Consider the following 141,708-nt stretch of genomic DNA (forward strand, 5'->3'; position numbering starts at 1 on the left):
TTCTTTAAATAAAGTGAAATTCCAGGTTGTGAGGTAGCAAAACACGAAAAATGCAAAGATGAATACTTTTGCAAACCACTGTAGTTATGAAAAGTTGGTAGGACTCAGACAGAAGGAGCAGTGTGTCAAATTTGAAGTATTGTGTGCACAGATTTAATTTTCTGCCGAACAAATGGCTCAAGGATGTACCAAACTTGGTAAGAAGTGAGCCCCAGTCTTGATAAATTCCTTCTTTGTGTATGACTCCCTCAATTTAGTGACTTATGCCGCACATACCAGTTTCACACCACACGTGCGTTGGACACACACACAGCACTGGACGCACATCTCACATTCAAGGACCAGAGGTAGGAAATATTAGCTGGTCACTTAGGGCTCTATTGAAATGGTGGTAAGGGGAACAATTTGTGAATAAAGAAAAATACTTTTCACTTTACGGATGACCTTTCACAGGAGTTTTTCATTTAAACAGAGTACCTCCTTCCAGGCTCGGACTGGACCATAGGGGAGAAGGTGAATTCTCCGGTGGGCCCCCCACCTTCAGTATAGTTTATTTATTGTGTACAGACAAAAGCAGCCTCTCATCACTCATTTAACCAACTACCCAGTTTATTATTATATAGAACAAGAAATAAATTTGTGACTGAGGATAATGTAATATTGATGAACTATCCAAAAAATAGGTCATCAAGATCAAAACAGCGGACACTCCAAATCCTAATTTTGCTGCAGATTATCTGCAGGTGGAGCTTTTAAACCAATGACTTTAGTTACCATAAGGAAATGTCCAAATGCATAGCAAAATCAACACAATTTTGGGTGGATTTGCTTTAGAGATTTCCCTGCACATTTTTTTTTGCTGTAAAAAAATGTATGCAGCAAATTTGATAAGTATGAGTGAACCCGAAGGCCTCAAATAAGACAACCATAGTTTTTCCAAAACTTTAAAATGTGCAGCATTGTTTTCATCCGAATTTCTTCACTGTTTGATCCATCTCAATTTCTACCAACAGTGTGTCATCATCAAGAATTTTCACTGCTGGAATAAAAAAAAGGAAATTGAAAAATTTCTCCTTTTCATTTCAATAGTAATCACAGATGTGGATTGCGCATCAATTCCAAGAATGTGCTGTCCATGATTTTCATGGACTCATAGACTTGGATGGGTAATTTTGATCCTTGATTTGGATAAAAATAAATGAATAGGTTGTCGTGTCTTTTTGTGGACCACTAAAATCTGCTGTTCAAGCGCTTTGAAAGAAGCACCAAGAAATTGGCATTGGTGAGGACCGTAGATGCAGTGGTCGACCAATGAAACTTAAGGTACCGTCACACTCAGTGATGCTGCAGCAATATAGACAAAGAGCCGATCGCTGGAGCGTCGCTGTTTTGGTCGCTGTAGAGACGTCAAACAGCAGCTCCAGAACGATGCAGGAGCGATCCAGTGACGTAACGGCGACTCACTTATCGTTCACGCTGGTTGTTAGCTCCATGTAAAACATTGCTGACATCGTTGCTTTTGATGTCAAACATGACGATACACGCCGACCTGACGACTAAATAAAGTTGTGGACTTCTAGCTCCGACCAGCGATATCACAGCGGGATCCAGATCGCTGCTGCGTGTCACACACAACGAGATCGCTATCCAGGACGCTGCAACGTCACAGATCGTTGTCGTTCTCGTTGCAAAGTTGCTGAGTGTGACGGTACCTTTAGTGAAGCGGATGAAAGACAGATTGTGCTTACTTCCCTTCCAAATCAGAAGATGTCCAGCAGTACCATCAGGTCAGAACTGACATCAACCAGGGGAACCTGGCTACACCCATCTATTGTTTGAAGACGTCTGGCCGGTAGTGGTCCTCATGAAACAATTTCAGGCAAAAAGCCATACCTTCAACTTTGAGACAAGGCCAAGCGACTCAACTCTGCAGGAAAACATTGGAACTGGGGTGCAAAAAATGGCAGCTGATGCTTTTTACTGATGAGTCAGAATTTGAAATATTTAGCTGCAACAAATGGCAGCTTGTTTGCAAAGGGGCCGTAGAGCAACACAATAATGAAGGTCTGCAGGCAACAGTGAGGCACAATGGAGGGTCCTTGCAAGACTGGGTCTGCATTTCAGTAAATGGACTTGGGGTTTTAGTCAAGACTAATAATGGTGTCCTCATTGCTGGGAAATAAAGGCAGATACTTATCCATCATGTAATACCATCAGGGAGGCATCTGATTGGCTCCACATTTTTAATGCAGCAGGACGACGACCCGAAACACACAGTCAATGTCATTAAGAACAATATTTAGAGCAAAGAAGAACAGGGAGTCCTGGAAATGATTTTCTGGCCCTACAAAGCCCTTATCTCAACATCATGGAGTGTGTCTGGAATTACATGAAGAAACAGAAGGACTTGTGTAAGGGACTGCCACAGAAAATCTGTGGTTGATCCTCCAAGATGTTTAGGACAACCCTCTGCCTAGTATTTGTTCATAACTGAGTGCAAAAAAAAATGTATACTTTGATGCTGTTTTGAAGGCAAAGGACGTTCACACCAAATATTGTTTTGATTCAGATTTCTCTTTTGTTTATTCATTTTGAATTTTATTAATTGATAAAAATAAACTATTAACACTTCTATTTCTGAAAACGGTCTAACTTTGCAGCTTATTTTTTTCCACACCTGCCTAAACCTTTTGTACAGTGGTATAACATATATACAATTCCAATGTCATTGACTAAATCCAAAAGGATGTTCCTCATGGCAGTTTATTGGAGTGACAAGCTGAGGAATTTATTATGAAGGTTCCTAAAATTGTGTTTTTCTCACTTGAGTTGTTATGAGAGGAAGCAGGAGTGGCAGAAGCACTTCCTAATCAACTTGTTATTTTCTTAAGATCTCCTGACAAGAAGGTCCTAGGAAGACTGTCTGCACCTGACCAGCCGGTGTTCTGCTTCCAACCGAGAACACAGTTAAGAATAGCAAAATTTGGATTAATTCGCAATACATTATTACTTGTTTGTGTTTTTTTTTCTTTGGCATTTTAATACTTTATATGCATTTTAATTTAGTTTTCAATATGTAGCATTTTTTTAAGAATCCATAGGGATAATTTAGCCTATAGAAGCCAATGAGATTAATTGAAAAATTCATGCTCAGCATTTGTATAGTTCAATTGTGTATTTCGACTTTTCATATGTATTTTGGCAAAATTATAGAAAATTGCACCCCAAAATAAGAGTTAAGACTTTAAGGACTCATGCAGTCCAGCGAATAAATCAGATATCATTCTGACCTATGTTTTTGAATAGTGTTGTTCAAATAATTTTTTTTTTCTCGGTCAGAGTCTCCATGAGAAACAAAAACACACCATGCACTACTTTCTCAGATGAGACTCGCACATTCAACTCTATGGGGTGAGAAAAAAATTAGATCCCGCATGTACTATCAGAGGGGCATCCGATTTAACAGATAGATTTCTAATATAAACCTAGGAAACTGTACATGATTATGTACATGTCTTAATGTAGTTATGTGGAAACGGATGTCACAGGGATATAAAAAACAGACATACGGATAGCACATGGATGAAAATCTGATGAAAATTAGAAAACAATCTTTCGAATTTTCTGGATGAAATTTGGACGATTTTTCAAAGACTAATGACACTTAAAAGAAAAAAAAAGATATAGAAACAAAAAAAGCAAGAAAATGAATAAGAAAATTATTGATATTTTCATAAACAAGTGACTATGTTATGAGGCCTTGAAGAGAAGATGTGGATGTATTGTTTGAAAATATGAGATTTGTGCATTACGAGTCCAGGGACTTGGAAGAAAACCCAGGCTTCCAGTTTACTGATAAGGCTAGGCCATTGGTAGATCAATGCTTGCGTAAAGGCTCATGCAGACTGATACCAAAGAGCAATTGTAGCCAATGTGCTAATGCATGTGGGCAATATGGGCACAAGGAAGGGACCATGGTGTTTTTATTGCAATTCACACCAGCTCGTATGGACGAGCTACTATGTCTATGTTACCATTGATGGGGTGCAAGAACGACGTGACTCGTTGGGCTGATTGGTGGGGTTCCCAAAGGTCGCACCCCTTGGATCATAAATGGGACCTCAACCTTGTCCTTAGGTACCTCTTTCATTTTATTACATGGGGCAGAAAAAAAGGAACCAAAAATTCTAGGAAAATGCTCTGGATGCAAAATGAAAGAGAAAATTTCATCACTATGATTCTAAACCGCCTACTGCATGACATCTAAAGTCTCCTTTTATAGGTGTGCCTTAGTAAGGAATCATTGTTTCCTTCCAGTCACTAATGGGTTACTGGATACTCTGAAACAAAAGACGCAACATTTATTAAATTATAAAAAATTCATGATGAGCACAAGACAAGGCGGAAGAAACCCAGTTTATATAGGAATGAAGATTGCAGCCTTCAGTATGGTTCCAACCGGTATGAATAATTGATGTGACTGCTTAGCAAACACCTTTCTGATAATTCATTATTACATAAGACAGTTCTGTAGACTTTATATACTGTGCGTGCGAGGACTGGCAAAAATCACAGCTATAACTAGAAAACAAGCAAATATACTTGTATACTTGATAATTATACTTGACCCTTGATGTGACACCAAATACAGGTGCAAAGAAAATGATTCACTCCCCTTCTGTGCAAATTCAGTTTTCAGCAAAATTTACAAACTTTCTGCTGTTTGCAATAAAGCAATCAACCGAAAACAATGTAAACCGCTCAGCGCAACTATTATAACGAGTGGTTTCTCCAAATTCAGCACAAAATGCCACTTTTAGTGACTACGGAAGTCTCCGAAATTTTAACTCTACTCCTGACAAGAGTCTTTACTCTTTAGTAGAGAACCTCTGGCTGTTATGACCTGTTCCAAAGGTGATGCAGTCAGACACTGGCTTCTGGCAGCATTTCTAGGGAATTTTAGCATATTCTTCAAGGGCAATGGCCTCCAGTTCACTAATATTCTTAGGTTCATGTGCTGCAGCCACCATCTTCACATCCCACCAAAAATTTTCCATGGGGTTCAAGTCAGGCGACTGTGATGACATCTCCAAAATCTTCCAGAACTTATTCTGAAACCAAATATTATTGATCTTTGAGGTATGCTTAGGATGATTATCCTGTTGGAAGGTCCAACGATGCTTCAGATTCCTCACAGATGTCATGATGTTTCTTCTATGATCTCATGATACTTAATTGAGTCCATGGTGTTCTTCACACTCTGCAGGTTTCCAGTGCTGGATGAAGCAAAGTAGCTCCAGGGCATCACCGAGCCCCTGTCAAGCTTCACTGTAGTCAACACTGAGTTACCACCATGCTTTTCTGCAAGTATCACTGACTTACTACCAAGTTTTACCTTAGACACCTTTTAACCACCACCATGCTTCTCTGTAGACATTGCTCATTCAACGCTATGCTTTACTGTGGGAAGCGTATTCCTTTTATCCTTCATTCTGCCTCCTCCAGACAAACTGCTGATTTATAAGCCTGATATACTTTGTTTTCTTAACTTCTGTGACTTTTTTGTATAGTTTTGAGCATATTAGAGCTGACTTTTGTGTTTTTGGTCAGTAAAGGTGACATCTTGGAGTTTGGGCACATGGACTCAGTGTTTGGTATGTACTTGTATGTGTAAACTGAAACATCAGCTCCTGAGACACCAAATCTTGCTCCAAGTGAAGTTTTGACCACCTCCCTCCTTAGGAATCTAGTGGTCATATCTTCCTCTTTCTGTCACATCATGTAGTGTAGCCATTGTTCCTTCAACTGTACACTCTTCTTTTAACTGTAAAACAAGGAACATTTCAATGTGTTTGCCTTTTTTTTAATTCTTTTCCTTGTTTGTGAAAGGAAATAATCTATTCTCAACTTTTTTGTCCACTCTCTTAACACAAGAATATTTGTGTTACAACTTGGTGAACTTGATCTGACCAATAAACGTTTGCTTGTTGCAATGAACTTGGGGTCCCCTGAGTTGTGTGCAGTTGCTCCTGAAGATACAAGCCTGGAGATGACAGAGGCATGCGGACTACAAGTTAGTGTGATGCACCTCACACTGGCACTGGGACACTGTTTTCCTGTAAAGTGCCAGAGCGTAACCGGACAGCAGCTCGGTCATGACTACCACTCTTGGCCACTTTACAGCAGTATCTCACCTCCACCTTGTCGGTGTCTTAGTAGAAGTTGAAGTCTGTGCCCATTAGTAATCCAGCCACAGGCCCATCCATCTGGTCAGTCAGGAGGCACTCATCTCATCAGTCCTTAAAACCTTTGGTAAATCTGTTTTCAGATATTTCCTGTCCCAGTCTTGAGATTTGCAATTCTGTGTCTTCTTCAGTGGTGGTCGGGCTTAGCCTCCTCACCTCGTCCATGTCTCCAAGTATAAACATCATGTACTTCTGTGTCTTGCCCAGTGGTGATCGTGTCTCAGCCCTCCACACATCGTCCATGTCTCTGAGCATAAACATCATGTACTTCTGTGTCTTGCTCAGCGGTGGTCAAGTCTCAGCCTCCTTGCTTCAGCCATGTCTCTGATCACTGAACACCTTGTAATTCTGGGCCTTCAGGGAGGTTGCTGTTCTGGAATATGACAGCCTTGGAGGATAATGGGCTCTTGATCATTTCACATTTGGTTCTTCTCAAATCTTTGGCAGTTAATGTTCAGTTTTCTTTTTTTCTGGACATTTTTTTTGCAAACATTGACTATTGACTTTGTATGTATCCCCTTCTCATGTACAGCACCATGGATTTAATGGTGCTATATAAATAAATAATAATAATATTGACATCAAAACTTTGATGGTTCTGGGATCGCGCCCCAATATCTTAGTAATTTTAAGAGTGCTGCACCCTCTGTAAAACGTGACAATTTGTGACTTTAGAGTCAGTTAAAACTTTTTTTTGGCCCATTGTGCCTGAGAAAAACAAGCTGCCTAATAATTCTGCCCACCATGAAGAAGGGGGTTGTATCCTTGGGCCATACCCTCCTCAAAAACAAAAGTGAAAAAGAAGGAAAATCCCATGTTGGGAAGGGATTAAAATTGAGTGTGTATATCCTACTATTTCTACAAGGCTTCATGTACAGAAAAGTCTCAGTGTAGGGATATTATTATTAACTCTTTTTACAGATGGTAGTTACTGATTATTACGAATGAACCATGTCCATTCGTCTTTTACCCATGTACTAATTTTGCCCCTGAAGGGGAAACTAAGCACCATAACAGTCGCATGTGGTGAGCTTTTGCAAATCCTTTGAGTATATTATGCCACTTTTGGTAAATTTGGCACAATGTGTGCCATTTTTAGTGTCATAAATTCATGCTCTCCAAGACACCATAGATAAATCTTGCCCTAGAAAGAAAAATGACCTTTTTTTGTAAATATTCTTCTATGTTCCACCTCTGGTTGGCTTGTAGTCTGCGTGTCCTTGATGTACATGTCATCTTTTGCAGGTCACTGTTGGTGGTACACGGTAGGTGAAACCTAATTGATCAAAATGAGGAAAATCTGACACCTCTTGAGTGTCCCTGCTCTGTGGTGGACAACCTTTGATCTCCTGTGAAGATTTCTTCACCCTGCATGGTTTGTGGACAAGTTTAGACTGTCAGCTCTGTCCTACTTTGCCAATTGTCCCCAAAGGTTATTATTATGGTATAGATGGCTAACAAAGTCATATACAAATAAATAATAATATCGTAGGAAAGTTCTATTTATCCAGATCCAAATGATTCAGAGTTCACGATGATCCATCAATTAAACCATTGCAGGAAAAGTAGGAACTTGGTCAAAGAATAAGTGTTGCTCACGAGATCCAGCAAAGAAAGCCTCTATGGCCATAACTTATGGTATGCTATGGGGAAATGTTTTAGAAATGGTAAAGAAAAACAAATGTAAAAAAATATCAGAATTGTTTTTTTTTTAGTTTTTACCTTAAAAAAAAAACTGGGATAAATGGTGACCCAAATTTCATTTGTATCCCAAAATACCCCCCAAAAATAAAGTTAGTAAAAAAGAAAACGAAAAAATAAAAACAGGCTTTACCCTGCAGCAAAATAAAAAAAAAATTCTGTCTCTCAAAATATAGACAAAAAACTTGTTTTCTTACAAATAGTGTATTTATTGTGCACAAGTTGTACAAGATACTACAATTACATAATTTTGGCAATTCAGCAATCATGTAAATCCACGGAATAAAGTTAACATGTGATAATATTGTCACAAAAGATGTGCAATTTCGTTTTTTTTTCTTCTGCCTCAAAGGAAGAGTTACTAAAAGTGAATTCATAGTAAGTTATATAAAAGCCAATATGGTGCCACTGACAAAAGCCTCATACTGCTGAATAGAAAAAAAAATGGCTCTTGAAAAAAATGGCATCATAAAGAACTTAGGTCCTGTTTCAACAATTTGCGTTCTTAAGTCATTTTTTTCTTAAGTCACTTTTTCCGTTTTGTCTTTATTTTTTTCTTTGGTTAATTTTACTACAAATTCATCAAAATGGCACAAGATATTTGATAAATTTTATTCATAGTCTCAGATGCTTTTTTGGCTCCTTTGCTTGTTTTACATCTTTTTTAGAATTAACTGGATGTGTTCATTGAGCACATGAGGAATCACTGCATCGTATTCATAGACCGGGTTATTTATCTTGTGGAGATGGAGCATCTGCGCAAGATAAGTAGACATACTGCGGTCGGTAAAGATGAGTCGCATGTCCGGATATGCAGGGCCGCCGGATGCGGCCGTGCACACATAGTGGAGACGGGATTTCATAAAATCCCCTCCACTTTGCTGTAACAGCTGTACGCAGAGTCCAATCCGCAGCAAATACTGAATGTTCCTGGACCATGGAAACATAGCCTTATTCAGAAATCTATTTTTTACGCATTTGTTCAATCCCTCTTTCTCATAGTTTGGGGTTGTGTCCAGAAAATATATAAAAAAATAAGAAATATAAAAAAAAGAAAGAAAGAAAAACAACTTCTGATGTTGCCGTTAAAGGGAGGAGCTGGCTGTAACACAGCTGGCACCCGGTGTGTGTGGAGTGGGCCTTTTTTCTACACTTGCACAAGGTGTGTGATGTACATGTATGTTGAGAAGTTCTCATATGGTGCTAAAGATGTTTTTCTGGTTTCTGGATGAAACTGCAACCCTGGCACCCACTATAGTCACGCCCTTGCCCAGGAGACGTGGTAGGTCTTGTCTACCTGGCAGAACTACACCTTCGGTCATAAAGAACCATATTTTTTTAAAAGGACTAATACCACGTGCCATCTTACCATTGGAAAGCATTACCTTTCTGCCAGACACTTGCTTTATTGGCATCTCAAAAGTCTATTACTACATAACATGTAGTCAGTACAGAGGGTAGGGATTCTAATCCATGTTATACACTTTTTACTGGAATAAAGGGTGATTTCTTTCTAGAAACAGTACATTATTGTTTATGGGTGTATAATATTGAATCTTATGCTCATTCACTGGACGAGTGAAAATCTGCAATATCGAGAACGGCATATTTACAAGAGTAGCAAAAGTTTCTGTAATGAAATCCGACCCTAATTTGTACTCTTGAACAAGGTTTATTAAAATACCCTGAGAGATACTGAAATGTAACGCAAGATGAACGAGGACAGCCACGGAGAGGGTAATGACAGCTCAGGAATGAGATTACATCCGAGTGAGGAGTAAAGTTAGGATCATGATGATGGGTGTAAGAATCAGATAACAGGCACAAGTATTAGAAGTGCAATGTAAAAGGTTATGAATTAGAGTAAACCAGCATGTGCGTCTGATCTTCCTTGTAGGCGAGGGCCACACCACCGTTTCTCTCTCATCTGAGAGAATAGGTCCGATTATGCAATTTTCGGCCCAAGTGCGATCCCACAAGATATCAGAGTGTGATCCAATTTTCTCGGATGAGAGGAAGATGGAAAAAAAAATTCTCCCTCTTCATCATTTTGTCAGACCGTCATTTGAGTCCGGTCCGATTTTTTCCACAGTCTCCATGACCTGCATTGCCGGCCAGTGGCACTTTACAGCTCGCACATTGGGACTGCAGCCATTTTACTATATAAATAAGCCAGCCATGTACAGATCACAGTATATTCTAACTGTACCCATTTACTGCCACCTAATAGACCCAAACTCATATCCTTTCAAGTTTTGCAGACAGGGTCTAAAAATAACATCCTCGATACCTGATAGAAGGTCATAAAATGCCCCAACTTCAAGGGCACTGAGGTGTTAGGAAAACACTATAAATGCTTTTAATTGATTTGGAAAAAGACAGTTGCTGGATTCTGCATATCTCTGAGATAGGGAATGATAAAAAAAAAACAGTCCAGATGACAAGATCCAAACAGCAGGAAATGGAGCCAGATGTGGTGAAAACATCAGATACCCAGCTTTATAGGCAGCTAGGATTAGGTCTTGGAGATGGAATAGGGCGAATTGGGAAAATATTAATTGAGCAAAGCAAATTTTTTTGGAGTTGGCAATTGTAGTGGTTTGACAGCATGTGAAAAATATATTATTCTCCAAAAAGGTCGCTTTCTGTACATATCATATATGGCTTGAAAAAGGCCCTATGTGGCCGAAACATCCTATAAATCTTTAATCCTCTGTATTCTGTAATTACTAAAGCAATCCCAGTAAAGGAAAACATCTGGAGCCTTGGAATTTTGAAATATTTAGCAATTTGAGAATATTGTGGAGAGTTACATCAGGATTGCATAGACCACAGAGTGGTGCATGGGAACATACAATTTTTATATTATTCAATCAAGTTGGAGAAAACATTTTTGGTAAAATGTGAAATCAAAATGATATTGAGCAATTCAAATTCAAGAATTAATAAAAAAAAAATAACACCCTCAAAACACACTTTTTTCTGGTACAGACCCTGACCAAAAAAAATCCCACACAATTAAAAATAGCGGTAGAACCCAAAACTTTAACCCAGAAGCTCGGATAAACTACACCCTTTTGAGCCAGGCAGCCTACACAGACAGTTGCAGAGGAAAATACAGTGAAAAAAGTAGGTACACATTTTAATTTAATATAGAATTGTACAATACATAGGACTATAAACTGTAAAAAGGATCAACACTATACATAATAAGGGAGGACACTGTCATACCTAATAAGAGAAGACAATATTCATGGACACCTACAGAAGAGAGTGCACTATGTAACAATGGATGGCATTACACATAAAGCAGGACACTATGTAATAAAAGCGTTAATAAGGCAAGACATTATGTAATAATGAACTGTACCCGCAAGGGCAGGGTGCTCTTCCCTCTCTACCAGGCTATCATGGTCAGTTTACTGTAAGTGATTTGTATTTTGATGTAACCTTCTCATGTACAGGACCATGGAATCAATGGTGCTATATAAATAAATAACATACATGAGTACATTATATGGTAGATAGCGTTTCATTGCTTCTACATCTAGTTATAGTTAGTTAGATTTTCATTTTGACATATTCCATTCATTCACGACCCATCACTGCAGTATTTCTGCACAGATTAGCACTGCCCTGAAAATATATATATTTTTATATTACACGTACATATATACATACATACATATAAGCCTCTTAAACAGGAAAATTGCCCACTCTGCAGCCCTAAATACCTGTCGACAGGTTTTCTCTTTATTTAATGTTGCCACCACCTTACATGCATTGTAATGCATATCCCTCAACCCCTTTATATCACCACAGTAGCAGCTCTCTTTATATAATATATAAATATGTAATTATTTTCTATAGTCCAGCGCTGCATGCAAGTCTGTCCCATGCAGTCTAATGGGTGAATCCGGTCTACCCTTCGCACCACCTCTCGAGAAAAAAAACATTGGACCTCTGGGCGCAGATGTCTAAAACTTTCTTACCCATTTGCCACAGAGAAAGTTAAAGAACACACATTCACCTCTTGGTGTGTGCACACTGTTCATCTCTTCTGGTCTGGATCCTGCCGAATTAGGCTACGTTCACATTTGCGTTGTGCGCCGCAGCGTCGGCGCCGCAGCGCACAACGCAAACAAAAACGCGGCAAAACGCACGCTAAAACGCTGCGTTTTGCGCCGCATGCGTCCTTTTTGGCCGAAAGTTGGACGCAAAAAAAATGCAACTTGAAGCGTTTCTTGCGTCCAACGCTTGCGGCCATGCGGCGCAAAACGCAGCACAACGCATGTCCATGCGCCCCCATGTTAAATATAGGGGCGCATGACGCATGCGGCGCCGCTGCGGCGCCCGGCGCTGCGGCGCTGACCGCAAATGTGAACGTAGCCTACACAGGCGGTGTAAAGACATCAAACTGCATGTGTCACACAGAGGGGGCCGGGCAGGGAACCAGAGATGGCTTCCACCAGCGCCACACTGCAATCATAGTCAATTAAGTCTGCATCCTTAAGATGTGGATTTAATTATATATATATTATGCGGCGGAGGAACCAAAAAAAAAACTCTCTGGATCCCTGCCTCACCATAAGCAAGTCGATTTATAACATGGGGGCAATCAAGCTATGGACCACCAGTGAGCCCTGGGCAGTATTAACAATTATTCTGATAATCCGCCCTTGAGAATTATCAATTTTTTGACACCCAGGATTGGATTGGAATATACTATACAACCAGGGCCGGCCTTTGCCCTGTGCGACCTGTGCGGCCGCACAGGGCGCCAAGGCTCGTTAGCATACAAGGGGCGCATTTATTGAGCTCAGCAGATTAATGTCACATTACATCACAATCAGGGGTGGGATTCAGCTGGTACGACCCGGTACGGGGCAGCCGTTTTCTAAAATTTCCATCTGCCAGCGTTCTGGTTACCACGCCCCCGGTCATCGGGCCCCCCCTGGCAGTGGCGTAGGAAGGGGGCGGCACAATGCGGGGGGCGGCACAATGCGGGGGGGCGGGTCGCCGGCGGCGCAGAATTTACCTGGCTGTTCGCTTCTCGGCTTCAGAAAAATGGCCGCCGCGATCTCCATCTGCGCATGCGCGGCATCCCGCGGCCATTTTCCTGAAGCCCCGGGCAGCAGAGCACTCCACCTGCGCACGCGCGGCCTCAGGAAGATGGCCGCCCCCACCGATAAGCAGATAGAGCAGGATCGCGGTCAGGTAAGAAGAACTTGTTTTTTTTTTTTAATTATTATTGAGAGCGGCGATCGGGAGGGGGGGGCAGGGCAGAAAGCTGGACACAGGGAGGCAGAACGCTGGACACTGGGGCAGAAAGCTGGACACTGGGGCAGAAAGCTGGACACTGGGGCAGAAAGCTGGACACTGGGGCAGAAAGCTGGAGACGGGGCAGAAAGCTGGACACAGGGGGGGCAGAGCGCTGGACACTGGGGCAGAACGCTGGACACTGGGGCAGAACGCTGGACACTGGGGCAGAACGCTGGACACTGGGGCAGAGCGCTGGACACTGGGGCAGAACGCTGGACACTGGGGCAGAACGCTGGACACTGGGGCAGAACGCTGGACACTGGGGCAGAACGCTGGACACTGGGGCAGAACGCTGGACACTGGGGCAGAACGCTGGACACGGGGGCAGAACGCTGGACACAGGGGCAGAACGCTGGACACTGGGGCAGAACGCTGGACACTGGGGCAGAACGCTGGACACGGGGGCAGAACGCTGGACACGGGGGCAGAACGCTGGACACGGGGGCAGAACGCTGGACACTGGGGCAGAACGCTGGACACTGGGGCAGAACGCTGGACACGGGGGCAGAACGCTGGACACTGGGGCAGAAAGCTGGACACTGGGGCAGAAAGCTGGACACTGGGGCAGAAAGCTGGACACTGGGGCAGAAAGCTGGACACTGGGGCAGAAAGCTGGACACTGGGGCAGAAAGCTGGACACGGGGGCAGAACGCTGGACATTGGGGCAGAACGCTGGACACTGATGCAGAACGCTGGACACTGGGGCAGAAAGCTGGACACGGGGGCAGAAAGCTGGACACGGGGGCAGAACGCTGGACACGGGGGCAGAAAGCTGGACACTGGGGCAGAAAGCTGGACACTGGGGCAGAAAGCTGGACACGGGGGCAGAAAGCTGGACACTGGGGCAGAAAGCTGGACACTGGGGCAGAAAGCTGGACACAGGGGCAGAAAGCTGGACACTGGGGCAGAAAGCTGGACACAGGGGCAGAACGCTGGACACAGGGGCAGAACGCTGGACATTGGGGCAGAACGCTGGACACTGATGCAGAACGCTGGACACTGGGGCAGAAAGCTGGACACTGGGGCAGAACGCTGGACACTGGGGCAGAAAGCTGGACACAGGGGCAGAACGCTGGACACAGGGGCAGAACGCTGGACATTGGGGCAGAACGCTGGACACTGATGCAGAACGCTGGACACTGGGGCAGAAAGCTGGACACTGGGGCAGAAAGCTGGACACTGGTGCAGAATGCTGGACACTGGTGCAGAATGCTGGACACTGGTGCAGAATGCTGGACACGGGCAGAATGCTTGACACAGGGGCAGAATGGAGACACGGGGCAGGATGACAGACATGGCGTCATGACTGGAGACACTGGAGGCAGGATTGGAGACAGATGGGGCAGGATGGATACGATGGAGACAGATGGGGCAGGATGGGAAGATCATATGGGGCAGGATAGATACTCATTAGGGCAGGATGGGAGAATATATGGCTGACGCCAGGAATGAGACACACAGGGGCCAGGATGGCGAATATTATTACCATAGGGGCTAATTAAGGGATATTATTACTGCAGTGATGTATTTATTTTATTTTTTGAGTATACTGTTTTAAATGGAGGGGCGGTCCTATTACTGTGTAGAGTGACACTATGTCGCCTTCTTCATGTGGTGTAATGTAGAAGTTGGGAAAATTAAGTAATGTGTTCTGCAAGTGGAACTCGAGATAACTGTGTTATTTCCTGCAGAGACGAGTCCTGGCTGGATGAAGTGATGGCGGTCTGTGCGGGATGAAAGATGAAGGACTTCACCTAGAGATGTCACTGGTGAGTCAGTGTGTTACCTATACACTGACACTATACACTGTATACTATATACTGAGGTCCTGTGTATGTCACCGGTGATCACTGTATTACCTATACACAGACGCTGCATACTAAGTACAGATCTCCTGTGTATAATGGCACTTATGGTGATAGTATTGTGGTTTTTTTTATTATTGATCAGTATTGTAGTATTCAGTCACTATGTGGTGGTAATATGTGGTCTGGTCATGATGTTGTGGTATTCGTTCCTTGTATTTGATATTATTCGATCACTGTGGTGGTAATATGTCATCTGGTCATGGTGTGGCGGTGTTTGGCCTTGCAGGCCGCCGCTCTGCACTCTGATTGGCTGTCAGCCCATATGGCTTTGGACCAAGCGTCATTTTTTCCTTTTGGTCCGCTTTAAAGCACTTTATAATTCCCGTTATTGCAATATTAGTGTTTCTTCAAGTGTTTTGCAGGGAAACACAAGTTTTCTAAGTAAACGTGTTGTTGTGAATATTAAAGAGTTATTGTTTTCTTTCAAAGTTTGGAGGGGGGGGGGGCGCCGTCCTGCAGTCTCGCACAGGGCGCCTTTTGGGCTAAGTCCGGCCCTGTATACAACCACCTCCGCACTGGGGCATGCCCCATGTCTGGGCCCCATTCAAAATAAATGGGATCCACATCTAATCTATTTTTTTTGCATGTCCGTGGAATTACCCATAAATGTACAAGATAAGGATAACTCTTTAAGTGAAGTGCTTCAAATTTGGGACACCCACCAAACAATGTCAGAAGGATCGGCCAACTCATGTGTAAGGGGCTCTGCTAACCACAATGGCCTTCACTCCATGCTTGAATAATGTGTTCTAGTCCCTTGCCTGCATGTCACACGGCTGTTCGACAGCCGCAACACCTACAGGGACTTAAATAGGTAATCCTCGCATGTGTTGTGGCTGTCGAACAGCCGCAGTGACGCAAACATATTTTTCGAGCATGCCGAAGACATTGTTAGCACTGGAGTATGCTGAGATAACTTAACTTATCCAAGCACGCTCGCTCATCACCAATTATTCAACACTTTTCCCAAACTTAAGAGAAATTGGGTAAATTTCCCCCCCCCCCAGTAAATGCAAGAATGAGACATCTAAAGGACAATTGACCATTCCTAGCAAAACTAAACACAGCAGACTCGCTTGTTCCCCCCGTGTAAAGATTGCTTTTTTTTGGCCCTAGAGGGGTCTGCACCAAAACATACAATAGCATCCTGCGCTGCTTAATTTTATTCAACTTTCCCCTTTAGATACAGCTATATATATATTTTTTTATTACAGGATTACTGGATGTTAACATGTATTTTTTTTTTGGACCCCATAAAAACCAATAAGTGGGAGGGTTGCACACACACACAAAAAAAAAACCCTGATAACCACAAAAGCTAATGGTTTAATTTTCTCAAGCCAGTATTGGTCTACATTTCGGCAAAGTAACACTTGTGCATCAGCAGGTGCCTTGGAAAGGAATTTATGATGCACTTTATAGCGATGCACAATGAAATTACGATCAGTAACCATTGAAAAAACCCAGCATGGAAGCCATGTGCCACCTTAGAGGGAGTAATTGTCATCAGGTGACCCACTATAGGTTATTTATTTTACCACCACCATTAAGCAGTTAATAGTTTTTGCAGCAGATTAATGAAAGATGGTTATACAGCTGGAAAATGTAGTTGTAATTTAGCAATAATCACATTATAGGAGTCGCAGCATTGCAACATCATAAGTTACATGTGGACACTAGAATCCTACCATGATAGACAGTGTGGCACCCAACAGTCTGGTTGCCACAGTGGCATTGCCTCCCTCACAGGGGGTGATGTCATGCCTGGAAGCAAGGAGAGGTCCCCTTACCAGGTAATACCAGCATCCAACACCTTTCTGACTCCATATCAGAAGGGGAAGCTCTAACACCCGGTTTCAGGCGAGCTTCCCTATAAGTTCTGGCCTGGAAGTGTAGTTAGTCATTCTGAGTCTGACAGTGAGAGGAGAGGAGGCAAGTCGAGGAGAACCCGGGGAGTGGAGCTGTAACCAGCTCACCCCAGAAGAGAGCACTGACAAAATAGGAAGCCAGAGTCCTTGGCTGTGTGGGTGCTGTACGCACCGACAGCCGAATCTGGAGTATAGGGAACTGCAAGCTCCCTGGCCACACTGAGCGCCTGAAGGCACCGCAGCAGATCAAGAGCCAGGGCTGCCGGTGAAATGGCAGTGCCCGTGATAGGCTCACGCTGTCTGCCATACAGGTTAGAAGCATCATGCAGGAGAGGAACTTTAGCAGAGCTAAAAGCAGCAAGGACCTAAGAGAATAGCGCAGAAGGAAGGCATCCAAACCCACCTGGCTAGCTGGATCTCAAGTTGCTTCCAGGCTGCCCGGACCCCATCATCACCTGTTACCCATGCCCTGGACTGCACCTGCAAATAACAAGTAATGGTAAAGGAAACTCTGCAGTCCTTGTATCCTTCAGTCATTTCCCACATCCTCAGTCCTGCACTACAACATTCACCATCATTGACTTTAATTCCTTAACTGCCCTGGAGCCTAGCTCTACCCATGGAGAGCTGTAACATCTCTGCTGCCTCACCAACTGCCCAAGTGAACCTGAACCACAGCGTCGGCCATCAACTTATTGCCGAACACTACGGGTGGCGTCACAAACACACCCCCTATAAACTTTATTTTCCTCTTTAATTGACTTTTGTTGAGTGCCCAGGGCCACGGACCAGGTCACTGCTGCCGTGACAACCCCCTGGGGAACCTGTCGGACCGCCCGAGTGCCCCACAACCCTGGCTGGTGCTCCAACAGCACAGGAGAGAAATATACCCATTGTTCCCAAATACATTTATTTTACATCATGCAAAGACATTTCAAACTATATCTTAAATTTGCATTGTGTTCTGCCAAACTGTATAAGTCTAGTTAAAGTGGTCCAAAAGGGCCAGTTTGTAGATTTTATTCTTCTAGCACCAAGTTAAAAATGATTATTACTTTTTTACATCTACTGTATATATATATATATATATATATATATATATATATATATATATATATATATATATATATATATATATATATAATATATAAAGCTGAATGTGTGTATGTATGTGTGTATGTATGTCCGGGATTGGCATCTGAACCGTCGCAGCTACAGCCACAAAATTTTGCACAGCCACACATCTGGACCCCAAGAGCGTCATAGGATATGTTGTGAGGTGAAATTTTAACCCCGCGCTTTCCAATTCACCAAACAATTTTGCCCCTATCTACATAATGGGAAAAAGTGAAAGGAAAAGTGTTGGAGGCGTCGCAGCTACAGGCACAAAATTTTGCACAGTCACACGTCTGGACCCCGAGAGCGTCAAAGCTATGTTGTGAGGTGAAATTTTAACCCCGCGCTTTCCAATTCACCAAACAATTTTGCCCCTATCTACATAATGGGGGAAAAATGAAAGGAAAAGTGTTGGAGGAAAATTAACAGCTGCCAGATGTGAACAAGGGGGACTTAAAGAATGAGAGCGATGGCGCCAAAGAGTATATACTGTACAGTTGCTAAGGTGGGGCCCCGACATGGGATAATCACCACACCACCACGGGGATATGAACACACACACAAAATGCGCCACACACTACCACGTGCTCGAACACATATACCACCCTCAGCGCACATTTCACCACACATACACCAACCTCGCCACATAAAAGTTGAAACACAAAAGTCACAGCTCAAAACTCGCCACACGCAAAACTCTCCACATGCAAAACTCGCCACACGTGCAAAACTCACCACATGGAAAACCCACCACACGCAAAACTTGCACACGCGGAAAAAATGCCACATGCACAAAAGTTGCAACACATGCAAAAGTTGCCTCACACAAAACTTGCACATACTCAAAAGGCACCACACATAAAACTCGCCACGCGCAAAACTCGCCATGCGCAAAACTTGCTGCACACAACTTGCTACACTAACCTGTCACATGCAACTCGACACACAAAAAGTTGCTACACGCATGTTGCCACACAAAACTCATCTCACAAAAGTCGCTACATGCATGTCGCCACACGCAACTCAACACACACAACTTGACACACGAAACTCGCCCTAAAACACACACAAGTCTGGTATTGTCCTTCAAAAATAAAAATCTGATTAATAAGCTGAAAAACTACAAGAGCAACAAATGTACCATATAGGAATCTGGCAGCTGTCAGTCACATGACCAGTATATTATGTGTATGTGTGAGCTAATATATACTGCCAGGGGATGGGCTTACTGTTGGCTGGAGATTTATCAGGCTGCCAATTTAGCTTACAAATACTGAGGTAAAAATACTGACCAAATAACGTGTGAACGAGGTCTAATACAGGAGGAGATGACATACAGATATATACTATATACAGGAGGAGATGACACACAGGTATATACTATATAGAGGAGGAGATGACATACAGGTACATACTACATACAGCAGGAGATGACATACAGGTATATACTATATACAGAAGGAGATGACACACAGGTATATACTATATACAGGAGCAGATTACCTACAGGTATATAGTATATACAGGAGGAGATGACATACAGGTATATGCTATGTATAGGAGGAGATGACATACAGGTATATACTATATACAGGAGGAGATGACACACAGATATATACTATATATAGGTGAGATGACACACAGGTATATACTATATACAGGAGGAGATTACATACAGGTATATACTATATATAGGAGGAGATGACATACAGGTATATACTATATACAGGGGAGATGACACACAGCAGGTATATACTATATACAGGGGAGATGACATACAGGTATATACTATATACAGGAGATGACATACAGGTGTATACTATATATAAGGGAGATGACAAACATGTATATACTGAGGTGAAAATGAGAGGTGTGAGGTGAAAATGAAAAGGTGTGAGTGCAAAATGAGAGGAGTGAGGGAAAATAGTGGAGTGATCGGAAAATGACAGATGTGAGGTCGAAATGACAAGTGTTAGGGGGGAATGAGAGGAGTGAGGGGGAAAATAAGAGGAGTGAGGGGGAAAATGAAAGATGTGATGGGGAAAATGAGAGACGTGATGGGAAAATAAGAGAAGTGAGGTGCTATAACTAACCACAGATATTTACTATGCCCAGGCAACGCCGGGCTCTTCAGCTAGCTTAGATTTACAATCTCCATGCTTTTCTCATGGTCAACTTTATGTGGCCTGTTCAAGAGTTGGAACAGCCAAAAATCTGTATGTCTTTGCACCTGAAGGAAAAACTAAGAATGTCGTTTATCAAAAGGCTCTCGAATAAGTAGTAGAAGATTACTTCACATTACTTGGCCAATTTAGTTAAATCTGTGTGGAATATCTCTGGTGTTGAAATATATGTTGTAAAATGCTTCTATTAGCTTAGTTTTTGCCTTTTAATAATTACATTTCTATCTATTTGTTTTGTGGTTTTTTTGTGCAGAATAAATTTTTGTTAACACATTCTATTTTGCTAACAGCAGTTATTACCCCGGGCAAAGCCGGGTAGTACAGCTAGTATATATATACTGTATATATATATATATATATATATATATATTTTTTTTTTTAATTACAACCTTTTTATTTTGTGCTAGTGTGAGAGAGTTGGACAAAGGATGAGATGGACCAGGTCCCTGGTATAAAAGGCCAGCGTGCCAAAATAGGACACAGAAAAATGATAATTACTTACCGGTAATTTGATTTTCCAGATCCATGACAGCACCATTACATGAGAGATGGCTCCCACCCCCAGGAACAGGAAACCTGCAGTGGAGATAAAGGGTATGTGCACATGTTGTGGATTAGGCTTAGGAATTTCTGGTGCAGATTCTGTCTCTCCTGGCAGAAAACGCACCTGCGGTTTTTTGTGCGGTTCCGCAACGTTTTTTTGTGCGTTTTTGCTGCGGTTTTCATGCGGATTTGCTGCGGTTTTTACCCCTGCGGTTTTCTATAATGGAGTGGGTACAAAAACGCTGCAGATTCACCAAAAAGAAGTGACATGCTACTTCTTTTAAACTGCAGCGTTTCCGCAGCGGATTTTCCGCAAAATGTGCACAGCATTTTTTTTTCTCATTGATTTACATTGTACTGTAAATCAATTGCGGATCTGCAGTGTTTCTGCACCTCAAAAAAAGCTGCGGTTCCGCAGAGAATCCACAACGTGTGCATATACCCAAAAGATGGGGGCGGTACCTCTCTCCTCAGTTTGTTTACAGAGTATGGAAGGTAACTGCTTTGTTAGTTTGGGTATATGTACATTACATTCACCTCCAAAGGTTATTTACTTATTATTAGTTCAAAAATTTATGTGGATATTATTCTATTTATTTATTTTTATTTTTTTTATTTTTTGTGAATCACACAGCCATCACCAAGATAGGGCAGGAATTAGTGCGGTGCTGTCATGGATCTGGAAACTCAAGTTACCGGTAAATAATTATCATTTTTTCCCTTCCCCATGACAGAACCATTACATGAGAGGAAGAAATAGAAAAGACTTCTAGGGTGGGACAATAGCAGATAGCACTTTCCTCCCAAAGGGAAGACTTGATAGCCCCAGATCTAGCCTGTAGTGGCGGAAGAAAGTACCGGGTGAAGACCATACCACTGCATTGCAGATTTGTTCTATAGATGCATTTGCCCTTTCTGCCAAGGATGTGGCGATGGCCCTTGTAGAGTGGGCCGTTACACCCAGTGGAGGGGCTTGCCCCGAAGAGGAATAGGAAAGTGAGATAGCCATACAGAGCCACCATGTGATGGTTGATTTTGTGGCCTTTTTCCCGTTTGCCCCCTGGAAGGAGACAAAAAGGGCTGACGACTGACACCACGGTTTTGACACTTCTAGATACTGAAGTAAGCAACGTCTGACATCAAGGCAATGAAAGGTTTTTTCTCCCTGGGATTTGGGGAAAGCACAGAATGATGGCAAAACTATCTCCTGATCCCTGTGGAATTTTGAATTGACTTTTGGTAAGAAGGCCGGGTCAGTTTTAATAATCACTCTGTTATCTAGAAAAGTTGTGTATCTGGGATCTACAGATATAGCTTGGAGCTCACTAATACGTCTGGCTGACGTAAGGGCAATCAGGAGAACCGTTTTTAAGGTTATAGCTTTCACCGAGATGGAAGTAAGAGGCTCAAAAGGAGAGGAGGTTAAGGCATTCAACACTAAATTTAGATCCCAGGGCCGAGGTTTGAATGGTCTGTCCGTAAAGGAGGCTCGGATGAACCTACACACCCAGAGGTGATTAGCCAATTTTTGGTCAAACAAGGCGCTAAGCGCCGACACTTGCACCTTTAGGGTGCTGGTAGACAATCCTCTCTCCAACCCTTTTTGGAGGAATTCTAGAACCTCAGCCATTGGGACTTTCTGGATGGTATTCGACAGGTGTCGTCCTGAAAATTCTAGAAATTTTCCCCACACCTTTTGGTATTTATCAGTTGTGATCTTCTTTCTGCAGGATAGCAGAGTAGTAACTAACGGGTCCGAGAACCCTTTTGCTAGCAGAAGTCCCCTCTCAAGTTCCAAGCAGTGAGGTGCAGATTGTGTACTTGAGGATGTGTTACTGGACCCTGGTGTAGGAGATTTGGGACATCTGGAAGGATCCAAGGGTCCGAGATGGACATACGCCTGAGCCAAGTGAACCATGCCCTCTTTGGCCAGAAAGGTGCGATTAGGATTATGCGCGTCTTGTCCTCCCAGATTTTCTTCAGGGCTGTAGGAATTAGTGGAATTGGGGGAAATGCGTAAGCAAGTTGGAATTTCCATGGGTGTAGCAGCGCATCCACTCCTTCTGGGTTTTCCCTTGGGTTCAGGGAGTAGAATCTTTTTACTTTTTCGATTCTGTTTTGTGGAAAACAGATCCACTTGTGGAACCCCCCAGATGGAACAGATTTCCCCAAAAATGTTTTGATTTAAAGGGAACCTGTCACCTGAATTTGGCGGGACCAGTTTTGGGTCATATGGGCGGGGTTTTCGGGTGTTTGATTCACCCTTTCCTTACCCGCTGGCTGCATGCTGGCCGCAATATTGGATTGAAGTTCATTCTCTGTCCTCCGGAGTACACGCCAGCGCAAGGCAATATCTCGATCTTGTTCCTCCCTGCCGATTTATGTACGAGACTGTTGTGCTGTTGTCGGACAATACTACTAAATGCCTTCCTTTGATGTGGTCTTCTGTTTGAAGAAATATTTGCCTTACTGCCATTAGTTTCTTCAGGATTGAGGAAGCTGCCTCCATCTGAGGATCCCATAGGCCTTGTAGGATGTGATCTGTTAGATGCGCCCCCCAGTCTAATGGGCTCGCGTCCGTGGTTAGTACTAACGGATTCTGGATTGACCATGGCACCCCCTTTTTTAAGTTTTCGGATTTTAGCCACCAATTTAGATAGTCCTGTATTTGTGGTGATAATTGATTTTTTCGATTTAGGTTGTAGGGTTTTTTTGCTTGTTCTGACAAGGTCTGCCACTGTAATTCTCTTGAATGCAGTTGTGCCCATTGGACCGCTGGAATTGTTGCCACCAGCATACCTAGGAGGGACATGGCCTCCCTCACCGAGACGGACTGGGCCTCCTGTGTTTGCTTTATCTTTTGTTTTATGGCCTCGACTTTCCTGTCTGGAAGGACACAATCTTGTCTTCCCAAGGAACTCTTGTATCTAGGTTGGAACCATTCTCGATTTTTTTAAATTTATTATCCATCCCAACATGGACAGTATATCTCGTACTCTTGTCACTGCCTTTATGCAGTCTTCCTGATTGTTTGCTATAAGGAGAAAATCGTCTAAGTAGGGTACTAGAAGAATATTTTCTTCCTCACGTAGAATGATATTTCCGAAATTATCTTCATGAAGATATGAGGGGCTACTTATACCCCAAAGGGAAGACACTGGTACTGCAGATGGGTGCAAACTTGTTCCAGGTGTACCACCACCCTCAGATAATATTGATGTTCTACGCAGATTGGTACATGGTAGTAAGCATCTGTAAGATCCATTGCCGCCATGTAACAGCCCGGATAAATTAATTTTACTGCCATTTTTAGAGTTTCCATTTTGAATTTTTCAACTCGGATGTGTTGGTTGGTGCGTGAGGAACAGGGTGCTGTAAAAGCCTTTCCTATCTCTTGTGGTGGCACTCTTACAAGGACTTCTTTTTCCAGAAGGAGATAGATTTCCCTTTCTAGAATCATTTGGTTTCTTTTGGCCACACGGGTGAATTTTACTCGCTGAGGAGGCTGGGTGATAAAGTTTAACCGTAGGCCTTTGGATAATAGGTTGATTACCCATTGCAAGGGTTGTAGCTTTACCCACTGATGGACAAAAAACCGAAGCCTTTCCTCCACCCGGACTCTGGCGTCTTTGTTGTTTAGGGTCTGATTTATGAGGGGGCTTATTGAAGAGGAATCCTCTGTCTTCTGTCGTTCCAGGTCTTTCCTCGTATGGATCTATCCTCTGGCCGGCCTCGGCCTGCTTTACCTGATCCCGAAAGGATCGTCGAGTGTCACTGCAACGGCGTTTAAAGAAGGGTGGCGGAGGGAAATGCTTTTTCTTATCTGCCGCTTTCTCTAAAATATCGTCCAATGCCTTTCCAAATAAATATTGTCCTTCGCAGGGTACCGCGCAGAGTTTTACCTTTGATTGAAAGTCAGCATTCTAGTTTTTTATCCATAATGCTCTTCTGCCTGAATTGGAGAGGGTGCTTGACTGGGCAGCAAATCGTACTGAATCAATGGCAGCATCTGCTAGGAACCCCACCGCGTTTTGTAATGAAGGTATTACATTTGTCTCTTATTTGCTCACTTAGTTCTTCTAACCACTTAACTATGGCACGAGCTGTGCAAGTGGCGGCCACTCCTGGTTTTATTTGCCCAAGTTGACGCTTCCCATGCTGATTTTAGAAAGGCATCCGCCTTTTTGTCAAGGGGGTCCTTTAAGGCACCCATGTCCTCAAAAGGAAGTGCAATACCCCTGGAGGTACTTGCAATGGCTGGTTCTAGCTTAGGTGCTTTTTCTCATTTCTCACAGATCCCTTCGCCAAAAGAATATTTACGTTTTAGTGCCTGGGGAACTGACATTTTTTTTATTCGGCTTTTTCTATTCTTTCTTAATCAGGTTTAACACATTATCATGAAATGGAAAAACCCTCTGTTTCCTTCCTTCCAGATTACTAAACATAGAATCATGGATTGATTGTTCTTTTGGAGTTTCGACTCCCAGGGTAGACCGGACAAGTTTAAGCAATTTCCCAACATCTTCGGAAAACACATACGGGTGACCACACTCTTCATCCGAAGAGTCTAAGTCTGAGTCCCCACCAGGTGGTAATTCCCCCGGTTCACCTTTAGATTCTATGTCAGAGGTTTGTGCGGGTGGTAGAAGGTAGATTTTCAGAGCTATGCAACCTATGTTGTTTCATTTGCTCCTTTACTGTGCTTTGCACTAACAATAGCCGTAATATTTTGGAGGAAAGATGAAGACTCCTCGGTCACAGTTTTCTCTATACACGTGCAGCTCCCCAGAGTCCTGGTCATTGCAGTACTGATGCTCCGCCGCTAAGGGGGGCTATGGTACGTCTGATGGCACTGAAGGAGTTCACCTGACCAGGTATCACAGACACCAATACACTTCACAGTCTGGCCTCCAGGGGGAGCTAAGGGTGCTATGTATTAGGCCACTCCTCACAGTCTGGTAAAACTGGGGGTTAGATAGGAAGTTAGGGAGAAGCTGACTGGGTTGGAACCAGGCAACATCCTGTGGCAGAGGGTGTTGCAGGGGAAGATTCAGGGGGGTCCCTGTCAGGGGTGGGATCCTGACAGAGGCCTAGCGAACAGAAAGAACGTTACGGGACCGCGCCTGCACTTCATTGCGGCGGTACCCCAAGAAAGGACAAGAAGCGAGGTTTATTGTGCGGAGTGAGAAACGAGATCAACGCAACAAGGAGAAACACCAGTAGGAGTCGTGCTGTAAGACGAGGCAACATCCTACTGAGGCGCGCAGCCGGTGGCCGGAAACGCCGAGGAAGTATTGAGCTCCAGGCCTTACTTCAAACCTACGGCAGGACAGTCAGTTATAGGCGGGCTGTCTCACCCAATATCACCTAAGCAGACATAGGGGGCAACATTTGGAGAGGGGCGACTCTAGGGTCCCGGAAGACCTCCGAGCCCACCCGTCATACGGGTGCGTCCTAGCCATATCATCTGGGGGACGAAGAAGAACATCATAATCGAGTTGTGAGGGAACTTCAGAAACAGACACAACAGTTGTGAGGACTATCCCGTAAGCACAGCAGGGAAGGACTGCAACACACAAGCGCTAGAAGGTAGGCACAGATTTCCACCTGCAAAGGGAACTCTGGAGGTGCCATCGGACTGGCCGGACTCAGGTAGCCCGGTTGACCGTATTCCGGACTGAGGATCCTGAAGCCTTCAGTAAAGAGGTAAAGAGACTGCAACCTGGTGTCCTCATTATTCACCGCGACCTACACCACACCACAACATCTGCACATTGGCAACTTTCACTGGACGCCCCTCAGCAGGGTCACGGACCGGGCCTAGCCACCGTAACAACCCCAGAACCGAGACACAGAGGCCCGGTACCGGGTACCCCTCGGCCCTGCGGCAGTGGGGGCGCTCCAACTTGGCGTCACGAACAGGATCTACTTAAGCCTGAAGAATCAGGTCATGTGTGCCTTGGAACTGTGATTTATTGTGCTTGGACTGTGACTTATTGCAAAGACTGTGTATTGCTTTTGCCGCCAAAAGTTCCCACCAAGAACCGCCGCCATTACAGCGCTGAGGAGAGCGCAGGAGGAGAAGAGGGGCGTGGAGTAGGCGTGGACCAGCTGGAGAGCGCGAAAGACAATGGCCGCCCAGTCTAAATATTTCTGTACCTTGAGGACGTGTCCGTCAGCGGCCGAGATCCGCCTCCTGATTCTCAATGGTGGGCGGAGACAGAGAAAACGAAAACGCCCAAGAAGGAGAGAGCGGGAAAAAGACCCGGAGGAGACCCACGTGGAGGATGCAATGGCTGCCCGCTCAGACCCAGAGTGTGGGGTTGAAGTGGAAAACTCCCCCAGCTACCCGACAGAGGGCAGCGGCCTCACCTCCACTGCTGAAGTGGGTCTCCTGCAACTTGAGATGGAGGATTTGATCGAACAGCTCCTCCAGCTGCGGGTGGAAACCAAGGCCGCACCCCAGGAGGCACCAGCGGAGGAACCCCCGACCTCGGTTCTTGCACCGCTGATCGACTGTCCGCTGATGTCTCCACCAACGTCACCGTCAGCGGGACCCGCTGCGACGGAGGACGTTCCACCGGCCGGTAAGTCCGCCGACCCTGCCTCGCTAGCGGAGGACCTGCTGATAGGCCCAGTTGCGACGCCGCCTCCCCATGGGACCCATCGGCTCCAGCACCTCCTTCCCTGGGACCAAGCCACAGGCATGGAACACCTCCTGGAGGCCCCGATCTCGCCAGTCACTCTGCCGGGTGTGGTCTATGCGGAGCGTATGGTGTGTGACTGGGTGAACCCCGGGGCCAACTTTATGGGGTTCCCCGGGGTGGCGACCCAAGAAGGAGAGAGGGTGCAGGCCCTGAACTGGGAGGAGTACCAGGCCCAGCTAGAGCAGCGGTGGGAAGAGAAATAAAAGGCATACCAGGCCGGGCTAGAGGCCCACCACCGGAAAGACTTGGCGGTAAAGGATCGGGCCCGCAAGGACCCCACCATCCATCAGGCCCCGTGCAGGCAGGGCATTGTCATCGCCTTCAAGCTCCGTGGAGGCTGGGGCTTTATTAAAGAGCCAGACTTGTATGCGGAGGTGTTTGTTAACAGAATGGATGTGGAGTCCCACCTGAGGGAGGGTCACCCGGCCTGGGACCTCCACCCGGGGGACGCAGTTACTTACACCCAGCACTTCGGGGAGAAGGGGTGGTTCGCTTTGAACGTCCATAAGAATAATTCCGTGACATCCCCAACCGACGTGCCCGCAAAGCAGACCCCTGCAGTGAAAACACCCCCCGGTGACCGATCCGCCGCCACTACAAGGACCACGGTGGCTACTCCAACCTGCACCGTGGTAAAGACCACAACATGCACCGTTACTACCACCGCAACTGTGGAGGCTGGGAGCTTGGCTGCAGTGGTAGCAGGTGCCCCGGCTGGAATTGAAACTAAAACGGTGGCCACCCAGACCCCTGTCTGGGAGAAGGAGGCCGCCTCCTGCCCACCCAGAAACTGAGTAAGCCAGAATGCTTCATCATTTGTATATAGTTAACTGTTCGTCTTTCTATGTGTCTTCTTGCTTCTACAACCCGACTAGGGTTAATTCTTAAAGGGATCCCTTAGTTTACCCGTGATTCCTACTTTTGCTTTTGTTTTTGTTTCTCGTTCATCATTGTTGAAAAGAACTGCTGGATCATGAACACTGCATGATTACAAACTTATTGTACATAGTTGCACATTCTTAAAGGTGGCCTCTACTGGTTTTACAAAGAAAATGACTCTTTGCGAAGAATCTGCTCTTGGAAACAGCACTGGAGTCCTTGCTGAATACGAACTTGCAGCTTGAGAAGTTGCACAACCTCCGAGAGACTTGGTCCCCTCTTAAAGGGAACGTTCACCAATAGCACTTAAAGTTGAATGATGCTTACACGTCGAAGTTATATGTAGTTAGCTAGTTAATTGTAAGAAATGTTTAATAATGTGTTATAGAATGGGGACAGGAAGTGAACCCGTATGGGGTTAGTCGGCGAGTCCTCCTGGGAGCCATACAGAGATGGCTCGGTGATCTTGAACTGAGAGAAGGAAGACAAGTTCTATACTGTGTAGAGTAGCAGAAAGGCAGTAGGCCCGGATGAGGAATGGGGCGGTCCTGCAATAGAGCGAGAGGCAGTAGGCCTGGGGCAGATAGACAGGCGTTCCTGCAGATGTAAAGATGGAAAATGAAGAAAAGTTGATTAGCCTTATAGCGTTTTATAAGAAGGTCTTTAGTGGATTCAGCTCGTACGTCCTTAAAGGCAATGTTAAATTATTGTTCAGAAATTGCACTAAGTAGAATACCCGGTTGGGTAAGAGAAGTTATTTATAGTATGTTATTTAAAATATTTAACCATGTTTGTAACGTTCAAGTGTCCTCACCTCCCATAAAGGGAAGCTCTGTTCAAATTTACTTATTGTTGCATTTTCAAAAATTGTATGTCTTTTTGCTGACATGTATTGTTGTTTTCTTCCCAGCCCAGGAGTACTGGATTTAACCGGGGGGGAGTGCAGCGCCCCAGAGTCATGGTCGTTGCAGTACTGATGCTCCGCCGCTAAGGGGGGCTATGGTACGTCTGATGGCACTGAAGGAGTTCAACTGACCAGGTATCACAGACACCAATACACTTCACAGTCTGGCCTCCAGGGGGAGCTAAGGGTACTATGTATTAGGCCACTCCTCACAGTCTGGTAAAACTGGGGGTTAGATAGGAAGTTAGGGAGAAGCTGACTGGGTTGGAACCAGGCAACATCCTGTGGCAGAGGGTGTTGCAGGGGAAGATTCAGGGGGGTCCCTGTCAGGGGTGGTATCCTGACAGAGGCCTAGCGAACAGAAAGAATGTTACGGGACTGCACCTGCACTTCATTGCGGCGGTACCCCAAGAAAGGACAAGAAGCGAGGCTTATTGTGCTGAGTGAGAAACGAGATCAACGCAACAAGGAGAAACACCAGTAGGAGTCGTGCTGTAAGACGAGGCAACATCCTACTGAGGCGCGCAGCCGGTGGCCGGAAACGCCGGGGAAGTATTGAGCTCCAGGCCTTACTTCAAACCTACGGCAGGACAGACAGTTATAGGCGGGCTGTCTCACCCAACATCACCTAAGCAGACATAGGGGGCAACATTTGGAGAGGGGCGACTCTAGGGTCCCGGAAGACCTCCGAGCCCACCCGTCATACGGGTGCGTCCTAGCCATATCATCTGGGGGATGAAGAAGAACAGCATAATCGAGTTGTGAGGGAACTTCAGAAACAGACACAACAGTTGTGAGGACTATCCTGTAAGCACAGCAGGGAAGGTCTGCAACACACAAGCGCTAGAAGGTAGGCACAGATTTCCACCTGCAAAGGGAACTCTGGAGGTGCCATCGGACCGGCCGGACTCAGGTAGCCCGGTTGACCGTATTCCGGACTGAGGATCCTGAAGCCTTCAGTAAAGAGGTAAAGAGACTGCAACCTGGTGTCCTCATTATTCACCGCGACCTACACCACACCACAACATCTGCACATTGGCAACTTTCACTGGACGCCCCTCAGCAGGGTCACGGACCGGGCCTAGCCACTGTGACAACCCCAGAACCGAGACACAGAGGCCCGGTACCGGGTGCCCCTCGGCCCTGCGACAGTGGGGGCGCTCCACACGGACGACAGATCCGCTTCTCATATGCTCTAGGGAGGGCTTTATCACAGAGTGCACATACTCTATTCTTTTGCTAAGATGTAACTTTCTTTCACTGCATACATGACACAGAAAGAAAATGTTACTGATACGTTTTGCCTTACAAAGGCACTCTCCCACAAGAACCTTAATACCGCGGTAGGCTGTGGGTTCTCTGCTGGAACGACCAATTCCAATGGGTCCGCAATTCTGCAGGAGGCCATTGCCAGTGATTGCTTGCCGCTCTGCCTCCTTAAATATTTTAGGGTGGGGGCAGTGTGTGCATCCCTGAAACTTCTCCCCTCTGGGAGTGTCAGCACACCGCTCCCTCTCGGCGTGTGACGTCACTTCCGGTTTGAAACCGGAAGTTCTCCCATTCACTTAGCGCCAGCTTCGTGATGAGCACGTCTCCTACCCCGACGCAGCCTCCGGCCAGAAGTAGATGCCGGGGAGCCCGCAGCAGGAAGGATGCTTCGGACGCAGCTCCAGGGGCTGTAAGTGACACGCGCTGACCCCACTGCTCCCACCGTGAGCCTTGGTCTCCGGACCAGTACTGTCAGAGGGAGATCCCTCCGCATACACAATCGCAGGCTCCCCGCAGGAACAGGAAACCAAACTGAGGGGAGAGGTACCGCCCCCATCTTTTATCTCCACTGCAGGTTTCCTGTTCCTGGGGGCGGGAGCCATCTCTCATGTAACGGTGCTGTCATGGGGAAGGGAAAATTAAGTTTGAAAACTGCAAAATTTTTGCCAAATTTCCATTTTTTATAAATAAGCGCAAGTCATATCAAAGAAATTTTACCACTAACACCAAGTACAATACGTCACGAAAAATAACTCAATTATAGGAATCTGTTGAAGAATTCCAGAGGTATAATCTCATAAAGTGACTGGTCAGAATTGTAAAAATTTACCTGATCACTAAAGGTTTAATTGGTTACTGCCATTTTGTCCTTGTCTGAGTGTTGTGCCAGATCACCCGCTTACTAGTTTGTCTTTAGAAGGGGTTTTGGCTCCATTGTCTTGGATATATTTAAGCTTTGAATTACACACACTGTAGGACAAGCACTCTAGTAGAGGCACCACAGAGACACCTGTAAGCCACATGTTGAGCAAAACCCCCCATAGATATGCCTATATTGCAAATTTAACACAAAGAGCATTCAAACTGGGTAAGCAGTAGAAGAGAGCAAAAAATTTGGCCACTTTTGACCTTGAAACAGGTCCTCTTCACATGGATGAAGTTAGTGCAGACAACAGTAAATGCTCAAACATGAAGTGTTACAGAATCACAGCATGAAGAGTACTGATCCCCACAAGGCACTGAGGCATCTTTGAATAGTTATCCAGGTTTTGTTTAATTTGAAGGATGTTTTATTAACAAGACTCCTGTTCAAGAGGTCATTGTGCAGGGAGAGATGTGAAGGTGACCACCTATTGTGAGCAGTGGATGGTGTCGTTTATCAGACATTAGTTAAAGCATTAAGACGTGCAATGTTTGTTATTAGCATAATCAATTTTTTTTATTTTATGCGCACGCTGAGGTTTTTCTGCACATATTTTGAGCCTCGCTACTTTATACTAAGATGCAGCATGTTCAGGTTTAGGATTTTTTTCAGAACTTTCAACTGATTAAAATATTCATTTTATTTACAAAATATTACATGTATTGCACTTAATATTTTTCCTGCCATCACTTTTTTTGGTGCAGAACACAATGTATACAATAGTCTTCGTTACTTACCGGTAATGGTATTTTTTGGAGCCCATGACAGCACCGAGAGAGAGGGGATCCTCCTTTCAGGGACAGGAAACCTACAGATACAAAAGGGCTGTACCTCTCCCACGCATCAGTTGGATTACAGCACCCGAGAGGGCCACCATGGTTAATGGCAAAAATATCTACAATACATACTCTAACCCGAACAATTTAACAAATGTGAATACTTATAAGAGGAAGAAGTGCACACCCACATGTGAAGGGAGGGAATCTCTAAGGGTGTTGTCATGAGCTTCAAAAAATATAATTATTCTTACCGTTAATTCGGTTTCTAGTAACCCACCACGACAGCACACCTGGAGGATGTTACCTCTTTCCTAATAGGGACAGGAAATGACAAGAGGTTAAATAACCCCTCCCTCATCCTCCCCTCGGTGTTATTATAAAGGACCACAGGAGAAGTAATGCTTCAAATTATATTTATTCTTTCCAGAACGTATATTAAGCAAAAGGGAGGGATTACTCCTGCTGTCGAAGTGGGTTACTAGAAACCGAATTAACAGTAAGAATAATTCTATTTTCTCTAGTAACCCCCCACGACAGCACACCTGGAGCAGTACCCAAGCATAATATTTAGGGAGGGACTATAGCACTAAGGACTTTTTCTCCAAAGGCTAAGTCTTCCTTAGACATCAGGTCTAGCCTGTAATGTTTGGAAAATGTATGGACCGAGGACCATGTGGCAGCTCTGCATATTTGCTCAATGGAAGCACTGGCTTTCTCGGCCCAGGAGACAGCTGTTGCTCTGGTAGAATGAGCTGTGAATTTTTCTGGCGGTGGAAGGCCCTGGATCTGGTAAGCCTCCAAGATTGCTCTCTTGATCCAGTTGGCAATTGTAGATTTGGAAGTTTTCTTCCCTTTATTTTGACCGTGAAGATGAATAAACAAGTTCTCATCCTTTCTCATTTTGTCTGAAACTTGAAGATAATAAAGTACCGTTCTCCGAACATCCAAAGTATGAAACTGTTCCTCCTCTTCATTCTTTGGATCCTGATAAAAGGAGGGGAGAATTATCTCCTGCGACTTGTGGAAGTCAGAGACGACCTTCGGGAGAAAGGATGGATCCAATCGTAGGATCAGTCTGTCTTGTAGAATCTTCATGTAGGGCTCATTGATTGACAGGGCCTGTAGTTCACCTACTCTCCTGGCTGTAGGTAGGAAGGTGGTTTTCCAGGCGAGTCTATCCATTCCTATTGATGACAAGGGTTCAAAAGGCGGAAGTGTAAGTCCCTTCAGGACTATATTGAGGTCCCAGGATGGGACTATATTTATGGATTTTGGAGATATGCGGGATGCTGCCGTCATAAATCTTCTTATCCATCTGTGTTCGGCTAAAGGCTGGTCAAAATACGAGCTCAAGACCGCCACCTGTACCTTGAGGGTGTTGGGTCTGAGACCCTTTTCTAGCCCATCTTGTAAAAAATCCAAGATCCTGGCTAGATTCGGCCGGTCTGGGTTAGGCCGTTCAGGAGCACTCCATGTGATAAAAGTTTTCCATATTTTCTGATAGATGGAATTGGTTACCGTCTTCCGGCTTTTCTGTAGCATTCTAACAACATTCATTGACAGCCCTCTGGTCCTTAGAATTGAGAATTCAGAAGCCAGGCATTCAGGTGTAATCTCTCTGGGTCTGGATGAAGTATTGGTCCCTGATAGAGAAGGTTCTTGACTGGAGGTAGTACTATCGGTCCATCTACCTTTAGGCTGATGGGGGTCCCAAACCAGCTTCTTTTGGGCCAAAATGGAGCCACTAGGATTACCCTGACTCTTTCTGTCCTTATTTTTTGTAGGACTCTTGGTAGAATTGGTAACGGCGGAAAAGCATAGGCTAGTGAGAATGTCCATGGTTGGGCCAATGCGTCTACACCTAGCCTCGGATTGGTTGGATCTAGCGAAAAAAATTGGTCCACTTTTGTGTTCTGACCGTTAGCGAACAGGTCCACTTCCGGCTGTCCCCACTTTCTGGTCAAAATTTGAAAAATTTCCGGGTCTAGACCTCATTCTCCTGGATGGATCCTTTCCCTGCTCAGAAAGTCGGCCTGTATATTTATTTCCCCTTTTATGTGTAGGGCAGAAAGTGAGAGAACGTGTTCTTCGGCCCAAGAAAATATTCCGGCTGATATGGCCTTTAGATCATCGTGTCTTGTACTTCCCTGATGGCGAAGGTGGGCAACTGTTGTCATGTTGTCCGAGTAGATCTTGATATGGGCATTTTGAACAAGAGTTACTGCCGCTCTGAGAACTTCCTCTACCGCTTTTAGTTCTCTGAAGTTCGAGGATCGTTGGCTTATTTCGCTTGGCCAGTTTCCTTGAAATATGTGTTGGGCCACCGTAGCTCCCCAACCTCTTTTGCTGGCATCTACTGTTATAGATATCGCTGGATCCTGTGACCAGGGATTAAGTTTCCCTTTTGTAGCCACCATGTCAATGAGGACTTTACGTGCGGTGGTATCCAGATCTTTTTGTCTAGAGAATCTGGGGATCCATCCCAGTTTGACAGAATATGAGTTTGTAGTATTCTGGTGTGGGCTTGTGCCCATGACACCATCTGGATGCATGATGTCATGGTCCCGAGAACCAACATGGCCCATCTTAAAGATACCATCTTTTTGTCCTGCAACATTCTTATTTTTGCTGTAAGCAAGGTCCGCTTCTCTCCTAGTAAGAAAGATGTTTGGCTGTGAGAGTCTAGTAGGACCCCTAAAAAGACCTTTGTTATTGACGGAACCATATCCGATTTCTTGTGGTTCACTATCCAGCCTAGTGACGACAAGATCTGGACCGTCTCCTGAAGGTGTTCTTGTAGAATGGGAACTGTAGGAGCCACTAACAGGAGGTCGTCGAGGTACTGGATTATGCATATATGCCGATCTCTGATGTAGGCCATTACCTCGGACATGATCTTTGTGAAGATCCTTGGGGCTGAGGATAGACCAAACGGGAGGACATTGAACTGAAAGTGGTCTGTGTCTTTCCCTCTGGCGACTGCAAATCTTAGGAATTTCCGATAAGTTGGATGGATTGGGATGTGATAATATGCATCCTGTAGATCTATAGTCGCCATGACGAAATCTTGTCCTATCAGGGGTACTGTCGATCTGACAGATTCCATCCTGAATCTTCTGTAAGTTACATATTGATTCAGTGGTTTCAAGTTGATTATTATCCGATGGGCTCCATTTGTTTTTTTTTATCAGGAATAGGTTGGAATAATGACCTTTGTTCTTCTCGTTTTCCGGGACCGTGGAGATCACATTGTAGACTAAGAGCTCCTGTACTTCCGCTATCAATGTGGATTGTAGCTTTGGTGTAGATAAATTTGTTGTTTTTACTCTTTTTTGGGGATATGATACGTTTCCCATGACTTCCTTAGTAGTCCGTCCATCTTACGTTCTAGAGGATCTCTCAATTGGGAGGCATCCTCGAATGGTAGCGTGTTTTTTTTAGCTATTCTAGCAATCTGGACGTCCACCTTTGGAATCTCCGACCAGCATGAAGCAGTGTCATCATCTACTGGAAACCGATCCTTAATTTCCGCTGGGGTAGTCAACCTCTTTTCTGGGGATTCCCACTCCTCTAGGACTAAGTCACTGATAATTTTGTGAATGGGAAATACTTGTTTCTTCTTAGAACGGAGACCCCCGAACATCTCTTCCTGTACTGATTGAGCCGTCTTTTCTTCTTCAATCTCCATAGTCTTCCTCACTGCTGTGAGGAGTTCTTCTATGTCACTGGTGGAGAAGTAGTATCTCTCTTGCTGAGAAACCTCTGAAACTATCTAAGGATATTTCACCTTCCTCTGGAAGTTCATCCGATATCTCCCCTTGAGAATCCTCATGGCCTTCATCCTCTGGATTAAGCCTTCTTTTCTTAGGGTACTGTCACACAGTACCATTTTAATCGCTACGACGGCACGATCCGTGACGTCGCAGCGATCGTATGATTATCGCTCCAGCGTCGTAGACTGCGGTCACACGTTGCAATCACGGCGCTGGAGCGATGCCGAAGTCCCCGGTAACCAGGGTAAACATCGGGTAACTAAGCGCAGGGCCGCGCTTAGTAACCCGATGTTTACCCTGGTTACCAGCGTAAACGTAAAAAAACCAAACAGTACATACTTACATTCCGGTGTCTGTCCCCGGCGTTCTGCTTCTCTCCACTGAGTAAGCGCCATAGCCGGAAAGCACAGCGGTGACGTCAGACGTCACCGCTGTGCTCGCTTTCCGGCTGGCCGGCGCTTACTCAGTGGAGAGAAGCTGAGACGCCGGGGACAGACACCGGAATGTAAGTATGTACTGTTTGTTTTTTTTACGTTTACGCTGGTAACCAGGGTAAACATCGGGTTACTAAGCGCGGCCCTGCGCTTAGTTACCCGATGTTTACCCTGGTTACAAGCGAACACATCGCTGGATCGCTGTCACACACAACGATCCAGCGATGTCAGCGGGTGATCAAGCGACGAAAGAAAGTTCCATACGATCTGCTACGACGTACGATTCTCAGCAGGATCCCTGATCGCTGCTGCGTGTCAGACACGGCGATATCGTAACGATATCGCTAGAACGTCACGAATCATACCGTCGTAGCGATCAAAATGGTACTGTGTGACAGTACCCTTAGCCTCCGGAGGAGTACTAGGGGAGGGTGCGGGTTGGGAAAGAGTGGCCAGAGAGCTTTTGATCTCATGCTGGATTAAGCTTTTGATCTCTTCCATGAGAGACGGCTGCTCTTCCCTAATTATTTTCTCTGTGCATTCCTTGCACAATGTCTTCTTGTATGAAGAGGACAATTTCTTTACACAAACTGCGCATTTGCGCGCTTTGGATTTGCTTCCTGATGCGGGTTCCTTGTCCCCCTGAAATAAAAGGAGAGAAGGAATCACAAGCTTGTAACCCGCATCAGGGAAGGACACCCTGGGCCAGACTACTTACTGGGGCCGGGAAGGTGCTGGGATCTGCAGTAGCAGAGCGCGAGGCAGCAGACATCTCCATGATTTTCACCACACAGTGGTCCTACCTGAGATGTATTCTTGTCCGGGGCTCTTAAATAGGTGACCGGACACAGCACCTGTCCTCCTGATGAGAGGACCTCCTCCTCCAATGTCCGGATGTGGGGGGAGGCCGCCGATATCATCCACGCCGCACTATCATGCGTTCCAGTGTGGAACGCAAAAGGACCTTTCCTGAATGCTGAAGCCGGCCGGCGTCTGACGTCACATCCTGCCGCCGGCTCCAGACTGGAAGTCCTCATCGCGCGCGCCGCTGGAGGAGGAGAGGGCTGGAGAGCTTCAAGCGGTCTGCAGCCGAAAAAATGCCGCCCAGACCTTGCCCTGCAGGTGCGGACTGGTGGTGGAAGTCCCGAGCCCAGAGGAGACGGGAGCAGCGCATGGGGAAGAGAGGCAAGTCTGCTCCCCAGCTGCCCGGCGTTAAGTTTTCCCCCCGGTGACCGCTGCCGGCACAGTACACCTGGGATGACCTCTTCATCCCTAGTAGGGACAGGAAAAAACACTGAGGGGAGGATGAGGGAGGGGTTATTTAACCTCTTGTCATTTCCTGTCCCTATTAGGAAAGGGGTAACATCCTCCAGGTGTGCTGTCGTGGGGGGTTACTAGAGAAAATACCGTTACCGGTAAGTAATTAAGATTTTTTTTTGGCCCCTCCATGACAACACCACAAAAGAATTACAGAGAGGTAATAACTGCCTTATGGAGGTATCACAGCCTGCAGCACCCTTATACTGAAGGTGAGATCTGAGGAAGCACCCATATCCAACCTATAATGATTATAAAAGGTGGAAGGAGAAGACCATACAGCTGCCTTACATATCTGGTCAGAGAACACCGATCTCTCTGTCCAGAGGTTGCCATGGCTTGAGTGGAATGTGCCTTTAGCCCTTCCAGTGCCAGCCTGCCATTTGATGTATATGATAAAGAGAATCTCCCTAATCCACCTAGCTAAAGTACTCTTTGACATACTAAGACTCTTCCTGGTGCCCTGGAAGGATACAAATAAGGCATTGTCCTTCTTCCCAGGATCAGTAACCGATAGGTGTGCAAAGCCCCCACTGCCGCAGGGCCGAGGGGTACCCGGTACCGGGCCTCTGAGTCTCTGCTCTGAGGTTGTCACGGTGGCTAGGCCCGGTCCGTGACCCTGCTGAGGGGCGTACAGTGATAGATATGATGGATGATGGTGATGCTGTAGTGGTGCGGTGCAGTAAATAACGAGGACACCAGGTTGCAGTCTCTTTACCTCTTTACTGAAGATCTCTGAGTCCTCAGTCCGGAATCCGGATAACCAGGCTGCGCAAGTCCGGCCGGTCCAATGGCACCTCCAGAGTTCTCTTAACAGGTGGAAATCTGTGCCTTCCTGCTAGCGCTATGTGTTGTGGTCCTTCCCTGCTGTGCTTACGGAAAGTCCCCACAACTGTTGTGTCCGTTTCTTAAGTTCCCTCACAACTCGATTAGATGATGTTCTGCTAATCCTCCGTCCCTCCCTGATGTTGTGGTTAGGACGGCACCCGTATGACGGGTAGGCTCGGAGCTCTTCCGGGACCCTAGAGTCGCCCCTCTCCACAAGTTGCCCCCCAAGACTGCATAGGTGATTTAGATGAGACAGCCCGCCTTTGACTGACTGTCCTGCCGTTGGTTTAGAGTATTGCCTGAAGCTGAATATTGTAATATTGTAATACTCCCTCGACGTTCCGGCCGCCGGTTGTGCGCCTCAGTAGGATGTTGCCTCGGTCTTACAGCACGACTCCTACTGGTATTCTCCTTGTTGCTTTGATCTCGTTTCTCACTCAGCACAATCTATCTCGCTTCCAATCCCTCCTTGGGTACCGCCGCTATGCTGAGCAGGCACGGTCCCGTTACGTTCGCTCAAGTTGCCAGGCCTCTGTCAGGATCCCACCCCCGACAGGGGCCCTACCGAATCTTCCCCCACAACACCCTCTGCCACAAGGTGTTGCCTGGTTCCAACCCAGTCAGCTTTCTGATCTAACTTCCTGCCTGTCCCCCAGTTTTACCAGTATGTGAGGAGTGGCCTAGTGAATAGAACCCTTAGCTCCCCCTGGAGGCCCGGCTGTGAAATGTATTGGTGTCTGTGATACCTGGTCAGATGAACTCCTTCAGTGCCATCAGACGTACCATAGCTCCCCTTAGTGGCGGAGCCACAGTACTGCAATGACCAGGACTCTGGGGCGCTGCACTCCCCCCCGGTTAATTCCAGTACTCCTGGACTGGGAAGAAAACAACAATACAGGTTAGCAAAAAGACATACAATTTTGAATATGCAAGTACAAGTTAACTTTTTAACAGAGCTTCCCTTTATGGGAGGTGAGGACACTTGAACGTTACAAACATGGTTAAATACTTTTAAATAACTTTACTATAAATAACTTTTCTTACCCAACCGGGTATTCTACTAAGTGCAAAATTTTGAACAATAATTTAACATTGCCTTTAAGGAGGTACTCGCTAACTCCACTAAAGACCTTCTTATATCACATATAAGGCTAATTAACTTTTATGCATTCTCCTTCTTTAAATCTGCAGGACCGCCTGTCCTAACGGCACCAGACCTTCTGCCTCTCCTTTCTGTGCAGGACCGCCCCAATCAGCCCGGGCCTACTGCCCTTCCACCACTATACACAGTATAGAACATAACATTACTTTCAGTTTAGGATCAATGAGCCATCTCTATATGGCTCCGAAGAGGACTCACTGACTAACCCTGTACGAGTTCACTTTTCTGTCCTCATTCTTCTATCAACATTATCAATCATTTCTTACAATCAACTGGTTGGATACATATAACTTTTACATGTAAGCATCATCATCACTTTCCTTTTTATCAAAACATTATTGCCATCTATCTGTCTTTAAGCAATACTACTGGTAAGTGCAACATATGAACATCCCCTTTAAGAGGGGACCAAGTCTTTATGGGGTAGCGCAGTTTCTCCAGCTACCAGTCCGTACACAGTAAGGACTCCGGTGCGGTATCTTCGCAAAGAGTCCTTCTTTTATGTAAAACCAGTAAGGAGCACCTTTAAGAAGGTGCAAACTATTTACAAGAAGTTTGTATCATGCATTGTTCATGATCCAGCAGTTCTTTCAGTGATGAATAAACAGGAAACAAAACAAAAAGCAGAAGAAGGGATCCCGGGTAAACAAAGGGATCCCTTTAAGAATAACCCAGGTCGGGTTTAAAGTAGCAAAAAGCAGGGAAACAAACAGTTAATTATGTACAGTTTCAGGTTTCCGAGGTTCAGTTGGACGGCTTCCAGGGCTGCACCTGGCACTTAACCCCTCTTGGCCCGGGAAGGGTGAAGTCCAGGGTTGCACCCAGTGCTGGACAAACGCCGTTAATCCGTCTTTCATGTACGGTTAGGTCATGCACAGCGATGGAGGTCTGCGCAGCTTGAGTAGGGGCATTTGCTGCAGCAGAGGTAGCGGCTGCTGCAAGATCAGTCACTGGAACGGAGTCAGCAGCTGTGGCACTAGCAGTCGCGGGAGTGGGGTCAGTCATCAGGGCAGGGTCGTCCTTCATACCTGCTTCAGATGCGGTCCCTCCGGTGCCGGTCTGCTCCGTCTCCGCTGGGGTCTGGAAGGCTAGCTGCAGGGCCTTGCGCTGCGGCGTTGTCATCTCCGTTTGCAGCACCTCGCTTTCCGGCAGGGCCTTGCTTTCTGGCTTCGGAGCGCTGGAACTTCTTTCTTGCTCCGGACCAGACGAGGCTGCCGACAGATGTCTGGCGAGGCTCCTGATGATGGTCTTCTTCCACCCGGCCTCAGTGCTCAGCTGCGTCTGCAGGGGTTGGCGGATCAGCCCGTCCGCTCCGCTCTGCTGGAGGTCAGCGTCAGCTGTGGAGGTCTGGCTGCGATGCCTCTCCGGGTAGCTGGGGGAGTCCTCCATGTCGCTGATTTCTTCTTCCTGGTCCTTTTCCCGCTCTCTCCTTCGTGGGCGGTGTCGTTTTCTCAGTCTCCGCCCTCCATTGAGGATCAGGAGGCGGATCTCTGCTGCTGACGGACACGTCCTCACAGTGCAGAAGTATTTAGACTGAGCGGCCATTGTCCTTCGCGCTCTTCAGCCTGTCTACGCCTACTCCACGCCCCTCTTCTTCTCCTGCGCTCTCCTCAGCGCTGTAATGGCGGCGGATTTTGGCGGTAAATGGCGCAGCACAGTCTTTGCAACAAAGTACAGTCCAAGTATAATAAATCACAGTTCCAAGACACACATGACCTGATTCTTCAGGCTTAAGTAGATCCTGTTCGTGACGCCAAAATTGCAACGCCCCCACTGCCGCAGGGCCGATGGGTACCCGGTACCGGGCCTCTGAGTCTCTGCTCTGGGGTTGTCACGGTGGCTAGGCCCGGTCCGTGACCCTGCTGAGGGGCGTACAGTGATAGATATGATGGATGATGGTGATGCTGTAGTGGTGCGGTGCAGTAAATAACGAGGACACCAGGTTGCAGTCTCTTTACCTCTTTACTGAAGATCTCTGGGTCCTCAGTCCGGAATCCGGATAACCAGGCCGCGCAAGTCCGGCCGGTCCAATGGCACCTCCAGAGTTCTCTTAACAGGTGGAAATCTGTGCCTTCCTGCTAGCGCTATGTGTTGTGGTCCTTCCCTGCTGTGCTTACGGAAAGTCCCCACAACTGTTGTGTCCGTTTCTTAAGTTCCCTCACAACTCGATTAGATGATGTTCTGCTAATCCTCCGTCCCTCCCTGATGTTGCGGTTAGGACGGCACCCGTATGACGGGTAGGCTCGGAGCTCTTCCGGGACCCTAGAGTCGCCCCTCTCCACAAGTTGCCCCCCAAGACTGCATAGGTGATTTAGATGAGACAGCCCGCCTTTGACTGACTGTCCTGCCGTTGGTTTAGAGTATTGCCTGAAGCTGAATATTGTAATACTCCCTCGGCGTTCCGGCCGCCGGTTGTGCGCCTCAGTAGGATGTTGCCTCGGTCTTACAGCACGACTCCTACTGGTATTCTCCTTGTTGCTTTGATCTCGTTTCTCACTCAGCACAATCTATCTCGCTTCCAATCCCTCCTTGGGTACCGCCGCTATGCTGAGCAGGCACGGTCCCGTTACGTTCGCTCAAGTTGCCAGGCCTCTGTCAGGATCCCACCCCCGACAGGGGCCCTACCGAATCTTCCCCCACAACACCCTCTGCCACAAGGTGTTGCCTGGTTCCAACCCAGTCAGCTTTCTGATCTAACTTCCTGCCTGACCCCCAGTTTTACCAGTATGTGAGGAGTGGCCTAGTGAATAGAACCCTTAGCTCCCCCTGGAGGCCCGGCTGTGAAATGTATTGGTGTCTGTGATACCTGGTCAGATGAACTCCTTCAGTGCCATCAGACGTACCATAGCTCCCCTTAGTGGCGGAGCCACAGTACTGCAACGACCAGGACTCTGGGGCGCTGCAGGTGCTCTAGCAGGCATCTCCTAAAGTCAAAAGTATGGAGCTTCCTTTCTTTCTGGTTAGTATGATTGGGAAGAAAAGGAGGAAGAACTATTTTGTGTGACCTGTGGAATCTGGAGGCTACCTTAGGCAAGTAAGCTGGATCTGGACTAAGCACCACCCTGTCATCCAGGAGGGAGTCTAGAAAGAGCCTGGCTATCACTCACCCTCCGTGCCGGTGTTAAAGTGACCAAGAAGGCTACCTGGAGGGAGAGCACCTTTACTGAAACTGAGCTAATGGGCTCAAATGTGGGCTCAGTCATGGCTGAGAACCAAGTTTAAGTCCCACGGCATAACCCTTTCTTTATGAATGTAAGACAATAAACATGGAAGAACGCAGCATGAGATGCACCAGGTGGTTTGATTGGGATGTTGCAATGGAAGGTGGGGGGGGGGGGATTAGCCTCTCGCCTGGAAGGGTTGTGCACCCCTGCACAACTCCGGTAGTGGACCTCTCTGTGCAATCCTGCTCTGTTGCTCTGAGACTGCTCCTGTGCCGTGCTTCCTGGTCTGGTCACGTGGGCCCAAGATCCAGTCACATGATGCTACTTCACAGGATGTGACTTCACTTTAGGTTCTGTTGCCTGGAGATGAGCTCTATGGCCTCAAGCTGCTCCAGCCACAATCCCTCAAGGGGAATGTAAACCTTTCTTTATGAATGGGATTAGATATGCTCGACGCTTTAATAAACCTGGGGACCCAGTAATTACTCCCAACGTCACAGCTAAATAAGGCCCCCAGGGCTGACACCTGCACCTTAAGAGTACTTGTGGAAGGACCCATCTCCTGACCATTTTGAAGGAACTCCAGAATTTGACCTATTGGCACCCCCTCACCAGCTATAAATTCTGAGGTAGCTTGAAATTTCCACCAGATCCTGGTGTAGATCCTGGTCATAATTATCTTCTTACTTAGGGGAGTGGCTTTTAAATTGGGAGAGAATCCTTTATCCATCAGCAATGACCTTTCAAATTCCACACCATCAGATGAAACCTCGCCACTTGTGGATGGTAGACTGGGCCTTGGGAGAGGAGATCTGAATGTTTAGGTAGCACCCATGGATCAAAGACAGACAAGGTCCTTAGCCATGAGAACCCCACCCTCCTGGGCCAAAAGGGGGCAGTTACTGTAATCCTTGCCCGGTCTTCCCGGACCTTCCTCACCACTAGAGGAAAAGGGGCTAAGGGGGGAAAGGAATAACTCCGGTTGAAGTCCCACTTTATCAAGCAGGCATCTATCAGAGGACTGAGATCGAGAGAACAGAACCATTTCACTTTTGTTTTTCCTGGTGGCAAACAGGTCTACATTCGGCCGACCCCATATCCGCACAATCTGGTTGAGGATGGCACTTTTCGGCATCCATTCTCCCTCCCTTAGTGGGTTGCGGCTCAAAAAGGTCTGCCCCGATATCATCCTTTCCCTTTATATGCAGTGCTGTCAAAGATAATTTTTTTATTTTTTAAATAATAATCTTTATTTTTATATAGCGCTAACATATTTAGCAGCGCTTTACAGTTTGCACACAATATCATCGCTGTCCCCTATGGGGCTCACAATCTAAATTCCCTATCAGTATGTCTTTGGAATGTGGGAGGAAACCGGAGTACCCAGAGGAAACCCATGCAAACACGGGGAGAACATAAACTCCTTGCAGATGTTGTCCTTGGTGCGACTTGAACCCAGTACTCCAGCGCAGCAGTGCTATCCACTGAGCCACCGTGCCGCCAATAGAAAATGCTCCTCTGCTATTTGTTACAGTTGCTCTGTTACTTCCATTAGAGGTCTGGATTAAGTTCCACCATGGTGGTTGATATAACCCACCGCCACTTGATTATCGGAGAGAATCCTTAAGTGATCACCCTGCAGATACATAAAGGAGCCTTTTAACTGCCATTAGCTCCTTCAGGTTAGATGAACTCTACCTGTTGATGCCATAGGCCCTGGACTACGACCTTCCTATATGTGCTCTCCAACCAGTAGGACTAGCATCCGTGGTGATCACCCGGGTTATGCGATTTTCCCAGGGAACCCCCCCCCCCGGACAGGTTACCCCAGTCTAACCACCACCTAAGGGAACATATAGAAGCCAGGGCAAAGGTCAGCAGTCCCTTCAGGTACCCCCTAAGGGCCCTGTCATTAACTAACTCGTCCCATTGTAAGGTTCTTGTATGAAACTGCGCCCACCAGACCGCCGGGATGCAGGAGGTCAGAGAACCCAACAGGGACATAGCTCGCTTTAGAGACATGGTGGGATTGTTAGATGCTCTCAAGACTTGGTGCTGAAGGTGAATCAACTTGTCAGATGGCAGACGACACTCCTGCCTCTGAGTCCAGAATGAGCTCCAGAAACTGTTGCACGTTTAAGGGTTGTAGATTTTTTAACGTTCAGTAGCCACCCCAAGGGCTCCAGAGTGGACATTGTCCTCTCTACCTGAACTAAACAATGATCTGCCGACCTGCCAACAATAAGAACGTTGACCAGGTAGGGAACAATCAGGACGTTTGTTTCACGCAGGTGGGCCATGACCTCGGCAACTACTTTTGTAAAAACATGAGGAGCAACAGGAAGACCAGAGGTGAGAGCGCGAAACTGGAAATATCTAACTGCGTTGTAACAAGGTGGCCCAGGGTGGTAGCCATGGGCGAGTCCACTAAGTAACGGACAGTGAGCACCCCGGCACCTTGCTCATAAAGGTTCTTTGTACTGCATGTGTAACATGCACCACAGCACACTCTCAAGCTCTGTCAAATTACTTTTAACTGCTATCACGTAGGCTCTGCAAATCACTTCAGAGAAGAGATGTTCTTTTCCAACAGTTGAACTTTAATAAGCAGCAAAGCATCCATCAAATCAGCAGCACAGTTCACACAGAGTGGCATCTCCTTACTCTCCCTGTCTTTTGGACAGACAGGATTCTTTCTGACAAATTCTTCCATCTCCTGCACTTGCTTTGTTCCATATGTGCTCCGGCCCACTAGTTCTATTCATATCCAAGGTCCGACTTCCTTAGGAAGAGGTGCTAGGATAGCTCTCAGCTTCACCTGCCCAGTCATAAACCCTGAATCCTCCTTGAGTTGATCTCTGGTGGCTGTCCACACTGGTCCCTATCCTGGGATTCCCTCCAGCCATAGCTGCTCCATTCTGCCGGCTATATAGATCCTGTACTCTACAGGTATCTTGCCTTCAGGCAAGCTGCCCGGGAACTCCTCACTAACTAGGAAGTCTTTCTCCTATGACCCCCTGATGCCTGTTCTGCTCCCCTCCCATCTATTTAACCCTTGTGCTGTCCGTAACCACTCTTATCTATCCTATACTCTATTTCTACTGTGCCCACCTCTATTCTAATTACCTTATACTAATCTATCCTTAAACCAAAGCACAATACAACACATTACAGTACATTACAAATACATTACAGTGCACATTAATAAACAGCAAGAAACCACACATTACATTAGCATTGCTAAAACATCAGACTGCCACACTAGACACATGTACAAGAGTCCAAAGGCGTGAGATGTACGTGACATACCAAGTCACCCCCTTACATTTCTCCCTTCTTAAATATGGACATCCCCGACCATGGCAGTACCTGTAACTGTAAAATGGTTAGAACACATTTTTTTCCTTTTTAATATAGCACATAAAACATCAATAAAATGCAAACAGTCTCTGATATCTTCAGTGGGTCATCCGTGACCCCGGCTCCACTTAGTTGGAGCCCTGGAACAAAGAGTTCAAGTTATTTCACATGGGCCATACTGACCCTGGTCTCTTGGCTCCTGGAACCTATACACATACACAATTTGGGGCCCGTAGGGCCAGTCCTTTCCTGCTCTGAGTATCCAAACACAGGAAGTCACTTTAAACAAACATACTGAACAGTGGCTAACTCAGCAACCGTTCGCTCAGTCCCGAACCGGCTCGCTCCTCGGGTCCTTCAAATACTGCGGGTTAATTTGACCCCAGTCCCTCCTTCATGGGGACCATGACACTTAATGTCCACATTAATGGCCTATAGCCAACTTACCACAGTTTAAACAGTTCATGTGTTTCTGACCCGTGTCACCCCTTGGGTCCGCCTGCACAAGTGCTTCCCCCTCCCTTTTGCAGATCACAGGATCACTCAAAATGAGTGCGCTGTTTAACAGGGGACAGTTCAAGGTTAAAAGTAGGTACAGTTAAGGGTTCAAACAGTCTTTAAAGCAGTCGCACTCACAGTCCATAGCAAATAACTCTCTCGTGCCGCTTACACCTAAAGAACATCTCTAGAATCCGCCCTTTTCTCACCATGGAGACAACAAAAACTCTCACTGTCGCCCTAATCCACTCCCGTCTGGACTACTGCAAATCTCTATTAATTGGCCTCCCCCTCACGCGACTTTCCCCTCTCCAGTCTATCCTTAATGCAGCAGCCAGGGTCGTCTATCTGGCTAATCGTTACTCGGACGTGTCGGCTCTTCGCCAGTCATTACACTGGCTGCCCATTCATTACAGGATACAATTCAAAGTACTTGTTCTCACTCACAAAGCTCTCCACAGTGCGGCACCGCCTTACATCTCCTCCCTCATTTCTCTCTATCGGCCTAGCCGACCGCTGCGCTCTGCAAACGACTTTCGACTAACCTCTGCACTAATCCGTACCTCACACTCCCGACTCCAAGACTTCTCCCGTGCTGCACCAATCCTCTGGAATGCTCTACCCCAAGATATTAGAACCATCCACAATTTGCAGTTTTAGGCGCTCCCTCAAAACACATTTGTTCAGAGCGGCCTATCACGTTCCCTAATCAAACTCATTTTATGTTTGTGTGTGTGTAGCCCATTCGCTATCTCCATCCACCCCCCACTCCCTGAAGATGGCTGGTCCATCATTGTAAATACATCATTGTAAATACACACCTGTACTTTGTATCTCCCCCACCTCATTGTAGATTGTAAGCTCTCACGAGCAGGGTCGTCGTATTTTGTTTTATTCTGCTTTATTACTGTATTGTTAACATTGTTACCTATGACTCTTGTGTTTGAAACTGTTAAACTGTAAAGCGCTGCGGAATATGTTGGCGCTATATAAATAAAGATTATTATTATTATTATTATTATTATAAATAACTCTTACAGGGTCTTAGTCCCGTAATCCAGCAGGGGGAAAGAAAACAAAAAAACAGTCAACTGTGACCGGACTGGTCACCACTGACTTTACTGCACCACCATCTGGTGCAGACTAGGGCTCCTCAGGAGACGCGGAACAGTGTCTTTTGGTGCAACCGGCACAACTCTTCTTAAAGGGGTCCTCACTAGTCCATGCAGGGCTGAGGATCATCCAGCCTGACATATTTCCTTCCCTATGGCATCGCTGCTCCTTTAAGATTCAGCGCTCCTACCGCTTCTCTTTGATGACCCCTCAAATCCACCTGGCCTCCTCTGCAGTAGGCACCCGGGGCTCCTCAAGGTACACATGGCCGGGTGTGACAGAGACCAAGGCAGGGAGGGGAGTGGCACAGGTGGTGGGGCCGAGGAAGATACAGGACCTGGGACGGGTGGGGGCCGCTCACTCACCAAAGCCTTGGTCTGCAGTGACGAGCTTCATTGGCAGCCATGCGGGTGGGAAATAACAGCCGCGACAATGTCTATCCATACATACAATCTCCATCACAGCATGCAATGGAGTCTTCTCTTCAACCACGGTGACTAATTTTTCTGGTTCCCACCCCTTCGTGGGTAGTGTAGCTTCCAACTGCTCCACCTATTTCTTCATACTCTGCTGCAGGGGTCTCACCCATTTTGAGCGGAGATCAGCCTTCCACTTTCATGTCTTTTTACCTTGGAAATGCCCACGATGAGCAGCACAGCAGGCAGTTTTCATGCCATTAGCCATCTTGGTGCTATTAGGCGTCATTACACAGTCACTCAGCTGCCATCTTAGATGTACTCACAGCTGTCACTTTTAAGGTTCCACCGCTCGCAATATGCAATGCGTCTGGATACTGCCGACTATGCCAAAATGTAACAAGGTGGCCCGGGGTGGTAGCAATAGGTGAGTTCATTTAGTAATGGTCAGTGAGCACCGACACCTTGCTCATGAAAAGTCAGTTTTTTGTGCAACAGTCTTATAGGAAATGCGAGCACTCACCATCTATAAAATCCACTTCTTTTGTGACATGTAGTCAAAAGGCAGGATAAATCAGGGAAATAACATGATTCCACAAGATGACGGCCGTTTTGCGCTGCCGCGCTTCCACGGGTCTTGAAGATCAAGGCAAGGTGTCGGTGCTCACTGACCATTACTAAATGAACTCACCCGATATCCGCAAGGGCATTCACGCATCTTGAGGACATAGAAAAAGTGTGTGTGCGCGCGCAGGTGATACAAACCAGCTGTTGGTGTGGCTTCTTGCTCTCCAAAGTTTTTTGTACTGCATGTGTAACATGCACCACAGCACACAAGCTCTGTCAAATTCCTTTCGGCTGCCATCACGTGTTCTCTGCAAATCACTTCAGAGAAGACGTTCTTTTCCAACAGTTGAACTTTAATAAACAGCAAAGCATCCATCGTATGAGCAGCACAGTTCACACAGAGTGGCATCTCCTCACTCTCTTTGTCCTTAGGACAGACCTGATTCTGACAAATTCTTCCATCTTCCTGCACTTTGTTCCATAGATGCTCTGGCCCACTAGTTCTACTCATGCCCAAGGCTCGGCTTCCATAGGAAGAGGTGCTAGGATAGCTCTCAGCTCCACCTGCCCCGGTCATACACCCTGACTCCTCCTCGAGTTGATCCCCGATCGCTGTCCACTATGGTCCCTATCCTTGGACTTCCTCCAGCCATAGCCGATCCATTCTGCCAGGTATATAGATCCTGTATTCTACAGGTATCTAGCCTTTGGGCAAGCTGCCCAGGAACTACTCACTAACCAGGAAGTCTCCTATATCCTCCCTCCTATATCCTCCCGCTGCTGCTCTGTGCCCCACCCATCTACTTAACCCCTGTGCTACCTGTAACCAACACTTATCTATCCTATGATCTATTTCTACTGTGCCCCCTCTATACTAATTCCCTTATACTAATCTATCCCTAAACCAAAGCACAATACAACACATGTATTTGTCATGTACTTCCAGTGCACATTAACAGCAAGACATCACATTAGCACTGCCAAAACATCAGAGTGCCGCACTAGACACTAGACAGCCCCTGGAAGAAGCCCACGCGAAACGCGCGTTCGGGCTGCTGTGGAGCGCACACTGACGGATATTACTATGGGTAAGCTGAGCGTCCTTTAAAGGGGTCTGTTTATTATTTACCATGCTTAATTGAGTATTAGAGACTAAGGAACTGTCTGCTGATGTCGGTATATAGAGGTTATGGTATATTCACAAATGTCCAGCCCTATTATGGGGTTCTATCTGTTGTAATGGATATTGGTGAATACGGATTATACGCTTGCTAGGTCTGCTCACTTAATTATTCTGTTATTTTCAGTTGTGTCGTTTTCTCCCCTCATGAGTTGTTGTCTGAGCTTTTCATGTCTGTTCCATATTGATTTTTACTGATTTTGTATTTATTAATAAAATATTTAAATAGGTTTATTGAGTGGGACATGTACTCCTTTTGGTTTTGTGTAGGAATTAAATGTATAGGAGTCCAAAGGCGGGGAGGTATGTGACATACCAAGTCATCCCCTTACAGCGTCCCCCATGACTACCACCACCCTGAGGAACCGCTGATCTGTGTGAATAGGCACGTTATAGTATGCATCTTTTAGCTGTAACACTGCCATAAAAAACAGTTTCCAAAAATTTGTTTTATTGCCTAGCCAATTGATTCCATCTTGAAGGGGCAGCCAATTGATTCCATCTTGAAGGGGCACACTACCAAAAACTCATTTAGGGCTCCAAGATTGATAGTCCTGAAGGAGCCATCTGTTATCTGAACCCCCAAAGAAAGGGGGAAGTAGAATCTGCTACTTAGAAGGCTGCCAGTCTAACCCCCCACGGGGGGGGGGGGGGGGGGGGTGTCAGTCATTGAGTGTTTCTTATGCACTCATGATGAGCCTCCAAATAAACCCATGCCCCTTTTCTTCCTCTCATTCCACTTCGCCTGGTCCCTGGAAGGCTTCCTATGACCACCTTCTACTGAAGGGATGCAAGTAGGAAGGGGTTGACAAGCTGGGGAATCTTTATTGTCCCCTGCCTTCTCCAGACGCTCAGCCAGGACCTCTCCAGAGAGGTACCACCACCCCCCTGGGATGGAACTAAGTCTGGACCTGGCCTGAAGATCCTCTTGGCAGCACTTTAGCCATAACCCTCTCAGAGCTGCGTTAGAAAGGCTTGTTGCTCTAGCCATCCTGACGGAATCTGCCGAGGTATCAGAAAAATACTGCGGCACCTTGAATCACTGGTAAGGAGCTTCGGATAGTCTCACAAGAGGCTCCCCTTTCAACTGAGTGCCTGGTTGGTCCAGGCAGACCATCATTGACCTGGCTGTACAAGTGGATGCCACTACTGGCCTCCGAGATCCTGTCGACATCAGGAACAGGAAACCAACAGATGTGAGGGAGAGGTGCTGCCCTTTTGTATCTGTAGGTTTCCTGTCCATGAAGGGCAGATCCCCTCTTGTGGTGCTGTTGGGTCACCTCTGTCTCGGTTCTGGGGAGTCACGGTGGCCTGACCCGGTCCGTGGCCCTGCTAAGGGGCGTCCAATTAAAGGTGTAGATGAAAGTTTATCAACTGTTCGTGACGCCACCTGTGGTATTCGGTCAGGGTGACCGACACTGCTTAGGGGTCTGCTGGGGTGATGTTATAGCAGCTAGATGGTATACCTTCCCACAGGTGAAGTATGTCCCCAGGGCTTCCCAGTAAGGTAGATGATGGTGTAGGTCGCAGTGAATAACGAGGACACAGGGTTGCAGTCTCTTTACCTTTTACTGTGTAGACTCCAGCATCCACAATCCAGAGCACTGCTAACAGGGCTGGCTGAATCCGGCCGGTCCGAAGGCACATCCAGAGTTCCCTTTGCAGGTGGAAATCAGTAGCCTTCCTACTAGCGCCTGTGTGTTGTAGTACCTCCCTGCTGAGCACCATGGGATAGTCCTCACAACTCTTGTGTATGTTTCTGATGTTCTCTCAGTCACCCAGATGGTATGGATAGGACGCACCTGTATGACGGGGTAGGCCTGGAGTTAATTTATAGGGACCCTAGTGACGCCCCTCTCCCACAATTGCCTCCGTTGTCTTCATAGGTGTAAAGGTGAGACAGCCAACCTAGAGTTAACTGCCCTGCCGTTGTCTGGAGTAATGTGTAGAATCAGTACTCCCTTGGTGTTCCGGCCACCGGCTACGCGCCTCAGAAGGATGTTGCCACGATCTTAAGGCAGAATTTCTCCTAGTGCTGTGATCTCGTTTCTCACTTCTCCACAATATACTTTGCTTCTTGTCCTTTCTTAGGATGCGGCCGCAATGAGGTGCAGGCGCAGCTCCGTAATGCTCTCGTGCTAGGCCGCTGTCAGGATCCCACCCCTGACAGAGACTTCCCTGGGTCTCCCAGTCAGCTCTCTCTCACTGACTCGATGTTACCGGGGCAGAGCCCAGTCAGCTTCTCCCTAACTTCCTATCCGACTACCAGTATTACCCGTGTGAGGAGTGGCCTAATAGATAGAACCCTTTGCTCCCCCTGGTGGCCGGAGTGTGAAGTGTAGTGTGTGACTGATACCTGGTCAGGTGAACTCTTTTAGTGCAATCAGATGTACCATCACTCCCCCCGGTGGGAGAGCGACATTACTGCAATGACCAGGACTCTGGGGGCGCCGCACTGTCATGGGGGACCAAATAAACATACATTTCCTTTAAATGAACAAAGTCAGGGAAATGCTGCTGCTGCTGCAAAAAAAAATAAAATAAAAATGCTGAATGAGGTGATATGCTGCATGTTAGCAAAAACTAGAGCTCAAAATACATCCATGAAATTTGATTATGTCGGTACTTCAAAACCCTGATATATATGGCAAAATCCAAAGCAAGAAACGGTGAACATAACTTCTGTACAGACAACTAAGGGTTATTCTTGCACAAGAGCTAGTGGTCAGTGACAACTGAAAGATAAGTGGGGATGGATAATGTAGAGTGATGGGCGAATGTTCTCTGGCACATGTGTGCCAACTGAGCATCTACAGGTGCTGGGAAAAAAAAAAAATGTTAGTGTCTCAGCGCCTGCATGTCTTGTGACTGTTCCATCAGCTGCACCAAATGCAGGGATTGCATGTGTTGCGGCTGTTGAAGAGCCGCAATGTAATAGAGTGCAGGGTTGCGTATGTCACCACGGAACAGACAGACCAACTGTTGAAGGGGATTTATTAACAGGGGTAAAATTCTCCTCGCAGGGAGTAAACGGGGTTAATAGTCAAGTAAAACAGTAAACAGTTAGGCGGAATCAAAGGGTTAACGAGTGTTCTTGTAACTTATCAGCCCAGGGAGGTCCTGACTGGAGGGTCCTTTTCCCAATGTGGATACAGTAACCAGCAGGGCTTGGGATCCTGAAGTCTCTTCTGTGTCTCCTGGAAGGTCCGGGGTTAAGTCTCTCTGCAATCTGTTCTTCGCAAAGTGAAAGTGAAACCAGGAAATAGCACAGTCTAGTCGCTTCTGCAAGAGCCTCTATGCACCAGGCTGACAGTCTCCCTGTATTAACGCTGTCACACACACTCTGGGTAGTTACTTATCACACTCAGGGATTCTTTGCTTGTCACTGCGGTCACCAGGGCTGCACAGTCACTGTCTCTGATTCTGGAGGCTACCAAATCTACACCCTCACATCCAGCCGTCACTCTGGTGGGTATCTCAGCCTCAGTGCCCTCACGGGGAGCACTCTGTCATGGGGAGCGCGGCGCTGCAGCCTGCTTTCTCTCTGGCACGCTGTCCCCTCTCTCGCGTGCTCTCTCCCCCGCACTTTTCTGACCACTCCCCTCTCTTTTCCCAGCAGTCAACCTGTCCCCTCTGTCCAGGGCAGAAAGTCTTCCCCCCAACAACCCAGCTGTCTGGCTATGTGGTTCCAGGCAAGGAGCAGGGAAAGCAACCTCCTTACATTCCCCCTCTCTTAAAGCTCGCCATTCCACGGGCGAGGACTCTTCGTGCTCCTCTTTGTTCTTCGGAGGGGAGTCAGATACCTGCGATTCTCGCATCTCCTTCTGCCTTTCTTCTTGTAGATACTCCAAGACTAAATGGTTTAGGAGCTGCTCATCAGTCAGGTTGAGATATGCTTTCTCTGCGTCATCAACAACTGCTGTCTTTTTTCTTCTTAGCTTTGCCGCTAGCAGATGTCTGCGTAGATGATTCATCCTCCTCCTTGTCGTGATCGGAAACTTTAGGGACTTCTTGTTCAGGCTCCTCAGTTTGGGGGCTTAGTACATGCAATTCTTCATAGCTCCCCCTCTCTTTGACAGGAGCATTCTTGTCAAACCTTGAGTCAGATGAATTAAGACCATGCAGGCCGGACTCTGTCATCTGCGCCGGGCTCTGCGGGCATCACTTCCCAGGTATTCTCAGCCACACGCCCTGTCTCACACAGCTGCTCCATTTCCCTTGTCCGATCAGGAACTGGTGAGCTGACAGCTAGCACATTCTTCACCTCAGGGGACGACATCAGTGGTTCCTCCTCCTCATCGGCTCGGACATTGAAAACGAGTGTCGCAGGAACACTTGGCACTTTCTCTCCTTCAGGAACTCGTGCTGGACAGGGTAGTAAAGCACTTTGGTGGTCTTCTCGAGAGAACGTCACTTTCTTCCTGCCGGTCTGAGTCTCACCAGAGATGCTTGACACCTTCTCCACCTCTCCTTGGCGTCCGACATTGTGGTACTGTCTTGTCCTAGGTGGAACTCTTCTCTTCCTGCCGTACCATTCCCTCCAGTTAGCAGGACCCTCAGAGGGGTGAGCGGATCTCTGCCACCGCTCTTCTCGGGTAGGGCAATTTCTGGACATGTGTCCCACCTTTCTGCACGTCCAGCACTCACGTCTGCGTCTGTCTGGAGGGCGCTTCAGTTTGGATCGTCGACCTCGGCAGGGGACATCTCTCATCTGCGGTTGCTCTTCATCCCAGGATACGGAGTTACACTCTGGGGCCGCCACCGAAGCCTTCTTTATGTGGCGCACCTCTCCTATATCTCTTTCTGGCGGCTTCCGCACGTTACCTCGGGATATGCCGCTGGTCCCCAAAACAGCAGTAAGGGCTTTCCCCAGACTCTCAATCTCCTCCCAGATTCTTCTTATCTTCAGCTGGGAATCCCGGGTCCACATTGCCTCTTCATTTTGACTGGATGCTCCGCAGTTGTAGCATCTAGGCAGTCTTCTTCGCCGAACGGCACTAGTCTCACTTTGGAGGGCGGTTTCTGCAGCAGGGATCTTCTTATATTCAGCCACCTCCTCACGGACTCGCTTAAGCTCCTTCTTCAAGTCTTCTACCCATTGAGGGGCTGTTACCTCCCTGCTCCATACCTTTCCCACTGGCACTACCACCCCTTGCTCTTGCTCGCGTGTGCGTGCCTCACTCCCGACCTCAGAGAAAGTCATATCTAGCTTTACATGCATGCGCTCTCGCAGGGCCTGTTTCATCAATACATCTCGCAAGCCTGTCACCAGTTGGTCTCGCAGTACAATGTCAATTGACCCCACACATATGCCGTCCTTCCGTATAATGGCAGTATGAAGCTCCTGCAGTGCGTTCATATATTGCGTCACGGTCTCCCCCTCTCTTTGTACCCGGCGGAACAGTCGCATGCGCAGCTCCCCTACGTCAGTGGGGTCCCCATGCGTCTCCTCAAGTATACGTAATACTTTGTCCAGGGTATCTCTCACCTGGGGGGGGGGGTCTTAGCATAACAGAGTCCTGTGCATCCCCCTCTAGGGCCATCACAGCTATTTCTGCCTGCAGTGCCGGTGTCATAGGATGTATCCGCATCATCCCTCGGATGCGCTCCGTCCAACCCCACAACATGACATTACTCCCTGAAAATTTTGGTAGGTTAGCTAACATGGCTCCCAGGGAGATGCTAGACCTGGGGCCTCCCTCAACTGCTTGGTCTGCCCCTTCCGTGCTACCGTGTGACATCCTGCCGACTACGCCAAGTGTAATAGAGTGCAGGGTTGCGTATGTCACCACGGAACAGACAGACCAACTGTTGAAGGGGATTTATTAACAGGGGTAAAATTCTCCTCGCAGGGAGTAAACGGGGGTTAATAGTCAAGTAAAACAGTAAACAGTTAGGCGGAATCAAAGGGTTAACGAGTGTTCTTATAACTTATCAGCCCAGGGAGGTCCTGACTGGAGGGTCCTTTTCCCAATGTGGATACAGTCACCAGCAGGGCTTGGGATCCTGAAGTCTCTTCTGTGTCTCCTGGAAGGTCCGGGGTTAAGTCTCTCTGCAATCTGTTCTTTGCAAAGTGAAAGTGAAACCAGGAAATAGCACAGTCTCCTCGCTTCTGCAAGAGCCTCTATGCACCAGGCTGACAGTCTCCCTGTATTAACGCTGTCACACACACTCTGGGTAGTTACTTATCACACTCAGGGATTCTTTGCTTGTCACTGCGGTCACCAGGGATTCTTTGCTTGTCACTGCGGTCACCAGGGCTGCACAGTCACTGTCTCTGATTCTGGAGGCTTCCAAATCTACACCCTCACATCCAGCCTTCACTCTGGTGGGTATCTCAGCCTCAGTGCCCTCACGGGGAGCACTCTGTCATGGGGAGCGCGGCGCTGCAGCCTGCTGTCTCTCTGGCACGCTGTCCCCTCTCTCGCGCGCTCTCTCTCCTGCACTTCTGACCACTCCCCTCTCTTTTCCCAGCAGTCAACCTGTCCCCTCTGTCCAGGGCAGAAAGTCTTCCCCCCCCCCCAACAACCCAGCTGTCTGGCTAAGTGGTTCCAGGCAAGGAGCAGGGAAAGCAACCTCCTTACAGCAACACAAACTCATTTTTTCAAATCTGGCCCAAGACATTAGGACATAAGCATGCTCCGATCACACTTTACCTGAGCATGTTCTCATCACCAATAGTGACTGAATGGTAACCCAGTGATCCTGAAATTAGGACTTTAGACCTTTACCAGTCCCATAGACAATGAATGGCACATGTGCCCTTCTGCTTCATTCAGGATGTGACTACAGAATGCCATTCTTGGGCTCAGCAGGAACAGAGGATTACTTGGAAAGCTTTTAGCTTTACAGTATTAACGCATTATAATATCTGCAGTAGTCCAATACCAAGTTGAGTGATTAGTAATAGGCTTTTGGAATCTAGGCAGAGGCCCTTTTTTTTTTTTTTACTTGAGGGGGCATGTTCTCCGTTCAAAGTGATCTGTGGTGTTTGGCATTTGACAGTCTTGTACAGGGCATACTGGGAGAAGAACTACCATAAAGTAGGTACACTGATGGTCAGTCAGGCCCTAGCGTTGCCAGAAATACCAATGACTTTTTTTTTTGGGGGGGGGTTTCCTGCTGGAGATTTTGTATTTTGACCCACAATCTTCCTCTCCTTGGACTGGGAGCTGTAGTTTGGAGACAAGTTTTGTGTTTGTAGACCAGAGTCAACATCCCATAACCAAAAGATGAACAGATCACAGCACACAGGTTATCCCCAGGCAATTTTATTAACAAAAATAAGTGCCTTCTTAAAAATGTACACCTTTGTCATTGAAGATTCTGAAATGAAAAAAAAAAGTTATATTTCTGTGGGGAACCCAATAAATCAGCTTTTGTGATTAGACACTAGTTATCACTTAACTTCTTCCCCAGTTCTACTCATGTCATCTGTTGTGAGACAACCAGAAAATAAAATGGCTTTATATTATAGTATATTGACACATTACAATATCACAATGCTCAGTCCTGCCCAAGATGGTCTACACTAGCCTCAGATTTGGGGCTAGCAGCTGCCAAAAAGCAGAGGTTAATCAGAGGCCATTGGCACAGGTCAACTATCACTCCATTTAACTAAAGGAGTTAGTAACCAGATTATGAAAGGGTGAATGGAATATACAATACTCTTCCAGAAATTCAGCATCTACTAAATTATGTGTAAGCTATGAAGAGTTTAGTTTTATCAGTACTTACACTGCTGGCATCTGCCCTCATTTTTGGTGGCAGTAGAAAAAGTTCTCCAGAAGAAACCCATCTGTGCTCGTCACTGGCTGCATCCACACTCCGCCCTGGCAAAGGATTGAATAAGTTACTGGGTGAAGGTTCTAAGGGGGCTTATTGGATTTAGAGCACATCAAGAAAAGTGAAAAAAAAAAAAAAAATACTTGGGATAGGTGAACATAATGTTCACTCCTGCAACATCTCTATCTTTGTACTTAGTACCCTAAGACCTTAAAAACAAACAGATTGAAGTCTTGTCACACAGTGGCACTTTTGTCGCTACGATTCGTGACGTTCCAGCGATATCCATACGATATCGCAGTGTCTGACACGCAGCAGCGATCAGGGACCCTGCTGAGAATCGTACGTCGTAGCAGATCGTTTGGAACTTTTTCGTCGCTGGATCTCCCGCTGTCATCGCTGGATCGTTGTGTGTGACAGCGATCCAGCGATGTGTTCGCTTGTAACCAGGGTAAACATCGGGTTACTAAGCGCAGGGCTGCGCTTAGTAACCCAATGTTTACCGTGGTTACCAGCGTAAAAGTAAAAAAACAAAACAAACAGTACATACTCACATTCCGGTGTCTGTCCCCCGGCGTTCTGCTTCTCTGCACTGTGAGCGCCGGCCGGAAAGCGAGCACAGCGGTGACGTCTGACGTCACCGCTGTGCTTTCCGGCTGGCGCAGACAGTGGAGAGAAGCAGAACGCCAGGGGACAGACACCAGAATGTAAGTATGTAGTGTTTGTTTTTTTACTTTTACGCTGGTAACCACGGTAAACATCGGGTTACTAAGCGTGGCCCTGCGCTTAGTAACCCGATGTTTACCCGGGGACCTCGGCATCGTTGGTTGCTGGAGAGCCGACTGTGTGACAGCTCCCCAGCGACCACACAACCACTTACCCACGATCACGGCCAGGTCATATCGCTGGTCGTGATCGTTGGTAAATCGTATAGTGTGACAGTACCCTTACTTTAAAGTAGGAATTGTTTAGAGGGTCCTAGCAAAGGGGAAGAGAAATACGTACGCTACTTACCTGGTAGCAGTGTTTTTTCAGGAGCCATAACAGCACAACGAGAGAGGGGATCCGCCCTTCAGGGACAGGAAACCAACAGACATAAAAGGGCGGTACCTCTCCCTCGCATCAGTTAGTTCCAGAACATGAGGACCTCCTTGGTTTGTAACACAGAAACAGCATAAACTTTGATACAATTTATTAATTAAGTGAACATATCTTTTCAAAAGAGGAAAAGAACGAAAGTGTTGAGCCATCCGAGAAAGAATAGGGTAGGGAATATAAGGGTGCTGTCATGGCTCCTGAAAAAAACACTGCTACCAGGTAAGTAGCGTACGTATTTATTCAGTCGCCATGACAGCACAACGAGAGACTTTCAGAGAAGTAAGAAACATTAGGGAGGGATAACAGCCTCAAGCACCCTTCTCCCAAACGTGAGGTCAGAGGAGCTACCCAGGTCCAGTCTATAGTGTCTCAGAAAGGTAGAAGGAGAAGACCATGTGGCCGCCTTACATATGTCTTCAATCGACACCTCGGACCTATCTGCCCAGGACGTTGCTACAGCTCGAGTGGAGTGAGCCTTTATACCCTCTGGGATCTCCACGCCACCTGCAGTATAAGCGAGAGATATCGCCTCCCTGATCCATCTGGCTAAAGTGTTTTTTGGATACTCTACAACCCTTTCTAACACCTTGATAAGATATAAAAAGGGAATTATCTTTCTTCCAGGGATCTGTAACTGAAATGTACTTAAGGAGGCATCTTCTCACATCTAGGGAATGAAAATTACGTTCTTTATCATTAGTGGGATTGGAACAGAATGATGGCAAAACCATTTCCTGTAACCTATGGAATTTTGTAGCTACTTTAGGAAGATAAAGGGGATCAGGTTTCATAATAACTCTATCCTCTCTAAACTGCATGTATGGCGGTTGTCTAGATAAGGCCTGTAGATCACTAACCCTTCTTGCAGACGTGAGCAACTAAAAGGGCTGTTTTAATTGACAGGATTTTTACTGAAATAGTATCAATAGGCTCAAAAGGAGTATGTGTTAGAGCTGAAAGAACCAGATTTAGATCCCATGGAACTATGTTTTGCATAACAGGCCTAGATCTAGTAACCGCCTTGAAGAATCTAGAAATCCAGTAATTGCTGGCTAGGTTAGAATTGTACAGTGCTCCCAGAGCAGACACTTGGACTCTAAGTGCTAGTGGCCAAGCCTAATTCTAAACCTTTTTGTAGAAATTCTAGAATTTCATTAACACAAGGTTTTTGGTCAATTTGTGCCCCTGAAACTGACAAGAACTTTTTCCAAATTCTGACATAGATGTTAGTAGTAGAGGCTTTTCTACTTTAGAAGTGTATTAACCAAATGCCTAGAGAACCCCTTCCCCCTTAGCAGCGACCTCTCAAATTCCACGCTGCTAGGTGTAAGTTGGCTACTTGTGGATGGAGTATTGGACCCTGAGAGGAGATTTGGTAATTCTGGGAGAATCCATGGCTGAGTGACTGACATCTTCCTCAGCCAAGGAAACCATGACCTCCTGGGCCAGAACGGGGCTATCAAGATTACGCGGGCCCAGTCTTCCCGAATCTTCCTCAGAGCTATCAGTATCAGGTTTAGAGGGGGAAAAGCATATGCGAGACTGAAGCGCCATGGTATTAAGAGAGCGTCCACTGCATATGGGTTGTCTCTTGGATTTAGGGAGCAGAATCGGTGTAGTTTTTTGTTTTCTTGGCTGGTAAAAAGGTCTATTTCTGGATATCCCCATAAGTGAATGATCTGATTGAAGATGGTTGGGTTTAAAGACCAATCCCCCTGTCTGAGCTTGTTGTGGCTTAGATAGTCGGCCATGGTGTTGAGCTTTCCTTTTATATGAAGTGCCGTGAGGGATAGTAGGTGATTCTCGGCCACCTGAAATATACGATCCGCGACCTCCATTAATGAACTGGACTGCGTACCCCCTTGGTGATTAATGTAGGCCACGGTTACCTGGTTGTTCGAGAACAGCCTGACGTGACGACCCTGTAGAGGTATAAGAAAACTGTTTAAAGCGCGTTCCACCGCTAAAAGTTCTTTTAGGTTGGAGGACGAGTCCTGTTCTGATTGGGACCATAGCCCCTGGGCCCAATTACTATCCAAGTGTGCCCCCCAACCCTTGGGGCTAGCATCAGTAGTTATTACTCTAGTAACATGGTTAGTCCAAGGAACTCCTCTACATAAGTTTGAAACACGAGTCCACCAACTTAGTGAATGAATGGATTCGACGGACAACGAGAATTTGTTGTCAAGCTGGACCCCCAGTCGGCGTGAGTTATGTAGGATATCCCACTGTAGTGTTCTGGTGTGGTATTGGGCCCAAAGAACCGCCGGGATGCAGGATGTAAGAGAACCTAAGAGTGACATGGCATTTCTGACAGAAATTAAAGGAGCGTTAATCACCCTCGTGACCAGCCGACATATGCTAACCACCTTCAAATCTGGGAGACGACATTCCTGCTGACCAGAATCTATAACTAGGCCCAGAAATTCCTGCGTTTTTAAGGGCTGTAACCGGGATTTTTTTTATAGTTAATAATCCATCCTAAATCGTGCAATTCTGCAGTCACCCTTTCTAGTTGGACTTTACAATGAGATTCTGAATGACCCACAATCAATAAGTCATCCAGATAAGGAACGATTAATATGTTCTGCTCATGTAGGTGCACCATAACCTCTATCATGATCTTGGTAAATACACGGGGTGCGACTGCGACACCAAAGGGAAGTGCCCGATATTGAAAGTGCTCTACTGTGCCAGCCAGTGAAACCGCCACCGTAAGGAATCTGATGATCTACATGTATTGGGACATGGTTGTCTTGGACCTTAAAGACGCCTACTACCATGAAGCAGTTTTCAAAAAGAAGCTTTATTGCCGTCTTCACAGATTCCATCTTGAAAGACCGTATTAACAGAAAATTGTTAAGGCCTTTCAAGTTAATAATGGTGCGAAAGGATCCGTCAGGTTTTTTGACCAGGAACAAAGGGGAATAGAACCCCTTACCTCTACAGGCACCTTGATTAGGACCCTTTTCTGTAGAAGCTCCTGAACCTCTGATTACAAAGCCAATTGTTCTGCAGGAGAAGAACGAATGGGTGTCAGCTTGAATTTATCTCGAGGGACTTTATGGAATTCGAATCTTAGTCCTTGGATTCTGAGCATCATAGAAGCAGGTCTATTAGTGATTTGTATCCAGGCAGGGTAGAAGGCCAAAAGCCTACCCCCCACCTGGTCCGCCAGTCATTGGGACTTTTTATAGTCTCAGGAGGAATTAAACATGTATCCTCTACCTCTTCTCCTGGTGTTGTCAAATCTGGTATTTTCTCTATTTGATTCTCGGTTAGACCAGCCTCTATTATAGTCCCGTCTAAAGAAGGGTCTCTTTAGGAAAGGAAACCGTTTCTTATTATCTCCGGCCTTATCCAGTAGATCATCCAGCACTGGTCCAAACAAATGTGATCCTTCGCAGGGAATGTTACAGAGCTTCGACCTGGCCTGTAAATCTCCTGGCCAACACTTAATCCACAGTGCTCTTCGGGCTGCGTTGGACAAGGCAGAAGATCTGGCGGCAAGTTTAACCGAATCCGCCGACGCATCAGAAAGGAAAGCAGCAGCGTCCTGTATAATGGGCATAGAGGCTAAGATCTCGTTCCTGGGGACCTTGTTCTTGAGTTGATCTTCCAAGTGTCCGAGCCACACCATCAGCGACTGAGCTGTGCAAGTGGCTGCGACTGCTGGTCTCAGGGAACCTGCTGATGTTTCCCAAGCACCCTTAAGGAACACGTCAGCTTTCCTATCTAAAGGGTCCTTCAGACTCCCCAAGTCCTCAAACGGAAGAGACATTTTCTCGCATGCTCTGGCTACTGCCGCATCCAGCTTCGGAACTTTGTCCCATGAGGATGATGCTTCCTCCTCAAAGGGATACCTCCTTTTGAAGGCTGGCGGAAGTGACCCTTTCCTTTCGGGCTTCTTCCATTCCCTTGAAATCAATGATTTGATCTTTTCCACTACAGGAAAGGACCTCCGGGATTTCCGGTCCAGACCCCTGAACGGAACATTCTGACTGAGGTTCCTCAATCCCCATCGTGTTGTTGACAGCTTTTACTAAGTTATTTATTCTGTCGAACGATAGACAGGCTCGACTGGACTCTATGTCCTCTGATGAGACCGATGGGAGAGAGTCAGAACTTTGTCCATTCGAGTCCGAATCTGACACCGAGATTGGGGATAACTTCTTTTTTCTTTTTGGCCTCCTTTTTATGCGACTTCATGGAGCCTCTCACTTCTTGCCTAACCAATTGTCTTAGTGTAGAAGCGAGGTTAGGGGCTTCCTCCTCAACCAGGCGCTGTATACAGGATCTACACTTTTTTTATGGCCATCAGGGAGTGGTTCAGTACACTCGGCACACTGTCTATGCCTGGATTTAGTTAAGCATTTTCCTCCCCTAGTAAGGAGAGAGGGAATACAAGGGAGGAAAATAATCAGTAAGCGAACCTTCACGTAGATCACTTACCCAGCCCTGCAGTGAATGGTACTGTAGACAGGGGGTTCTTCCTAGCCGGGTTTTCTTTACGGCCTGAGGACTTATCCGACTTCTGAGCCTTACTGGCTGTACCAGTGCGACTGCTGCCACTGGATCGGCGCTGGGAGATCACCGCAGGCTCCTCCGATTCCATATTGTGCTGCTGCTGTTGTGAAGTTCCGTCTGGCGATTCCATTATGCAGGGAAATGGCCAGGAACACCTTGTGGCCTACATGCAGCGCTTAAATAATGCCCCCGAAAAGGTACCACCCCCGGATGGGGGTCAGCAGGGAGAGGAATTGGCGAGACCGGCGCCACCAACAGGGTTCGCTCTACCCCTGGGCTCCGCCCCCGCCGCTTCCCCCGGGATCTAACCGGCCAAAACGCCGGAGCGTCGCCATTGGCCGGAAGGACGCAACTGCGCATGCCCCGTCGCGTCATCACACCGCGCCGCCCAGCCGCGTCACTTCCGGCCGCGGCTACAGCCAGCACAGCGAGACGCGATCGAGGATGCGAGTGGCGCCCCCGACCGATGCACACGCCTCCCGAAGACGCGGACAGACGGCAGAGTACCGGCAGGCACAGTTACCCAGGAGGAGCCCCCATACTCACCAGGTACCTGGCTCTGTAGACCACCATAGAAGCTAGCCCTGACATGTAGGCTGCTTCCTCCTGCCGCCACCGACACAAACAGTTCCCCTGCCGTGTGGTGCTTCCAGCCTCCTGGCTAAGCCGAGGTGGGGGACCCCCGCCACCTGTATCGGCCTGTCAGGAGTGGGATTCCTCCTAATTAGTGTTGAGCATTCCGATACTTGCTGTATCGGAATTCCGATACCGAGATCCGATATTTTTGTGATATCGGGTATCGAAACATTAATGTAAAAATGTGTAAAAGAGAGAATTAAAATAAAAAATATTGCTATACTCACCTCTTCGACGCAGCCTGCACCTTACCGAGGGAAGCGGCAGCGTTCTTTGTTTAAAATTCGCGCTTTTCTTTCCTTTACGTGAGTCCCGGCTTGTGATTGGTTGCGTGCCGCCCATGTGACCGGGACGCAACCAATCACAGCAAGCAGTGACGTAATTTCAGGTCCTTCAGGATTTTAAAATTACGTTCCGGCGTTGTGATTGGTTGCGTCGCAGTCACATGGGAGACGCAACCAATCACAGCAAGCCGTGACGTAATTTCAGGTCCTTAAGGATTTTAAAATTACGTCCCGGCTTTGTGATTGGTCCGCGTCCTGGCAACATGGCCGCCATTAACCAATCACAAGCAGTGACGTCACGGGAGGCTGGACACGCGCCCATTTTAAAATGCGCGCGTGTCCAGCCTCCCGTGACGTCACGGCTTGTGATTGGTTAATGGCGGCCATGTTGCCGGGACGCGGACCAATCACAGCAAGCCGTGACGTAATTTCGTCACAGCTTGCTGTGATTGGTCCGCGTCCCGGCAACATGGCCGCCCTGACCAATCACAAGCCGGGACTTCACGTAACCAAGTAAAAGCGCGAATTTTAAACAAACAACGCTGCCGGTTCCCTCGCTGAGGTCCAGGCTGCGTCGGAGAGGTGAGTATAGCGATATTTTTTATTTTAATTCTTTTTTACACATTTGTATGGATCCCAGGGCCTGAAGGAGAGTTTCCTCTCCTTCAGACCCTGGGAACCATCAGGAATACCGTCCGATACTTGAGTCCCATTGACTTGTAGTGGTATCGGGTATCGGTATCGGATTGGATCCGATACTTTGCCGGTATCGGCCGATACCGATACTTTCAAGTATCGGACGGTATCGCTCAACACTACTCCTAATCTTTGACCTTCATAAGGCCTGCCTGAAGAGGTTCCACTGTCAGGGACAGGAAACCAACTGATGCAAGGGAGAGGTACCGCCCTTTTATGTCTGTAGGTTTCCTGTCCCTGAAGGGCGGATCCCCTCTCTCGTTGTGCTGTCATGGCGACTGAATAAATATAAAATTCCATGATTCTATGAGCTACTGTAGTCTAAGGGAAGACCTAGCTGTGAGTGCAATGCTGCACTTAGCTGAGCCTTAGAGAATGAAGCGGAGGTGCAATGATACATCACTGCTTCATTCCAAGCTCTTCAGAGCCCTGGTTTTAGGGATCCATGAAGGTTCCAGCAGTTAACTCATCCTTTAGCCTTTGTTCTGGAACAATGAGACAACCCCTTGTAACTATGCAACACTTCTAGGTGAACTTCACACTATAGTTTTGAGTCAAATAACTCACCCAGTCTTTGCCGAGCAGGTATACAGGAACCCATTTGTGTGCAGACTGGATCAGAGGCCAGGTTGGAAGAATCACAGATAATCACATCACAATGAAAGTAGATCTGTGAAGAAATGTGCGATAACACCCAGTCATAACTGGAAGGTTCTCCCCAAAACATCTGCAACACTCCTTTCCCATCTACCAAGGTTTTCATTAAAACATTTGTGCACCAAATATCACCCCCCATAACACCATCACTGATTATATGGACAACTTTAAGGGGGTTTTCAGAAAAAAAACAACAACTTTAAGTCACAGGCACTCACCTCTCCCGAGTAGGCTGCACCCCCATCCATGAAGGTAAAAGTCTTCACTTCAAACCTTTTTAGATGTGATGGAAACTGTACTCTGGCATTAGTCCTCACCGGGTGGAAAATTGTCAGATAAGGTTCGTTGTGTTCACAACTGAAAGTTGAAAAGCCTGTTAATGGATCAAGCCCTTTCTTTGTTCAGATGACATACTGAAGCTTGTCTGACCTTCATACTAGGCTGGCCATGAATTGGTGCAGTCCATGGTGGACAACCTACCAGAAGGCAAAGGGCATCACTTGCAGGAACAGAGGAAGAAGTCTTGTCTCCAACCAGTGCAGTTAACTCCTGGAATTCCTGCAGTTATGGGGCATGCCCATTTTTGGGGGGGTTTGGCAGTGACTAGAGCCATAGGTTGGAGACTTCTGCCACCATTGCTGTGCACAAGATCTACTCTTTGAGCCTTATTGCAAAAGATTAAAACCCTGGGTCACCAACCATAATGGGTTCACCGGTCTCTAGCCAACAGGCACAACCTATTGTCTGCTGCAATTCCCTGGAGCATCAGATTTATTGGTTTGGTGTAACAGGAATTCTATCAGGTTTGCAGATCTTTTGGCCACTGACCAGAGCCATCAGTGCAGCCAATGGATCAGGGTTTCTTGAATCTTTTGATCATCTCTACACATTAAGTTTGCCAACATTTTAAAATGCCAATTCCTGCACTAACCCAAACAGTAAAGCTGATCAGCCAGTTGTGTATATAGACAGAGTGGCAAATCTGCATTAACTTTTCTAGAAAGACTTAACCAATTCCATTTGTCAGACCATTCTTCCATATACCATGGCAAATACTTGTTTGCATATAATTCGAGATAGTTAGCAGAAGTAACCATATTTGCCAACTCTTAAGCATTCAACTACAAAGGCTTAAGGAGTCTTCACATTTATTGAAATGCTCAAAAGATCTGCAGCAGGATCTGGATCATGGTACCAAATCCTTGCATGCAAAGATTAAAGCAGTGGTCTTCAACCCTTCTTACCTCAAGAGCCACATCTGGCATGCCCATCCTTCCACAACCATTGAGTAATCCATAGCCCCAATTTGTGGGAATGCCAGTGTCATACCAGCAAACCTTGTGCTAACCTCCCTTATTGGCAGGATACACATTCAAGGGTTGCCACCTTACCCTCAAGTTATTGCATCCAGCTTTAACCACCCCTCTAAGGCATCATACCATCTTTATCCCTCCTACCAGATTTGTTCTGGCAACTCACAGAAGTGACCATTTGAGACCTTCCATAGTTTACTAGACCTCATGCACCAGGGTGCCAGATAGCCATGAAACACATGGCTACCAAGCAACAGGTTGGGGATCCCTGGTCTACAGTTTGGTGCAGCAAACTAGAATCATAACAAAATGGTGTCTTTATTACCTGTTGTTGATTATAGGCCATGTAGGAAAGCTTCTCATATCAGGAGTTGTAGTAGCCCAGCAACTGTCCAAGAAGAGTTCCAGCCGTGGATCAGAACTATGTAGAAGCTCAACCTCAAAATACAGTGGTTCCCTTAAGTACTTAATAACTGGGTATTCTGTATCTTCATAGAAGACATTATATCCATCACCTAAAAGATTTGCATTCCAGGAAAATGATTAGTTGCGCAAGAGCACAGAAGGTGAATAGTGTATTTGCAAAAATAAATGCAGGTCCCTCAAATGTAGCTTGTACCCATCTCAAGACCTGTGCTGTTGTGCCACTTTTAGTAGAGTTGGGTGGAAATCTCATACAGATTCATGTGAATTCCTACCAGTCCACATATTGTGGCATGTGCTAGGACCCTAGTCTAGATTAATTCAGGTCCCATTGGTGAGCTCCAAACCAACAGTTATGGAAATACTATATTTTTAGGACATTAGAAAAGCACTTTAAAGACACCAAAGTGTAGGAACTATAATGAAGTCTGGTCATAGCTGGCTACTGCTTACTTTTACTGAGCCTTAACACAAGATCTAGAGGAGCAATTCCAGTCTGTGCACTGGGTGTAGGGTTGTCTTCATAGCTGTAGTCCACAACCAAGGTGCTGTTTGTTGTGTAGTTACAGGTCACATACATGCTATATATATAAAAAAAAAAAAAAAAATGAAGTCTTTATTTAACCTTCCAGAATATAAATAGCTGCCTTTTAATATTTAGACTAAAAATTGTACGTCAACAGGAAGTCTTCAAGACATAGAAAACTTACGTGAATAAGATTTTTCCACTTGAGATACTTGAGTAGGTTACATCATTCTCATAGATCATCAGGTTACCCTCAAACTGAAAAAGAAGTAGTTGTATATAAATTGTGACATCTCGTGTGTATGGGGGATCGTTGACTTGACAAGTTTTAAAGCCGATCATGCTTGATCCTTTTGTTTCTCCCAATACCTTTAGTTGTGCGAGATTGGTAGCTGCATAAGGAGTGTAGCAGCTCTTGTAGAGAACACAGCAAGTGATACCATGTTTTTTGAAATCAGGAGATACACTACTCTTAAAAGGGTTGCTACTAGACATCCGTATATTTTGGCAAGTTCCCCATGGCTGTCCTTATTTGGTTAGAGGTGCCACTAATCCAAGTCCCCTGCCCCTTGTCTACTTCACTGCAGTATTCATCTTTTTGCAGCCTCCAGCAGTTTGACCTGCCAGGTGAGACAGTGACTTCCAGCTGAGCCAGAACAAGGTCCTCCAACCTACATTGAGAGATGTGACTTACCTGTGACAATCTGGTCAGTCAGACGTTGGTCATGAGATCATGGTTTGTGACTGAAGCGGGACGAGGAAGGGCTGTAAATTTTGGCTGGTAAGCTAGACTGTTCAGGAAACCTAGATTAGTGGCACCATGCCAGTTTTTTTTTTTTTTTAGTGCTAGAGTGGCACTTTAATGCTTTTGATTCCCGGTAGCTCTAGGAATCATGTTTGTACATTATTGCTGAGACAGAAGGCCCACTTCAAATGACACTGATGCAATAAAATGGGGACATGGATGAAGCATCGCAATCCGTCATATTATATGCAATTAGCCCAGAACAGAATTCTGCCTCCCTGCACATGACTTTCATATGCCCCAAGAAATTTTGAGCCCATGTGTATACAGCAGTGCCAGTTGCATTCAGCTGTGTAGTTAGGCCAAATAACCCTATACTACATGTCCTTACAGTAGCCCAGCCATAATAAAGACTAGCCCTACATAGACCATCCAGGAGTAAAACAAAGTCTAAATATTTCTATTACCAGCGAAGCCAGGTATAGGATATATTAACCCCGAAGTTTTTCGGTTTTGTGTTCCCCGCTCCTTTTTAGAGCCATAACTATTTCAGTCAATATGGCCATGTGAGAGCTTGTTTTTTGCAGGACAAGTTGTACTTTTGAACATCATTGGTTTTACCATGTGTACTAGAAAACAGGACAAAAATTCCAAGTGCGGTGAAATTGGAAAAAAAAAAAAATAAATAAAAAAGTGCAATCCCACACTTGTTATTTTGGCTTCTTTAGTAGGTTCACTAAATACGAAAACTGGCCTGCCATAATGATTCTCCAGGTGATTACGAGTTTATAGACACCAAATATGTGTAGGTTCTTTTTTATCTAAGTGGTGAAAAGAAAATTCCAAACTTTGTTAAAAAAAACCCTGAGCCATTTTCCAATACCCATAGTGTCTCCATTTTTCATGATCTCAGGATGGGTGAGGCCTTATGTTTTGGGTGTCGAGCTGACATTTTAATCCTACCATTTTGGTGCAGATATGATCTTTTGATCGCCCGTTATTGCATTTTAATGCAATGTCACTTTGACTGAAAAAAAAACAGTTGTCATTTTGACTCACTACACTGTTTAGCGATCAGGTTATTCCATTTTTTTTTACTGAGATCGGGCGATTCTGAATGTGCATGTTTGATTTTAATTTTTGTTGTTTTTTTTTAATGGGGCAAAAGGGGTGATTTAAAATTTTATATTTTGAAAGACTTGTTTTTTGCATGCTTGAGTAGTCTCCATAGGAGACTAGAAGCTGCCATAACTTGATTGGCTCTGCTACATAGAGGTGATGTTCAGATCGCCTCTATATAGCAGATTTACTGACTTGCTATGAGCGCTGACCATAGGGGGGGGCACTCAACAAGCAAGCACTGAACCATAGAGGTCTCCAGGAGACCTCAGGTTGTAATGCCAAACCGGAGACTCGATCACGTGACGCAGGTCACCGATGTGCATATTTCTGGTCCGATGGCCAGGAGCACAATTTAAATGCCACTGTCAGTTTGACAGTGGCATTTAACTGGTTAATAGCTGCAGGTGGATCATGATTCCACCTGCACATGTCAGCAGTTTAAAACAGCTGACATGTCCCTGGAAAGATGTGGGCTCACCTCTGGAGCCCACATCAAAGGGAGGGACCCCAACATTGGCATACTATTATGCTCAATGTCAGTAAGGGGTTAAGTGGTTATCCCATACATTTCATGGATTGGCACATTTTATTTTTTACAATACCAACTGAGCCCATAAATCAAAGTTAAATATTGTGTCCCATAGAAAGCTTTACCCGTCGTGTTGTTCGACAATCTTTTACACTTAACACAAATTTTGCTATGCCGTCGAGTACAACTGGGCGACAGCTGGCATCTCTCAATACGAGTCTTGACAGGTCCATGTCTGGAATATTCCACAATTTTTTTACTGACACTTCCATTGTTCCATCTGAAAGGCAAACTGTAAAGACTGTATTAGACACTGAAGATTCACCACCTTTTCCCATTTTCCCAATGCCTTGCACATACCAACTGGGTTTGATTGTGGGTCACAGGAAATTACAACTGAGGAGACTTCATTTCCATCTTGATCCCTTATACTTATAGGAATGATTACAGCAAAACCTGCACTGGTCACCTGGGAGCAGGAAGACATGATTGTTAGACCAAATGGGTTCTTAACGTCACTAAAAGGGGCATTCCATTTTCAGCAGACTACCAACTCATCCATACACAATGAAAAGTTGAAGCTTCTCATACTTTCTAGATTACTACCGGGCTTCAGTTTGCTGGAATTATTCGTTTAATGGCATTTGTGGTTAGTGTGGAAGTTGAAAAATTAGCATATTTCCGATCAATTTAAACAATTTGATTTTTACACAGACTGGAAAAATGGAAATCGTTTTGGAAACTCATCAATGACAATCTGCATCCTTCCATGTTGGCTTTAATGTGAACGTCGGGTTTTGGTCATTTCACAAAGCAACAATTGCAGTGCCAATCCATTTTGACAGTTGTGATTAGGCCATACAGATCCAGCCATTGAAACTATTTGACACCAATTCTGCACTTTAAGGCCAGATTCTACTATATCCTCAGTACAAGCAAAATGTTGAAGGTTTTGTAACCTTGTAGGCACTTACCTCATCCATGACCAGATTAGAGGCTGCAGGTACCTCAACTGTAGAATGTGTTGCACTGACATTTGATAGCAAGCCATTACTTAATGTTGCCTGTACATTGTTGATGTATATAAGCCAGCTTGGATCAAGGTTTCCCAGCGTTGTAGTCAACATGCCACCTTTTTGTCCACAAGGACCAATAGTTGGTTGACCTGAAAGGGAGAAATCAACCATTGCCAGCTTGTAGAAGAGTTGAAAATTGGTGCATAGCCCCCATAAAGGGGCCTCAAGAATAGTTGTAGAAGAGGTCCATAGCCAGGAACAAGGTTGGTTATACCATTTCCATGTTGGGTGTACTGCTCCTTTGGAGTTCATGCTTAAAACATAAGGTTCAGCTCACAGTTGGGTAGGTGTTAGGCTAGTCTTTATAGGAAAGGTTTTTCCCAGGTTAGCAAGTTAGAGTCTAGCACTCAGAACACGTGCAAGTTCAGAGTGGAGTATAGTCAGGTAAGGAGAGTGGAGTGTAAAGCAGGACTAAAGGCAGATGTAGCATGAGGATAGATCTGAAGTTTTATCTTGATGCTGGGTCAGTATTGTACTTTAGGTCTGAAAGAGGTATTGAGTGCCATACCCCTGTGAGGAAGATGTCACCTGGATCTCAGAGAGGAAGGATGGTGGTCCTCAGGGAAGGAGGGTTCCTAGGGTAAGCAAGATCAGTTGGACAGAAAGGAGATGAAGACTGACAGACCAGGAAACATCACTAAAATAGGACTGACTTATTCTGTATGCTGCAACTGTGTAACTTAATTGCACAGTAAAGCTGAACAAGTTAACTCAGACCCAAAGTCTCTGGTCTTGCCTGAAGCTACAGCTGGACCTGGTCCCGTGGACAAGGAGGTAGAAAGCTCCTGAAGGACAGCGAGTATAAAACTTTAAGTCTGAAGTGTTGCTTTACGGTTAGGCATCTCTTGAGAAGTATTGTAGAGTGATATACCTGTTCTATGGAATGATCATGTCTGCAAGAGTGGGTGAGGGCAACCCAGAACCTAAATGAGGGTCCCTGTGTGACAAATTGTTCTGCTGCAGAAATGTGACATTGACCCATCAGACTGGAAAATAGTCACCACCATAACTGCAAGGCCCATGAGAGAAGAAAAACAAAACAAAACCACTGCTGGCCTTTTATGTGGAAAGCCAGAAAGCAAGCCAGAGAGGGTGTCAGTTTAAAGAGTAATTATCCAGTAGGGAGGTGAAAGTTCAGGAAACAAAGATCTGACTTTAGCAGAGGCCTCTGGGTTAAGGGTCCTTGGGTGGTGGATAAGGACAGATATTGAAGTACCATGCAAGCAGCACATGATCAGTAGTGTAGTGGTGATATCTGGCAATGCTTCACAGGTTTAAAATCAGAAACTTTCATAAATTTCCAACCCAAACATGTCAGACAGTTCCCACAGTTCTGCTGAATACCAGTCTGATTTATCATATGGCATACTGGTATTGTAGCTTTGCTGCATGAAAGCAGCCATTGATCTTTTAGTTTAATGCAATCTTTAATTTCATCCATCTGAAAACCCAAGTTCAAAAGTCTACAACTAGCATGTGAGAAGACACAGCATTCTCCCTTTGCTCATCGCACAATTTTCAACACTTCAAATCAGGTCATGTACTAGATACTGTAAATATTGGTAGTATAAGCAGTACAGAAGAGATTGCAACAGAGCCTACTCACGTAATAAACAGTCAATGGTTGCCGGTGTAGTGAAGGTTTCCCCATTTGGAGTAATTAGGAATCCAAAAGTTACATTCAGAGTGAACAGGATGCCATCAGGGACAGTCTGAAATATTTAACAAGTCAGAACATTTCCTGCAATTCCCAAACACAAGATTCGACTAGCTGCCTGCAACCCTTAAATTTAAAACCCACTCTGGTACGTTCTGATCCCCATCCTGCCTGGAGAGGGGACTGCAGCAACAAGTCCAGAGGACATATCAAAAGGGTGTCATGGGAATCATGGAATGAGACCCATAGTTGTGGGAGAGCTCATCTTCCACAGGGCAGGGATGGGACTTCATCTCATGCATTTCCTGAAACTCTGGCATCCACCACTTTAAGGCAAGTCTATCACTCCCCAAATTACATAGTCAGGTAATTAAGCATGTATATAGAGGATGTAGCTACCATAAGAGTCATACCAGTTAACTGTTACATGACCGGGGAATCCATAGTACTGCGGGTGTTTACAGCTATGCAATAAAATTTGCCTTTTAGAAGAAGTTTGTAGTCACCCCAGCTCTGATGTCAGTAACTTCTGCCCCTTCCTAGTTAGTGTCTGACAGCCATATTAAGAAACTCCTGTCTTTGCATTGGATTTAGATTAGTTTTAGCTACTGTAATTGTAAAAGTTCAGCTTGAAAAGAAACCTTCATATGTGCCTCTGCAGTCGAGTCATCTGATGAACTCTCCATGTGAGTACTGGCACAGACAGCCAAGACAGTGTCAAGAGCCCTACACTTGCAACCTAGTTATGGAGTCAGAACAGGCAGTTTGATGTTGTTACAAACACCCACATGCAAGTGAGGGTGCCTTGGTGAACGCTTCGTGTGGTTAGTGTCTTGGTGCACAGTTACACTTTTTGCATGTCAAGTGCTGCTTTTGAGATGGACAGAGCTTACATTTTAGTGGTGTGGCTGCATAAAATTATATATATATATATATATATATATATATATATATATATATATATATATATAGTCTGCATTTTACAAAGGCCAAAAGCCTAGTGTCCACACCTTTAGTACCAAATACACAGGTGCACAAACATGCCGTGGAGCCAATATAATCTACATGGTGTTAGTACACTGCGATTAATATATGAACTTCAATATTGCTGCAAATGTTAAGTGTAAGGGTAGTGTTTTTGATCAAAGATCTCAAAAGCCAGCCATGTTGAGGCAACCTTTAGTATGGATGATCTCTAGCCACTAAATGTCTTACCTTTGTGCCAAAACCACCTCATGTGAACGGGGAATGGTTGGATGGAGTATCTGCTCATTGGTCACAAACGCCCGTATCTTTACGTGTAAAGCAATATTTGAGTTCATGTATTCATTAATCACAGTGTGCTTGGTTACAGAAGCCAAGTCTCCTATATAGAGGTTTGAAAATTTGTCTAGTGTGGGAGAAAATTATAGCACTTCTGTTCTTACTATGTCATCTCAGAAATGGTTAGATTTGAAGTCTTACATACCTCTTTAGTCACACGATCATCACCAAAAGGAACTTTAAGAATGAAGGTCACATTTCCATTCGGAAGAGTTTTATTCTCAATAACGTATCCAAGGTTGACAGCTTCTGGCACTGGCAATGTGATGCCACCAATCGTCAAGTTAATTAACAGGACATCAGGGAGGAAGGTTCCAACCGTGATGTTAAACGTTAGAGTTGTTAGTATGGTTTCTACAAGGGAGGAGAAAACAGGTTATAGGATTAAAGGGAATCTGTCAAGAGGTTTTTGCCAGGTCATTGAGAGCTGGATGATTTCAGGGTTGAGATACTGATGCAAATGATGTGTGCAGTTATTGCTTCAATCAGTTTTCTGCTGCTGATGAGCTGTATAAACCCACTCACCACTAATTGGCAGTTTTCTGCCTATGCAAAGCCATCAGTGGTGGGGGTTAAATGGTAGTTAACTAGGAGGCACTAGACACCTAGTCCTGCAGTGAATCTCCTGCTGATAAGACACTAGTTGTATTTAAATTGAAAAACAGCCTAGTGACAAATTGCTGAAATAAAGATCTCAGCCCCTACATCATGCTGCTCAAAATACATGAGACACCCTTCTGTAATGACTTACCATTGGATACAACAGGCGGATGTGGTGCAAATGGGGTCGTTATATCCTTAATGATCGTGTACTTTGTGATGCCCCAGCTATCGTCCAGCCACAGGTTTTCAAGAAATGGGCAGATATTATAGGTTATCCCATACTGGGAATTTACAACATGGCTCTGGAGATGAAACAAGAGTAAAGATGGTCAGAAGTACTCAGCTCTGCACAATTGGGTAGGGTCTATGTGAAGGTAAAGTTTTACATCTACTCAAAATACAGAGATTATGTACACATTGCCACATTGGATAATGAGACAGCAACAGATACCAGAAGAATAGAAAGTTATTAATGGTGGTATTGTGATAAAATACACAGGAGTAGAATAAGTCATAATTAAAATAACTAAGCGAGTGCTGTACCAAACAGTTCAAGGGAATGTGTCACATTCTACATACAGTTTATGCTAGACCACATAACAGAAAATGAGCAGCTGAGAAGAATGATATATGGGTTTGTTGGAAGAGTTTTAGGATAACTTATATTAATTGAAATCCCTGCTTGCATGCATACAAGTCTGGTGGGTGGTCCTACTAGTGATTGACAGCTTCTCGGCATGTATTGTCATACCGTTAATCACTGGTAGGACTGCTCCCTGGACTCAATGAATAAAAAAGTGAAAGTTTTCTGAAAACTAATCACAAGTATCTGATCAGCTCCAACATCCAGCCTGCAGATCAGACCTTTTAAGGGTACACATCACAGATGTCAAGTTTATCAAGTCTCAAGTACAATTAAGTGTATAATTTTCTTGTTAAATGGAGGATGTCGAGAATGGACCAAAAAAAATAAATGGAGTTTTATTGAACGGAATTTCCAAGGAGCACATTTCATAGTTTCAGACCATGACAATTCATCCCATCACTCAGGATCAGAGAATTTTAAAGTCAGGTTTTCTGAATTACCTTATAATATCCTCCCTCAGCCCCCACTGGTATTCTTATGTTGGTGGCAGTGTTGCTGTCGACAATCTCATATTGTCTAGAAAGAATCTCCGCGTCCGTTAGATTTAGAAGGTCAACACCGAACTGGATAAGACTGTTTTGAATAGTTTTTGAACCAGTGAGAAGCGGCGATATGTTCTTCTGGACGGACCATACGATCGAGCCGCTCACGAACCTCACATCATCTACAGATGGAGTGAACAAACAAACAGTTTAGGAGACCCAAGAGTTGGGTATTGGGGTGGAAGCTGTGAGGAACTCCATTAGAACATTTAAAGAGACTTAAAATCATACCATGACCTAGTAAGATAAAGTTGAGACTCACCCACTGGGCAGGCAATGGCATTATCAACCAAGTAAATGAACCAGCGCTGTTTGTAGAAAAGGGTAGCCCTTACAGTTGAGAAAGTCACACCGTTAATCTAAAAATTGAAAATTCGACATTTTTACTTTGAGTATAAAACTAAAGGCCTGGAAGATTAGAGTTGGAAATACCCCAGAGTGTTTTTTTTATAATTTTATATAGTTACCCTTTGAGGCACAGCTTGACTAGCGTTGTAGGGTGCCCTCAACAAGACCCTGGATTCAGTGGTGTTAATCCCATAACCAATGTCCTGTGCGGCATCGATCAGCATTGTGGATTTTAGAGTTGAAGACAAATGGAAAACCACTTGCCACACCGACATCAGACCGCTGACTGCCTGAAGGACAAGAGTGATAATCAAAGGAACAGTAGTTTAGTGGTTCCTGTACTTTTCAGACCCAATCTTGCTTGTGACAGACAAATATTTCCATCATTTAAAAGTTAGATTGGAATACCGCCATTTTTTGGTGATTAAAGGGAGACCATGTGATATGCATTGCAAAAGTTGTTAGCATCATCCTTCTCTAGCAGAGACTAACTATTCTTGCTCTGATGATGCCATGCATACAGGGAAAGTAGAAATGAACCTTCAGTTCAGGCAAGCCACTGGCTAGTGGAAGATTACATGGACAGTAGGTTCTAGCACCGATAGTGTCAGAATGCTAGTCAAAGTTTGAGAACCAGGACAGTTCTTGACGCTACACTAATGCACAGTTAAGAGCAGTTTAACCACTCAGCTGCAGTCACATGCTGACTGCAAGGATTAATAGGTAGAATAGGTTAAGAGTTCTGTAGTGCTACATGACAGATGTGGGAAAAGTGGCTATCCTTTAAAGCATTGTGGCAGATTAGGTTTTGTACACTTAAATAATGAGTATATACCCTTTAAAGTTTTTTTTATTAAATTCGATCTATTTAAAATCAGAAACGAACATACTACTGGACATGACAAGAAATGTGGCATAACAGAACATCGTATCCAACGTCCATCATGTCAAATCTAGAAAAGGAACAATGGACAGGTGAGGGATATTGTTTATTTGTTTTATTACAGGAGACAAGGGATTCTAAAGAATGGGAGTTGTACTCGCCTGTTTTTAGCTAAAAAAAATAAAATTGTGTTTTATTTCAAACAAAGACTTTATACTTGCTGTGTTTACCATATGACTATAGGATTAGTAATGGATTGGTGTCTTAGACATCTCCATCACTAGTCTGTGGGCTTGATGTCACCTGACAATACAAAGGTGACATCAACACCACTTGCCACCATTAAAGGGAAAGTGGGAAGAGCCAGGCAAAGTGCCTGAATTTGTGAATTTAGATATGCCCTTTTGGGGTGGGGGAAATATTCATGTAGAAAAAAAATGCCCCATGCCATTTTAAAATAGAAAAAATTAAGAAAATATGGAGTGGGGACCCCTCTATTCTTGATAACCAGCCTTGTTGAAGCTGACAGCTAAGGGTTGCAGCCCCCCAGCTGTGAATTTTGCCTGGCTGGTTAACTACAGGGGAACCCAATTTTTTTTTTTTAATTTGTGGCGCCAGCTGATGAATAATCCCAGCCGCTCCTGCTGTTAGCAGCAGGCGAAGGGTGATTGGAGCAGTAGTCCCAGTAGCTGACACCAGAGGTAAACTTTATACTTCTGATCACAGGTTTGACCTCATGCTGTCATTTTACAGCATGGGAACTGCTGCTCTGACGGTGGTGATTTTACAGTGCTGTCATGCACATCAACCCAATCAGTAACACTTCCTCTTGAAGTCCATGTTTGGTGTCCTTGCCAGAACAGTAGATGTTCTGTATGATGCTGATCTTCACTGTTTGGGTTTGCCCATCTCTAGTAGGGTGTTGTAATGCATGTCATATCGGCAGCAGGAATTGGACACTGGCTAGGGATGACAACCACACAAACTACTTATATTCTGTACTTACCTGGGGGAATGCAGTGGACCAGTCCTCTGGCTCATTTCTGAAGACTCCCTCAGAAATGACTGGAATTTTCCTTCTTACCGACACCTGCAAGAACAAGTTTAAAAGTTCTGGTCCCAAAACCACCAGCACGTTATTAATTCAGGATACAATGCTACAAAGAAAAAAAAAAAAAAAAACCTATTCCCCACTGCAGTCACATCAATGGCTACCAGAAGAAATCTATAGGCCAATGAGGAGACCGCTGACCATGCCAATAGCGGTCCAGATTCCACATGACTATACTGCAAAATAGAGCCATAAAGGAAACAGCTCACCTCCATGTAGTTCGTTTCACAAATAATTTCACGTGGGTTCCACACATACGGGCAGCTGACTACCTTCATGTAGCTCAATGCATTCACCATATCATGTCTGGATGCGATCTCAATCTTCACAGATATCGTGTAGTAGGTGTCATTCTGTAGGACAAGTTAACCATCAATCCAGCTTAAGAAACTTAAGTAGGCCTGTGCCTGGAGGAAAGCCTTGTATCTTACCACAATCTGCACATAACAGCTGTAGAAAGATGTCCGGAAAGTGATGTTCCCCCAGTCGTCATAGGATGTGGTGTACCCACACTTTGTGGCCACAGCATCAGTGATCTCATGGGTCATGCCAGCTGGGTCTGCAACACCACTTGTAAGGTTTAGTTCATGAAAGTAGTTCTAGGCAGCATAGCTATTCATTTCACTTGCACAGCACTATAACTTTATACAGTGTCCCAATTGGGGCTCAAACCATTCACCCCTTCTCTCCCATCAGTATGTCTTTAGAGTGAAATGGAACCCATGCAAACTCCTCGCAGATGTTATTTGATGAAATTTGAACCCAGGACACCAGTGCCACCATGAATGTTTTGGCTCTCAATAAAAATTTACTGTAAGTGCCTTCTTACTGCTCATCAAGGGAGTCAAATTAGAGTGAAGAACTGAAAGGACCTTACCCAATCTTTAGGTTCTTAGCCTACCAAAGTACAATGGCCAATAGAAGCCTACAAACACAAGCTGATGGTGTGGAGGCTTCCACTGGGTGTGGAAAGGGCTTGGCTACGGTTACATGGATATTATTGGACAGGACACCATCAGAACATGAAATACATTGTATTAAGCAACGAGATGCAAGCCCACCATAATTGAAAAATCCCAATTTGTATCAGTTTATACAGTCTGAAATATGGCAAATAAAATGGGGTACCCCTACCTTACCTCACTAACCCATCAGATTGTTTCAACCCATGTACATTCTGGCACACTACTGAAAGTGCTTTGAGGGTAGGGAAAGTTACAGCTAGTAATGCAGAGATCCAATGCACCACCACCTTATTGCATATACAACAGCCAGTTACGTTTTCTGCAGAGTATGGGGAAGGTTGGGCAAACCAATGGGAGTGGTCAAAGACAGGAAAAATGCAAGAGATGGATGCACCAACTAGGAATGGTCTATCCTTTGTGCATAGTATGAGAAGACGCAAGGTAGTCTCAGTGGTTGAATATACTTTGATCTGAAAGCAACACGGTATCTTGTCTTACAACATTGTAATTAGTTTGGGTTACACTAGAGATTGAGACATTACTTTAGGATTTTTAAATCCGATCCATTACCTTCTCTGCCAGTGGAGACGTGGTGCAGATTCTGGTATGTTTTATTAGTTCTATTGCACTTTTTTTTATCGAACTGACCAAGTGTGATCTAATCTGGGCAAAGGTTATTGTGGAGAAGGGAGGGGGTGAGCCATGATAACAAGATGCACAATTTGTGTTTATCTGCTGTATATAGAGGTGTTATCAGTCATTGTACAGGAGGAGGTGAGCTGTGACATCACCTATTGTGTATGGCGGATCCTGTGTCATCTACTGTACAGAGGTTGTCACCTGCCATTATAAGTCTAATGGAAGCCCTCCCTTTGCAAAATACAAGGGGGTCTCATGAGAACACAGACCCCTATGGTTTAACAAAGCCAATTTAGTCTATGTGGGTTCAGTGATTTTACAAAGTTTCTGAAAGGGTTAATAGAATTCCTGATTAAGCTGTGCCATGCATGAGCACGTTCAAACTGTTTTCTAGATTGCTTGCCGCCTTTTTCCTCTTGATTCTGATTGGCAAAGATGAAAAAAAAATATATGAGGGAAAGAATTTGTATATAAATAACAGCTGTTTCTTCCTGACAGGAATGAGTCTGACCCTTAGGGCTCATTTCCACTGGCGAGGAAAACGGACGAGTGCAATCCAATCGATTTTTTTTTATCGGATTGCACTCGGACCAATGTTATTCAATAGGTGTCTTTTCATTTGCGATTTTTCTCTGCCGAAATCGGACTGAGAAAAAAAATCGCAGCATGCTGCGATTTGCTGCGAGTCTCGGACGAGACTCGCCAATGCAAGTCAATGGGTGCGAGAAAAAAAAAAAAAAAATAGCACAGCACTCGCACCATGTGAGTTCTGTCCGATTTTTACGCACCGGTGTCCTTTGAAAAGCCGTCAATTCAGCGCCGTGTACAGTAAAATCACACTGACAGGTTAGAATAGACTAGATATATACACATAGAATGTGTATATACACATACATATGTCAGTGAGACACCTATATATGTATATTTATATTTAATGCAGCGCTAGAGAGCATAAAAGCCGCTAATTCAATTGCCGGCTTTTGCTCTCTCCTTCCCAAACCCGACAGGATATGAGACATGATTACATACAGTAAACCATCATATATCCCCTTTTTTTGCATATTCCACACTACTAATGTTAGTAGTGTGTATGTGCAAAATTTGGGCGCTGTAGCTGCTAAAATAAAGGGTTAAATGGCGGAAAAAATTGGCGTGGGCTCCCGCGCAATTCTCCGCCAGAGTGGTAAAGCCAGTGACTGAGGGCAGATATTAATAGCCAGGAGAGGGTCCATGGTTATTGGCCCCCCCCTGGCTACAAACATCTGCCCCCAGCCACCCCAGAAAAGGCACATCTGGAAGATGCGCCTATTCTGGCACTTGGCCACTCTTCCCACTCCCTGTAGCAGTGGGATATGGGGTAATGAAGGGTTAATGCCACCTTGCTATTGTAAGGTGACATTAAGCCAGATTAATAATGGAGGCGCGTCAATTATGTCACCTATCCATTATTAATCCAATTGTTTGAAAGGGTTAAAAAACACACACACGATTTAAAAGTATTTTAATGAAATAAACAAACAGGTTGTTTTAATATTTTATTGCATATATCTACTCTATTCTAACCTGTCAGTGTGATTTTACTGTACATGGCGCTGATTTGCCGGCTTTTCACAGGACACTGGTGCGTAAAAATCGGACAGCAATACAGATGTCATACGGATGATGCGATTAAAACTCGCATGACACTCGCATGACAATCGCATACGTTACATCCGTTTTTTCAGTCCAGATTACGGACCGATTTGTCTCTCGCCAGTGGAAATGAGCCCTTAGAAAGAAGATCCTGCCCTCCCTCACTATTTTCTTTTTTCTTATGTCGCGTTTAATTTGTGGGAAAATCGCCCGGTTTTCTGGGTGGATCGGATGTTTTGGTCATTTCAATTCAGTTGATGGTTTTATTATTTATAATATATGAATTGATTAATTTATTAACGGTAACCCAAAATAAAATGCCATGGCCATTATATTCCATAACTAAAGTTGTTGTGAGTTTATTTTATTTGAGTAGGTCTTGTGTTACCATGAAGAGACATGAGGGTTCTGATCAGAATAGGAGGTATGAATAATGTGAAAGCTGCAAGAGTTCTGCATTTTATGTAACCCAATTTTTTTTAATTTTCCATAGACATGAAAAATAAAAAAAATTTAACAAAACCAGCTAAACAATAATTTTCTGGTGAAGTTTTAATGGATTTATTCACTTGGACAACAGCTTACCAATTGCTGAAAATCTGACATATTTCTTGAAAACATTTCGTGCAGGTAAATCGAGCTGTACCAGGGACCGCCGGCAGCTGGAGATGATGAGATCTAAAGAAATGCATCTGTTTAGTGGTAAAGTCATCTCCTAGGCCCTGGCAATGGTAGTGGAGGACGATACCTGAGCTTGTGCCTTGTGTGCAGACTTCAGTGGCCAAAATAGATGTTAGGAACGCTAACCTGCAATAGCCAAAAACAGGAAGATGTAACCTTCCCCAGAGAGCACTAGTTCCCAACCTAATGCCTTAGGCTGGAGTCGCACTACCGTATAACATGGCCAAGTGCCATGTGATAAAACATCGCATAGCACCCAGCCCAGTGTTATTTTATGGGGCAGCTCAGATCTGCAATTATTTTCTCGTGCCGATTCACAGCGAGACTAGGCTCACTCGCACCCATACAAGTCTATAAGTCTATGGGTGTGAGTGACATCAGGAGCAGAGTGTCATTAGCACATCACATCCGATGCCCTCTCATCAGTTGTGATATGCTAGTATGACTCTGGCCTTAGGCTGAGAAACCTTGGGCATGTTATGGTGGGTGCCGTTGAGACTGCAGTTTGGAAACCAGAGCCTAAAGGGGCTCCATCATAGATACATGGAAGGCTTCTGATGAGTCAAGACAGCCAACACCCAGGATGCCACCAAAACTTGTTGGAAGATAATGTCACAAGAGTAGCGCCTCTGCACTAGTATCCTGCAGCCTCAGACCTCCTAGTGGTACCTCACCTGATTTATTTGATCATGACTAGTGATCGGCAAAGTCCTGGTCTCCTGTAAAAAAAACAAAACAAAAAAAAAAACACAACTGTATCCCTCAACTGTCCAACATGCTGTAATTCATATTTGCAAAAATTGGTTTTCAACCTAAATGGTGCACGGATGTGACTGTCCAGGCTGAAAGCCATAGAATGAGCTGCTGCAAGGGTAGCATCTGTGAAGTCATTGAGGTTACCACAGGTCACCAGCTGTGTTCCCAACTCACTTCAATGTGAGCCAAGCTGATGAACTGAACTGCAGTAACCTCAGTGAGATCACCATTAGCACCATGAGAAAGTCTCACTGTGCTGAGCTCAGTGGAATTTCTTACGGTGCTAGCAGTGATCTCACCGTAGTTCATCAGGTCGGCTCACATTGAAGCGAACTGGGAATGCAGCCTCAGTGACCTGTGGTAACCTAGATGACATCACTACTAGTTGCAGCAGTTCATTCTACTGTGGTTTACAGCCCCGATGATCACATCTTGGCACTGGCCAGGTTGAAAACAGATTATCACTGATATGGATTATGGCATGGGACGGTGTTCTTTTTTTTTAATAGGAGACCAGGGCTTCAATAGAATTGGCATTAGGCAAGTGTACCTTCTTTTTAAATACATTTTTAAAACAATTTTGATTTCAAATAAAAGGACTTTATTCTGGGTGTTTTTATTGACAATATGACTATGTGGATAGTAATAGAGAAGAGACTTCTAGATGCTTCATTACTAACTGCTGGGCTTAATATCACCTGAAAATACAAAGGTGACATTGACCCCACTTTCCACAGCCATGTGGAAAAACCGGTAAAACACCAGAATTGGTGCAACTATTAGATGCATTTTTCTGGGGCAGCTTCAGGTTGCTATTTTTAGGCTTATTCAGTTAAAAACCAGAGTGGGACCCCTCTATTGATAACCAGCCATGGTAAAGCTGACAGCTGAGGATTGCTGGTTATCAAAACTAGAACAGACCCCATACTACATTTTTTTTATTTTTTTTATTTATAGCGCTGGCTGATTAATACTCCCATTAACTGCACCTGCTCTTGCCATTAGCAGCAGGCGTAGACTGATGGGGGTAGTACTCCTGACCACAAGTAAACTTACTGCCGGTCACAGTTGCTGGCTTACACTCATTTGACAGAGTGGGAACAGCAGCACTGATCATCTTACTGCTGATTAGAGGCAGTGTTTGCTGCACTGTTATGCAGAGGATAGTGTGGTAAACAACGAGTGTCTGGGCCCCCTATCTTTCTTTAAATGTTCAGCCGAACCTGGACATACAGAAATGCAGAGATGTTTGCATTTTAACCCATGACCAGTTTGGATGCACAGCCAATAGTCTAGCTTTACAGAAAACCCAAATATTCTCTTTTCTTCCTATGGTTGTTTGCACCAAATTGGTTGTAAAGCCAACATAAATAGCAACTAACATTTGTTAAAAAAAAAAAAAGAAAAAAAAAGTTACACTATCTGTAGTTGAGATATTACCTTGCAATAACCTTTTGCTGAAGGGATGTAGCGTGTCAAGTAAACTAACATATATGACATTTCCATAATAAAAAGGCTATTGGGTAACCAGGGGGGTATCTGGTACAAATGGACCAATTGTATCCAGTATTGAATCCATCAATATGGACCATTCAGAGCATAACAGTAGGTATTAGGTGGCACAAGTCCTTACTGGGGTTACCAAACTTTTTTGGTTATGGGCTTAAGAATTTACAGGCAGGTAGTTGCAAACTACCTTCCGGTCCTGCCTGGCTCTGATCTCAGCCTACTCAGCTCTGTCAGGACTGCCGATGCGGTTTCCAATGGCATCACATTGATACAACATCTGCTTTTTTTCCGCTCTACTCTGTGGATGGGGCATCACTGCCTTCATTATGCCGATTTAACATCTCTGTACTGCACAATGTTGGCAGTGACGCTCCATCCACAGAGCCGCTATGCTGACATGTCAAAGAAGCAGAAATTCCAGAAGGAACAGTCCGCGACCAGCACAACAGGCATGTAGTTAGCAGCTACCCATCAGTTCTTAACCCAATGGGGCTAAAAAAGAAAATAAAACAAAAAAAAAAAAACACAACTTAAACATCCCAGATCACTTGCTTTAAAGGGTTTACAATTACCCCCCCCACTAAAAGTTAAGAGGTCAGGGTGGTGGCTAAATCAGCAATCAAGAATGGGGCCTACAGAGCTCATCTGAATGGAGTACGGGGTAAAGCTGTAGTCAGACCACTGGCAATTAGGGAGATAACCACCCCATTTAGGAGTAGAAGATAACTTCTGAATGAATTCGTTTTTGTAAGTTGCAGACACTTCTCATCCCCACTACATGCTGGGGGAATATGGTGGGGTCATAAGTGAGTCCTACAAGCCTAGAGCAGACATCTCAAGCAGCCTGGTAAAGTCATGATGTATAGATCATAGAAGCACCATCACTCACTGGTGGAGTCGAGCAACAAGACTTGTAGGATCCTGGTCCAGTGGACATGTCAGTAATCTGTGGCCACCAGACCAATGACCTGCAAAGCTCCTACTGATAAGCAAGCCCAGGAAAACATGGCCACAGAGAAATCCTAGAGTCCTGGCAGTGACATGCCCACTTCTTACCTGAACAGTAATGTCATTTTCTCAGCCAGGGACCTGTCAGGTAGAACCAGACAATCCCCTCACAAGACGTTACACTAAGTTACCACAAGAGAAGCGGAGAGCGTCCACACGTCATACTGCGCTGCTCTCCTCTGTGACTAGGACCAGGCAGATACTACTGTGCGGCTGCTCCCGGCCAATCTCCTATATGAAAGCACTCACCTAATTGACCTAATTACTAAATGCTGCCATAGATTATCCTAATTAATGAAGGCCCCCGGCCTTATGTTACCAATAACTGCTGAGCACGACTAGTGGCTTCTCTGGTAGTGTCAGAAAGGCCGCGTTTCCATGTAGCATCAATGCCGCCATTTTCTGTGAGGAAAATCCACTGCAATAAAGCGTTCCAGCAAAAGTGGAACCCTCAGCCCACTGTGAAAAAATTCCAGTGGAAAAAAAACCATGTACTTGGGAGCCTAATTGGTATGTTCACACACTGCTTTTTTTTTTCCTTTGCAGCGTCTGTTTATTTCTGCATGGAAAACGCATAATGGTGACAGGAAAAATTACTGAGTGAAAAAAAACACTGAAGGAATTGATATGCAGCAACGCACATCAGCTCAAAAAACAATCGTGTGAGTGGGATTTTAAAAAGTTTATCCTCCACAAAAAAAAGACGTCTGTCAAAAAGTGGTCAATATGTATTTTACTTGCGGATTTTACCTCAGAGACTTGAAAAAGATGAGGAAATTTGCATATGTGTTTTTCCTTTAAAAAAAAAAAAAATCGGACAGCGCTCCGATGCCGACCGTGTGCTCTCCATATTTCACGGATTATATCATAGGAGAAGCCTCCATCTTTTTTTTCATACATGCTGCAGATTTGGCGCAGATTTCACCCTTTCGGCTGTGTTCACACCTTCAGCATTTGATACGGATTTTACGTGGATGAGTTTTAACTTATTCTAATCTACACGCTGTGTATTTCTGGGAGCAGAATCTGATCCAAGTTTGTTGTGTTTTATTTTTTAATAAGCGCAGATTTTAATCGTTGCAATGGGATGGAAGAATTTTGCACAAAATCTGCAACAAAATCCATAGCAAAATTTACATATAAAATGCGCAGATACACTAGGAAAAAAAAAATCTGCAACCTTCACTGCCAAGGATGAAACCATGTTGACATCTTAGCTGGTCGGGCCTCATTCAAATGTCAGTTTTTTGATGTACGAGAAAAACGGAGCGAGTTTCATCTGAGTTTGGTCAGAGCTTCCTCAGTTTTTTTTTTACTGATGAAAAATAATAAAAGAAAAGTTCCTCCACCTTCTACATGCAGATTTGCCGTGGATTTCACCATTTGCATCATCAAAAGGTGAAACCCGCAGTAAAGATCCGCAGCATTGCCGCAGGTCAATTTCCAAGAAAAATTCCGTACTTTTTCTGTGGATTATGTTTACTAAAACCTGCTATTGTAATGATTATCCACTCAGAAAAATCTGCAGTGCATCTGTCATGTGTGAACACACACCAGAGCCTGGGCTTCACAAAAATATTTTCTGGTGACAATAAATTTTTTTTTTTTTTTTTCGCAGGGTGAATTTTGATGCTTTTTTTCACAGCCATTATCATAATTTTTAAGGCTATGTTCACACTGTGCATTTTTGCAGCACTTTGTTGTGCATTTTTTTCACGCAAATTTTCAGCAAAAATTTACCAGCAGAGTCTAAAAGATTTCAGAAATTTCATACACACAGTTTTTTTTTTTCTGACTGATTTGTAAAAGAGCAAAAAAATGCTGAAAAAACCTTGCAAAGAACGCAGGTATCAAATTTTGCTTCGTTTTTGCTGCCAAAACCTGATGAAGTAGAATCAGAATTTTTTTCATGCACTAAACTTCATCAGCACGCACAAGAGACAAATGTACCCTGACAAAACCGCAAGAAAAAAAACACCAAAAACGCAGCAAAAACTAAGTAAATCATTCTTTTTGTAAGCAGCTTAAACTTTGCATTAAAAAAAGCTGCAAAAAGGTAACGTGTGAACATTGCCTAATACATTTGTTGCAGATTTTCTGTAATGTTTTATCTGTTTGTTTTTTATTTTGCAAAGTTTTTTCACAATATTTTATCAGTTTTTCTATTTGGTTTTATTAAAAACAGTGAATTTGGTACAATTTGGTAACTTTCTGCACATCCCAGGAGTGGCCACAGTGAGGCAGCGCTGTCCCCTCTTGACAAATTTACTGTAATTTTTTTATAATTTTTTTTCCTTTTAATTTTTTTAAATATTTTTTGTTATATATTTTAATATCTTTGCTAATCAAATGCACAATTATTGTATCCATGAAAAAATTGGCGCAAGTAAAGACCTGATCGTACGTCATTTATTCTTTTGGGATCACAACATGCCACGTGTGGATTTTCTGCAATATTTCCTTCTTTTTCAGTCCTATAATCTCATATGAATTTACACCGATCCTTTCAGTGTTTTTCAAGCATTTTTCACCCATTCAAATAAGTGAGAAAAAAACGCATAAAAACGTATGCAAAAAAAAAATGCTTATTTTACGCAGTGTTTACCTGCCAACATTCTGCTGAGAAATCTTTTGAAAATACTCAGTGTGTACGATACCCTAAGTGAGGCTCCGTTCCCACGAGTTTTTGATGCTATGGATTTTCTGCACCCGTTAAGTGAAATAGGTCGCGTAAACCGCTGATCCTGGGAACATAGCCTTAGGGCCGTACACACTTTGCGAATTTGTTGCTTTTTTTGCTGCGCAGATTTCCTGATGCCAGTGCATAAGAATCCCGATGTATGATGCACATGTCCCTTATTTATGCCGATTCGTTCAGCGTTTTTGCTGCAGTTTTCACCCATAAGGTTATGTTCACACATTGCCTTTTTGCTGCTTTTTTAATGCAAATTTTAAAATGCGTTTTTCAGAACGCAGCAAAACCTGATACCTGTGTTTTTTGCTGCGTTTTTTGCACTTACTCATTGTTTCCTATGGGTGAAAAAATGCTGCAAATACGCAGAAAGAAGTGACATGCTGCAGTTTGTAAAAACCCAGCAGTTTTCCAAATCAGTCAGGAAAAAATAAACAATGTGTGCAGGAGATTTCTGAGATCTCATAGCTTTTGCTGCTACCGTAAAATTAGCATTTTAAAAAACGCAGCAAACACGCAGCATGTGAACACATCCTAAGGCCGGCGTCACACTCAGCGTATGGAAATACGGTCCGCTTTTTACGGCCGTAATACGCAGTAATTGTCCCAAAACACTGTTCCATATTCAATGCGAGGATGCGATTTTTACCCACAAATTTATCCGTGTGTCATCCGTATGGCTTCCGTACGGCGATATACTAGCTGTTTCCAGCCAGCTAATGCTCGGCACGCTCATTGCTATCTAATTAACGCTGCTAGTGATTAAACTAAAGTAAATAATGACAACATTCAATAGCGCTTACGCAGGTGGTAAATTAACTTAAAATGAAGTTAATAACATTAATAATAATTAAAAATCAGAATAATACTAATACATTTTATTCACAGTGTAAAATCAAAAGCAAACTGGATTAGTGTGGTAATGTGTGAGTACGGAGCCTCGTGTGGTAATGTGTGGGTACGGAGCCTCGTGTGGTAATGTGTGGGTACGGAGCCTCGTGTGGTAATGTGTGGGTACGGAGCCTCGTGTGGTAATGTGTGGGTACGGAGCCTCGTGTGGTAATGTGTGAGGACGGAGCCTCGTGTGGTAATGTGGGGGGGCGGGATTATGTGTGGTAATATGGTGGGGGGTGGGATTATGTGTGGTAATGTGGTGGGGGCGGGATTATGTGTGGTAATGTGGTGGGGGGCGGGATTATGTGTGGTAATATGGTGGGGGGCGGGATTATGTGTGGTAATGTGGTGGGGGGCGGGATTATGTGTGGTAATATGGTGGGGGGCGGGATTATGTGTGGTAATGTGGTGGGGGGCGGGATTATGTGTGGTAATGTGATGGGGTAAGGGATTATGTGTGGTAATATGGTGGGGGACAATTCAGCTTAAGGAACTAGAATAATCAATTCTGCCATTAACTGACCCATAGGCAACAGTATATATATTACAGCATGGTCAACCTCCATAAATACTAAAACATAACATTTAATAAGCTTTTTTTAAAAATACACAAACAGCATAAAGAAATCTAAGTGCTCAAAATAACCAGTGCTCAAGTAAAAAAGGGTTTTGGTTCAATCTCACCCATATGAGTATTTCCTTCTCATTTCTTTTTGGCTTATTCTTTTAGAAAAAAACCGCATCAGCAGGATGAAGAAGATATAAATATATAGTTATGGGGGGGGGGAGCTTAGGGTCTAAATCTCCTTGTCGTGCCCCTGTATATCTCCCGCCCTAACAAGGGCAGTACCCGAATGTCATCCTGCTCAAAAGGATACCCATGACAAATGTAGCCTCCCTATAGCATGTATACTCCCAACGCGTTTCCTACCCCGTTACGGGGAATTCATCAGGGGAAATTTTGAATAGGCTCAGGAAGTTGCCTGCAATAGCACGTGCAACTTGAAGACCGACTGGTGTGGTCGGTGCCCCTCAATCGGGAAAGTGCTCTCTGTCTTTCCAGGATATGCTGTCCTTAAATAAGTGGTGGATAGTATTCCACTCCCACGGCGTCTGACATCACTTCCCTTACTTCATTCATCAAACCCTCTCATTCGTCAGTCACCCACCATGTTTTCACATACCTGCTCATCAGGCGTCTATAGTGCAGGGGCTGCGGTCCGTAAATGATTACTGCGCATGCGCTAGTAGCGCTACATGTCCCGGTCACGTGACCGCAGGTCCTGTACTCGATCTGCTATTGATCACTGCGCATGCGTGTCTCACACTGCACCTCCCGGTCACCTGACCGTAGGTCCTATAATCAAGTATCTCCTTTCCATTGCAGCACTGTCTTACCTAATCTAGGAACCATAATAGTGCATGCGCTATCTGAACCGCCTCTCTTAGTCACATGATGGCCGGTCCTGCGCACAATTATCTCTCAAGAGGCTTTATTCACTTTGATAAGTATTAATAAATAGTTATATTTTTAACTTATCTTTTGTTTAACTATAAAGCCTCTATTTATAATTGTATATAGGTCAGTGTTTGGGTGCACATCTTATTTAAGAGAAGCCATCTAAATAACCAAAATTTCTGACGCCAATTCTTATATAATATACAAAATAAGACAAACCACCACCATACCAATAATTCCTATTAGTCTGTAGCCTAGATATTTTCAGGTCTATATCTTCTGCTTTCGTTCTACTAATGGATCAATATTAATACTGATATCTACTGTGAATACAGCTCAGTATAACTCTCTATAATACAATTAAGCATGATAAACTTATTACAAATCTGTTTTATAGGCTTAGTTTCCTTATAATCTGTCGAATACCTCGCTATGTGACAATATCAGGTGAAAAGGAGAAGGGGGGAACAATGAGTCAAGATACTTCATTCATAGGAAACAGCTATAGTTTAGCTGTTCGTTTAAACCTAATGGTTGCTGCGTATCTAACCAAAAGATCCACTTACATTCTCTTTGCAAAATCATCTTGTCATAATTTCCACCTCTTACTGATGGTTCCACTTTGTCAAAATAAATAAATTTAATAACTTCACTTTTACCCCCATGATAACTGTTGACATGTTTCGCTAGTGGGGTATCTCTACCATTGCATATGTCTCCAATATGCTCTCTAACCCTTCTCCTAAATTCCCTTGTTGTCTTTCCCACATATGACTTTCCACATAAGCATGATGCCTTATAGATGACTCCCGTGGTTTTGCAATTGATAAAGTGTTTGATCCCAAAACTTTCATTTGTGTGGTCATTTATAAATTCCCTACCTGATTGTATTGACCTACAGGCCACGCATCTTCCACATTTGAAGCACCCTTTTGGCTTCTCTGGCAGCCAAGTTTTTTTATCCTGGGACTTATTAAAATGGCTATGTACTAATCTGTTTTTTAGAGACCTACCCTTCCTGTATGTTATTTGTGGTGTCTCACCTATAACCTCCACTATATCCTCATCCATTTGAAGTACATTCCAATGTTTCAACAGGACATTTTTAACTGCTGCCGCTCCATTATCAAAAGTAGTGATTAACCGAATTGGTCCTTGACTATTCTCATTCCTGGTTTTTGGCACCAACAGGTTTTCTCTTGGTCTCTGTTGTGCAGAATGAAACGCCTCCCTCAATATCCGATCGGGATATCCCCTTCTTTGGAATCTCCCCCTCAAATCATCAGCCTTATTTTTAAAGTCTTTGCTGTCAGAGCAATTCCGTTTTAATCTTAAATATTGACCTTTAGGGATTCCCCTTTTCTGTGCCGTGGGATGATGACTGTCCCACCTTAATAGGGAGTTAGTCGACGTAGGTTTTCGGAAAATAGATGTGGTCAGAGTGTCTCCATTTACTGTTTTACTAATCAGAACATCAAGGAATGGTAAGCTTCGCGCCTCCAAAACTGAAGTAAATCTCAGTCCTATCTCATTAATATTGAGAAGGGCAACAAATGATGTAAACATTTCCCTCGTGCCCTTCCAGAGAATGAAGACATCATCTATAAACCTTAACCAAAGGTCTATACATTTCGTGAATTCACTTAAATCCTCTGAGAAAACGATTGTATCCTCCCACCAGCCCAGGAACAAATTTGCATAACTTGGTGCAGATGGATTGCCCATAGCGGTGCCCCTGAGCTGGTGGTAGGTTCTTCCATCAAAGGAAAAGAAATTATTCTTTAAGGAGAAATCTAAAAGATCCAGAATGAAATTATTGTGTTGGTCATATTGACATCCCCTAGTACCCAGGAAATGCCTGACACCTCCTATCCCTTTATTATGTGGTATGGATGAAAATAAGGCCTCTACATCAATGCTAGCCAGCATTGTGTTTGCATCAATTGGTACCCCTTCCAATTTTAGAAGCAGGTCCGTTGTATCCCTGATGTATGACGGCAATATGTTTACAAATGGTCTCAAAACGTCATCCACATATGTTCCTATATTGTGACATAAACTCCCGATCCCAGATACTATGGGTCTCCCCTTTAAGGGGGGGTATCCTTTATGGACCTTTGGGAGACTATAAAACGTAGCCATGACCGGATATTGAGGGAGGAGGAAAGAGTATTCATCTTGGCTTATTAATTTATTTGTTTTTGCTGACAACAAGATTTCTCTAAGATTATCCAAGGAAACTGATGTCATAGTGTTTCTAACTATCTCATATGTTGAGGCATCTTGCAGCAACGACAGACACATGTTTTTATATTGTTCTACATCCATAACGACAATGTTTCCCCCTTTGTCTGAGGGTTTTATCGCTATGGATGTGTCCTTTTCCAAATTACAGAGTGCAGTCATTTGTTCTTTGGACAGATTACGTGGTCCCTGTGCTTTTTTTATCTCTTTAACCCCTTCACCCCCGGAGCTTTTTCCGTTTTTCCGTTTTCGTTTTTCACTACCCTCCTTCCCAGAGCCATAACTTTTTTATTTTTCCGTCAATTTGGCCATGTGAGGGCTTATTTTTTGCGGGACGAGTTGTACTTTTGAACGACATCATTGGTTTTAGCATGTCGTGTACTAGAAAACGGGAAAAAAATTCCAAGTGCAGTGAAATTGCAAAAAAAGTGCAATCCCACACTTGTTTTTTGCTTGCCTATTTTGCTAGGTTCACTAAATGCTAAAACTGACCTGCCATTATGATTCTCCAGGTCACTACGAGTTCATAGACACCTAACATGACTAGGTTATTTTTCACCTAAGTGGTGAAAAAAAATTCCAAACTTTGCAAAAAACAAAACAAAACAAAATTGCGCCATTTTCCGATACTCGTAGCGTCTCCATTTTTCATGATCTGGGGTCAGGTGAGGGCTTATTTTTTGCGTGCCGAGCTGGCGTTTTTAATGATAGCATTTTGGTGCAGATACGTTCTTTTGATCGCCCGTTATTGCATTTTAATGCAATGTCGTGGCGACCAAAAAAACGTAAATCTGGCGTTTCGAATTTTTTTCTCATTACGCCATTTAGCGATCAGGTTAATGCTTTTTTTTTATTGATAGATCGGGCGATTCTGAACGCGGCGATACCAAATATGTGTAGGTTGGGGTTTTTTTTATTGATTTATTTTGATTGGGGCGAAAGGGGGGTGATTTAAACTTTTATATTTTTTTTATTTTTTTCACATTTTTAAAAACTTTTTTTTTTTAACTTTTACCATGCTTCTATAGCCTCCATGGGAGGCTAGAAGCAGGCACAGCCCGATCGGCTCTGCTACATAACAGCGATCATCAGATCGCTGTTATGTAGGAGAATTGCAGGTGTGCTGTGAGCGCCGACCACAGGGTGGCGCTCACAGCCACCGGCAATCAGTAACCATAGAGGTCTCAAGGACCTCTATGGTTACAATGGAGGAGCATCGCCGACCCCCGATCATGTGACAGGGGTCGGCGATGCGCTCATATCCGGCCGCACGGCCGGATGCGGTAGTTAAATGCCGCTGTCTGCGTTTGACAGCGGCATTTAACTAGTTAATAGCGGCGGGTGATCGCGATTTCACCCGCCGCTATTGCACGCACATGTCAGCTGTAAAAAACAGCTGACATGTCGCGACTTTGATGTGCGCTCACCGCCGGAGCGCACATCAAAGCGGGGGTCCCGACATGTGACGTACTATTCCGTCACATGTCGGGAAGGGGTTAATTTCTTTAGTAACTAAGTTGAGAAAAATATCAATTGCAGAAATGTCTCCCCCTGGTGGTGGCATTTTTGTGCTAGAATTCTTTAGGGAAGTAAAGGGACCATGTCCCATAGAGGACGGAACTATTTCATCTAAATTGGCCAAAGTTTGAACATCAGAAAGCAGGTCAGGGGAGATGTTATATTCTTGGCATAATTTCTTTTCTTTTTGTTTAAAGAACTTATGCCATCTTAATTTCCTCACAAACAAATTAACATCTTTCACTATATCAAATATAGCAATATCTGTTGTAGGTACAAAGGACAGCCCTTTACTAAGGACCCCCATTTCTACTTCTGTAATCTGTCTTTGTAATAGATTAATAACCTGTGTATCTATTCTTTGTAGAAGTTGTTGTTCCGACTCCGTAGAGGGTAAACCCGGTCTAAAAAACCCCCCCTTGGAGAAGAGGAGGAATAACGTTCCTTTCCAGAAAAGCCCCTATGTTTTCCCCTTTGTCGCCCTCTAAAACTCCTCTGTTTTGTATCAGTATCTGAATGTTCAGTTTCAGTCGAGGAGTAGTCCGTCTCTCTCTCCCTATCTTGTCTGCTCCCCAAATATTGGTATATTTTGTTATCTTTGAAGTCCTGTAGGTCTCTACAAAATTGCTTGTGTTTCCTTTCCTTCAGATGATATTGGAATTTTTCAATTGTGTTTTGCAGAGCTATCTCTTTAGCACCAAAATCACTTTCTGTGCTAAATTTTTTTGTGATCTCAATTTGCTCTTTTAATTTCCCGTTCAGGACTTCAAAGTTACACTTCTCCTCATTAAGGAGAATTTGCATCAGTCTTAGGGAGCTTGCGGTTGCCTCTTTCTCCCACTTGCTCATTAATTGGGGAGATCTGCACCTTTGTGCTGGCAAAAGGGTAATACGCAGTCCTCTCGGTACTATGCTGTTCTTGACATAGTGGGTGGGGGGCGGGATTATAAGTGGTAATGTGGTGGGGGGTGGGATTATGTGTGGTACCGTGGTGGGGGGCGGGATTATGTGTGGTAAGTGGTGAGGGGCGGGATTATGTGTGGTAATGTGGTGGGGGGGCGGAATTATGTGTGGTAATGTGGTGGGGGCGGAATTATGTGTGGTAATGTGGTGGGGGGCGGAATTATGTGTGGTAATGTGGTGGGGGGGCGGAATTATGTGTGGTAATGTGGTGGGGGCGGAATTATGTGTGGTAATGTGGTGGGGGGCGGAATTATGTGTGGTAATGTGGTGGGGGGCGGAATTATGTGTGGTAATGTGGTGGGGGGGCGGGATTATGTGTGGTAATGTGGTGGAGGGGTGGGATTATGTGTGGTAATGTGGTGGGGGGCGGGATTATGTGTGGTGATGGGGTGGGGGCGGAGCTACTGTGCAGGGGGTGGGATTATCTGTGGTGATGTGGTGGGGGGCGGGATTATGTGTGGTAATGTAGTGGGTGTGGGATTATGTGTGGTAATGTGGTGGGGGCGGGATCATGTGTGGTAATGTGTTGGGGGGGTGGGATTATGTGTGGTAATGTGGTGGGAGGAGAGATTATGTGGTAATGTGGTTGGGGGTGGGATTATGTGTGGTAATGTGGTGGGGGGTGGGATTATGTGTGGTAATGTGGTGGGGGGGCGGGATTGTGTGTGGTAATGTGGTGGGGGAGTGGGATTGTGTGTGTTAATGTGGTGGGGGGGTGGGATTGTGTGTGGTAATGTGTTGGGGGGCGGGATTGTGTGTGGTAATATGGTGGGTGGGCAGGATTGTGTGTGGTAATGTGGTGGGGGGGCGGGATTGTGTGTGGTAATGTGGTGGAGGGCGAGACTGTGTGGTAATGTGGTGGGGGGCAGGATTGTGTGTGGTAATGTGGTGGGGGGCGGTATTGTGTGTGGTAATGTGGTGGGGGGGCGGGATTGTGTGTGGTACTGTGGTGGCGGGCAGGATTGTGTGTGGTAATGTGGTGGGGGGCAGGATTGTGTGTGGTAATGTGGTGGAGGGGCGGGATTGTGTGTGGTAATTTTTGTGTGTGGTAATTATTGTGTGTGGTAATGTGGTGGGGCGGGATTATTTGTGGTAATGTGGTGGGGGGCGGGATTGTGTGTGGTAATGTGGTGGGGTGGGATTGTGTGTGGTAATGTGGTGGTGGGGGATTGTGTGTGGTAATGTGGTGGGGGGCGGGATTGTGTGTGGTAATGTGGTGGGGGGTGGGATTGTGTGCGGTAATGTGGTGGGAGGGCGGGATTGTTTGTGGTAATGTGGTGAGGGGGTGGGTGTCAGGACTCTGAACATTTTTTACCTTCTGTGCATTACTGCCCTTTTCCAACATGGCGTCTTTGGTCTCATGTTCACTTGTCTTCCTGCTATAAAACTCCACCCCAGCCTTCAGTCTGTGCTAGATTATTCTGCTTTGCATCCAGCTCCTGATTACTCCCTGGCCTTGCACCTGCACCTGCTCCTGTGAACCTGTGTTGGAGATCCTGCCACTCTGCTCTGAGTTCCTGCTGCATACACCAGTGTTCAGTAATCCTCCTTCATCTGCTGCTCGTGTTACTTCCATCTGCATTTGTTGGACATGTAAGCTGTTTGCTGCTCTGCAAAACCTGAGACTATTAACCAGGCCTCCCTGGTTGAGCTAAGATATGATTTGAACTGCCTTATAGCATATCTATCTGTGTCTGGACTAAGTCAAGGATCTATTCGTGTCAAGTTTCCTCAAGAATAACTGTGCTTCATAGACTTTCCGTTTGTTTGCATCTACCTCTGAAGTTTCCTATTGACTGCTAAGCTGCGTTTATTATCTGCACCAAGTGTTGTGGACTTGAGTTTCTCTCTGCACCTGTTTGAATCACCATGTGATAATATAAACTTTACCACTTATAAAACTGTGTCCTGTTGTCTTGTTCCACGCAAAGAGTCTCCTGAATTATCCCCTATAATTATTACAGTGGGATTGTGTGTGGTAATGTGGTGGGGGGGCAGGATTGTGTGTGGTAATGTGGTGGTGGGGCGGGATTGTGTGTGGTAATGTGGTGGGGGCGGGATTGTGTGTGGAAATGTGGTGGGGGGGCGGGATTGTGTGTGGTAATGTGGTGGGGGGGTGGGATTGTGTGTGGTAATGTGGTGGGGGGCGGGATTGTGTGTGGTAATGTGGTGGGGGGCAGGATTGTGTGTGGTAATGTGGTGGGGGCAGGATTGTATGTGGTAATATGCTGGGGGCGGGATTGTGTGTAATAATGTGGTGGGGGCTGAATTATGTGTGGTGATGTGGGGGGCGGAGCTACTGTGCAGGGGGCGGGATTAGCGAGTAATCACGATGCCTCTTATATATATAGATATATTCATATTTAATTCAGTGCTAGATAGCAGAAAAGCCGGTAATTCAATTGCCGGCTTTTGCTCTCTCCTTCACAAACCCGACAGGATATGAGACATGGTTTACATACAGTAAACCATCTCATATCCCTTCTTTTATTACATATTCCTCTTTACTAATGTAACAAGTGTCTCTGTGTAAAATTTGGGGTCTCTAGCTATTAAATTAAAGGGTTAAATCCCGGAAAAAATTGGCGTGGGCTCCCGTGCAATCTTCTCCGCCAGAGTGGTAAAGCCAGTGACTGAGGGCACATATTAATAGCCTAGAGAGGGACCATGGTTATAGGACCCCTCCTGGCTAAAACATCTGCCCCCAGCCACCCCAGAAAAGGCACATCTGTAAGATGCATCTATTCTGGCACTTAGCCTCTCTCTTCCCACTCCCGTGTAGTGGTGGGATATGGGGTAATGAAGGGTTAATGTCACCTTGCTATTGTAAGGTGATATTAAGCCAGGTTAATAATGGAGAGGCGTCAATTATGACACCTATCCATTATTAATCCAATAGTATGAAATGGTTAATAAAACACACACACATTATTAAAAAGTATTTTAATGAAATAAAGACACATGTTGTTGTAATATTTTATTATACTCTTAATCCACCTGAAGACCCTTGTCACCTGAAATAAAGTTAAAAAAACAAACAACAATATTCCATACCTTCCGTCGTTCAGTCTTGTCCCACGCTGTAAATCCATCTGAAGGGGTTAAATCATTTTACACCCAGGAGCTCTGCTAATGCAGCTGTGCTCCTGCCTGTAAAACTTGGTGAATGAATGGAATGCAGGGGAATGTGCTGTAGTTACCTTGAGTCGCGGTGATGCGCCCTCTGCTGGATGAACTCATATGAACTTGAGCGTGAGAAAATATTCTGAAAAGTTCCCAGGCTCGAGTTCATATGAGTTCATCCAGCAGAAAGCGCATCACCGCGACTTGAGATAAATACTTTTTAATAATGTGTGTGTGTGTGTTTTATTAACCATTTCGTACTATTGGATTAATAATGGATAGGTGTCTTATTGACGCCTCTCCATTATTAACCTGGCTTAATGTCACCTTACAATAGCAAGGTGACATTAACCCATATCCCATCGCTACACGGGAGTGGGAAGAGAGGGGCTAAGTGCCAGCATAGGCGCATCTTACAAATGTGCCTTTTCTGGGGTGGCTGGGGGCAGATGTTTTTAGCCAGGGGGGTCCTTGTTGTGAACTCTGTTTTCGGGCTTCCTCTTGTGGTCACTGGTGGTATGGTGTGACTTTTGCTTTGGGCTCCCCCTGGTGGCTTTGTTTGTTATCCTGCTGGTCTCTGGCTATCAGCTGGTTCGTTATCCTCTGGGAGGTTCCTATATAGCTCTGTTTTACTCCCACTTGTTGCCGGCTGTCGATGTAATCAGTGCTACTCAGATTCCTTCTGACTACCTTGCTCCCAGTCCATCCAGGACAAGCTAAGTTTTGTTTGCTCATTTTTTGATCAGCAGTGTTTATCATGTTTTCTTGTCCAGCTTGCTAAAATGTGATTCCCTCGCTTGCTGGATGCTCTAGTGGACTGAGTTTCTCCCCACACACCATTAGTTGGTGCGTGGGTTCTTGAAATCTCAGGATGGATATTTTGTAAGGGTTTTTTATTGATCGCATAGACCCCTGCTCTATTTTCTGCTTTCTAGTACTAGTGGGCCTCTTTTGCTGAATCTGATTTCATCCCTACGTATGTGCCTTCTTCTTACTTCACCGATAAATCTGTCACCATTGGTACTTTACAGCCTAAGTTCATTTTGTCTGTTACCCTGATTTGTTCCCTGTCATCTTACCCGGTTAATGCTTTTGTAGATTCAGGTGCCGCCCTGAGTCTGATGGATTGGTCATTTGCCAGGCGCTGTGGTTTTGATTTGGAGCCTTTAAAATTCCCTATTCCACTAAGGGGTATTGATTCTACACCATTGGCTACGAATAGACCTCAGTACTGGACACAAGTGACCATGTGCATGACTCCTGTTCATCAGGAGGTGATTCGCTTTCTTGTACTGCATAATTTGCATGATGTCGTCGTGTTGGGTCTACCATGGTTGCAGACTCATAATCCAGTCCTGGATTGGAAAGCTATGTCGGTGTCAAGTTGGGGTTGTCAGGGAATTCATGGTGACGCTCCTGTGGTGTCAATTGCTTCGTCCACTCCTTCTGAAGTCCCTACGTTTTTGTCAGACTACCAGGATGTATTTGAGGAGCCCAAACTCAATTCTCTACCTCCTCATAGGGACTGTGCTATAAATTTGATTCCTGGTAGTAAGTTTCCTAAGGGACGACTTTTCAATTTATCTGTGCCGGAGCATGCTGCCATGCGGAGTTATATAAAGGAGTCTTTAGAGAAGGGACATATTCGCCCGTCCTCATCCCCTCTTGGTGCAGGATTCTTTTTTGTGGCTAAAAAGGATGGTTCCCTGAGACCCTGTATTGATTATCGCCTTTTGAATAAAATCACGGTCAAATTTCAGTATCCTTTGCCATTGTTAACTGATTTGTTTGCTCGCATTAGGGGGTCTAGTTGGTTCACCAAGATAGATCTTCGTGGTGCATATAACCTTGTGCGTATAAAACAGGGTGATGAATGGAAAACTGCATTTAATACGCCTGAAGGCCATTTTGAGTACTTGGTGATGCCTTTTGGACTTTCTAATGCTCCTTCAGTCTTTCAGTCCTTTATGCATGACATCTTCCGTGAATATCTGGATAAGTTTATGATTGTTTATCTGGATGATATTCTGGTTTTTTCGGATGATTGGGAGTCTCATGTTAAGCAGGTCAGGATGGTCTTTCAGGTCCTACGTGACAATGCTTTATTTGTGAAGGGCTCAAAATGTCTTTTTGGAGTCCAGAAGATTTCTTTTTTGGGTTTCATTTTTTCTCCTTCTACTATTGAGATGGACCCAGTCAAGGTTCAGGCTATTCATGACTGGACGCAGCCTACATCTGTTAAGAGCCTTCAGAAGTTCTTGGGTTTTGCTAATTTTTACCGTCGCTTCATAGCTAATTTTTCTGGCGTTGTTAAGCCTTTGACGGATTTGACCAAGAAGGGTTCTGATGTGACTAATTGGTCTTCTGCGGCTGTGGAGGCCTTTCGGGAGCTGAAGCGTCGGTTTTCTTCGGCTCCGGTCTTGTGTCAGCCAGATGTCTCACTTCCCTTCCAGGTGGAGGTTGATGCTTCCGAGATTGGAGCGGGGGTTGTTTTGTCGCAGAGAAGCCCCAATGGCTCTGTGATGAAGCCATGTGCTTTCTTTTCAAGAAAGTTTTCGCCTGCCGAGCGGAATGTCAATGTCGGTAATCGGGAGCTGTTGGCTATGAAGTGGGCATTTGAGGAGTGGCGACATTGGCTCGAGGGAGCTAAACATCGTGTGGTGGTCTTGACTGACCACAAGAATTTGATTTATCTCGAGTCGGTCAAGCGGCTGAATCCCAGACAGGCTCGTTGGTCGTTGTTTTTCTCTCGTTTTGATTTCATGGTCTCGTACCTGCCGGGTTCGAAGAATGTGAAGGCTGATGCTCTTTGTAGGAGTTTTGTGCCTGACTCTCCTGGAGATTCAGAGCCGGCTGGTATCCTTAGAGAAGGGGGGATTTTGTCTGCCATCTCCCCAGATTTGCGACGTGTGCTGCAAGAGTTTCAGGTGGATAGACCTGACCGCTGTCCACCGGAGAGACTGTTTGTCCCGGATAGATGGACCAACAGAGTCATCTCCAAGGTTCATTCTTCGGTGTTGGCGGGCCATCCTGGAATATTTGGTACCAGAGACTTGGTGGCCAGGTCTTTTTGGTGGCCTTCCTTGTCGCGGGATGTGCGTTCCTTTGTGCAGTCTTGTGGAATTTGTGCTCGGGCGAAGCCTTGCTGTTCTCGTGCCAGTGGTTTGCTGTTACCTTTGCCTGTCCCGAAGAGGCCTTGAACGCACATTTCCATGGATTTTATTTCAGATCTCCCTGTCTCTCAGAGAATGTCTGTCATCTGGGTGGTGTGTGATCGTTTTTCTAAGATGGTCCATTTGGTGCCCTTGCCTAAGTTGCCTTCCTCCTCCGAGTTGGTTCCACTGTTTTTTCAAAATGTGGTTCGTTTGCACGGGATTCCTGAGAACATTGTTTCTGACAGAGGATCCCAGTTTGTGTCTAGATTTTGGCGGACCTTTTGTGCTAAGTTGGGCATTGAATTGTCTTTTTCGTCGGCCTTCCATCCTCAGACGAATGGCCAAACTGAGCGAACTAATCAGACCTTGGAGACTTATTTAAGATGTTTTGTTTCTGCTGACCAGGACGACTGGGTTACTTTTTTGCCGTTGGCCGAGTTTGCCCTTAATAATCGGGCTAGTTCTGCTACTTTGGTTTCTTCTTTTTTTTGTAATTCGGGGTTTCATCCTCGTTTTTCCTCGGGTCAGGTGGAGCCTTCTGACTGTCCTGGAGTGGATGTTGTGGTGGATAGGTTGCATCAGATTTGGAATCATGTGGTGGACAATTTGAAGTTGTCACAAGAGAAGGCTCAGCTCTTTGCCAACCGCCGTCGCTGTGTGGGTCCCCGACTTCGCGTTGGGGACTTGGTGTGGTTGTCTTCTCGCTTTGTTCCTATGAAGGTCTCCTCTCCTAAGTTCAAGCCTCGGTTTATCGGTCCTTATAAGATTCTGGAAGTCCTTGGCCCTGTGTCATTCCGTCTGGACCTCCCGGCATCGTTTGCTATTCATAATGTGTTCCATGGCTCGTTGTTGCGGAGGTATGTGGTACCTGTGGTTCCTCCGGTTGAGCCTCCTGCCCCGGTGCTGGTTGAGGGAGAATTGGAATACGTGGTGGAGAAGATCTTGGATTCTCGTGTTTCTAGACGGAGGCTCCAGTATTTGGTCAAGTGGAAGGGCTATGGTCAGGAGGATAATTCTTGGGTTGTCGCCTCTGATGTTCATGCGGCCGATTTGGTTCGTGCCTTCCATGTGGCTCATCCTGATCGCCCTGGGGGTTTTCATGAGGGTTCGGTGACCCCTCCTTAAGGGGGGGTACTCTTGTGAACTCTGTTTTCGGGCTCCCTCTTGTGGTCACTGGTGGTATTGTGTGACTTTTGCTTTGGGCTCCCCCTGGTGGCTTTGTTTGTTATCCTGCTGGTCTCTGGCTATCAGCTGGTTCGTTATCCTCTAGGAGGTTCCTATATAGCTCTGTTTTACTCCCACTTGTTGCCGGCTGTCGATGTAATCAGTGCTACTCAGATTCCTTCTGACTACCTTGCTCCCAGTCCATCCAGGACAAGCTAAGTTTTGTTTGCTCATTTTTTGATCAGCAGTGTTTATCATGTTTTCTTGTCCAGCTTGCTAAAATGTGATTCCCTCGCTTGCTGGATGCTCTAGTGGACTGAGTTTCTCCCCACACACCATTAGTTGGTGCGTGGGTTCTTGAAATCTCAGGATGGATATTTTGTAAGGGTTTTTTATTGATCGCATAGACCCCTGCTCTATTTTCTGCTTTCTAGTACTAGTGGGCCTCTTTTGCTGAATCTGATTTCATCCCTACGTATGTGCCTTCTTCTTACTTCACCTTTAATATTTGTTGGGGGCTTCTATATCTTTGGGGATTATTTCTCTGGAGGCAAGCGAGGTCTTTCTTTCTCTTTAGGGGTAGCTAGTTCCTCAGGCTGGCTTGAGACGTCTAGGAATTTTTTAGGCACGTTCACCGGCTACCTCTAGTTGTTTTGGATAGGTTCAGATTTGCGATCATTTAGTTACCATCTCCCTAGAGCTTGTCCTTAGTTTATTCACTTGCTGGTCTATTCGTGATCCTCAGCCACTAAGGATCATAACAGGTCCTATAACCATGGACCATCTCTAGGCTATTAATAGCTGCCCTCAGTCACTGGCTTTCCCACTCTGGCGGAGAAAATTGCGCGGGAGCCCACGCCAATTTTTTCCTTTAATTTAATAGCTAGAGACCCCAAATTTTACACAGAGACACTTGTTACATTAGTAAAGAGAAATATGTAATAGAAGAAGGGATATGAGATGGTTTACTATATGTAAACCATGTCTCATATCCTGTCGGGTTTGTGAAGAAGATAGCAGAAAAGCCGGTAATTCAATTGCCGGCTTCTCCTATCTAGCGCTGAATTAAATATAAATATATATATATATATGTTTCTCACTGACACATATATATATATATATATATATATATATATATATATACCTATTCTATGTGTACACATTTATTCTACCTATTCTATTCTGTTCTGTTAGTGTGATTTTACTGTACACCGCACTGAATTGACGGCTTTTCTAGAGAACACCGCTGCGTATTTCTCACAAGTCACACGCATGGTCCGTGTGTAATCCGTATTATTCTCGCCCCCATAGACTTTAATTGGCGCATTTTTTGCGCAATACGCTGACAAACGCAGCATGCTGCGATTTTCTACGGCCGTACAAGACCGTATAATACGGATCAGCAAAATACGGCAGATAGGAGCTGGGCCATAGAGAATCATTGTACCGTATGCAATCCGTATTTTCTGCGACTCTCATACGTTGGTAAAACACGCCAGTGTGACGCCGGCCTAAGAGTGGGGGAAAATCTACACCAAAAACGTGTGTAAAAACAACATTAAAAAATGCGCCTATTACGCAATGTGACAACAGATGCTGAAAAGGTGCAGAAATTTCTGCACCAAATACTTAACGTGTGAACATGCCCTTACGTCTGTTATTTTTTTTCCACTGAGAAAATATGGGATTTTGTGCAGAATACGCACCAGAATCTGCGTAAAAATTCTGTCTGCGTATGTACTCGTAAGCTGGTTTAACATTTTACATTTTTTTGCGGCCAGATTTAGATGAACGCCATGTGCCATTTTCGGCTATTCTTTGTAATACAAATAAATAAATAAATGAATATTCTCCAATGATGTGTTTGACTTTCCCAAACCAGCAGCCAATTAGAACGTCACAGTCATTTTGGAAATGGACTTGTGATTGCAGCCAAATGTTCTGCAACAGATGGAAAATTATAATGTGCTTGTCCGCCATCTGGTGGCAGAAACATTAATGGCATCCTATTTCAAGCTCAACTAACAGGAGCCATGTGCTACTCTGGCCAAATAGAGAGAACATAAAAGGCCAAGATATGGAATATGTGGATTTAGCAGTGACTTTGGCTAAGGATTTCACCACTGAAAGTACAGTTGTATTAATGCTAGACGATTGCCTTACTGCAGCACTGACAATTCTCATACCCTACCGAGTGATTAGGGAGATTAGTGCGGCCGATTTATTTTGCTCTTGGATGGAATTGTTTGGATTGAAGTCATCAGACGTAATGCATCTTCGGGTATTTCTAACGTCTGTCACGTTTGGTGCATTGTTAATAAAAACACTTCTATCTAGGTCGCGTAAATGTAGTTTTTACCCCCCTATACCCACAACTAAATGGATCTTGTGAGTTACTGACGACTTTACAAAAAGTTGTAAATCCAAAAGTGATCAATTTAAAAACATCTGGAACCAAAGAGATGATAATAATAACAATAATCTTTATTTATATAGCGCCAACATATTAGGAAGCGCCTTACAATTCAGAGATAATAGAAACCTGATGCATGAGGCGATAAACGATAGATAAGCTTTGCAAGTGTTAAATAATTACAGTTGGTGGGAAAGCAATAATTGAACCCCACTATGTCTGTCTGTCTGTCTGTCTATCTATCTATCTATCTATATACATATATATACACACACATCTCCACATTGAAATTGCAACATCAAGAAGGAAAAGTGGTGGACTGATGGAAATCACCGGATGGAGCCATGTTACCGATGGAAACAAAATTTTCAATACATCTCGATTTCTTCAGTATGCAGTGTGAGCACCATATGCAGAAATCTCTGTGCTTACAGCCTTGGCTGCTGTCACTAATGTCATTAATGGTCGTCTGAGGAATCTTCTGTTGTATTGAATGCACTTCATCAAGATCCGCTGCTGGCAGCTGCTTTGTAATTGTCACAAGTGATGTCCCAGATGTGCTCGATGGGAGACAAGTCCGGAGACGCTGCAGCCATGGGCTCATGTTTAGGCCACACAGGATACTCCCAGTACCATGAGAAACATGCGGCCTGACATTGTCATGTGCAAAAATAACTGCAGGGACACTGGAGAAATAGTAGACTCAGTGTAGGTGTCCTCCTCCTGTAGGCGTACAGTCCCGAGAGTGATGTGCGGCAGAGCAGGCGTTAGCGCTGCCGTCACCATTACAGTCCTTGGCCCCGTTGGTGCATGTGTCCGGACCCTGGTTTGCGGGGGGATTGTGGACGTATTCCCTGACGGGGACAAAGAACGCAATGTGAAAGCCCCCAGACAATGAGCTCTTAGTGTCCCTCGATGGAATACTAGATGGGTCCGGCTATTGTATATGATGTCACCACTCACCATAATCCCAGCAGTAGGACCGGTGTGACTATCCCTCCTCATGGCGATGTAGAAGTTTCGATGTTTTTTACGCTGAGATATTTTGTAAATCTCATTTAGTTAAAAATTGTAGTTTTTTTTGTCTTCCATTGGGATATTTGGTGGTAAAAGTCATTTTTTTGCAATTGGGTTTCATTAATTGTTTTGCCCTGTTTGCGTTCTATAGCCGCCGCGTTGCACTTTTGTTAATAGCTGGCTGAAGTGTTGAATTAATTAACTGAGAGTCGGCCAGTGAGCTCATTCTAAGGATCTGACAGGAGAGTTCGTGTCACCCTTCCGTCTGTATTTTTCTCAGCTCTTCTCAGCCTATGACCACAAAAAGCATCAAAGTTGAATAGGCAGAATAACCTTATAGTGTGGAGTCTGCGGCGGTCTCGTCATCACCCCCCCATAGTTTCGCCTTATTGTTGGACCAGGCCCCATTTAATCTTCTCCTCCAAGTACATTCTACAAGTGGTTGACATGTCTCATCTCCCCCCTCCCTCCGATATCAGAATCCGTGACTGCGGCGGCACACAGTGACAGGATTATGTTACTCGGATGTCATGGCAGGCAGCGGGATCGCTCTATTCATGGCCACATTCTCCATCACTGTCTATTAAAGACTTTTTTTCTGGGACATTATTTCTGATGGACTATTCTGAAAATATCAGATTGGTTGGAGTTTGTTCTACCAGCAGCCTCCTCCTCCGCCATCGCTCCTCTTCTTCTGTGTTTGCCACAAACAGTGCCATACATTTACCTGTGGTTGCGTCTGGTATTACAACTCAGTCTTCACCCCAGGGGCGATTTTCCATTTTTCATTTTCGTTTTTTGTTCCCCTGCTTCCCAGAGCCATAACTTTCTTTATTTTTCCATCAATATGGCCGTACGAGGGCTTCTTTTTTGCAAGACAATTTGTACTTTTGAAAAACACCATTGATTTTACCTTATAGTGTACTGGAGAATGGGAATGAAGATCTAAATGCGGTGAAATTGCAAAAAAAAAGTGCAATCCCACACTTGTTTTTGTTTGGCTTTTTTACCATGTTCACTAAATGCTAAAACGGACCTGCCATCATGATTCTCCAGGTCATTACAAGTTCTTAGATACCAAACATGTCTAGGTTATTTTTTTTTAAATGTTGACTTTTTTTTAAAGTTTGTAAGAACAAAAAAGGTGCCATTTTCCCGAACCCGTATTGTCTCCATTTTTCAGGATCTCGGGTTTGGTGAGGACTTATTTTTTGCGAGCTAAGCTGATGTTTTTATTTATACCATTATTTGATCGCCTGGTTTGGCAAAAAAATGCAATTCTGGCGTTTTGATTTTTTTTTTATCTTTATGCCGTTTACCGATCAAATTATTTTTATATTTTAATATATTGGGTGATTCTGAACGTGGGGGGCGATTTAACTTCAGGCCGTGGCAGGTTAAATGCTGCTGTCAGTGATTGCCAGAGGCATTTAACTTGTTAACAGCCACAGGTGGATTGCGATTCCACCCGCGGCTGTTAAAGACACATGACAGCTGATCAGATTAGCATTCATCAAAGGCAGGGACATGACTGATGACGTACCTATACATCGTCGGTCGTGAATGGGTTAAAAGGGAAAGTGTCATCAGAAAATGACTTAATGTTTAAATAAGGTTTTTTATGTTATTTTGTTTTAAAATAATTTTATTTTATGTTTTTAAAAATGAGACATTTTTTTCCCATTTTTACACTGGCTACTGAGGTTATTCTAGACTCCATCTTCTTCTCCTTTCCGTAAATTCCCGTTATCATTAACAGCATCCTATCTTTTCTATAGAAGCCCTGTCCTGCCTGTAATGCTAATCAGTCTGCTGAAAAGTTTTCTGGAAAGAACAGAAAAAATGAGTCTAAAATTTGAAAATTGCTAAATTTCCATATTTTTAAATAGTTTTTGAGATGAAAAAAATGTAAAATATATATCTTTATGAAATGTTTAAAAAATATATATTTAACATAAAAACTCGATCTGATGAAAACTAAATCATTTTCTGAAGACAATTTCCATGCTGTTGTACCAAGTATGGCCACTTCTGAAAATATGGAGGTGTGATTGCTTAATAGGGATTTTCCAGGCTTGATCAGTGGGGGTCTGACACCCACTAATTGTTTTCAACTCAATTAGGGGCTAGATTTAAGCTATGAGTGAAGCCGAACAGCGCAGCTCCATACTCCATGTTGTGGCCACTCTTGGGTACTGCAGAAAGGAGTGAAGCCGAACAGCACAGCTCTATAACTGCATGTAGTGGCCATTCTTGGGTACTGCAGCAATGAGTGAAGCCAAACAGCGCAGCTCCATACTCCATGTAGTGGCCATTCTTGGGTACTGCAGCAATGAGTCAAGCCGAACAGCACTGCTCCATATTCCATGTAGTTGCCATACTGCAGCCTCTGTTCACTTCAATAAGAGTTGATTTGCAGAGCCTTGATGATAACCCAATCTCCATTTTCCATCATACAGGTACCAATATACCAAGCATGGAGGCATTTTTGCTGTCTGTAGGAAGTTATTGTTGGTACCAGTGCACTGGATTTACATAGTAAAAACCCTTTGCAATGTATAAATATTATATCTTTCCTGTCCACTCACAAGATCTTTAAACCCTTCTTCCAAGTCTGTATTACTATATTTTTTTATTCCCCAAGAAATAAGAATTCTGGAGTAATTTTTCTCAGTGCTGTTCCTCTGTTATTCCTCCTGCCAAAATACTGACTAATTTGACAAAAGGATGTTATCGTTCACTCACTAAAGTGCAATATTGTGCGTACTCACCCACGATTGACAATTTTTTCTTCCAACCACAAAAAAACAGAGCTCCGAAGCGTCACACATTTATGATTTGGTGAAAACAGCATACCGCATGTTAGTAGTCAAATGGATGCACAGAGGGAGCATTATTACTATGTTGAGGAACTGTTGGGTAATTATTACTACGTGGAAACACATTAGGGGCCATTATTACTGTGTGGAGGCACATAGGGGGCACTGTTACCATATGCTATAGGGAGACAGTGGAAACATTATTACTAATAATTACTTATTACCATTATTACAACCTACTGTCTCCCTCCCCACCATCCTGTAGAATGTAAGCCAGCAAGGGCAGGGTCCTCACCCCTCTGTATCAGTCTGTCATTGTTAGTTTGCTCACTGTAAGTGATATCTGTAATTTGTATGTAACCCCTTCTCATGTACAGCACCATGGAAATAATGGTGCTATATAAATAAATAATAATATTAATATGTGGAGGCACAGTGGAAACACTATTACTATGTGGAGACACAGTGGGAATAATATTACTATGTGAAGACACAGCAGGAACATTATTACTATGTGGAGACACAGCGGGAACAATATTACTATGTGGAGACAAAGTGTGAACATTATTACTATGTGGAGGCACAGTGGGAACATTATTACTATGTGGAGACACAGCGGGAACATTATTAATATGTGGAGACACAGACGGAACAATATTACTATTTGAAGACACAGCGGGAACAATATTACTATGTGGAGGCACAGTGGGAACATTATTACTATGTGGAGACACAGCGGGAACATTATTACTATGTGAAGACACAGCAGGAACATTATTACTATGTGGAGACACAGCGGGAACAATATTACTATGTGGAGATGGAGCGCCCCCAGACGCAGGGCCGCGGGGTACTCGATACCGGGCCTCTCAGTCTCAGTCCTGGGGTTGTCACGGTGGCTAGACCCGGTCCGTGACCCTGCTAAGGGGCGTCCAATGAAAGGTGTGATGAGGGTGTGTGGTGCAGGTCGCGATGAATAACGAGGACACAGGGTTGCAGTCTCTTTACCTCTTTACTGAAGGCTTCGGGATCCTCAATCCAGAGTACTGCTAACAGGGCTGGCTGAGACCGGCCGGTCCGAAGACACATCCAGAGTTCCCTTTGCAGGTGGAAATCAGTGCCTACATTCTAGCGCCTGTGTGTTGTAGTACCTCCCTGCTGAGCACCACGGGATAGTCCTCACAACTGTTGTGTCTGTTTCTGATGTTCTTCTTTCTCACAACTCGTATCTATTCTGATGTTCTTTCTCCGTCCCCCAGATGATATGGATAGGACACACCCGTATGATGGGTAGGCCTGGAGTTCTTCCAGGACCCTAGCATCACCCCTCTCCCACAATTGCCCCCTATGTCTGCTTAGGTGAGACAGCCAACCTGTTTGAAGTATTGCTTAGAGCCTAATACTTCCTCGGCGTTCCGGCCACCGGCTACGCGCCTCAGTAGGATATTGCCTTGATCTTACGGCACGACTCCTACTGGCTTTATCTCCCTTTTGCTGCGATCTCGTTTCTCACTTCTCCACAGTAAACCTCGCTTCTTTTCCTTTCTTAGGATGCCACCGCATTCGAGTGCAGGCGCGGCTCCATAACATTCTGTTCTGTTCGCTAGGCCACTGTTAGGATCCCACCCCTGACAGAGACCCCCCTGAATCTTCCCCTGCAACACCCTCTGCCACAGGATGTTGCCTGGTTCCAACCCAGTCAGCTTCTGACTAACTTCCTAACCAGCCCCCAGTTTTACCAGATTGCTCCCCCTGGTGGCCAGAAAGTGAAGTGTAAAGTGTGACTGTGATACCTGGTCAGGTGAACTCCTTAAGTGCCATCAGACGTACCATCACTCCCCTTAGCGGCGGAGCGTCAGTACTGCAACGACCAAGACTCTGGGGCGCTGCACAGACACAGCGGGAACAATATTACCATGTGGAGGCACAGTGGGAACATTACTACTATGTGGAGACACAGCAGGAACATTATTACTATGTGGAGACACAGCGGGAATATTATTACTATGTGGAGACACAGCAGGGACATTATTAGGTGGAGACAAAGCGGGAACATTATTACTATGTGGAGGCACAGCGGGAGCATTATGACTATGTGGAGACACAGCGGAAACATTATTAGTATGTGGAGACACAGTGTGAACAATGTTAAAATTTGGAGAAACAGTGGGAACATTATCACTATGTGGAGACACAGTGGGAGCATTATTACTATGTGGACACACAGTGGGAACATTATTCCTATGTGGAGACACAGTGGGAACAATATTACTATGTGGAGACACAGTTAGAACATTATTATTATGATGAGACACAAAGGGAACATTCTTACTATGTGGACACACAGCGGGAACATTATTACTATGTGGAGACACAGCAGGAACATTATTACTATGTGGAGACATAGCGGGAACATTATTAATATGTGGAGACACAGTGTAAGCATTATTACTATGTTGAGGAACTGATGGGTAATTATTACTATGTGGAAACACATTAGGGGTCATTATTACTGTGTGGAGGCACATAGAGGGCACTGTTACCATATGCTATAGGGAGACAGAGGAAACATTATTACTAATAATTACTTATTACCATTATTACAACCTACTGTCTCCCTCTCCACCATCCTGTAGAATGTAAGCCAGCAAGGGCAGGGTCCTCACCCCTCTGTATCAGTCTGACATTGTTAGTTTGCTTACTGTAAGTGATATCTGTAATTTGTACGTAACCCCTTCTCATGTACAACACCATGGAATCAATGGTGCTATATAAATAAATAATAATATTAATATGTGGAGGCACAGTGGGAACACTATTACTATGTGGAGACATAATGGGACCACTATTACTATGTGGAGACACAGCGGGAACATTATTACTATGTGAAGACACAGCGGAAACATTATTACTATGTGGAGGCATAGTGGGAACATTATTACTATGTGGAGAAACAGTGGGAACATTATTACTATGTGGAGACACAGTGGGAGCATTATTACTATGTGGACACACAGCGGGAACATTATTACTATGTGGAGGCACAGTGGGAACATTATTACTATGTGGAGACACAGTGGGAACAATATTACTATGTGGAGACACAGTGGGAACATTATTACTATGTGGACACACAGCGGGACCATTATTACTATGTGGAGACACAGTGGGAACATTATTATTATGATGAGACACAGTGGGAACATTGTTACTATGTGGATACACAGCAGGAACATTATTACTATGTGGAGACAGAGCAGGAACATTATTACTGTGTGGAGACATAGCGGGAACATTATTAATATGTGGAGACACAGTGGGAGCATTAATTCTATGTTGAGGAACTGTTGGGTAATTATTACTACGTGGAAACACATTAGGGGTCATTATTACTGTGTGGAGGCACATAGGGGGCACTGTTACCATATGCTATAGGGAGACAGAGGAAACATTATTACTAATAATTACTTATTACCATTATTACAACCTACTGTCTCCCTCCCCACCATCCTGTAGAATGTAAGCCAGCAAGGGCAGGGTCCTCACCCCTCTGTATCAGTCTGTCATTGTTAGTTTGCTTACTGTAAGTGATATCTGTAATTTGTACGTAAACCCTTCTCATGTATAGCACCATGGAATCAATGGTGCTATATAAATAAATAATAATATTAATATGTGGAGGCACAGTAGGAACACTATTACTATGTGGAGACACAGTGGGACAACTATTACTATGTGGAGGCACAGTGGGAACATTATTACTATGTGGAGACACAGCGGGAACATTATTAATATGTGGAGACACAGAAGGGAATGATATTACTATGTGAAGACACAGCGGGAACAATATTGCTATGTGGAGGCACAGTGGGAACATTATTACTATGTGGAGACACAGAGGGAACATTATTAATTTGTGGAGACACAGAGGGAACAATATTACTATGTGGAGGCACAGTGGGAACATTATTACTATGTGGAGACACAGCAGGAACATTATTACTATGTGGAGACACAGGAGGAACATTATTACTATGTGGAGACACAGCGGGGACATTATTACTATGTGGAGACACAGAGGGAATAATATTACTATGTGAAGACACAGCGGGAACAATATTACTATGTGGAGGCACAGTGGGAACATTATTACTATGTGGAGACACAGCGGGAACATTATTACTATGTGGAGACACAGCAGGGACATTATTACTATGTGAAGACAAAGCGGGAACATTATTACTATGTGGAGGCACAGCGGGAGCATTATGACTATGTAGAGACACAGCGGGAACATAATTAGTGTGTGGAGACACAGTGTGAACATTATTACTATGTTGAGACACAGTGGGAACAATGTTACAATTTGGAGACACAGTGGGAACATTATTACTATGTGGAGACACAGTAGGAGCATTATTACTATGTGGACACACAGCGGGAACATTATTACTATGTGGAGGCACAGTGGGAACATTATTACTATGTGGAGACACAGTGGGAGCATTATGACTATGTAGAAATACAGCGGGAACATTATTAGTATGTGGAAACACAGTGTGAACATTATTACTATGTGGAGACACAGTGGGAACAATGTTAAAATTTGGAGACACAGAGGGAACATTATTACTATGTGGAGACACAGCGGGAACAATATTACTATGTGAAGGCACAGTGGGAACATTATTACTATGTGCAGACATAGCGGGAACAATATTACTATGTGGAGACACAATGGGAACATTATTACTATGTGGAGGCACAGCAGGAACATTATTACTATGTGGAGGCATAGCGGGAACATTATTACTATGTAGAGACACAGCGGGAACATTATTACTATGTGGAGACACAGCGGAAACATTATTACTCTGTGGAGGCACAGCGGGAACATTATTGCTATGTGGAGACACAGTGTGAGCAATATTACTATGTGGAGACACAGCGGGAGCATTTTTACTATGTGGAGACACAGCGGGAACATTTTTACTATGAGAAGACACAGAGGGAACATTATTACTATGTGGAGACACAGTGGGAACATTATTAGTATGTGGAGACACAGTGGGAACAATATTATTATGTGGAGACACAGTGGGAACATTATTACTATGTGGACACACAGTGGGAAAATTTTTACAATGTGAAGACACAGCAGGAACATTATTACTATGTGGAGACACAGTAAGAACAATGTTAAAATTTGGAGACACAGTGGGAACATTATTAGTATGTGGAGACACAGTCGGAACCATATTATTATGTGGAGACACAGTGGGAACATTATTACTATGTGGACACACAGTGGGAACATTTTTACTATGTGGACACACAGTGGGAACATTATTACTATGTGGAGACACAGTGGGAACATTTTTACTATGTGGACACACAGTGGGAACATTATTACTATGTGGAGACACAGTGGGAACATTTTTACTATGTGGACACACAGTGGGAACATTATTACTTTGCGGAGACACAGTGGGAACATTATTGCTATGTGAAAACACAGCAGGAACATTATTACTATGTGGAGACACAATAAGAACAATGTTAAAATTTGGAGACACAGTGGGAACATTATTAGTATGTGGAGACACAGTTGGAACAATATTATTATGTGGAGACACAGTGGGAACATTATTACTATGTGGACACACAGTGGGAACATTTTTACTATGTGGACACACAGTGGGAACATTATTACTATGTGGAGACACAGTGGGAACATTTTTACTATGTGGACACACAGTGGGAACATTTTTACTATGTAGACACACAGTGGGAACATTATTACTTTGCAGAGACACAGTGGGAACATTATTGCTATGTGAAAACACAGCAGGAACATTATTACTATGTGGAGACACAGCGGGAACATTACTAATATTTGGAGACATAGAGGGAACAATAATAATATGTGAAGACACAGCTGGAACAATATTACTAAGTGGAGGCACAGTGGGAACATTATTACTATGTGGAGACACAGCGGGAACATTATGACTATGTGAAGACACAGCGGGAACATTATGACTATATGAAGACACAGCAGGAACATTATTACTATGTGGAGGCACTCTGGGAACATCATTACTATGTGAAGACACAGTGGGAACAATATTACTATGTGGAGACACAGTGGGAACATTATTACTATGTGGAGAGACAGCAGGAACATTATTACTATATGGAGACAAAGCGGGAACATTATTACTATGTGGAGGCACAGCGGGAACATTATTACTATGTGGAGACACAGTGGGAACATTATTAGTATGTGGAGACACAGCTGGAACATTATTACTATGTGGACACAGTGGGAACAATATTAAAATTTGGAGACAGAGTGGGAACTTTATTACTATGTGGAGACACAGTGGGAACAATATTACTATGTGGAGACACAGTGGGAGCATTATTACTATGTGGAGACAAGGCGGAAATATTTTTACTATGTGGAGAACGGGAACATTCTTACTATGTGAAAACACAGCGGGAACATTCTTACTATGTGGAGGCACAGTGGGAACATTACTACTATGTGGAGACACATTGTAACTGGAGAAATAAGAGTTATACTAGGTATAAGTAACGTAGAAAAGAGTTCAAATTTATTAGAGATTCACATAGCATAGACTAGACATAATACATAAATAGAATAAAAGGTACATGTGCAAAAGATAACACACTGGGGAAACCATAGCCCTCTCATAACCCTAGTCCCTTAGCACCTATCGGTGCATATATAAAGTGCATGTGCATAGTACTAGGGCACAGGGGGATAAGTGTGCTGCCAGAATGAAAAGCCAATCTATTGCCACAGTGGGAAGACTGATCGCTAGATAAAAAGTTGGCAGACACTTACCACTGATGAGGGTTGGAGGGTCCTAGGAAGGTTATAGAGAAAAGAAGCCCCCCGATGCGCGTTTCGCGTCACCAATTGACCGCTTTATCAAGGGAGTGTGAGTTTGCTTGCAGAAAGGACCTTTTGAGGTCAAAGGATGTGTCACATGTCCATTTTGGACCAGTCAGAGTGGTTATGGAGCGGCGCATGCGCACCGCGAACCACAGGTCCTGGAGATGCGCCGGAGCGTCGCGCGCTACTGCGCACGCGCGGGGAGCCGAAGTGGAATCCCCAGGCGTGCGAGCAGGGCAAATAGACGCGCCGATGCACAGCAGGGACCCGGGCCACGTCGCGCATGCGCACAACCACTGTATCACTAATGAATAAGCGTGAGACCAAAGGACCAGACCGGAAATACTGCTGGTACAAGTATAAAGAGTAAAGCCCAACTAAAACATAGGAGAATTATTCAGAGGTGTGGTAACAGAGCAGGGATATTGTAAATAGTACAAAGTATAATTTTCACTTTTCATTCAGGTAATGGTTCAATCTCTGCAGGTCCCAATAAAGGTCCTCTGAAATGTTCTCCAGACCAGGATGATTGGATGGTGAGAGTAGTACAGGTATTTTACTACAGATCCGGTTCAGATATAAGGGATGACGTCCCGAAAGTTTCTTTAGAGAGATCCCTCTGCAAGGTCACAAGTGTAAATATTTAGACATATAAGGACAAATACCATATTAAAAACAAAGAAATAAAAATAGAACCACCCTAGGCATAAAAAGATGGATGGCCGGTAGGAGAAAAATAAAAGTATAATGAAACGGACAAGATGTATTCAAATATATAGATCTCAGGACCCTAAAAACGATGAAAAAGACACAGATTCGTTCAAACCTCTAGGGGTCAGAGTATCTAGTTTCGTAATCCATTTGGCTTCGACCTGCGCCAATATTTTCTTGTAGTCCCCCCCTCTTATACCAAGGTGGATTAAATCTATCCCCCTCACCTTAAACGATGATGGGTCACTATTGTGATGTTGTCTATAGTGACGGGGGATGGTTTTGAGGAGGGTCACATCGGTCGCCGTCTTGGCTGCGCAAATGTCCCGCACATGCTCTCGTACCCTGATTCTGAGTTCCCTTGACGTAAGTCCTACATAAATTTTGGAGCACCCGCAAGTAGCATAATAAATCACATTTGTGCTACTGCAGGAGATCCGATGTCTTATGTCAAAAGTTCTTTTACCATCAGAACTACAGAAGGAGCAGCAGCGCAGGACATTTGCACAGGCAAGACAGCGGCCACATGATATGGATCCGGGTGTCGGGCCTTTAGAGCCAAAAGGGTGTTTCATGGTAGGCACATAATGGCTACTGACAAGAAGGTCTTTTAAATTCTTGGACCTTCTTGCGGTCATAAGAGGGTAGTTACCCAGGGATGTTCCCAGGGAGGGCTCGGTATTCAAAATAGACCAATGTTTAGAGAGGATCTGCCGCATGTCCTCCCATTCATGGTTGAATGTTGATATGAACCGAATAGGTCCATTATGAGTGGTATCCGTCCGAGCTCTGGTACTTCTTAAAAGATCGCCGCGTGGAGTAGCCCGTGCCCTGCGATATCCATGTTTGATGCACCGGTTTGAATAACCACGTGCTGCAAATCTGGATTTGAGGTTAGAGGCTTGTGCTTCAAATTTTGCATCCGACGAACAGATCCGCCTCATCCGGAGGAACTGTCCGACCGGGACAGCCCTGATGGTAGAAGAGATGTGAGCAGAAGACGCATGAATCAGAGAATTCACAGATGTCGGTTTGCGGTATACGTCTGTCTGGATAGACCTATTTGCATCTACTTCGAAACTGACATCTAGAAAGTTCACCTTTTTGACATCAAAAAGGTCAGAAATATATTAAGAGAATTCCGATTCAGCGTCTCCATGAATTCCCCGAGCTGCTGCACTGTTCCATCCCAGAGAAAAAAGACATCATCTATATATCTATGCCAGCACAGCACATGGGAGGCGGCTCGTGGGCCCTCGTCGCCAAGATGCTATTAATAAATTTAAGGACCTCCTGAGAAAAAGGACACGAATTTGGTGGAACCATGCGTTCCTGGAGCAATACTTACAAAAGGACCTGATTCCCCGAGGTTTACGAGTGCAGGTCTTCCCCTCCTTCCCCATCGAAGATGAGTCGTTTAAGAATAAGTGGGAAGCCCTAACTAACACTTGTTCGAGAGGGTTCCTGGAACTGTTGAAAAACATGAACCAGGAATCTCTGACATCTCTTGAGGTTGAGATAGAGGGATTACAGGTGACCCTGCGAAGGGATATGACAACCGATGCCCTCAAAAAGCTCAACGAAGAGATGGATTCTCTCTCTCAGAAATGGGCTAATGAAATTCAGGCCACCAAAACAAAAAAATTTCAGAGAGACATAGAAGACAAAAGACTCTCGAGGGTTTACAGATGGCGAAATAGTAATGAGAGATCGAGACCTCAATTTAGAAGCTCGTCATACTCAAGGTCCAGATCGACATCCATCAAATCTAATTTCTCGGGGGATGAGGAGGTAATTTCAAAAAATGCCAAACAGAATGGTGCTTCAGGAGGTACATCCAATTTCAAACGGACAACAAGACAGATGGCTAAATCTAAAACTCATAGTGGGATGTCAGCTGACTCCCAGGGAGGGCTGCAGGTAGTCAATTTATCCTCTTATAAACTTACAGATATTCAGTTAAAACTTTTATCCAAAGGGCTTTCTTTTTCTCCTACTAATTCGTTTAATTTTTTTACAGCTGTAAAGGATCTGCACTTGTTCTCCCGGAAATTATTGCTGAAAAAGCTACATCATAAGAGGAATTCATGTGAACCTATGAGCGAGACCGAGAGAGAGACTCTCCAGAATTTGGAGGATTTATTGGATGAACAGGTTGGTCCACATATTAATATCTTCCCTGCTTCATCAATACCCAGATCTACAAGATTCCCGACCTTGTCTCTAAGTCCGGCCATTGAGGTCTTCACTAGATGTGTTAGTGAAGACTTCAAAAAACTTACAACAAGGAGACGGTATGACAATTTGACACACAATGAGCGTTTGGCTCTATCTCAATTACAATCTTTGCCAGACGTCGTCTTTAACCTGGCAGACAAGGGGGGGAATATTGTGATCTGGCCACAGGACAAATATGAACGTGAGGCTCTCAGACAACTGAGAGACCCAAAAACCTACTCCAGATTATATTATAACCCTCTGGCCTCTTTCTCTCTCGGTCTCCAGGGTATCTTAGTTCGGGCTCTGGATAAAAATGTTATTACCAAACAGGTACTAGAAGGCCTGACGGTCAAATATCCTAAAGTCCCGACCTTCTATTTACTCCCTAAGATCCACAAGAGTGCCCTCGACCCTCCTGGGCGTCCCATTGTGTCTGGCATTGGGGGGCTTTGTAACCCCATATGCCAATTTATCAACTTCTATCTCAAACCCTTAGTGGAAACATTACCATCCTATGTGCGTGACACAACGGACGCCCTGGCGAGGGTCGATGGCATTCTTGTGGACCATGACACCCTGTTGGTGACCGCCAACGTGGAGAGCCTGTATACCTGCATTGACCACCAGCATGGCATCGACGCGGTCCGCCTCTTTCTGGGGGCCTCCGGCCGTGACAGCCTTTTATGTGACTTTATCCTCGAGCTGCTGCACTATATCTTTACCCATAATTTTGTCGTCTATAAGGATCAATATTATCTACAGAAGCGCGGCACAGCCATGGGCGCGGCCTGTGCGCCCTCGTACGCAAATCTCTTCCTGGGCTCCTGGGAGAGATTTATTTTTGGCGACGAGGGCCCACGAGCCGCCTCCCATGTGCTGTGCTGGCATAGATATATAGATGATGTCTTTTTTCTCTGGGATGGAACAGTGCAGCAGCTCGGGGAATTCATGGAGACGCTGAATCGGAATTCTCTTAATATATTTCTGACCTATAATTATGATGTCAAAAAGGTGAACTTTCTAGATGTCAGTTTCGAAGTAGATGCAAATAGGTCTATCCAGACAGACGTATACCGCAAACCGACATCTGTGAATTCTCTGATTCATGCGTCTTCTGCTCACATCTCTTCTACCATCAGGGCTGTCCCGGTCGGACAGTTCCTCCGGATGAGGCGGATCTGTTCGTCGGATGCAAAATTTGAAGCACAAGCCTCTAACCTGAAATCCAGATTTGCAGCACGTGGTTATTCAAACCGGTGCATCAAACATGGATATCGCAAGGCACGGGCTACTCCACGCGGCGATCTTTTAAGAAGTACCAGAGCTTGGATGGATACCACTCATAATGGACCTATTCGGTTCATATCAACATTCAACCATGAATGGGAGGACATGCGGCAGATCCTCTCTAAACATTGGTCTATTTTGAATACCGAGCCCTCCCTGGGAACATCCCTGGGTAACTACCCTCTTATGACCGCAAGAAGGTCCAAGAATTTAAAAGACCTTCTTGTCAGTAGCCATTATGTGCCTACCATGAAACACCCTTTTGGCTCTAAAGGCCCGACACCCGGATCCATATCATGTGGCCGCTGTCTTGCCTGTGCAAATGTCCTGCGCTGCTCCTCCTTCTGTAGTTCTGACGGTAAAAGAACTTTTGACATAAGACATCGGATCTCCTGCAGTAGCACAAATGTGATTTATTATGCTACTTGCGGGTGCTCCAAAATTTATGTAGGACTTACGTCAAGGGAACTCAGAATCAGGGTACGAGAGCATGTGCGGGACATTTGCGCAGCCAAGACGGCGACCGATGTGACCCTCCTCAAAACCATCCCCCGTCACTATAGACAACATCACAATAGTGACCCATCATCGTTTAAGGTGAGGGGGATAGATTTAATCCACCTTGGTATAAGAGGGGGGACTACAAGAAAATATTGGCGCAGGTCGAAGCCAAATGGATTACGAAACTAGATACTCTGACCCCTAGAGGTTTGAATGAATCTGTGTCTTTTTCATCGTTTTTAGGGTCCTGAGATCTATATATTTGAATACATCTTGTCCGTTTCATTATACTTTTATTTTTCTCCTACCGGCCATCCATCTTTTTATGCCTAGGGTGGTTCTATTTTTATTTCTTTGTTTTTAATATGGTATTTGTCCTTATATGTCTAAATATTTACACTTGTGACCTTGCAGAGGGATCTCTCTAAAGAAACTTTCGGGACGTCATCCCTTATATCTGAACCGGATCTGTAGTAAAATACCTGTACTACTCTCACCATCCAATCATCCTGGTCTGGAGAACATTTCAGAGGACCTTTATTGGGACCTGCAGAGATTGAACCATTACCTGAATGAAAAGTGAAAATTATACTTTGTACTATTTACAATATCCCTGCTCTGTTACCACACCTCTGAATAATTCTCCTATGTTTTAGTTGGGCTTTACTCTTTATACTTGTACCAGCAGTATTTCCGGTCTGGTCCTTTGGTCTCACGCTTATTCATTAGTGATACAGTGGTTGTGCGCATGCGCGACGTGGCCCGGGTCCCTGCTGTGCATCGGCGCGTCTCTTTGCCCTGCTCGCATGCCTGGGGATTCCACTTCGGCTCCCCGCGCGTGCGCAGTAGCGCGCGACGCTCCGGCGCATCTCCAGGACCTGTGGTTCGCGGTGCGCATGCGCCGCTCCATAACCACTCTGACTGGTCCAAAATGGACATGTGACACATCCTTTGACCTCAAAAGGTCCTTTCTGCAAGCAAACTCACACTCCCTTGATAAAGCGGTCAATTGGTGACGCGAAACGCGCGTCGGGGGGCTTCTTTTCTCTATAACCTTCTTAGGACCCTCCAACCCTCGTCAGTGGTAAATGTCTGCCAACTTTTTATCTAGCGATCAGTCTTCCCACTGTGGCAATAGATTGGCTTTTCATTCTGGCAGCACACTTATCCCCCTGTGCCCTAGTACTATGCACATGCACTTTATATATGCACCGATAGGTGCTAAGGGACTAGGGTTATGAGAGGGCTATGGTTTCCCCAGTGTGTTATCTTTTGCACATGTACCTTTTATTCTATTTATGTATTATGTCTAGTCTATGCTATGTGAATCTCTAATAAATTTGAACTCTTTTCTACGTTACTTATACCTAGTATAACTCTTATTTCTCCAGTTACAATATGCTGTTTTGAGTAGGTATACTTTTTGTTGCTATATGGGCTAATTATAGCCTCTGCTTCTGACTTAAAGATGTCAGAGAGGTTTTTGTGGTTATGTGGAGACACAGCGGGAACATTATTAATATTTGGAGACATAGAGGGAACAATAATAATATGTGAAGACACAGCTGGAACAATATTACTAAGTGGAGGCACAGTGGGAACATTATTACTATGTGGAGACACAGCGGGAACATTATGACTATGTGAAGACACAGCGGGAACATTATGACTATGTGAAGACACAGCAGGAACATTATTACTATATGGAGACACAGTGGGAACAATAAAACTTTGCGGAGACACATTGGGAACATTATTACCATGTGGAGACACAGCGGGAACATTATTACTATGTGGAGGCACTCTGGGAACATCATTACTATGTGAAGACACAGTGGGAACATTATTACTATGTGGAGAGACAGCGGGAACATTATTACTATGTGGAGACAAAGCAGGAACATTATTACTATGTGGAGGCACAGCGGGAACATTATTACTATGTGGAGACACAGCGGGAACATTATTAGTATGTGGAGACACAGCTGGAACATTATTACTATGTGGACACAGTGGGAACAATATTAAAATTTGGAGACAGAGTGGGAACTTTATTACTATGTGGAGACACAGTGGGAACAATATTACTATGTGGAGACACAGAGGGAGCATTATTACTATGTGGAGACAAGGCGGAAATATTTTTACTATGTGAAAACACAGCGGGAACATTCTTACTATGTGAAAACACAGCGGGAACATTCTTACTATGTGGAGGCACAGTGGGAACATTACTACTATGTGGAGACACAGCGGGAACATTATTAATATTTGGAGACATAGAGGGAACAATAATAATATGTGAAGACACAGCTGGAACAATATTACTAAGGCTACTTTCACATTAGCGTTTGAATCTGCAGCGTTTAATCCGCAAACGCAAGGACACGAAAAATGCATGAAAACGCGTGTAAACGCAGCGTTTTTAAAACGCTTACGGTTACCGCATGCGTCATTAAAACGCAGCGTTTACATGCTTTTGCTTGCGTTTTCTATGCGTTTGCGTTTTTTGTGCGCATGTCGCAAAATTTTACCAGAGAAAAATTCTAGATGCAAGAACCAGCCAATGGGACTACAGAGGGCGTGTATTATGTGAAATCTATATATAGACCCTAGGACAGCTGAAATCTTCAGATTTTGCTCCTGTGTCCTGTGAGAAGATGGATCTTCACATGGATAGCTATTACTTTAAACTGGATCTGAGCATCACGATTTTTCTGGCATGTGCGTTTGCTTGGGAGCAACACCGAAACCGGGAAAGACAGAGAAGGACAAGGCGTAGGCGGTTTTGGCAACACCCCATTGTAGAACTGCGGGAGAGCCGTGGTACATATCACACCCTGTATGGCGAGCTCAATGAGAACCCAGAAAAATTCCCAGAATATACCAGGATGTCACAAGACTCTTTCCGGGATTTGCTTGATCGTGTCCAAGGAGCCATCCGGAGACAGGACACACAGCTCCGTAGAGCCATTCCACCAGCGGAACGTCTCCTGGTTACCTTAAGGTACGTAATAATTCTAAACAAAAGCTAACCAAAATTTTTTGCAGGTCTGATGTTTTTTTGCCTATTTTGTAAATTATTTATTCTTACTACAGATTTCTTGCAACTGGAGAGAGCTTGTCATCCCTTCATTTCCAGTACCGCCTTGGGATTTCCACGCTGTCCGGAATTGTTTTTGAAACCTGCCGGGCTTTATGGACCATTCTCCGTGAGGAATTTATACCCATACCCACGGAGGACATGTGGAAAGAAATTGCTGACAAATTTTGGACTGTTTGTGATTTTCCCAACTGTTTGGGTGCGGTGGATGGGAAGCACATCCGGATTACCAAACCAGCCAGAACGGGATCACAGTTCTTCAACTACAAAAAATATTTTTCAGTAGTTCTTATGGCAATAGCCGATGCGGACTGTCGCTTCATTGCTGTGGACATTGGTGCTTTTGGCCGTGGCAATGATTCACAGACTTTTAAAACCTCTGATATGGGCCGACGTGTTTATGGCAAAAATGTTAATTTCCCACAGCCACGACCACTCCCCTACACTCAAGGCCCACCGCTGCCATTTGTAATGGTTGGGGATGAGGCCTTTCAGATGAGTGAAAATCTCCTGAAGCCCTATTCAAGTCGGGACTTGAACCGCACAAAACGGATCTACAACTACAGACTAACCAGGGCACGCAGAACAGTAGAGTGTGCCTTTGGGATTATGGTGTCCAAATGGCGCATTCTAGCAACTGCAATAAATCTAAAAATGGAGACAGTGGATGAGGTAGTTAAAGCCTGTGTGGTTCTCCACAATATCATTCTGGCTAAGGAGCGACCCACCATAGAACTTGATGAACCTGTTGCCAACCCTTTGCCTGATTACCGTCATCACCCGCTGCGGTCAACAGTTGAAGTAGGCCACATGCGGGACCAATTTGCAGCGTTTTTTGATTCTGACATTGGACGTGTGCCATGGCAGGACAATATGGTGTAAAATGTACTGCTGGTTTCGGGTCTGCAAATTTATGTTTGGAATGTTAATGTTTTTTCAAATAAAATAATTGTGATTTACTTTCTTCACCATGTCTCCTATCTATTTCCTTAACAAACCACTTTGGGTTTTTGGGCTTAGGTTGTTGACGTGAGTCCTGTCTTGGTTCACCATTAGCTTTTTGCCGCAGACTGTATAGACGATGTCCGTTATTGTCGCAGTATTTGTCCAGTACTTAACATCAGTATTTGTAAGCCTAAACCAGGAGCGGTAGTTAAATTCTTTTAGTGGTGCATATCTGTTTAATGTACTTTTCCTCACATAGTTCCACTCCAGGTTTAGGCTTACAAATAGTGCTGTAAAATACAGAGCGAATACTGACAGTGTGATGGCAGTCTACACCAGAGATCTATAGTCATCAAGTCAGGTGTCTGAACTAATGAATTCATGATGCTATTTGCTCTTGAATTCATTTTTCCTGACACTTGTCCGGGTGAGTATTGATATGCCATGTACATTGTTCCTTCACTTTGTGTGAAATATATGTATATGTACCAATAAGATAAAATGGAGGTAATACAATGCATTTCTAAAATCAGCAGGTCAGGGGTCATAAATAATGTTTCGGATAAGAAAGGACCTGTTGAGTATAGTTGTGCTGTGTATTACCACCATTTTGTCTTCTGTGTGCGACCAAAAGTCACGGAGTAAACAGAAAGAAGCTTCAGTGTTCTGCTAAGTAGGTACTGGAGGTTGGAGGTGGCCCCCAAAAAAGTGTTTGACGCATAATTTGTTATTGGCGCATGCTGTGTGGTGACGGTGGCGAAATACACAATTAACCAAACCTTATTGGGGCAAAAAACACAGGTTTATTAAACACACACAAACCAAAAAATTAACTGCGCCTGCTTGGGGTTGAGTGCCGATATTGTGGGGTGTTGAGTAGTGAGGTCTGGCTTACTGTAGCCGACATAGGGGTGGCAGGAGAAGGCGCTATGAAACTACTGGGGTCAGGATATTCAGGGATAGGGCTAGACACATGAGAGGGTTGAGACACACTGGAAGGGTGAGACAAACCAGACATTACAGACACATTGGGAGGTGAGGGGGGAGGGATAGCTATGTTTTTTTTTTTTTTTTTGCCTTTCCCCTTCCTTGTTTTGCGCGGGCACGTTGTCGTGGTGGCAGGGAATGCCAGGGCAGGGTCCGGCAACGGCAGTCTGGTAGTGGTGGTGCCAGAGAACGCCAGGGCAGGGTCCGGCAACGGCAGTCTGGTAGTGGTGGTGCCAGAGAACGCCAGGGCAGGGTCCGGCAACGGCAGTCTGGTAGTGGTGGTGCCAGAGAACGCCAGGGCAGGGTCCGGCAACGGCAGTCTGGTAGTGGTGGTGCCAGAGAATGCCAGGGCAGGGTCCGGCAACGGCAGTCTGGTAGTGGTGGTGCCAGGAAACACCAGGGCAGGGTCCGGCGGCGGCAGCATGCTGGTGGCAGTGGAGGAGGCCCAAGCAGGAGCAGCAGTTGTCATGGTGGTGGTGGTGGGCTGACCCACTGCACTGGGCATGGTGGTGGTGTTATAATACGGTCCGGAAGTGTTTGGAATGGAGGTGGCCGTGCAGTGGTATGCAGCAGATGTCGGCATTGATGTAAAGCGTGACAGTGTGGGCACTGTTGGAAATGTCCCCACTGTCTGCTGAAAATACCGACTCTGCTGCATAGCCTGCACGTAAGCAGCATTGCAGGCCTGCATAACAGTAATCTGGAGCTCAGGACTAAGGTGTTCCGACATGCCCTGTTCTATCTGATTAAAAAAATGATGTGCTGGCCTCTGGAGGTCGGCTTTCACTTGGGCAAGGGCTGTGGTTACCTCCTGGATACGTGTGCTCATATGACTAATGGCAGTATCCAGTCGGTCACCCATCGCCTTGAGTCCCTCATGGAAGACCGAGCTCAAGTGCAAAAACTCGGGCATGAGTGACCTGTCCGCGGCCCTCTGCCGCTGCCGGGAGGAGCCCATAAAAAATTGGCTAGAGGCAGAGGACTGGGGAAGGGGAACACCTAATGGACCAGCTTCCTGGTCTCCAGGTTGTGTGGCAGGCCCACTTGCTGCAGCGCTGGAGGATGGCTGGGACGGGTCAGTGGCTGACTGATGAAGGACCGCTCCAGAACCTGGGCCAACAGTGGAGCTCCAAGTGCTGCGGAAAAAAAAAAAAAAAATTACAAAACATTTACAAAAAGATAACTGAACAGTTAGATACACATTCAGATAGGGAAAGGTCACACTACTATTTGTAGTGAATTTTACATCAGAATTTGCAAGCCAGGAGTTCAACAGTAGGAATAAAAGTTTCATAAAACAACATGCTATACTTCTGCATGCATCGACCAGTCCTTGGGGATTAAAAAAACTGATGTAAACTATGAAGAGACGATGGAGACAATACAAGCCATATCTCTATACAAGGTATTGGTATGCCAAAACCTGGAGAGGAACTATGTGAGGGAAAGTATTCAAAGAACACGTACCCCACTGCTGCATCTATCAATCAATCAAGGTTTTGGCTTACAAATACTGATGGGAAATACGAATTGACGACAGAGGACATACAAGCCTCCTGTATACTCACCAGGACAAGTGTCAGGAAAAATGAATTGAGGAGCCATTGGCATCCTGAATTCATTATTTCTGACACCTAACTTGCTGAGTATAGATCTGTTGTGCAGGCTGCCGTCACACTCTCAGTATTTGCTCAGTATTTCAAATCAGTATTGGTAAGCCAAAACCTGGAGAGGAACTATGTGAGGGAAAGTATTCAAAGAACACGTACCCCACTGCTGCATCTATCAATCAATCAAGGTTTCGGATTACAAATACTGATGGGAAATAATGACCAACAACAAATTGCATTATACACCATTTTTTTTTCTTTTTTAACCAATATACTTACGTTCTTCGTGCAAGGACTGGTCTCAAACACGCAAGGATGCGGTGGTACTTGTATTTGCGTATCCTTGCTGCAGAACCACTTGGAAGCCGGCTCTCTTGGCGCAGGTCCTTGTTGAAGCGGTCCTTCATCGATCTCCAACGTGTTTTCACTTTTGACACTGTTGACAAAACAAAACATAATAGTTAGGACAATGGTCTTTTGACCATGGTCACACAACTGTATGTGCTGTGAAAAAGTAATGACTTTCTCACATCATACACAGTTGTGTGAGCATGGCCAAGGTATTGACTACATCACACTGCATTGCGATACTTACCAAATGCAGAACGGACCCGAGCCGGGGCATTGGCCCAGCCATCCCACAACGCTGCGGCCACCTCATTCCAAAGCCTCCGGATCGTCACATTGTTGGCGTGCAGTGGATCCCTGGTGTCCCACAATGCGACTCGCTCGTGAACCAGGGAGATGAGGTGTTCATTCTCAATTAGGTCCTCATCCTCCTCTGGAACCTAACAACAAAAAGTACATTAATATAGGAGACGTTCACATACGGAAGACAGAAAACAGAATCAGAGGAATGGCATGAATATTGAAGTAAAAAAAACCACTGGTGCTGAAGCAAAAGGGAAAGAAAGAGAGAAGTAGAAAGAAATGAAGATTCAAGAATTATAAAGTGAGGATACAATACACATTCAGCCAGCTATACTTACACGATGCCGCCGTCTTGCCCGGCCATGACTACGCTGCTCCTGCCCAGTCTCCTGCCCAGTCTCTTCCGCTGTAGAAGAAGTGGTCTGAAAAAGGGAAAATATACATTGTCATATGTGTAGATGTGACAGTGAATACAATCTGAGGAGGTGAATACTCACTTCGCTGACATGTTCCCCTTGTGCAGGCCCAGGCGTTTCCTCATCAGAAGAAGCAGACATTCTGATGTGTGCAGAAAGAAAGGAATGACAGAAATTAGGGCACATAGACACAGATTATAGAAAAGAAATGCATTGGATAGGATATACTCACATAGTTCTGAGGCTTGTTTGCTGATCCAAGGGGCTGTGGGGCGTCTCGTCTGCAAGGCAGTCTGCTGACTAGTGACCTGCAAATGTCCACTACCTCCCTTTATCACCTTGTATGTGGGGGGTGGCTTATCAGTGTCTAGACATGTTTTTCTCAATTGAGACGCATGCGTCGGCAAACGCAAGCAAACGCATGTACTGAAAAACGCATGCGTTTACATAGACTACAATGCGTTTTTTGGGCGCAAACCTTGCGCAATCAGCCGCATACGTTTCCAGGCGGCAAATTGACGCCTCTAAAAATTACTACATGTTGCATTTCCGCGCCAAGACGCAGACGGCTAGACGACGCATGCGTCGTCAAACGCGGCAAAACGCGAACATAGAAAAACGCATGCGTCGATAATGTTAAAGATAGGAATACACAACGCATGCAGATATTTGCGGAAGAAACGCTGCGGACACAACCGCAAATGTGAAAGCGGCCTAAGTGGAGGCACAGTGGGAACATTTTTACTATGTGGACACACAGTGGGAACATTTTTACTATGTGGACGCACAGTGGGAACATTATTACTTTGCGGAGACACAGTGGGAACATTATTACTATGTGGAGACACAGCGGGAACATTATGACTATGTGAAGACACAGCAGGAACATTATGACTATGTGAAGACACAGCAGGAACATTATTACTATGTGGAGACAGAGTGGGAACAATAAAACTTTGCGGCGACACATTGGGAACATTATTATCATGTGGAGACACAGTGGGAACATTATTACTATGTGGAGGCACTCTGGGAACATCATTACTATGTGGAGACACAGTGGGAACATTATTACTATGTGGAGAGACAGCGGGAACATTATTACTATGTGGAGACAAAGCGGGAACATTATTACTATGTGGAGGCACAGCGGGAACATTATTACTATGTGGAGACACAGCGGGAACATTATTAGTATGTGGAGAGAGAGCTGGAACATTATTACTAAGTGGACACAGTGGGAACAATATTAAAATTTGGAGACACAGTGGGAGCATTATTACTATGTGGTGACACAGTGGGAGCAATATTACTATGTGGACACACAGCGGGAACATTATTACTATGTGGAGGCACAATGGGAACATTATTACTATGTGGAGACACAGCGGGAACATTATTAGTATGTGGAGACACAGCTGGAACATTATTACTATGTGGACACAGTGGGAACAATATTAAAATTTGGAGACACAGTGGGAGCATTATTACTATGTGGAGACAAGGCGGAAATATTTTTACTATGTGGAGACAAAGCGGGAACATTCTTACTATATGAAAACACAGCAGGAACATTCTTACTATGTGGAGGCACAGTGGGAACATTACTACTATGTGGAGACACAGCGGGAACATTATTAATATTTGGAGACATAGAGGGAACAATAATAATATGTGAAGACACAGCTGGAACAATATTACTAAGTGGAGGCACAGTGGGAACATTATTACTATGTGGAGACACAGCGGAAACATTATGACTCTGTGAAGACACAGCAGGAACATTATTACTATGTGGAGACACAGCGAGAACAATATTACTATGTGGAGACCCAGCAGGAACAATATTACTATGTGGAGGCACAGTGGGAACATTATTACTATGTGAAGACACAGCAGGAACATTATTACTATGTGGAGACACAGCGGGAACATTATTACTATGTGGCGACACAGCAGGGACATTATTACTATGTGGAGTCAAAGCGGGAACATTATTACTATGTGGAGGCACAGCGGGAACTTTATATTATGTGGAGACACAGCGGGAACATTATTAGTATGTGGAGACAAAGTGGGAACATTATTACTACGTGGAGACACAGTGAGAACAATGTTAAAATTTGGAGACACAGTGGGAACATTATTACTATGTGGTGACACAGTGGGAGCAATATTACTATGTGGACACACAGCGGGAACATTATTACTATGTGGAGGCACAATGGGAACATTATTACTATGTGGAGACACAGTGGGAACATTATTACTATGTGGAGGCACAGCGGGAACATTATTACTATGTGGAGGCACAGCAGGAACATTATTACTATGTGGAGACACAGCGGGAACATTATTACTATGTGGCGACACAGCAGGGACATTATTACTATGTGGAGTCAAAGCGGGAACATTATTACTATGTGGAGGCACAGCGGGAACAATATTACTATGTGGAGACCAAGCAGGAACAATATTACTATGTGGAGGCACAGTGGGAACATTATTACTATGTGAAGACACAGCAGGAACATTATTACTATGTGGAGACACAGCGGGAACATTATTACTATGTGGCGACACAGCAGGGACATTATTACTATGTGGAGTCAAAGCGGGAACATTATTACTATGTGGAGGCACAGCGGGAACATTATTATTATGTGGAGACACAGCGGGAACATTATTAGTATGTGGAGACAAAGTGGGAACATTATTACTATGTGGAGGCACAGCGGGAACATTATTACTATATGGAGGCACAGCGGGAACATTATTATTATGTGGAGACACAGCGGGAACATTATTAGTATGTGGAGACAAAGTGGGAACATTATTACTACGTGGAGACACAGTGAGAACAATGTTAAAATTTGGAGACACAGTGGGAACATTATTACTATGTGGTGACACAGTGGGAGCAATATTACTATGTGGACACACAGCGGGAACATTATTACTATGTGGAGGCACAATGGGAACATTATTACTATGTGGAGACACAGTGGGAACATTATTACTATGTGGAGGCACAGCGGGAACATTATTACTATATGGAGGCACAGCGGGAACATTATTATTATGTGGAGGCACAGCGGGAACATTATTATTATTTGGAGGCACAGCGGGAACTTTATTAATATGTGGAGACACAGTGGGAACATTATTACTATGTGGAGACACAGTGGGAGCAATATTACTATGTGGAGACAAGGCGGAAATATTTTTACTATGTGGATTCACAGCGGGAACATTATTACTATGTGAAGACAGAGCAGGAACATTATTACTATGTGGAGGCACAGTGGGAACATTACTACTATGTGGAGACACAGCGGGAACTGTTGTGAATTCTGTTCTCGAGCTCCCTCCTGTGGTTATGAATGGTACTTCGGCGAGTTCTGTTCATGGACTCCCTCTGGTGGCTGTGAGTGGAGCTGCTGGTTCTGAGATTCCTTCTCCAGCTGATCTCATTCAGGCCTTGGCTGGCTGCTCTATTTAACTCCACTCAGATCGTTACTTGATGCCAGCTGTCAATGTCCTAGTACTGGTTCAGTTCTCTTGGATATTTCAGATGACCTGTCTACCTGTTACCACTGTGTTTTTGTCCAGCTTGCTATTATGATTTTATCTTGTTAGCTGGAAGCTCTGGGATGCAGAGTGGCACCACCGCGCCGTGAGTCGGTGCGGTGGTTTCTTTTGCACACTCTGCGTGGTTTTTTGTTAGTTTTTTATGCTGACCGCAAAGATACCTTTTCTATCCTCAGTCTGTTTAGTTAAGTCTGGCCTCCTATGCTGAAACCTATTTCATTCCTGTGTTTGTGACTTCCATCTTAACTCACAGTCAATATATGTGGGGGCTGCCTATTTCTTTGGGGAATTTCTCTGAGGCAAGGTAGGCTGTATTTTCTATCTTTAGGGGTAGTTAGCTCTTAGGCTGTGAATAGGCGTCTAGGCAGAGTCAGGAACGCTCCACGGCTATTTCTAGTTGTTGTGATAGGATTAGGGGTTGCGGTCAGCAGAGCTCCCACTTCCCAGAGCTCGTCCTGTATTGCTAGTTTGCTCATCTGGTCATTTCTAGTGCTCCTAACCACCAGCTCAATATAACAGTACAGCTGGCCCACAAAGTGTTAATGCATCTCAATAGAGGGATAAGAGAAGTTCTGAGACCATTTTTTTTCTCTGCAGTGTGTTTTGTCTTTCTTTTCCCCTTAACCTCTGGGTTGTTCAGGACACAGGTGCAGATATGGACATTCAAGGTCTGTCCTCTTGTGTGGATCAACTCACTGCAAGGGTACAAAGCATTCAAGATTATGTAGTTCAGAACCCGATGTTAGAACCCAAAATTCCAATTCCTGATTTGTTTTCTGGGGATAGATCTAAGTTCCTGAATTTCAAAAATAATTGTAGACTGTTTTTTGCTTTGAAACCCCGCTCCTCTGGTGACCCCATTCAGCAAGTAAAAATCATTATTTCTTTGCTACGTGGCGACCCTCAAGACTGGGCATTTTCCCTTGCGCCAGGAGATCCTGCATTGCGTAATGTAGATGCGTTTTTTCTGGCGCTTGGATTGCTTTATGATGAACCAGATTCAGTGGATCAGGCAGAGAAAATTTTGCTGGCTTTGTGTCAGGGTCAGGATGAAGCGGAGGTATATTGTCAGAAGTTCAGAAAGTGGTCTGTGCTTACTCAGTGGACTGAGTGTGCCCTGGCGGCAATTTTCAGAAAGGGTCTTTCTGAAGCCCTTAAGGATGTTATGGTGGGATTCTCCACGCCTGCTGGTCTGAATGAGTCTATGTCCTTGGCCATTCAGATCGATCGATGCTTACGTGAGCGCAAAAATGTGCACCATTTGGCGGTGTTTTCTGAGCAGAAGCCTGAGCCTATGCAATGTGATAGAACTTTGACCAGAGCTGAACGGCAAGAATACAGACGTCAGAATGGGCTGTGTTTTTACTGTGGTGACTCCACTCATGCTATCTCTGATTGTCCTAAGCGCACTAAACGGTTCGCTAGGTCTGCCACCATTGGTACGGTACAGCCAAAATTTCTTTTGTCCGTTACTCTGATTTGCTCTTTGTCGTCCTATTCTGTTATGGCATTTGTGGATTCAGGCGCTGCTCTGAATTTGATGGACTTGGAGTTTGCCAGGCGCTGTGGTTTTTTCTTGGAGCCCTTGCAGTATCCTATTCCATTGAGAGGAATTGATGCTACACCTTTGGCCAAGAATAAACCTCAGTACTGGACTCAATTGACCATGTGCATGGCTCCTGCACATCAGGAGGATATTCGCTTTTTGGTGTTGCATAATCTGCATGATGTGGTCGTTTTGGGTTTGCCATGGCTACAGGTCCATAATCCTGTATTGGATTGGAAATCAATGTCTGTATCCTGTTGGGGTTGTCAAGGGGTACATGGGGATGTCCCATTGTTGTCTATTTCGTCTTCCCATCCTTCTGAAGTCCCTGAGTTCTTGTCAGATTACCGGGATGTATTTGATGAGCCCAAATCCAGTGCCCTACCTCCTCATAGGGATTGCGATTGTGCTATTAATTTGATTCCTGGTAGTAAGTTTCCGAAGGGCCGACTGTTCAATTTATCTGTGCCAGAAAACGCTGCAATGCGGAGTTATATAAAGGAGTCCTTGGAGAAAGGGCATATTCGCCCGTCGTCGTCACCGTTGGGAGCAGGGTTCTTTTTTGTGGCCAAGAAGGATGGTTCTCTGAGACCTTGTATAGATTACCACCTTCTTAATAAAATCACTGTCAAATTTCAGTACCCTTTGCCGCTACTGTATGATTTGTTTGCTCAGATTAAGGGGGCTAGCTGGTTCACCAAGATAGATCTTCGAGGGGCGTATAATCTTGTGCGTATTAAATGGGGCGACGAATGGAAAACAGCATTTAATACGCCCGAGGACCATTTTGAGTACTTGGTGATGCCATTCGGGCTTTCTAATGCTCCATCTGTGTTTCAGTCCTTTATGCATGACATCTTCCGAAAGTACCTGGATAGATTCATGATTGTATATTTGGATGATATTTTGGTCTTTTCGGACGATTGGGAGTCTCATGTGAAGCAGGTCAGAATGGTGTTCTAGGTCCTTCGTGCTCATTCCTTGTTTGTGAAGGGGTCTAAATGTCTCTTTGGAGTTCAGAAGGTTTCATTTTTGGGCTTCATTTTTTCCCCTTCTACTATCGAGATGGACCCTGTTAAAGTTCAGGCCATTTATGATTGGACCCAGCCTACTTCTGTGAAGAGCCTTCAGAAATTTCTGGGCTTTGCTAATTTTTACCGTCGCTTCATCGCTAATTTTTCTAGTGTTGTTAAACCATTGACTGATTTAACCAAGAAAGGTGCTGATGTGATCAATTGGTCCTCTGCGGCCGTTGAGGCTTTTCAGGAGCTGAAGCGTCGTTTTTCTTCTGCCCCTGTGTTGTGTCAGCCAGATGTTTCGCTCCCGTTTCAGGTCGAGGTGGATGCTTCTGAGATTGGAGCAGGGGCTGTTTTGTCTCAAAGAGGTTCTGATGGCTCTGTGATGAAACCATGTGCTTTCTTTTCTAGAAAGTTTTCGCCTGCTGAGCGCAATTATGATGTGGGTAATCGAGAGTTGTTGGCTATGAAGTGGGCGTTTGAGGAGTGGCGACATTGGCTTGAAGGAGCCAAACATCGCGTGGTGGTCTTGACGGATCACAAGAATCTGACTTATCTCGAGTCTGCCAAGCGGTTGAATCCTAGACAGGCTCGATGGTCGCTGTTTTTCTCCCGCTTCAATTTTGTGGTTTCGTACCTTCCGGGTTCTAAGAATGTGAAGGCTGATGCCCTTTCAAGGAGTTTTGTGCCTGATTCTCCGGGAGTTCCTGAGCCAGTTGGTATTCTCAAAGAGGGGGTAATTTTGTCTGCCATCTCCCCTGATTTGCGGCGGGTGCTGCAGGAGTTTCAGGCTGATAGACCTGACCGTTGCCTAGCGGAGAAGCTGTTTGTCCCTGATAGATGGACTAGTAGAGTTATCTCTGAGGTTCATTGTTCGGTGTTGGCTGGTCATCCTGGAATCTTTGGTACCAGAGATTTGGTGGCTAGATCCTTTTGGTGGCCTTCCTTGTCACGAGATGTGCGTTCTTTTGTGCAGTCCTGTGGGACTTGTGCTCAGGCTAAGCCCTGCTGTTCTCGTGCCAGTGGGTTGCTTTTGCCCTTGCCCGTCCCGAAAAGGCCCTGGATGCATATTTCCATGGATTTTATTTCAGATCTCCCTGTCTCTCAGAGGATGTCAGTTATCTGGGTGGTTTGTGATCGCTTCTCTAAGATGGTCCATTTGGTACCTTTGCCTAAATTGCCTTCCTCCTCTGATTTGGTTCCATTGTTTTTCCAGCATGTGGTTCGTTTACATGGCATTCCGGAGAACATCGTGTCGGACAGAGGTTCCCAGTTTGTTTCAAGATTTTGGCGGTCCTTTTGTGCTAAGATGGGCATTGATTTGTCTTTTTCTTCAGCTTTCCATCCTCAGACAAATGGCCAAACCGAACGAACCAATCAGACTTTGGAAACATATCTGAGATGCTTTGTTTCTGCTGATCAGGATGATTGGGTGTCCTTCTTGCCTTTGGCTGAGTTCGCCCTTAATAATCGGGCCAGCTCGGCCACTTTGGTTTCGCCTTTTTTCTGTAATTCTGGTTTCCACCCTCGTTTTTCTTCAGGGCAGGTTGAGCCTTCGGACTGTCCTGGTGTGGATTCTGTGGTGGACAGGTTGCAGCAAATTTGGACTCACGTAGTGGACAATTTGACATTGTCCCAGGAGAAGGCTCAATGTTTCGCTAACCGCCGTCGCTGTGTTGGTCCCCGACTTCGTGTTGGGGATTTGGTTTGGTTGTCGTCTCGTTTTGTTCCTATGAAGGTTTTGTCTCCTAAGTTTAAGCCTCGTTTCATTGGTCCTTATAAGATTTCTGAAATTATTAATCCTGTGTCATTTCGTTTGGACCTTCCAGCTTCTTTCGCCATCCATAATGTGTTCCATAGGTTGTTGTTGCGGAGATATGTGGCTCCTATGGTTCCCTCCGTTGATCCTCCTGCCCCGGTGTTGGTTGAGGGGGAGTTGGAGTATGTGGTGGAGAAGATTTTGGATTCTCGTATTTCGAGACGGAAACTTCAGTACCTAGTCAAGTGGAAAGGTTATGGTCAGGAGGATAATTCCTGGGTGGTTGCCTCTGATGTTCATGCTGCCGATCTTGTTCGTGCCTTTCATTTGGCTCGTCCGGAGTGGCCTGGAGGCTCTGGTGAGGGTTCGGTGACCCCTCCTCAAGGGGGGGGTACTGTTGTGAATTCTGTTCTCGAGCTCCCTCCTGTGGTTATGAATGGTACTTCGGCGAGTTCTGTTCATGGACTCCCTCTGGTGGCTGTGAGTGGAGCTGCTGGTTCTGAGATTCCTTCTCCACCTGATCTCATTCAGGCCTTGGCTGGCTGCTCTATTTAACTCCACTCAGATCGTTACTTGATGCCAGCTGTCAATGTCCTAGTACTGGTTCAGTTCTCTTGGATCTTTCAGATGACCTGTCTACTTCAGCACAAGCTAAGTCCCTGCTAGCTTATTTGTTACCACTGTGTTTTTGTCCAGCTTGCTATTATGATTTTATCTTGTTAGCTGGAAGCTCTGGGATGCAGAGTGGCACCACCGCGCCGTGAGTCGGTGCGGTGGTTTCTTTTGCACACTCTGCGTGGTTTTTTGTTAGTTTTTTATGCTGACCGCAAAGATACCTTTTCTATCCTCAGTCTGTTTAGTTAAGTCTGGCCTCCTATGCTGAAACCTATTTCATTCCTGTGTTTGTGACTTACATCTTAACTGACAGTCAATATATGTGGGGGCTGCCTATTTCTTTGGTGAATTTCTCTGAGGCAAGGTAGGCTGTATTTTCTATCTTTAGGGGTAGTTAGCTCTTAGGCTGTGAAGAGGCATCTAGGCAGAGTCAGGAACGCCCCACGGCTATTTCTAGTTATACTATACCGGAGATACAAGAGTCAAAGACTTTGCCAAATAGTAACCAATTATTTTTATTGAAAAATAAATTTCCAATTAAAAAATCATACACGTAATATATAGTACAAAATACTTAATACAAGTTGTGACTAAATCCAAGGATACACCCATGGATCCAGATGCACCATGATAGGACAACAATAGATCAAATGTCATAAAACCAGTGTTAATTGTCTACACATAGCTATTGTAGGGCTGATGTATAGCAGATCACTGCTATAGTAAGTGAAGGGTTAATTACTCATAAGTCACACGATGTCCTGTCCGGCACGCCCCCTGAGGAAGTGGCAGTACACTAACACGAAACGCGCGTCGAGGTTTGGACCGGGTGCCGGACAAGACATCGTGTGACCTATGGGTAATTAACCCTTCACTTATTTATTCACTTTATCTTCACATATAGCGGTTGGTTTACTTGTGACATGCAGTGATCTTATGAGTAATGCCATTGTGTAAATACGACACCTAGAGTCACTGCTATACATCAGCCCTACAATAGCTATGTGTAGACAATTAACACTGGTTTTATGACATTTGATCTATTGTTGTCCTATCATGGTGCATCTGGATCCATGGGTGTATCCTTGGATTTAGTCACAACTTGTATTAAGTATTTTGTACTATATATTACGTGTATGATTTTTTAATTGGAAATTTATTTTTCAATAAAAATAATTGGTTACTATTTGGCAAAGTCTTTGACTCTTGTATCTCCGGTATAGTATAGCTGCTATTGAGTCGCCTTATGTATATAATTACTGACGTTCTTTTTTTCATGTATGGCTATTTCTAGTTGTTGTGATAGGATTAGGGGTTGCGGTCAGCAGAGCTTCCACTTCCCAGAGCTCGTCCTGTATTGCTAGTTTGCTCATCTGGTCATTTCTAGTGCTCCTAACCACCAGCTCAATATAACAGGGAACATTATTAATATGTGTAGACATAGAGGGAACAATAATACTATGTGAAGACATAGCGGGAACAATATTACTATGTGGAGGCACAGTGGGAACATTATTACTATGTGGAGACACACCAGGAGCATTATGACTATGTGAAGACACAGTGGGAACATTATGACTATGAGAAGACACAGCAGGAACATTTTTACTATGTGGAGACACAGTGGGAACAATATTACTATGTGGAGGCAAAGTGGGAACATTATTGATATGTGGAGACACAGCGGGAACATTATTACTATGTGGAGACACAATAGGGACATTATTACTATGTGGAGACAAAGCGGGAACATTATTACTATGTGGAGGCACAGCGGGAACATTATTATTATGTGGAGACACAGAGGGAACATTATTAGTATGTGGAGACACAATGGGAACATTATTTCTACGTGGAGACACAGTGAGAACAATGTTAACATTTGGAAACACAGTGGGAACATTATTACTATGTGGAGACACAGTGGGAGCATTATTACTATGCGGGCACACAACGGGAACATTATTACTATGTGGAGGCACAGTGGTAACATTACTATGTGGAGACACAGCGGGAACATTATTACTATGTGGAGACACAGCGGGAACATTACTACAAAGTGAAGACACAGCAGGAACATTACTAGTATGTGGAGACACAGTGGGAACATTATTTCTACGTGGAGACACAGTGAGATTAATGTTAAAATTTGGAGACACAGTGGGAACATTATTGCTATGTGGAGACACAGTGGGATCATTATTACTATGCGGACACACAACTGGAACATTATTACTATGTGGAGGCACAGAGGGAACATTATTACTATGTAGAGACACAGCGGGAACTGTTGTGAAATTGGATTTTGGGCTCCCCCGGTGGCCACTGGTGGAATTGAACTGGTGTGCATCATCCCCTCTGTTCACCTGTTTCCATCAGGATGTGGGAGTCGCTATTTATCCTTGCTCCTCTGTCACTTCCATGCCGGTCAACATTGTAATCAGAAGCCTTTCTGTGCATGTTCCTGCTGCTAGACAACTCCCAGCTAAGTTGGACTTTAGTCCTCGTTTGTTTTTGCATTTTGTTCCAGTTCACAGCTGTAGTTTCGTTTCTGTGTCTGGAAAGCTCTTGTGATCTGAAATTGCCACTCTGATGTTATGAGTTAATACTAGAGTCTTAAAGTAATTTCAGGATGGTATTTTGATAGGGTTTTCAGCTGACCATGAAAGTGCCCTTTCTGTCTTCCTGCTATCTAGTAAGCGGACCTCAATTTTGCTAAACCTATTTTCATACTACGTTTGTCATTTCATCTAAAATCACCGCCAATATATGTGGGGGCCTCTGTCTGCCTATCGGGGAAATTTCTCTAGAGGTGAGCCAGGACTATATTTTCCTCTGCCAGGATTAGTTAGTCCTCCGGCCGGCGCTGGGCGTCTAAGGATAAAAACGTAGGCAACGCTACCCGGCTACTGTTAGTTGTGCGGCAGGTTTAGTTCATGGTCAGTTTAGTCTCCATCCTTCCAAGAGCTAGTACTTATGTTTGCTGGGCTATGTTCTCTTGCCATTGAGAACCATAACAGTTTGACCGGCCAAAAAGGGTTAAATTAATTGACAGAGAAAGGAGAGAAAAGAGAAGTCTGCTAAAGATTTTTTTTTTTTTCCCTTCCCTTCAGTTCTGAGTGTGCTTGTAATTGAATCTCTTGCAAGTCTGCCTATATTGCAGCCTTTCTCTCTCTCTCTCTCCTTCTAATCCTGGAATGGCTCTGTGTTCACCTGTTTAAAATGGATATTCAGAGTTTAGCTGCAGGTTTGAATAATCTCACCACGAAAGTTCAAAATTTACAAGATTTTGTTGTTCATGTTCCTATATCTGAACCTAGAATTCCTTTGCCTGAATTTTTCTCGGGGAATAGATCTTGCTTTCAAAATTTCAAAAATAATTGCAAGTTGTTTTTGTCCCTGATATCTCGCTCTGCTGGAGATCCTGCTCAGCAGGTCAGGATTGTGATTTCCTTGCTCCGGGGCGACCCTCAGGATTGGGCTTTTGCATTGGCTCCAGGGGATCCTGCGTTGCTCAATGTGGATGCGTTTTTTTTGGCCTTGGGGTTGCTTTATGAGGAACCTCAGTTAGAGCTTCAGGCGGAAAAGGCCTTGATGTCCCTATCTCAGGGGCAAGACGAAGCTGAAATATACTGCCAGAAATTCCGTAAATGGGCTGTGCTTACTCAGTGGAATGAGTGCGCCCTGGCGGCGAATTTCAGAGAGGGTCTCTCTGATGCCATTAAGGATGTTATGGTGGGGTTCCCTGTGCCTGCGGGTCTGAATGAGTCCATGACAATGGCTATCCAGATCGATAGGCGTCTGCGGGAGCGCAAACCTGTGCACCATTTGGCGGTGTCTACTGAGAAGACGCCAGAGAATATGCAATGTGATAGAATTCTGTCCAGAAGTGAACGGCAGAATTTAAGACGAAAAAATGGGTTGTGCTTCTATTGCGGTGATTCAACTCATGTTATATCAGCATGCTCTAAGCGTACTAAGAAGCTTGATAAGTCTGTTTCAATTGGCACTTTACAGTCTAAGTTTATTCTATCTGTGACCCTGATTTGTTCTTTATCATCTATTACCGCGGATGCCTATGTCGACTCTGGCGCCGCTTTGAGTCTTATGGATTGGTCCTTTGCCAAACGCTGTGGGTATGATTTGGAGCCTCTTGAAACTCCTATACCCCTGAAGGGGATTGACTCCACCCCATTGGCTAGTAATAAACCACAATACTGGACACAAGTAACTATGCGGATTAATCCGGATCATCAGGAGATTATTCGCTTTCTTGTGCTGTATAACCTACATGATGTGTTGGTGCTTGGATTGCCATGGCTGCAATCTCATAACCCAGTCCTTGACTGGAAAGCTATGTCTGTGTTAAGCTGGGGATGTAAGGGGACGCATGGGGACGCACCTGTGGTTTCCATTTCATCATCTATTCCCTCTGAGATTCCTGAATTCTTGACTGAATATCGTGACGTTTTTGAAGAACCTAAGCTTGGTTCATTACCTCCGCACCGGGAGTGCGATTGTGCCAT

The 141,708-nt window shown here is 44.8% G+C and overlaps 1 protein-coding gene across 2 annotated transcripts; it reads right to left on the bottom strand.

Annotated features, from left to right (window-relative positions):
* Positions 1–57,373: 57,373 nt before the first annotated feature.
* LOC143808613 (zona pellucida sperm-binding protein 2-like) lies at positions 57,374–86,048 on the bottom strand. 2 transcript variants are annotated; one of them, XM_077291467.1, is made up of 22 exons: positions 85,887–86,048; positions 82,633–82,691; positions 82,470–82,562; positions 79,080–79,207; positions 78,858–79,001; positions 78,544–78,627; positions 76,774–76,944; positions 76,569–76,665; positions 76,205–76,428; positions 75,267–75,420; positions 74,661–74,869; positions 73,142–73,247; positions 71,434–71,624; positions 70,820–70,928; positions 70,585–70,751; positions 68,248–68,321; positions 67,991–68,118; positions 67,440–67,629; positions 66,020–66,158; positions 65,712–65,814; positions 57,856–57,950; positions 57,374–57,444 (listed from the first exon to the last, which is right to left on the bottom strand). In XM_077291467.1, exons 1-22 carry the CDS (start codon positions 85,901–85,903, stop codon positions 57,433–57,435), a joined length of 2,694 nt encoding a protein of 897 aa, XP_077147582.1. In that variant the 5' UTR covers positions 85,904–86,048; the 3' UTR covers positions 57,374–57,432. The 2 variants fall into 2 exon arrangements, with proteins under 2 accessions (XP_077147582.1, XP_077147580.1); XM_077291465.1 differs by having other exon boundaries at positions 85,970–86,042.
* Positions 86,049–141,708: the final 55,660 nt, after the last annotated feature.

Source organism: Ranitomeya variabilis, chromosome 2 (genome assembly GCF_051348905.1).
Source record: "Ranitomeya variabilis isolate aRanVar5 chromosome 2, aRanVar5.hap1, whole genome shotgun sequence".
NCBI classification, from domain to species: domain Eukaryota; kingdom Metazoa; phylum Chordata; class Amphibia; order Anura; family Dendrobatidae; genus Ranitomeya; species Ranitomeya variabilis.

What these genes read in the sequence shown, in the direction of transcription:
- LOC143808613 (XM_077291465.1), bottom strand. Translation starts at nt 86,001, where the DNA reads ATGACGTGTGGACGCTCTCCGCTTCTCTTGTG. An exon ending in AGTGGAAAAATCTTATTCAC is followed by an intron (nt 68,119 to 68,247) that starts GTAAGTTTTCTA and finishes TTATATATATAG; the next exon opens with CATGTATGTGACCTGTAACT. An exon ending in TGGCCTATAATCAACAACAG is followed by an intron (nt 66,159 to 67,439) that starts GTAATAAAGACA and finishes TTCAACTTTCAG; the next exon opens with TTGTGAACACAACGAACCTT.